The following is a 144179-nucleotide window of genomic DNA, read 5'->3' as shown; positions in this document are numbered from 1 at the left end:
CGAACGCTCTCCATATGCCAGCCCAGTCCTTCCCGGAATCATTCGCGTGAATGCGTTCTCGACTCTCTCCAATAACAACAGATCCTTTCTGCGATCTGGGGCTCATAGCTGATGACGTCACTCCAAGTGCGGTCTGCTACTGACTTATAAAGGCTCAGCATTATCTCCTTGCTTTTATATCCTGTTCCACCTGAAGTAAATGCTGGCATTGCATGTCCCTTCTTTACCACAAACTCAGCCCGCAGCTTCACCTCCTGCAAGTCTTGCACGGGGACGCCTAAGTTCGTCTGCACCCTGAAGTTTGAATTTTTCCCCCATTTTGATAACAGTTCGCGCTATTGTTCCTTTTACCAAAACGATGATTATTCTTTTCTCCACACTGTATTCCATCAGCCCAATGTTTGCCCACTCCTGCAATTTGTCTAAGTTCTGCTGTAATCGCATTGTTTCCTGGGCACTACCGACCCCTCCTGCGATCTTTGTATCACCTGTAAACCTTGCGACATTATCCAAATCATTGACAGAAGTTTGTAGAGTAGCGTTCCCAATACTCACCGCTGTGGAACACCACTAACCACTGGCAGCCAGTCACTGCTGCCTTCTTCCTGTCAGCCAGTTCACAATGCATGTTAGTATCTTCCCTGCATTTTTCCTGAAAATTGATGTCTTCGCAATTGTAACAGACTTTGAATCTATTGGAATTATGAAGGACATTGAGAGTGGCTGATGCTCAAATTGGCGAACGTGCTGATTTACAAAACTGTCTGATATGTTTGTAGAGAATTGCTTAATGTAAATAACCCCGGCACTAAGAAGGACCTGACATTTGATTTACCTCAGCCCCGAAGGCAGACAGAATATCATGCATCATCGACCAAATTCCGATGTACTCCGACATTCGCATGTGTACATTGATGAACTGTGGACATTATCTCACGAACAGTGGCCGATCTGCATGGTTGTTGGCGTACTCTCGTTTCGTATCACATACCTGCCAGCGCACATACACATTGTGGTTCATTGCCACACTGCGCGAATTTATCTAATTTACAAAATGTACTTTTCAGGAGTGGACATCTCTGATAGTGTTCAGTGTGCATCACCGCTCAAACTTGTAGTCTGACACCTTCTGAGGCGCCGACGTCGCTCCGCTCAAGCACATTAATCCCCGGTCCCAGCAATGAGCCGGCAACTTTCTATATAATATTGTATGAGATCATAACAAAAAACAACATTCAGTGTCTCCCTAGCTCCAACAGTGCGTGATGCAGGAAGTTCCTTATCATCCATATACTTTGTAGATGAAAGGTGCAAGACAATCTTCCACATGGCTCTTTAAACCCTGAATATCGTAGCGAATACTCGGGTCATACTAATCTCTGCTAACGGAAAGAAAGCCTCAGTGACATCCTCTTCTATTTCATTGGTAATGTCGATTGCCCAGTGAAGGGGCAACTTTGTAATCTCTCCGACGAAGTCTGAGAAGTTTCATCGGAACAAGGGGCTTCGGTTCCCACACCGAAGTATTGTGGAAGCACAGGCGACTATAAACGCCTAAATATCAGCATTTTCAGTGCTGATGGAGATGACTTATATCTGCTTATTTGGAGTAACCATATCATATATAACAGTGACTCTCCACCAGCTATAACAGAATATATCATCAGTGACGTTAGAGCGCGTCACTACCCCACTGCCGGGACGCTGCATCAATTGTTTGGTTTCAATGACGTCACATTCAGGAAGGAATCACAGCCTATAAGGTTAGACAAAGTCTAACGGGTTGACATTAGACTGGACGCATGATGAGAAAGGTTATTGAAGGATTATTCTGTGAAAACTAAAGGCGAGCGCAGCATCAGTACTGTTATAGTCAGTGGGAATCAGCAGAACGCTGTGTAACAAATGCAGTTACGGAACGGAGCGGGACCTCTCCACTGAGTTACTGTGGGACAACGAAAGGACCCTCCTGGAGCGATGCTCTCCGCGGGCGAGGGGAGCTCTGACGTCACTACCTTGGGGGGGGGGTGTTCTGTTGTGGAATGTGAATGAAGGAGCTTCATGATCCAGCTGCTCATTCCATCAGCTGGGGAACAGGTGGCACCGGAGCAGAACATCAAACCTTGTTTGTTCATTGGCTGTAAGTAACGTCATTCATTGCACAACCCGCCTACCCGTGACGGAGAATTCGTGTTTCCTATAAATTAGCAGAGTATCGTGGTCCGAGTCACACGCTGATGTGAACTGCACAACGGGAGATAATTCAAGCAATCGAACATGAGTCGACCGGCGATCCTACAGGTGAAAGACGTTTGTTACCCTGTTCTAGCGGTGTTTGGTTTACCCGGTAAGTCGTATTAATACAGTGTCTAACAGCTATTGGCCTTCGGCAGGACATTGTTACATTTTATGAAGTATGGTCAGAAGAAGCGCCGCAATGTGTCCATTGTACAAGCTGCTCAATAGGCGCTGTATCGTTCCCTGTCCACACGGCCGGTGAGAAGACTTTCTGCTGGACACAGGAGGGCGTCAATAACTCCACCCCAGTGCTGAAAGTCCTGATTTGTGATGGCCGATGTGCAAAATGATCTCTGTGCCACCCGGTTTACCCAGTGTTTTACTTTAAATGAATGATGGATCTGTATTTACAGCTCCGTTTCTTTTATGCGGAGCACCTCACAACCTACCATTCACCATGCAATGGTAACCTGGTTTACCCTCCTGCAGGGCAGCACATTACCCAGGCTCCCAGTAAATTACACGTGCTGTTTCTCAGCCCGTTTCCAGCTGGTGAAGATCACACTGCGAAATGCCTTTCCGTCCTGCCTATGCTCACTCTCAGACCACCGGACTAAACAGAAATACATCCGAACATATTTCAGAAATAAGTTGTAAGATTCCCCTCTCTTCCTCCTTTAGTGATGTCTTTACCGTCTTTATCTTTTTTTTTTCTGTTGCAGCCAATTTGTTAACAATTATTATTCTGTCCCGGGGGAAATGCGGTCTTTCCAAATGCATCTCTGCCTACATGACGATGATGGCTGTGTCAGATCTATCGGTCATACTCATCAATGTCCTTTTCTATGAGATTTTAATATTCCGCCTGTCAAATTCATTTCTGTATTATACGGAAGTCCTTAAAGCCACGATCTACGTGCTGGCGGTCACTCTGGAACTATCACGGTGGTACACGGTGGCCTTCACCTGTGATCGATATGTTGCCATATGTTGTCAGAAGTTTAAAACAAAATACTGCAGAGTGAAGACAGCCAGGATCCTGGCAGCAGTAATACTGGCGGGGCTTTGCTTGGAGAATATACCCCTCTTGTTTGCATTTCAGCCTCAATGGATAATTGGAAATATTTCGTGGGGTGTCCGCCCGAAATTGGACATCTTCAACTCTCCAACTTTTGCCGCGTTCAGCAGATTCAAATCCTTTCAAAACCTGTTGTGTGCATTTGGTTTAATACTTTTATGTAACGGGATGACGGCCAGGCATATCTTAGTGGCCAGCAAATCCCGGAGGAGCTTCCGAACCCATAAGAGTAAGATTGAACGTGACCCGGAGATGGAGAACAGGAAAAAGAGCATCATATTACTGTTCTGTGTATCGGGCAGCTTCATGCTATTTTGGATTCCGTCGGCAGTGACCAGTTCTATTGCCAGTCTAACCATGTATTTTGATCGCGACTATAACTCTGCCCAATATATCTCTGCTCAAACTGGGGTTCTGCTCACGAACATGAGTTCCTGTACAAACACGTGTATTTATGCAGCGACCCAAACTAACTTCAGGGCAGAGTTGAAAACGTTGATACTGTCTCCTTGGACACTTATCCGGGCATTGATCAGGACAAATGTAAGATCATCCAAGGCTTTATCCCCTGAGTAGAACTCAGTTCCAGCTTGCACACGTCTTACAACGGGCAACATTTTGTAAAAGATCCGCGCTTTTAGATTGATAGTAAGATAAAAATTCTCATTTAATACATCCCGATGCTGGTAACTGAAAGTGTCTCTTTCGTATCTGATAAGAATTAGCTCGAGGTAGAAATAAAATGTATGAATGTGTGGAATGGGACGGATTAGGACAAGCGTCATTTCAACGTCAAAGAAACCAGACTATTTGCACCCAGCATTGGAACTCTGTAAAGCAGCAGAGAGCTACGGTCAATAACATCCTTATTCCATATTTCCCGATCGCCCAAACTGTATCATGTGAAGCAGCGAAAAAGAGGGGAAAAAACTTTTCGAATACTGCACAGCCGCGTCCAAAATCCTCAGCAGGAATTGAGGATAGAAAGTATTCTTCCTCGATAATTAGTAGAAGAATACAAATTTGGAAACAAGTTACATCGCCTTTCAAAAGATCCTGTGTTAGTTTAGCTTACGTTGTGTCGATCCATTTATTTCGTGATCGGCAGTGCCACACAGCTGTACCGGAACCTCCTCAGTTGACCAGCCACCCCTCGGCAATAGAAGGTGATCTTCTATTCCCGATCCTGTAGACATTATATTCGATGTTACCCCGCGGTGTGCCTGGTTACGGAAATCAGCTCTTACAGAAGTCAGATATCAATGCCAGATTTGGGAACAGCTTCTTTCCAACTGTGGTAAGACTGCTGAACAGATCCTGACCGGGATCTGGGCCGTACCTTCCAAATATCCGGACCTGACTTGCACTACCTTACTTTCCCTTTTCTATTTTCTAATTATGATTTATAATTTATTTTTAAATTATATTTATTTCGATTTGTACTTCAGGGAGCGCGAAACAAATATCATTGTGATGATTGTACGCACTAGTATCAATTGTTTGGAGACAATAAAGTAATAAAGTCAATAAAGTACTTTCTGTGAAAAATAATAAATAAGCACACGATGTATTGCTTTTCAAATTGATTTTATTAAATCATGTACAGCTGACTCACATTCACTTTCTAATTAAATCTGAATATGGTTCATATTTTAGGAAGGCAATACTCTCACCAACGCTACACAGCACGCCCAGCAAACCCATCCCCAAAATGCCGGGATTCCGTGAAAACAGATTTATTCAGGTTATTAACAAGGAATACGAGAAGCTGATTCTCACCTGGTCTAAAGCCGACTGAGCCAAAGCAATCTTGCATTCCCCTTCCACAAGCTTCAACGTCACTCAAACCTGTCGAACTGTCTGCCTGATTTATTCACAGCTCATTGTCATGGAGGATTGAACCTGCCGAAGCGGGCGCCTTCTTGACCGACTCCCATTTGCCTGTGTTTAGACATCAATCCTTCCCAAGCTTTCATAACATGATCTTGTCCGAATGCCAAAGACACATTCCAATTATATCTACCTCAAATATTTTTACTGTCATCTCGGTCCGTGCCCACCACAATGAAAATTATGTTACTCAGGAGCCCCTTCAAAACTTCCCTTCTCGCATACAAATATAGCCACTAGTTCTAGAATCCACTCGGTTGGAGAAATGCTTACTATCCGCGCCATGTCGTTTATATAAATCTTTATATATTCGCCCTTCAGCCTCTACCCCAGAACAAAAAAAGTTCCAGACTATCCATACTTCCCGCTTACTTCAAAGTCCAAGTTCCAATTACATCATTGTGAATCCTTTCCGCGTTCTTCAACAACACGTGAGCACTTCCCACTAAACTTCACTCTGCTGCGCATGTCAACGGATCGCACACTTTGTTTCCATACGTCACAGGGTCAGGTGTAAACGTACGAACTGTTTATCAGTATCTGTTCGGTTGATGTTATTGATAAAATGAGCTTGTTGCTGCGGATCTGAGTATTGAGAGAGAGCCGCAGAATGTCCTTCCGGGTCACGCTGCATCTTCAGATTAACCACATCCCTGCTCTTCCTAATATCTACGCTTAAAAGGGGATTATCAGCAGGTGGGGTCCGGCCAACTCATCGTCCAGTGACATCACTTATGATCCCAACAACAATCCCTGACGTTTGTATTAATGATGTTAATAAATGGATTCACGGCACTGACGCTCTTTCTCTCGAATCTCTCTTTCCTACGTGGTCACACAGTCCTAAACGTCCATTGATATTATGGAGTTGTTCCGGGACAGTAGGCAAGGCAAGGGGAATGGTATCGCTGTTCTTCGTTGTTTTAATGTCATCATCATGGCTTGACTTCGCGAACGCAGATTTAGGAAGGGGGCTGCCCCCGTCTTCTGCAGGCTCGCTGGTGGCTGACGAGGCCAAGACGGACCAGGCAGGCCCGGCCACAGCGGCTGCAATAAGGGAGATTCTGTTCCGGGTTTGGTGTTGCTGTGTCACGGTTCTTCCTCCTTCTCCTTTCGTCCTCAAGGCCAGCCCTGCGTGCGTTCCCGGTGGAGGAGACAGACTGGTGAATAGCGTGTCGCCAGGCCTCGCCATCGGAGGCTAGAGTAGACCACTGGCGATGGTCAATGTGACAGGCACCAAGGAATTTCTTCAGAGAGTCCTTGTGCCTCTTCTTCGGTGCCCCCTGTCACGATGGCCAGTGGAGAGTTCGCCATACAGCACAGTCTTGGGCAGACGATGATCCTCCATCCGGGAGACGTGCCCTGCCCAGCGCAGCTGCGTCTTCCTCAGCCGGGCCTCGATGCTGGTGACCTCCGCCTTCGTTGTTGGTGACGGAGTCACTCCAGTGGATGTCGAGGATGGTGCGGAGGCAGCGCGGGTGGAAACGCTCAAGGAGTCGTGGGAGGTGACGGTAGGTGACCCAGGACTCGGAGCCGTACAGGAGGGTGGTCAGTACAACGGCTCTGTACTCGCTGATCTTTGTTCCTTTCTTCAGATGCTCGTTGTTCCAGACTCTTTCTCACAGCCTGCCGAATGCGCTGTTGGCCTTTGCCAGTCTGTTGTCAATTTCTTTGTCGGTCTCGGCATCTGACGAGACATTGCACTCCAGGTAGCTGAACTGGTGGGCTGTCTTCAGCTCTGCCTCGCCGATGGTGATGCGGGGAGGGTGGTAGTCTTCCTGAGGTGCGGGCGGATGGAGGACTTCTGACTTATTCCAACTGGCTTCCAGTCCGAAGGGCTCGGCAGCCTCTGCGAAGCCGGATGTTATTCGCTGCAGGGCTGTCTCTGTGTGGGCAACAAGGGCAGCATCGTCGGCGAAGAGGAGCTCTCGGATGAATTGCTCCAATGTTTTGGTGTGGGACTGCGGTCGCGTCAGGTTGAACAGGCAGCCATCGGGGCGGTACCGGATGTAGACACCGTCCTCGTCATCACGGTCTTCCGTGACCCTTTCGAGCACGATGCTGAAGAAGATGATGAAGACCTGACCAAGGCGTTCGACACTCTGAGCAGGGAAGGTCTGTGGCAAATCATGGAACGACTGGGATGCCCCCCAAAGTTCCCCAGCATGGTAATCCAACTACACGAAATTAGCGTGGCCAGGTCAGACACAACGACCTCTCAGATCCCTTCACAATAGGCGACGGTGTAAAGCAAGGCTGCGTCCTCCCCCCGACTCTCTTCACCTTTGTGACAAATTCTGCGTTATAATATACAAAACAGCGACTATCACAATTACTTCACGACAAATAAACAATACACATTAAACCAAAATGTTTCCATCTCTATCAATGACTTACACCCCGCGGAGCCCAGCGGTCCCGGAACGCCTCTAAGGTTGCCGTGGACTGCGCGTGTTCCTTTTCAATATTCACCCGAGCACGAACATACCCCCTAAACATTGCCAGGCAGTCTGCCCGGGGAGATCCTCCCGCCACCCGTTTCCAAGACCCTCGGATGGCTGTTTTCGCCAGCTCCAGGAGCAAGTTAACAAGGACATCCTCATCACTCCATGCCCCCCTCCTTACTGGATGATCATATATAAATAGGGGGGGGGGGCTAAAATGCAACCAGAGGGCGAGAAGCAGCCCACGCAAATACGCAAAAAGGGGCTGCAGCCTCACACACTCCATGTACATGTGATGCACCGTCTCCTCCAGCCCGCAGAGGTAACATGCGGGTGGGAGATCTGTGTACAAACTAAAGAACTTATTGCAGGGCACCGCTCCATGCAGCAACCTCCAGCCGAGATCCCCCAGGTGCATGGGTAGAACCCCCTCGTAAAGGGACTTCCAGTGGGGACCCTCCTCACCTCCAGGTGGAAAGACCGACCGCTATGGCGCGTCGGGACGGTGGACAAGGGCAAGGAAGTGGAGGGTGTGGAGCAGCAGCCCATACAAATACCTCCTACTTGCATCCCTGAATGGGACTGTGGGTGTCGAGGACAGACGGCTCAAGTTGTGTGGACACGGGTCCCGGAGAAGATTGCGGGGTCTGGGCCCGACAAGCAGCTCGGCCTGAGTCGATCCACATAACTGAGCCGCACTGACATCCACTGAGGTAGGGCTAGGGTCGGCCAGGACCCCGCCCTCCGCCTGAGGAGGGGATTCCCGGCCTGAGGTGACCATGTTCCAGACTCTCAGTAAGTCCTGATAGAAGCCGGGCGGACTCCGCAAAGCAGCATGGCTGACCCCCGCCGGTGGCAGCTGCATATCTTTATGAAGACAGCAGCCCTTCCGGAGGAAGAAAGTCGCCAATACGTGCCACCTGCGAGGGTGCTCGGCGTCCAAAAATCTCTGCAGAGTCCTGAGGCGGAGAGCCGCCAGTCGCGTCCGAACGCACACCAGCGACTGTCCGCCCTCTCACACTGGGAGACTCTAGACCGCTGCAGAGACCCAGTGTTTCCTGTTGCCCCAGAAGAAGTCCACTACCTTCCTCTGCATTCTCGCAACAAACGGGGCAGGCGGGGCCAAGGTGACCATCCGATACCACAACATGGAGGCCACCAGCTGGTTTATGACCACCTCCCTGCCTCGATAGGAAAGCACCCTGAGAAGGCCTGACCAGCACCCCAGCCGGGCCATGACTTTCGTCTCCAGGTCCTGCCAATTCGCCAGCCAGGTCTCCCCAGAAGGACTCAGGTAGGCTCCCAGATAGAGGAGACCTCTGGTGCTCCACTCAAAAGTTCTCATCTCCTCCGGCAGGGAGTCCACCTGCCACTGACCGACAAAGAGTCCGGAACATTTCGCCCAGTTGATCCCAGCGGAGGATGCCGCTGAGAAAACTTCTTCGCACTCGCGCATCCTCTGCAGGTCATTGGGGTCTGTCATCATGAGGAGTACATCATCGGCATAGGCCGAGAGGACGACCTCCATGTCTGGTTCACGTAGAACCAGACCTGTCAGCCTTCGCCGAAGAAGGCTCAGGAATGGCTCGACACAGATTGCGTACAATTGACCGGACATGGGGCATCCCTGACGTACTCCTCTCCTGAAGGGAATGGGCGCTGCTAGTGATCCATTGACCTTAATAAGGCACTCCGCGGCAGAGTATAGGAGCCGAACTCGGGCCACAAAGTGTCTCAGTACTGTCTCAGTACTGAACCAAGACGGTTGGCCTTTGCCAGGGCGAAGATCTTGTAGTCCGCGCACAAGAGGGAGACCGGGCGCTAGTTCTTTAGCAGGCGGAGGTCTCCCTTTTTGGGCAGTAGGACCACAACAGCTCTCCGCCATGAGGGGGCAATTCCACGGTGGCAAGGCTGTAATCATTTCCCAGGACATGCCAAAAAGCCTGATAAAACTCTACATTCAGACCATCTAAGCCAGGAGACTAACCCCTCCGGAGTTGCCGAAGGGCAGTAGACAGCACCTTCCGAGTCAGGGTAGCGTCCAGACGCGCTGAGTCCTCTGGGCCGACCATTGGCATATCTTCCCAGGCCACATTGCACGCCTTTGCATTTGACGGATCTGGTGAGAATAAGGACCGATAGAATGAGCGGACTTCTTTGATAATTTCGTCGGGGTCCGTGATGCAGGAGCCATCAGCAGCCAGTAGCTCCACCAGCTGCTTTTGAACTCCCCGCCACTTCTCCAACGAGTAGAAGAAGGGTGAGCAGCGGTCCAAATCTTGCAGCATTTGGATCCGCGACGTCACATATGCACCTCGGGACTGCTGAAGCTGCAGATGCCTGAGTGCGTCCGTTTTTTTCCTGGTATTCCTGCCACAGCTGTTGGTCTCCAGCGGTCGGACCAAGACGGGACCCAACGCTCTCTCAAGCCGGTCAATCTCAGAGCCCCGCCTTTTTGTCGACCCACTTGTGTACTCCCGACATAAAAACCAGATGTGGGCTTTTCCCACATCCCACCACAGCCGTAGGGAGCTGAACTCTCTCCGTCTCTCTCTCCAGGTGGCCCAGAACGCTCCAAATGAATCCCGGAATCGGCTGTCTTCCAGCAGCCGGTTGTTAAAGTGCCAATACCCGGATCCCACCCGAGGGTTCAGAGGAGTAAATTCCATCCACACAAGGTGATGATCCGAGCACGACACCGGCCGCATGGAGGACGCCGACACGCGGGAGATATAAGCCCGAGAGATATATAGGCGGTCTATCCGAGAACCTCACTCTCTAGATCTTCTGAAGAAGACGCTAGAGTCGGTGGTGAAGATTCCGCCAGCTGTCCACCAAATCAATGGAGCCGACTAGCTCCTTTAACTTTTTTGACGATGCCGGGTCGCGTTGGAGGCCCGAGCGGTCCTCCACCTCAAGGGTACAGTTGAAGTCTCCCCCGAGGATGACGCAGTCCCCAGGAACGATGGAACTCAGCAAGGTGGACAGCTGACAGAATAGGCGCGTCTGCATCACGCCGCGCCTCGGAGCATACACGTTGATAAAATGCAGCGGTATTCCATTCAGGCGCACAGCCAGGTGGAGCAGACGGCCGGGCACAACATCTTGGACTCCTACGATTTCTGGCCGGAAGGTTGGGGCCAACAGGATCGCCACTCCGCTAGAGTTGGAGCTAAGGCGACTCGTGTAGACCCCGCCCTGCCACTCCAGGAGCCAAGCGGACTCGTCCCCTGGGGTGGTATGGGTTTCCTGCAGGAAACTCACCTCATATCTCCCATCCCTGAGGACTGAGAGATTGTTATATCTGCGGAGAGAGCCCCTGCTGCCGTTTACATTCAAACTAGCTATGGTAAGTTTCATGTCGGGAGCACACTAGGCCTCAGCACCAGTCCCCTTCCCACTGAGAGCGGTGGCGCCCTCAGCCGCACTCTCCCGAAGAAAACCAAGAATATTCTTTGCTTTCCGGGCTCGACTGCTACCATCGCTAACCTGTGACCCACCATCTCCCGAAGGAGCGAGGCTGCTTTTCACCCTGATGTCCCTCACCAGGTCATCCAGGAAGGATTTCAGCTGCCGTCTGTCATTCCCCGACACAGCATTCCTCTTCCCCTTCCCCTTCCCCTTCCCCTTCCGTCCGAGGATGACTCGCAGAGACTACACCAGCCTCGGCATGCTAGACCAGCGAAGCGAGGCTAGTTTAGGCCGATGCTTTACATCCACAGAGGAGTGAATGAACTCTCTAATCTCCTCCACAGGTATCAATGGGAATTTCTCAGGAGGGGTGAGGATGTCCATTGTCTCGCTATCAAAAGAGTCTCCCTCCAACCCCTTACTGCAGATAAATCCCCCGTCTTCCTCCTTGTATGTTCCAGTAGGTGATTGCACTTGTAACCCACACTGCGCAGCGGGTACCTCCCTCATACCTTCGCGCTCCACCGTCGCATCAGTCTTATCCACAGTTACGACGATGGAGGGAAAATCCCCAGGGACTCCCTGCAGGCCATTAGTTGATGGGGTCGGCATGCAGGTTATATCACCCTCCCCAGGAGACAGACATGAAGGGAACCCCAGCAGCTCTGGTCCAAGGGATTCACCGGCAGCCTGATACTGACAGTGAGAGAGCTTGGTCTCCTCTCCGCTCATACTGTTTAATACACTTGCCTCCAGGGAGGCGCTTACTGCTAAGTCCTGGGTGGAGGGCTCCAGGTCTGTTTTAGTTGTGCAAACAGGCACAGCACTGGCTTCCCGCAGAACCACACCACCTACCACAGGACTGGTGGCTACATCTGGGGATTCAGGGTTAGACACACCTTCCACCCGGATTCCCACGCCTTTCTGGGACTCCCCCGCATCTACATTCTCTGCCCTCTTGGGGGAACATTCCCTTCTCGTCTTCAAGCCGGAGGAGCACACAGGTGCGGGATTCACCGATGGGACGTTACTCCCCGCTTCCAACACCCCGTCCGACTGTGCACTTCCCCGAGGCTCCCGCTCCACTTCAGGGCAAATGGACGTGAGCTCTGCGGTCTCTGGGGCCGACTTCTTCATGTGTTTGGATTTCTTCCTCACTTTCCTTCCCCGCACAGGCTCCACGCCGTCCCTCGCCGAAACCTCCCTGCACGTAGCTTCAGGATCACCCGCCTGAACCACAGGGGTAGGAGTAGAGACTGGAACAGACGTAGGAATAGGGACAGGGTCAGGGGCAGGAGCAGGGTCCGGCACAGGTGTAGGAGCAGGAAGGGGATCAGGTGCAGCGGTATCTGGGGCACTAGCTCCCGAAGTGGACTCCCTGGGTTTTCGGGTGCGAGGACAGTCCCTCCGAAAGTGCCCCACCTCCCTGCATCCCTGGGCGCTCAGAGCTCCAATACACCTAATAATCTACCCACTCGTTCCTGACAGTAAACCGGCCCTCAACTTCGTCCTCCTTTTCCACCTGCATCAATACCTGTCGCCGGAAAGAGATTACGGTACGGAGGGTACGTCTCCTGAATTTGTGCCTGATGGCGGTTATTTCTGACCGTACTTTCCCCAAGCGTGCTGTGCGGGAAGCAGGTCCTCGTTGGGGATGAAAGGCTTTAGGTGACCGAGGACGATGCGTTGTGTGGGAGCTGTCACTAGCTCCATCTGTAAAAATATATTTTCCACCGTGATCCCCCTACTGAGGGCCCGATGCACCAACTCATCATTCCTCAGATAAAACACTGCCTTCCCGAACTCTTACTCAGTGGCCAAAACACCATCTAACCCCAACAAGTCCTCCATAGCCTCCGCGCACTTTTCCAGGGTAGTTCCAGTTCGCAAAATACATTGCACCCCGCGTTCCACTTTCACCGACCGAAACAGGGCGTTGTCCGAGGCTGGAGAGGCAGCCGCCTTGGCATAACTCCCCGAAGGCCTGTGACTCCCTGTAGACCGGTCCGGCATGTTGCTTCTATGTCCCAATCGAGAACTAGACGCTGCTTATAAAGTCCTGGAGCGAGTGGAGTAACTGGCCGGAAAAGTTTGTACTTGACAGTACCTTGCTGGCTCAGTGCCAGAAATTCCAACGCCAGTTCCTGCGGAACTTCCAGGCCGTGAGAGGTCGAGACGTCTCAAACGATGCTTCGGCTCCTACACCGAACGAGAATCACGACGATAAAGATGGAAGGAGGTTGTCCCGATGTCAGTGGGGGAACAACGGCGTTTGTCTCCGGTTTTTGGAGCGACCCGGCTTCCTGGCGAGTTGCCAGCGGCCACAGCTGGGTGCTACGCAATTCGCAGCCGTCAACGAACTCCGTCCAAGCTGGCAGAAAAGCTCCAAACGAAGCTTCCACACTAAACCAGCCGCTCACTAAGATGTCCAAGAGACGTTTCAAACCAACTCCATGTAACTCACGACCTTAAAACAGCAGTGTTTCCTCGATTTCTCCCTGCGCAATCAGAACAGATCCACTCTGTGTCTGTCCCAGGGAGTATGTGATGGGACAGTGTGGAGGGAGATATACTCTGTGTCTGACCCCGGGAGTGTGTGATGGGACATTGCAGAGGGAGATTCACTCTGTGTCTCACGACGTGAGTGTGTGATGGGACAGTGTGGAGGGAGATTCAATCTGTGTGTGACCCTGGGAGTGTGTGATGGGAGATGTGGAGGGAAATTCTCTCTGAGTCTGACCCCGGGTGTGAGCAATGGATCAAGGTGGAGGAAGCTTCATACTGTCTTTGACCCTGTGAGTGTCTGCTGCGACAGTGAGGGGGGAGATTAACTATGTGTCTGACCCTGGGAGTGTGTGCAGGGACGGTGTGGAGGGAGATTTACACTGTGTCTCACCACTAAGAGTGCGTGTTGTGATAATGTGGAGGGATATTCACTCTGTGTCTTACCCCGGGAATGTCTGATGGGATCATTTCGAGGGATCTTCACTCTGTATCTGACCCCAGAAGTTTGTGATAGGAGAGTGTGCAGGGAGATTCAATCTGTGTCTGAACCCTGGGAGAAGTGGAGGAAAATTGTCTCAGAGTCTGACCCCGGGTGTGTGTAATGGATCAATGTGGATTTAGCTTCGTACTGTTTCTGACTCCGGAAGTGTGTGATGGGCAGTGAGGAGGGAGATTCACTCTGTGTCTGACCCGGAGTGAATGTGATGGGACGATTTGGAGGTGCCTTCACACTGTGTCTGACACCCGGGCGTGTCTGAATGACGGTGTGGAGGGAGCTTCATTCTGTGTCCAACAACAGGAGTGTGTGATGGTACGATGCAGAGAGAGATTGACTCTGTGACTCACCCCTGGAGTGTGTGATGGGACGGTATGTTGAGATTTTGACTCTGTGTCTAACCTCGGGAGTGTGTGTTGTGATATAGTGGAGGGAGATTCACTCTGTGTGTGACCCCGGAAGTGTCTAATGGGATAGTTTTGACAGATCTTCACTCTGTGGCTGACACCTGAAGTGTGTGATGCTACAATGCAGAAGGAGATTCACCGTGTCTCACCCCTTTTTTTTTATTACAAAATACTTTATTACAAATATCGGTGCTATAAAATATATACAAAACAGTGGCAAACACAATTACTTCACTACAACTAGACAATAGACATTACACCAAAATGTTGCCATCTCTATCAATGACTTACACCCCGCGGAGCCCAACGGTCTCGAAACTCCTCTAAGGTTGCCGTGGACTGCGCGTGTTCTTTTTCAATATTTACCCGGGCACGAACATACCCTCTAAACATTGCCAGGCAATCTGCCCGGGGAGATCCTCCCGCCACCCGTTTCCAAGACCCTCCGATGGCGGATTTCGCCAGCCCGAGGAGCAAGTTGACTAGGACATCCTCATCCCTCCATGCCCCCTTCCTTACTGGATGACCATATATAAATAGGGTGGGGCTAAAGTGCAGCCAGAAGGCGAGAAGCAGCCCAGGCAAATACGCAAAAAGAGGCTGCAGCCTCGCACACTCCATTTACATGTGATACACGGTCTCCGCCAGCCCGCAGAAGTGGCATGCGGGTGGGAGATCCATGTACAAACTAAAATACTTTTTGCAGGGCACTGCTCTATGCAGCACCCTCCAGCCGAGATCCCCCAGATGCATGGGAAGAACCCCCTCATAAAGGGACTTCCAGTGGGGACTCGCCTCACCTCCGGGTGGAAAGACCGACCGCCATGGCGTGTCGGGCCGGTGGACAAGGGCAAGGAAGTGGAGGGTGTGGAGCAGCAGCCCATACAAATAACTCTTATTTGCATCCCTAAATGGGACTGTGGGTATCGATGAGAGACGGCTCAAGTTGTGTGGACACGGCTCCCGGAGAAGATTGCGGGGTCTGGGCCCTACAAGCAGCTCGGCCTGAGTCGGTCCACACACCTGCGCCGCACCGACATCCACTGAGGTAGGGCAAGGTTCGGCCAGGACCCCACCCCCCGCCTGAGGAGGGGATTCCCGGCCTGAGGCGACCATGTTCCAGACTCTCAGCAGGTCCTGATAGAAGCCGGGCAGACTCCGCAAAGCAGTACGGCTGACGCCCGCCGGTGGTAGCTGCATGTCTTCGTGAAGACAGCAGCCCCTCCGGAGGAAGAAAGTCGCCAACACGTGCCACCTGGGAGGGTGCTCGGCGTCCAGGAATCTCTGCAGAGTCCTGAGGCGGAGAGCCGCCAGTCGCGTCCGAACGCACACCAGCGACTGTCCGCCCTCTTCCCCTGGGAGACTCAAGACCGCTGCAGAGACCCAGTGTTTCCTGTTGCCCCAGAAGAAGTCCACTAACTTCCTCTGCATTCTCGCAACAAACGGGGCAGGAGGGGCCAAGGTGACCATCCGATACCACAACATGGAGGCCACCAGTTGGTTTATGACCACCACCCTGCCTCGATAGGAAAGTACCCTGAGAAGGCCTGACCAGCGCCCCAGCCGGGCCATGACTTTCGCCTCCAGGTCCTACCAGTTCGCCAGCCAGGTCTCCCCAGAAGGACTCAGGTGGGCTCCCAGATAGAGGAGACGTCTAGTGCTTCACTCAAAAGCTCTCATCTCCTCCGGCAGGGAGTCCACCTGCCACTGACCCACTAAGAGCCCGGAACATTTCGCCCAGTTGATCCTAGCGGAGGATGCTGCCTAGAAAACTTCTTGGCACTCGCGCATTCTCCGCAGGTCATTGGGATCTGTCATCATGAGGAGTACATCATCGGCGTAGGCCGACAGGACGACCTCCATGTCCGGTTCACGCAGAACCAGACCTGTCAGCCTTCGCCGTAGGAGGCTCAGGAATGGCTCGACACGGATCGCGTACAATTGACCGGACATGGGGCATCCCTGTCGTACTCCTCTCCTGAAGAGAATGGGCGCTGCCAGTGATCCGTTGACCTTAACAAGGCACTCCGCGGCAGAGTATAGGAGCCGAACTCGGGCCACAAAGGCCTGCAAAGTGCCCACCAGGAAACTGTGGTCTAGCCGGTCAAACGCCTTCTCCTGGTCAAGAGAGAGAGAAACGCTGCCCGGGGCCCAGTCTCCTGCTGCAGGTGGATCAGGTCCCGTACTAGGTGGACGTTGTCCTGGATGGAGCGGCCCGGGACAGTGTAAGATTGGTCAGGATGAATCACCTGTCTCAGTACTGAGGCAAGACGGTTGGCCATTGCCCGGGCGAAGATCTTGTAGTCCGCGCACAAAAGGGAGACCGGGCGCCAGTTCTTTAGCAGGCGAAGGTCTCCCTTCTTGGGCAGCAGGACCACAACAGCTCTCCGCCATGAGAGGGGCATTTCCACAGTGGCTAGGCTCTCCCCTAGAACAAGGCTGTAATCGACGCCAAGGACATCCCAAAAAGCCTGATAGAACTCTACGCTCAGACCATCTAAACCAGGGGACTTACCCCTCCGGAGTTGCTGAAGGGCAGTAGACAGGTCCTCCCGAGTCAGGGGAGCGTCCAGACGCGTTGCGTCCTCTGGGCTGACCTTTGCTCAATCTTCCCAGACCTCACTGCACACCCCCGCATTTGACGGATCTGGTGAGAATAAGGACCGATAGAAAGTGCGGACTTCTTTGATAATTTCGTCGGGGTCCGTGATGGAGGAGCCATCAGCAGCCAGTAGCTCCACCAGCTGCTTTTGAACTCCCCGCCACTTCTCCAACGAGTAGAAGAAGGGTGAGCCACGGACCAAATCTTGCAGCATTTGGATCCGCGACCTCACATATGCACGCCGGCACTGCTGAAGCTGCAGATGCCTGAGTCCGTCCTTCTTCTCCTGGTATTCCTGCCACATTTGATGGTCTCCACCGGTCGGACCAAGACGGGACTCTTGGTCAAGCAACGCTCCCTCAAGCCGCTCAATCTCAGAGCCCCGCCTCTTTGTCGACCCCCTAGTGTACTCCCACATCCCACCACAGCCGTAGGGAGCTGAAATCTCTCCGTCTCTCTCTCTCCAGGTGGCCCAGAACGCTCGGAATGAATCCCGGAATCGGCTGTCCTCCAGCAGCCGGTTGTTAAAGTGCCAATACCTGGATCCCACCCGAGGGTGCAGAGGAGTAAATTCCATACACAAGGTTATGATCCGAGCACGACACCGGCCGCATGGAGGACGTCGACATGCGGGAGACATAAGCCCGAGAGATATACAGGCGGTCTATCCGGGAACCCCCCACTCTAGATCTTATGGAGAAGGCGCTAGAGTCGGGGTGAAGATTCCGCCAGCTGTCCACCAAGTCAAAGGAGCCGACTAGTTCCTTTAACTTTTTCGCCGATGCTGGGTCGCGTTGGAGGCCCGAGCGGTCCTCCACCTCGAGGGTACAGTTGAAGTCTCCCCCGAGGATGACGCAGTCCCCAGGAACAATGGAACTCAGCAAGGTGGACAGCTGACAGAATAGGCGCGTCTGCATCACCCCGCGCCTCGGAGCATACACGTTGATAAAATGCAGCGGTACTCCATCGGGGCGCACAGCCAGGTGGAGCAGACGGCCGGGCACAACATCTTTGACCCTTACGATTTCTGGCCGGAAGGCTGGGGCCAACAGGATCGTCACCCCGCTAGAGTTGGAGCTAAGGTGACACATGTAGACCCCGCCCTGCCACTCCAGGAGCCAAGCCGACTCGTCCTCCGGGGTGGTATGGGTTTCCTGCAGGAAACTCACCGCGTATCTCCCATCCCTGAGGACTGAGAGATTGTTATATCTGCGCAGAGAGCCCCTGCTATCGTATACATTTAAACTAGCTATGGTAAGTTTCATGTCGGGAGCACACTAGGCCTCAGCACAAGTCCCCTTCCCACTGAGAGCGGCGGCGCCCTCAGCCGCACTATCCCGAAGAAAACCAAGAACATTCTTTGCTTTCCGAGCCCGACTGCTACCATCGCTACCCTGTGACCCACCATCTTCCGAAGGAGCGAGGCTGCTTTCAACCCTGATGTCCCTCACCAGGTCATCCAGGAAGGATTTCAGCTGCCGTCTGTCATTCCCTGACACAGCATTCTTCTTCCCCTTCCCCTTCCGTCCGAGGATGACTCGCAGGGACTTCATCAGCCTCGGCACGCTAGGCCAGCGAAGCGAGGCTAGTTTAGGCCGATGCTTTGCACCCACGGAGGAGTGAATAAACTCTCTGATCTCCTCCACAGGTATCAATGGGGATTTTTCAGGAGAGGTGAGGATGTCCATTGTCTCACTATCAATAGAATCTCCCTCCAACCCCTCACTGCTGACAGATCCCCCATCTTCCTCCTCATGTGGTGTATAAGGTGGCTGCCCCTGTAACACACACTGCACAGCGGGTACCTCCCTCATACCCTCCCGCTCCACCGTCGCATCAGTCTTATCCACAGTTGCGACGATGGAGGGAAAGTCCCCAGGGACTCCCTGCAGGCCATTAGTTGATGGGGTCGGCATGCAGGGTATATCACCCTCCCCAGGAGACAGGCATGAAGGGGACCCAGGCAGCTCTGGTCCAATGGATTCACCGGCTGCCTGATACTGACAGTGAGAGAGCTTGGTCTCCTCTCCGCTTGTCCTACTTAATACATTTGCCTCCAGGGAGGCGCATACTGCTAAGTCCTGGGTGGAGGACTCCAGGTCTGTTTTAGTTGTGCAAACAGGTCCAGCACTAGCTTCCTGCACAACCACACCACCCACCACAGGACTGGTGGCTACATCCGGGGATTCAGGGTTAGACACAACTTCCACCCGGATTCCCACCCCTTTCTGGGATTCCCCCTCATCTACACTCTCTGCCCTCTTGGGGGAACATTCCCTTCTCCTCTTCAAGCCGGAGGAGCACACAGGTACGGGATTCACCGATGGAGCGTTACTCTCCGCTTCCATCACCCCGTCCGACTGTGCACTTCCCCGAGCCTCCCGCTCCACGTTAGGGCAAATGGACGTGAGCTCTGCGGTCTCGGGGGCCGACTTCTTCATGTGTTTGGATTTCTTCCTCACTTTCCTTCCCCGCACAGGCTCCACCCCGTCCCTCGCCTGAACCTCCCTGCACGTAGCCTCAGGAACACTCGCCTGAACCACAGGGGTAGGAGCAGAGACTGGTACAGACGTAGGGACAGGGACAGAGTTAGAAACAGGTTCAGGGGCAGGAGCAGGGACCGGCACAGGTGTAGGAGCAGGAATGGGATCAGGGGCAGAGGTAGCTGGGGCACTAGTTCTCGAAGTGGACTCCCTGGGTTTTCGGGTGTTCGGACAATCCCTCCGAAAGTGCCCCACCTCCCCGCACGCATGGCACCGTGGGCGCTCAGAACTCCAATACACCTGATAATCTACCCCATCGTGCCGGACAGTAAACCGGCCCTCAACTTCGTCCTCCTTTTCCAGCTTCATGAATACCTGTCGCCGGAAAGAGATTACGGTACGGAGGGCGCGTCTCCTGAATTTGTGCCTGATGGCAGTTATTTCTGACCGTACTTGCCCCAAGCGGGCTAGTGCGGGAAGCAGGTCCTCGTTGGGGATGAAAGGCTTTACGTGACCGAGGACGATGCGTTGTGTGGGAGCTGTCACCAGCTCCATCTGTAAAAAGATGTTCTCCACCGTGATCCCCCTGCTGAGGGCCCAATGCACCAACTCATCATTCCTCAAATGAAACACTGCCTTCCCGAACTCTTTCTCAGTGGCCAAAACACCATCTCTCCCCAACAAGTCCTCCATAACCTCCGCCTGCTTTTCCAGGCTAGTTCCAGTTCTCAAAATACATTGCACCCCGTGTTCCACTTTCACCGACCGAAACAGGGCGTTGTCCGAGGCTGGAGAGGCAGCCGCCTTGGCATAACTCCCCGAAGACCTGGGACTCTCTGGAGACTGGTCCGGCATGTCGCTTCTGTGTCCGAATCGAGAATGATACGGTTGTGGTGCTGCTTATAATGTCCTGGAGCGAGCTGAGTAACTGGCCGGAAAAGTTTGTACTCGACAGTACCTTGCTGGCCCAGCGCCAGAAATTCCAACGCCAGGAAAGGCTCCGTTAGTCCTGCAGAACTTCCAGGCCGTGAGAGGTCGAGACGTCTCAAACGATGCTTTGGCTCCTACACCGAACGTGAGTCACGACGGTAAAGGTGGATTGAGGTTGTCCCGATGTCAATGGGGGAACAACGGCGTATGTCTCCAGTTTTTGGAGCGACCCGCGAGTTGCCAGTGGCCACAGTAGTGTGCTACACAGTTCGCAGCCGGCAATGACGTTTCAAAGCAACTCCAAGTAACTCACGACCTTAATACAGCAGTTTTTCTCGATTTCTTCCAGTTCATTCAGAACAGCTTCACTCTGTGTCTGATCCCGGGAGTGTGTGTTGGGACGATGTGCAGGGAGCTTCACTCTGTGTCTGACACCTGGAGTGTGTGATGGGACAATGTGGAGGGAAGTTCACCCTTCGTCACTTCCGGGGAGTGTGCGTTAAGAAGATTCGGATCGACTTCAGGCGGTGTCTGACCCTGATAATGTGTGATGGGATTGTACAGCGGGAGCTTCACTCTGTAACTGACTGGGGAGTGTGTGATGGGACGTTGCAGACGCAGTTTCAAACCTTGTCTCATCCGGCGAATGTGTGATGGGACGTTGTGGAGGAGGCTCCTCCCTCTGTCTGATGGATGAGAGTGGACGGAGCTTCACCCTTTGTCCAACTCGCAGTGTGACCGGACGGTATGGTGGGAGGTTCTCTCTGTGTCTGATTCCAGCAGTGTGTGGTTGGTTGATGTGAAAGAAGTTTCACCCTGTCTCTGACCCTGGAAGTGAGTGATGGGACTTATCGGGTGGAGCTGAACGTGTGTTAGACCCGGGGAATGAGTGATTGGAAGGTGTGGGGGATCTTAAGATTGTGTCTGACCCCGGGAGTGCGTGATGGGACGGTGTGCAGGGAGCCACACTCTGTATCTGACCCTTGGTGAGTGTGATCTGGCGGTGTGGAGAGAGCTTCACGCTGTCCCTGACCACTGGATTGTGTGACAGGATAGTGCGGAGGGAGCTTCACTCCGTTTCTGGCCCTGGTAATGTGTGCTGGAATTTTGCGCAGGGAGCTTCACTATGTATTTGACCACGGTGTGTGTTATGGGATGGTGTGGAGGGACTTACGTAATACGACAGGGAAGTTATGGTAGGCTACAGGAACCGCGGTGTACAAAGGCTGTAATAAATATAGGCAAGAAGAAAAGAAAAGCTTACAAAAGGTTCAGAGAGATAAGTAATATTAGAGATCCAGAAGATTATAAGGCTCATAGGAATGAGCTTAAGAAGGAAGTTAGGAGAGCCAGAAGGGGCCATGAGAAGGCCTTGGCGGGCAGGATTGAGGAAAACCCCAAGGCATTCTACAAGTGTGTGAAGACCAAGAGGATAAGATGTGGAAGAGTAGGACCTATCAAGTGTGACAGTGGGAAAGTGTGTATGGAACCGGAGGAAATAGTAGAGGTACTTAATGAATACTTTACTTCAGAATTCATTATGGATAAGGATCTTGGTGATTGTAGTGATGACTTGCAGCAGACCGAAAAGCTTGAACATGTAGATTTTAAGAAAGTGCATTTGCTAGATCTTTTGGAAAGCATCAAGTTAGGTAAGTCGCCGGGACCAGATAGGATGTACCCCAGGCTACTTTGGGAGGCAAGGGAGGAAATTACTGAGCCTCTGGCAATGATATTTACATCATCAATGGGGACAGTAAACGTTCCGGAAGATTGGAGTGTTGGGGATGTTGTTCCTTTATTCAAGAAAGGGAGTAGAGACAGCCCAGGAAATTATAGACCAGTAAGTCTTACCTCAGTGGTTGGTTAGTTGATGGAGAAAATCCTGAGAGGCAGAATTTATGAACATTTGCAGAGGTACAATATGATTAGTAGTAGTCAGCATGGATTTGTCAAAGGCAGATCGTGGCATACAAGCCTGATTGAAATCTTTAAGGAAGTGACTAAACACATTGATGAAGAAAGAGCAGTAGATGTTGTGTATATGGATTTCTGCAAGGCATTTGATAAGGTACACCATGGAAGGCTTATTGAGATAGTAAGGAGGCATGGGATCCAACAGGACATTGCTTTGTGGATCCAGAACTGGCTTGATCACAGAAGGCAGAGTGGTTGTAGATGGGTCATATTCTGCATGGAGGTTGGTCACCAGTGGAATGCCTCAAGGATCTGTACTGGGACCCTTCGCGATTTTTATAAGAGACCTGGATAAGGATGTGGAGGGATGGGTTAATAAGTTTGCTGATGACACAAAGGTTGATGCTGTTGTGGATAGAGTGGAGGGCTGTCAAAGGTTACAGCAGGACATTGATGAGATACAAAACTGGGCTGAGAAGTGACAGATAGAGTTCAACACAGATAACTGTGAAGTGATTCATTTTGGTAGGTCAAATATGATGGTAGAATATAGTATTAATGGTAAGACTTTTTGCAGTGTGGAGGATCAGAGGGATCTTGGGTTTTGAGTCCTTGGGACGCTCAAAGCAGCTGCGCAGGTTGACTCTGTGGTTAAGAAGGCATACGGTGCATTGCCCTTCATCAATTGTGGAACTGAATTTAGGAGCCGATAGGTAATGATGCAGCTATGTCGGACCCCAGTCAGACCCCACTTGGAGTACTGTGCTCAGTTCTGGTCATCTCACTACGGGCAGGATGTGGAAGCCATAGAAAGGATGCTGAGGAGATTTACAAAGATGTTGCCGGGATTGGGGAATGTGCCTTATGAGTATAGGTTGAGTGTATCGGCCTTTTCTCATTGGAGCGACAGAGGATGAGAGGTGACCAGATAGAGCTATATAAAATGATGGGAGGCACTGATCATGTGGATAGTCAGAGGCTATTTCTCAGGGCTGAACTGGTTGCCACAAGATGACACAGGTTTAAGGTGATGGGGAGTAGGTACTGAGGAGTTGTCGGGTATAAGTGTTTTTACACAGAGAGTGTGGAGTGGTTGGAATGGGCTGCCGGCGACACTGTTGGGGGAGGATACGTTAGGGTCTTTTAAGAGACGTTTAGATAGTCCATGCAGCTTAGTAAAATAGAGAGCTATAGGTAAGCCAAGTAATTTCTAAAGAAGGGACATGTTCAGCACAGCTCTGTGGGCCGAAGGGCCTGTATTGTGCTGTAGGCTTTCTATGTTTCTATGTGTCGTTCCACTGTTGTGTGAGACTGGTTGGTGCAGAGGGAGATTCTCCCTGTGTCTGACCACGGGAGTTTGCAATGGCACTGTTGGGACGGAGCTTCACGCTGTTTCTGACCCACTTTCTTTTGCAAAATATCTTTATTACAAAATCAGTGCTACAATATATACAGACCAGTGACTAACACAATTACTACACTACAAATAGACAAATGACCTTAAGCTAAAATGTTTCCATCTCTGTCAATGATGACACTAAATCCCCATGGAGCCCAGTGTCGGAACGCCCATGAACATACGCAAACAAGGGGCTGCGGCCTCACACAGTCCATGTACATGTGGTACACGGTCTCCTCTTGCCTGCAGAAGTGACATGCGACTGGAAGATCCGTGTACATTCTAAAGATTTTATTGCAGGGCACCGCTCTATGCAGCACCCTCCATTCCAGATCTTCAAGGCACATGGGAAGAACTCCCTCATAAAGGGACTTCCATTGGGGAACCCCCTGTGCCTGACCTTTTTTATATATATACAAAATATCTTTATTATAATTTCAGTGTTATATATACAAACCAGTGACGAACACAACTACTTCACTACAAATGGACAATACACATTAAACCAAAATGTTTCCATCTCTATCAATGGCCCAATGATCCCGTAACGCCTCTAAGGTCGCTGTGGTCTGCGCGTGTTCCTTTTCAATATTTTCCTGAGCACGAACATACCCCCTAAACATTGCCAGGCAGTCTACCCGGGCAGATCGTCCAGCCACCCATTTCCAAGACCCTCGGATGGCTGATTCTGCCAGCCCCAGGAGCAAGCTGACAAGGATATGCTCATCCCTCCATGCCCCCTCCTTACTGGATGACCATTTATAAATAGGGTGAGGCTGAAGTACAACCAAAGGGCGAGAAGCAGCCCACGCAAATATGCAGAAAGCGGCTGCAGCCTCACACACTCCATGTACATATGGTGCACGCAGAAGTGACATGCAACTGTTAGACCCGTGTATACACTAAATAACTTATTACAGTGCACCGCTCTATGTAGTAGCCTCCACCCCAGATCCCCAAGGTGCATGGGAAGAACTCCCTCATAAAGGGACTTCAGTGTCTGACCCTGTGAGTGTGTGATGGGACAATGTGGAGGGAACTTCACTTAGTGTCTGATCCTATGAGTGTATGATATGACAGTGTGGAGGGAGCCTCACTCTGAGTCTGACACAGGAATTTTGGGATGGGCCAGCCTGGAGGGAGATTCTCGCAATGTCTGGGATGGTGTAGATGGAGGTTCACTCTGTTTTTGAACCCGGGAGTGTGCTAGGACTGTGCAGAGGAAGCTTGATTCTGTGTCTGGCCCCAGGATTGTGCGTCGGATCTGTGCAGAGGGTGCTTCAGCCTGTGTTGATCACTTCTGTTCCCTCCTCTTGTTCGTGACCTTGGTGAACGCGGGTCTGATATTATACAGTATATAACCTTTCAATCTCCTGTGTCATTTTTTTTCTGCGAGTACAAGGAGAGCACGCAAGAAGGTGGGGGTCAAGAGAGTGCGCGTATCTGGGGTGCGAGGGAGAGGTGGTCAGCCTGGATGGGAATGGGGAGTGAAGAGATCCTAGGAACCAGACACCACCAGACTTACATCCCTCAGCCTGGAGCTGAGATGCTGCTGTACCAATGTGAGGAGCTCAGACCCATAATTGCAGTTCACCGGGTGCAGGGTGGGGGGGGGGCAGCAGTAACCCCAGGTCACTGTTTCTCCTCTAATGAGACTCAAGTCCGACACCAAGACGGGAAGTTACAGTGACTTATTGACTTCATCATGACAAATGCAAATTAAACAATATGTGAGCTACTGAGTGTGGGAATAAATAAACTGCTCCCGATTCACTCACAATTAACTGACTGGTGACAACGAGTGCCAGATTGAATAATCAGTCCCATTTCCACCGTCACTCTGCATCGGGGAACCGATGATTATAAAATTACACTTCATGGCAGTGGCCGGGTTCACTGCAGAGGTATTTGTCAATTTAACACCATTATATCCTGCCTGGATAATCCCACCCAGGGTGACACTGGATACCCCATCCCACATGCTCTTGTCTGTGTAATTCCTCAAGGTCTCACGTGGGGAGTCGCGAACACACACATCCGATGGAAGCAGAAAGAAGGCAGAAGGCAGAAAGACGTCACTGCAGGAAAGCTTCCGATGTCACAGACAGCGAGACTGGAGCCAGTTCTATTAGAACGGTTATTAAACCCGGGGAGCTCAGCCGTTAAAGGGGAATGCAGGAAATTGGCCAAAATGTCCCCATCCCGCAGGTGGGGATGTTCACACATTCAGATGTTAACTGTTAGTCCGGGTCTGGGTTCCTGCAGAGATCTCAGTTCCTTCCTCCCGGTCTCACTGAACCGATTCCTCCCCAGCCTGAAACAGATGGAGGAATAAAGATGAAATAAACAGGTTACTCAACAGTGTCAGTAACAGGGGACGGGGGTTAATGTTTCAACAACACTCACAGGCAAATATCACCAGAAAACCCGCGGATCCGCTGATATTTTTTCACATTGAACATTAACACAAACACTCACCCAATCCACTGCAGACTCGGGAGGGTCAGAATGAGGCGGCCGAGAGCGGGGGCAGATCGGTCTGTGAGCAAGTTTGATTCCAGACTCAGCTCCGTCAGTGATGGGTCAGTACTGAGAGTGGAGACGAGATCCTCTGCACCAGAATCTGTGAGACCGACACCGAACAGCCTGGAGATGAGAGAGAGTGAGGGTGAAGGACACAGAGAGACAGGAGACGGTACAAATCCCCAGTGTTTATCAGTGAAACAATTACTGATCACATTAATGTTCAGTGTCAGACACCCAGTGACTGTAAACACAATCTCCCACAGTCTGGTACTTACTCCAGTTTCTGTATTTTACACTCTGGGTTCCTCAGAGCCGCAGACACCAGTTTCACTCCTGAATCTCCCAGTGTATTATCACTCAGGTACAGCACTGTCAGTGATCGATTTTTACTAAGAGCAGAGGCGAGATCCTTGGCACCAGAAACTGTGAGACCTACATTGAACAGCCTGGAGATGACAGAGTGAAGGTGAAGGACACAGAGAGACAGGAGACGGTACAAATCCACAGTGTTTATCAGTAACACAATTACTGATCACATTAATGTTCAGTGTCAGACACCTAGTGACTGTAAACACAATCTCCCACAGTCTGGTACTTACTCCAGTGTCTGTATTTTACACTCCGGGTTCCTCAGAGACGCAGACACCAGTTTCACTCCTGAATCTCCCAAGTCATTGTCCCCATGTCTAAAAAAAACAGACAAATTGATGAACAAAGTGATTCAAACCGTGGGTCTGAGGGAATTTCTCTCACTCGGATATTTCAGGAAACATTAAACTCTTCAGTAAGTCACTGATCGGAGTTCCCATCACTGCCAATGTCCCTCACTGCCCAGTTCCAGGGGATTCACCGAATGTCCGTTATTCAGTCTGTCGGTGTGACCCTGTAAACTCCACATTTTCCTTCTCATTCTCTGTTGGTTAGAAAAGTGTTCCTGATGTGACAGGGTTGGGAGGGGCAGAGTTGAAGAATGGGAGAAAGTTCCTCAGTGAGGAAGATTTGTGAATTGAGAAATGTTGATGGGAGATGGTGGAAGAGATCACACCTGATGTGAAAGGATAGGAAGGCAGGCCCGGAAGGAGGATGGGTAATGTGGAAAAGACCCCAAAGGAGGAAGTGATTTGGGAAGATATATCCCACATGAGGAAGGTGGATAGGGAAGAGTGATCCCTCAGAAGGAAGGGGGATTGGGAAGAGAGATCCCACAGGAGGAATGGGTATAGCATTTGTCACAATTCTTCACAATCATATTTACTACAGTTTTACCCAAATCCCTTTACATTGAAACAACACAATTGAACAGTTTCACAGTTCAGAGTGGAAGATAAAACAAGTTACCTCAACTCCTGGCAATTGTGCAGCCCGGGTCCCAGCCGCTGGATTCCTTCACATTGAATGTGGCATTTCTCCAGGTCGAGGTGTTTTATTGTACCACAGAGTCCGATGGCATGAGACAGGACCGCGCAGTCAATCGGGGTCAGTGTCATTCCACTGAATGAAAGTGTTTCCACAGATCCCAGTGTGGCCTGAGCCAGTCCACGATTTTGAGACTCAAACAGGTAGTGTAATGTGTTCAGGAGGCTCCTTTTACCAGCTTCACTCTTGTTTCCACTTTGGCATTTAACCTCCTCCTTCACCCATTCAATCACCTGGCAGGTTGTTTCATGAGGAAATGGACCTAGAAACTCCTCCAGGCCCCAAACTGTCATTGGGGAGGAGAGACCAGCAACAAAACGAAGAAATACCTCAAATCACCCATCACTTGTGTCGTGGGCTTCAGTGAGGATTTTCAGGATGTCGCCGGGATGTGGATTCAGGAATTGTGCGACTGCAGCTACAAACTCCTGGACGGTGAAGTGTGGGAATGTGTACACCACGCTCCGGGCACAATCATCTCTCTCCAAAAGCTCCATCAGGAACCCGGACAGGAACTGGGAAGGCTGCAGATTGTAGCTGATCAAATCTCCACTTGTAAACACAATCTTCTTCTCGGACACTCCTCTGAAGGCCAACTGACCAACTCTGAGAAACACATCACGAGGGTTCTCAATCTCATTGCGGTGGTTTTTCAGGATGTTGTAAATATAGTAGGAGTACAGTTGGGTGATGGTCTTGGGAATTCGCTGTGGGTCCATGACTCTTTGTGAGAAGAAGGGGCCCAATGCCAGAGCGAGGATCCAGGAGTAGGAGGGGTTGTAGCTCATGGTGTACAGGATCCCGTTCTCCTTCACGTATTTGAAAACAGCAGCTGCCACCCTCTGATCTTCAAAATGTCTGATGAAATATTCCTTCCGTTCCTTACCAACAAATCCCATGATTTCAGCCCAGACACTAATGTCTGCTTTTTCCAATAAATGTAACGCAGTGGGACGGGTTGTCACCAGCACCGAACACCCTGGGAGCAGCTTGCCCTGGATTAAACTGTACACAATGTCAGACACCTTGCACTTGAATTCAGGATCTGTGCATGTGTACTGTGATTCCATGTCTCTCCGATCATCAACAAAATTGATTTTGTCCTTGAATTCATCCAATCCATCGAATATGAACAGCAGTCCCTCTGTGTGTTTCCAGATCTCTCCCAGGATATTCCCAAAGTAGGGATACTCATGCAGAATCGGTTCTTTCAGGTTTATTCTGCAGTTAATGGCATTTAAATCCCGGAATTTGAAACTGAAGACAAACTGGAACTCCTGGTATATCTTCCCCATTGCCCAATCATTAACAATCTTTTGTACCATTGTTGTTTTCCCGATCCCCGCGACTCCGGCCACTGCTGCGGACTTCCTGGATTTATTTCCAAAGATCGATCTTATAACTTTTTGAACAAAACCTCTCTTGAATAACTGATCAATCCGGACTTCTTCTAGCTCTCTGTGAGGATGTTTTTCTCTCCACTCCTCATGGTCTCTGCCTCTTGCCAGCAGCTCATGTTCCACCAGTCTCTGAACTCGAACAGTAGAAATGACCGTGAGCTCAGCGTATCGATCAACCAGCTGGAAAACCTTCACCTTCTCCCTCATTTGGATTGTGTTCACTCTCAGTTTTTCAGTCTGTGTCCACAGAGTATCCATATGTTACCTTTGAACATCTTAGGATGTACAGAAATAGGTTGTCAATGCCTGATCTGATGAACATCGAGCACACAACATATTTTCTTTAATAAAAACTTGTTAAAGACAGTGTTTGGGTGAAATCATGAGATCAGAGAAAAGAGTGTCTGAAAATGAATGATGGCCCAGAAACATTTCTGATCTGATTCAGATCCGCTGTTAAAGGCTCCACTCTCCCCTCTGTTGGTAGTTTGCAGATTCCCCGGTGTTCCAGCGAGCACCAAGTGCACACGTGATTCTGGAGAGGGGAGTGTTGTGTGGAGCGGGTGGTTTCACTGCTTTCACTGCTCAGCTTCTGCTGAACTGTGCAACCCAGCAGAGGGTACCAGTGGCGGAGGGGGATATTTACTTGCTCTACTGACTTTTACTTTTCTCACAATGGAACCCATGTTCTTGACACTCCTTTCGGATTAAGCTGTAGGTACTGAGCCACAGAAATGGAACATAATTTCAGTTTCCTTTTACAGCCTGAGCCAGTCACAATGTGACATGCCCCGCAATAGTCTACAGTCTCTTATTCTCCGAGGAGCTGCTACATGAACTCAGGCAATTCCCCAATGATGCGCAGAAGTGTAGGAAGCTGAAGAGGATGGCAGCGATGATAGGGAACTCTAAAGTCAAGAGGACAGGTAGGCGATTCTGTGGACACAAAAAGGAAACACGGATGGTGTTTCCCAGGTGCCATCATCCGAAATGTTTCTGGACGAGTCCACAATATCCTGAGAAGAGCGGATAAGCAGCCAGAAATCGTGGCAAACGTTGGTACCAATGACATAGGAAGAGAAAAGGGAGGAAGTCTGTAAAACAGAACACAGGAAGTTAGGAAAGAAGCTAAGAAGCAGGACCTCAAAAGGAGTAATCTCAGGATTGCTGCCTGTGCCACACGACAGTGGCAATAGGTATAGAATGAGATGACAGAGAAATGTGTGGTTGAAGATTTGTAGCGGGGGTAATGATTCAGGTTTCTGGGTAATTGGGGCCATCTCCAGGGCAGGTTGGACCTGTACAAAAGGGATAGGTTCCACGTGCATCCGATGAGGACCAATATTCTTACGGGCAGATTTACTGGAGCTGTTTTAACCTAAAATAGCAGCGGGATTGGAACTAGGATGATAGAGCTGTGGATGAACCAACAGGTTTACATGTAGTTGATGGGTGTAATGTGAATGTAAGAAAGGACGAGCCAATGATTCGGTCCAAATACAGATAGAGCAAAGTGTTAAATTGTACCACATAGACAACTTTCAAAAGGGCGCAGAGGCAGGAGTGAATGCATTGTATTTAAATGCGCACAGCATTTGGAATAAGGTGGACAAATTCTTGGCGCAATCAGAGATTGGTCAGTATGATGTTATGGGCGTCACTGAGTCATGGCTGAAAGAAGACCATAGTTGAGAGCTTAACATTAAAGGATATACATCTTATCAAAATGACAGGCAGGAAGGCATAGGCAGTGTTGGCATGGCTGTGTTGGTTCAAAATGGAATCACTTCTTTAGAAAGAGTTGATTTAGGGTCGGAGAATGTTGAATTTTTGTGGGTAGAGATACTAAACTGCAAGGGTTAGAAAAAAGCTTTATGGAAACCCTACATTGGCCTGCAAATAGTAGCAAAGGTTTTGTGGGAATCCTCTATTGGCCTTAAAGCAGTAGCGAAGGTGTGGGGTTGAGATTGCAAAGGGAGCTGGAAAAGGTAATGACGCAATTGTAATGGGGGACTTCACTATGCACGGGGAATAAGAAAATCAAACAAACTTCAGGAGTCGGATCGCAAGAGAGGGAATTTATTGAATGCCTATGAGTTACACTTGAGACTACTATGCTTGAGGGAATTGGTAACTTTGATTGGGTGCTGTATAATAACCCTGATCTTATGAGGGAGCTTAATGCAAAATTTTGGATGAACTTCGGATCATTCGGGAGGCAAAGGCAGAAATAGACAGGAGTTTCAGGAGATTTTCACCCCTAGGAATCAGGAGACAGATAGTTAGGTGACTGTCAGGAGAGGGAAGGGGAATAGACAGGAAGAGCACACCTGTGGCCATTCCCATTAACAATAATATACCGTTTTGAATACTGTTGGTAGGGATTACATTCCAGGGATAAGTTGCAGTGGTTGGGTCTCTGGCACCGAGACTGGACCCTCAGCTCAGAAGGGAAGGAGGGAAAAGAGGAGAGCAGTAGTGATAGGGGATTCGATAGTTAGGGGGACAGATAGGAAGTTCTGTAGAAGAGATCGAGAATCCCGGATGGTCTGTTGCCTCCCTGGTGCCGAGTTCCGCGATATCTTGGATCTAGTTCTCAGTATTCTCCAGAGGGAGGGTGAGCAACCGGATGTCGTGGTCCATGTAGGGACCAATGACGTGGGGAGGAAGAATGAGGAGGTCCTGAAAGGTGAGTTTAGGGAGCTAGGTGCCAAGTTAAGGGACAAGACTTCCAGGATAGCAATCTCAGGATTGGTACCAGTGCCACGTGCAGGATGGTTTAGAAATAGTAATTGTGCAGATAAACACGTGGCTGAAGATATGGTGCAGGAGGGAGGGCTTCAGATTTATAGATAATTGGGCAGTTTTCCAGGGAAAGTGGGACCTGTTCCGGCGGGACAGTTTACATCTGAACTGGAAGGGGACAAATATTCTTGCAGCTAGGTTTGCTAGAGAGGTTCCAGTGGATGTAAACTAGATATGAGGGGGAACGGGAACCAGCGTGTAGGAACAGATGTATGGGAGAAGGAAGAAAATGAAGAGAGTAAAGTTCTTTGTACTGTTAGAGATAAACAGAGAGGAAGAGGTGGAGAATTTCTTAAATGCATTTATTTTTATGCTAGTAGCATTGTAAGAAAGGTGGATGAACTTAGAGCATGGATTGATACCTGGAAATATGATGTTGTAGCTATTAGTGAAACATGGTTGCAGGAGGGGTGTGATTGGCAACTAAATATTCCTGGATTTCATTGCTTCAGGTGTGATCGAATCGGAGGGACAAGAGGGGGAGGTGTTGCGTTGTTTGTCAGAGAAAATATTACAGTGGTGCGCTGGCAGGATATATTAGAGGGCTTGTCTAGGTAGACTACGTGGGTGGAATTGAGGAATGGGAAAGGTGTAGTAACACTTATAGGGGTGTATTATAGGCCACCTAATGGGGAGCGAGAATTAGAGGAGCAAATTTGCAAGGATATAGCAGATATTTGTAGTAAGCACAGGTTGTGATTGTGGGAGATTTTAATTTTCTACATATAGACTGGAAAGCCCATTCTGTGAAAGGAATGGATGGTTTGGAGTTTTTAAAATGTGTTCAGGATAGTTTTTTGAAACATAGAGGTACCAACTAGACAAGGGGCAGTGTTGGATCTTCTGTTTGGGAATGAGATAGATCAGGTGACAGAGGTATTTGTTGGGGAGCTCTTTCGGTCCAGTGATCACAATGCCATTAGTTTCAATATAATTATGGAGAAGGATAGGTCTGGACCCAGGGTTGATATTTTTGATTGGAGAAAGGCTAACTTTGAGGAGATGCGAAAGGTTAAGAAGGAATGGATTGGGACAATTTTTTTAAGGGAAGGGTGTAATAGAGTAATGGCAGTCATTTAAAGGTGAAATTTTGAGGGTACAGAATCTTTATGTTCCTGTTAGGTTGAAAGGAAAGGTGAAAAGTTTGAGACAGCATTGTTTTCAAGGGATATTGGAAACTTGGTTAGGAAAAAAGAGAGATATCTACAATAAATATAGGCAGCATGGAGTAAATGAGGTGCTCCAGGTATATAAAGAATGTAACACCCCATTAGCTTTCATAAGTTGAGGGATAGAGTTTAAGAGATGCGATGTAATGATGCAGCTCTATAAAACTCTAGTTAGGCCAAACTTGGAGCACTGTGTCCAGTTCTGGTCGCCTCAGTATAGGAAGGATGTGGAAGCAATGGAAAGGGTACAGTGGAGATTTACCAGGATGCTGCTTGGTTTAGAGAGCATGGATTATGATCAGAGATTAAGGGAGCTAGGGCTTTACCCTTTGGAGAGAAGGAGGATAAGAGGAGACATGATAGAGGTTACAAAATATTAAGAGGAATAGACAGGGTGGACAGCCAGCGCCTCTTCCCCAGAGCACCACTGCTCAGTATAAGAGGACATGGCTTTAAGGTAAGGGGAGGGAAGTTCAAGGGGGATATTAGAGGAAGGCTTTCACTCAGAGAGTGGTTGGTGTGTGGAATGCACTGCCTGAGTCAGTGGTGGAGGCAGATACAGTGGTGAAGTTTAAGAGACTACTAGACAGGTATATGGAGGAATTTAAGGTGGGGGATTATTTGGGAGGCAAGGTTTGGTGGTCGGCACAACATTGTGGGCCGAAGGGTCTGTATTGTGCTGTACTGTTCTATGTTCTATGTAAGAAGAATCTTCAGAAAGAAATTACAAAAGCTAAAAGACGATACGAGGTTGCTTTGGCAAGTAAGGTGAAAATAAATCCGAAGGGTAATATTAATAGCAAAAGGATAGTGAGGGATAAAATTGGTCCCTTAGAGAATCAGAGTGGACAGCTATGTATCGAGGCAAAAGAGATGGGGGAGATTTTCAACAATTTCTTTTCTTCAGTATTCACTAAGGAGAAGGATATTGAATTGTGTAAGGTAAGGGAAACAACTAGGGAAGTTATGGAAACTATGACGATTAAAGAGGAGGAAGTACTGGTGCTTTTAAGGAATATAAAAGTGGATAAATCTCCGGGTCCTGACAGGATATTCCCTAGGACCTTGAGGGAGGTTAGTGTAGAAATAGCAGGGGCGCTGACAGAAATATTTCAAATGTCATTAGAAACGGGGATGGTGTCGGAGGATTGGCGTATTACTCATGTGGTTCCATTGTTTAAAAAGGGTTCTAAGAGTAAAACTAGCAATTATAGGCCTGTCAGTTTGACATTAGTGGTGGGTAAATTAATGGAAAGTGTTCTTAGAGATGGTATATATAATTATCTAGATAGACAGGGTCTGATTAGGAACAGTCAGCATGGATTTGTGCGTGGAAGGTCATGTTTGACAAATCTTATTGAATTTTTTGAAGAGGTTACGAGGAAAGTTGACAAGGGTAAAGCAGTGGATGTTCTCTATATGGACTTCAGTAAGGCCTTTGACAAGGTTCCGCACAGAAGGATAGTTAGGAAGGTTCAATCATTAGGTATTAATATTGAAGTGGTAAAATGGATTCGACAGTGGCTGGATGGGAGATGCCAGAGTGTAGTGGTGGATAACTGTTTGTCAGGTTGGAGGCTGGTGGCTAGTGGTGTGCCTCAGGGATCTGTACTGGGTCCAATGTTGTTTGTCATATACATTAATGATCTGGATGATGAGGTGGTAAATTGGATTAGTAAGTATGCAGATGATACTAAGGGAGGTGGCGTTATGGATAATGAAGTAGGTTTTCAAAGTTTGCAGATAGATTTAGGCCAGTTTGCAGATAGATTTAGGCCAGTTTGAAGAGTAGTCTGAAAGATGGCAGATGTAGTTTAATGCTGATAAGTGTGAGGTGCTACATTTTGGTAGGACTAATCAAAATAGGACAAACATGGTAAATGGTAGGGCATTGACGAATGCATTAGAATAGAGTGATCTAGGAATAATAGTTCCCTGAAGGTGGAATCTCATGTGGATAGGGTGGTGAAGAAAGCTTTTGGTATGTTGGCCTTTATAAATCAGAGCATTGAGTATAGGAGTTGGGATGGCATGTTAAAATTGTACAAGGTAAGGCCGAATTTGGAGTATTGTGTACAGTTCTGGTCACCGAATTATAGGAAAGATGTCAACAAAATAGAGAGAGTACAGAGAAGATTTACTAGAATATTACCTGGGTTTCAGCACCTAAGTTACAGGGAAAGATTGAACAAGTTAGGTCTTTATTCTTTGGAGCATAGAGGGTTGAGGGGGGACTTGTTAGAGGTATTTAAAATTATGAGGGGGATAGAGTTGACGTGGATAGGCTTTTTCCATTGAGAATAGGGGAGATTCAAACAAGAGGACATGATTTGAGAGTTAGGGGACAAACGTTTAAGGGTAATATGAGGGGTAATTTCTTTACAGATAGTGGTAGCTGTGTGGAATGACCTTCCAGTAGAAGTGGTAGAGGCAGGTTCGGTATTGTCATTTAAAGTAAAATTGGACAGGTATATGGACAGGAAAGGAATGGAGAGTTATGGGCTGAGTGCGGGTCAGTAGCACTAAGTGAGAGTAAGCGTTCGGCATGGACAAGAAGGGCTAAGATGGCCTGTTCCCGTGCTGTAATTGTTATAGGTTTATATGGTTATATGGTTAAAAGAACACTTAAGGGGTATTGATCATAATATGAGTGATTTCAGATTGCAGTTTGAGAGGGAGAAGCATAACTTACAGTATCAATATCCCAATGGAATAAAGTGAATTACAGAGGCAAGAGAGGGAAGCTTAACTAGCTGGATTTGAGAAAGATACTGGTGGAGGTATCAGCAGAGCAGAGATGGCTGAAGCTTCCGGGAATAGGTCACAAGTTGCAGGATAGGTATGGCCCACGGAAGAAGTTATCAAGTGGCACATGAAGGCAACCATGGGTGACAAAGGAAGTTAAGGACTGCATAAAAGCCAAGGAAAGGGCTTAAAAGATAAACAAAAGTGAGGGAAAGTTGGACGAATAGAAAACTATTAAAAATCCTACAAAAGGCAACTAGAAAAGCCAGAAGGGAAAAAGATGAAATATGAGGGCAGAAAAGCCAATAATATAAATCCGGATATTAAACATGTTTTTCAGTTATGTGAAGAGTAAAAGGGAGGTGAGAGTTGATACTGAAACACTGGAAAATGATGTTGGTGAGATAGTAATAGTGGAAAAATAAATGGCATTGTAACGTAATGTGTACTTTGCATATATCTTCACTGTGGAAGGCGCTAGCATGCAGTGGTCTGCGAGTGACAGGCAGTATGAGTGAGTGCCTTTGTTATCTCAAAAGAAAAAGTTCTCGGCATACTCAAAGCTCTTTGGGTGCAAAGTCACCTGAACCAGATAGACTGATAGTCCTGAGAGTGGCTGCTGAAGAAATGACAAATGTTCATTGGTTATGATCATTGAAGAATCACTGGATTCTGGCATGGTCCCGGAGGACTGGAAGATTGCAATTGTCACTCCACTCTTTAGGAAGGGAGGAAGGCTAAAGAAGGGAAAGTATAGGCCAGTTAGCCAAACCTCAACGATTGGGAGTGAGTTGGAGTCTCTTATTAAGGTTGAAGTTTCGAGGTACTTGGAGACAAATGACTAAATAAATTAGCATGGTTTCTGTTAGAATTCATCATGGAAGTAAGAAGCAGGGTGGACAAAGGAGCGACAGTGGATGCTATTTACTTGGATTTTCAGAAGGCATTTGATAAGGTACTGCACATGAGTCTGCTTAACCAGATAAAAATCTATGGCGTCACAGGAAAGATATTGGCATATGTAGTGGAATGGCTGACAGGCAGCAGGCAGCGAGTGGGAATAAAAGGGGCCTTTTCTGATTGGCTGCCAGTGACTGGTGGTGTTCCGCAGGGATCTGTATTGGGATCATTGACTTTCAGATTGTTTGTCAATGATTTACATGATGCAATGAATGTATTTGTGGCAAAGTTTGTGGATGAGACAAAGATAGGTGCAGGGGTAGGTAGTGTGATTGCAACAGGACTGAGACAAATTGGGAAAATGGGCAAAAAAGAGGCAGATAGAATACAGTGCTGGAAATGTATGATAATTCATTTTGGTAAAAGGAGCAGACTATTATCTAAACGGGAATACGGTCCAAGCATCAGAGGTGCAGAGGGACTTTGGAGTCTCAAGCAAGACTTCCAGAAGATTAATTTGAAGGTCGAGTCTGTGATAGAGGCGGCAAATACAATGTTGTCATTTATTTAAAAGAGAATCAAATATAAATGCTGAGTCTTTGCAAGACTGTAGTCAGGCTGCACTACAGGAGTGTTATCAACAGCTTTGCGCCCCATACCTCTGAAAAGATGAGTTGTCATTAGAGATAGCCCAAAGGAGATTCAAGAGGATGATTCCGGGAATGAAGGGCTTAACATATGAGGTGCGTTTCGGCAACTTTGAGCCTGTACTCACTGGAATTTTCAGGAATGCGAAGGAATCTCTTTGAAACCTACCGAATGTTGAAAGGAGCAGATAGGTTGGATGTGGAATGGATGTTTCCTGTGGTGAGTGTATCCAGAACTAGGGGCCACAGCCTAAAAATTCAGGGGTAATCCTTTAGAACAGGTAAGGAGGATATTTTGAGCCACAGATTAGTGAATCTCTGGAAGGCTCTGCCACAGACTGCAGTGGAAGCCAAGTCCATGGGGATATTTAAAGCAGAATATTTAAGGCAGAAGTCCCAGATCGGTCAGGACATCAAAGGATATGGTGAGAAGGCAGGTGTATGGGGCTGAGTGGGATCTGGGATCAGCCATGATGGATGGCGGAGCAGACTGATGAGCTGAATGGTCTAATTCTGCTCCCATGTCTTGTGGTCTTATGGAGGAATAACAACAAATCTCGGCCCCACTTTGGATCAGAGGTGTGATATTTCCCTTGCTGGAGCTGGATGTTCCAATTGGAATGGTTTGGCTTCAGTTTTGTCAAATCTCCAAATATTTGGCCCTACACAAAGGGGAACACTGAGGCTTCCTCTCTTACCGACGGGAATGTCTATTTATCAAACTCATAGAGAGCTCTGGGTGTACAGCCCGAGACCCGGAAGGTGCCAGGTGTTGTGACAAATGCAAATGGCTTCCTGTCCTCCAGGCACAGCAACAAAAACTGTCTTCCAGACTCTGACAGTCTCTAAACAGACCTCTAAAGACAGATATTCAGACTCTCAGAGTGAAATAAAGATATTGAGATTACCGATCCATCGCTTACCTTTCAGGTCAGTGGGCACTTCAGATAAACCCCGCTCAGTGTCCATGTAGGCGAACTGGGCTTCACCTGTTTAAACAGATTAACCTTCATGAAGTCTGTTCTCTGTAATACCGTAAGTTCATCAGCATTTACATCTGTAACACAGAGTGTATTGTTTACCGTACCACGTTCCTGTATTTCCTTCAGTATTCTGCTCAGCTTCGGTAAATGGTGATGTAGTTTCACAAAGGATTCCCACATCACCCTCTGGGCCCCGGAGCCCTTCTCCATCACCAGATCCAGGAGGAGTTTGGAAGCGCCCGCTCGGTTTCCCTTCTCCGCGAGCTCAGTCACGGTCTGTAATGAACAATGGGGAATATATTGAGGAGCGGAGGGATGGATACAAATCTACTCTGAGTATGGACTGACCCAGCACATTCAGCTCGCCAGAGATCACCCACAGCCATTGAAGTAGTCATAGTTGGGGAAAGATGTTAAAAGAAGTGAGCAGAGTCAGTCATGACCTTCTAAATGCCACAGATTGCAGGGAATCATACACTTGGCAAGTTTTAAGCGGAATACACATAGCGAGTGATCCAGAAATAGAGTGGGGAGTTGAAGCTTTATGTTAGAGAGGGTTCAGTGAGGAGAGGCGGAGGCTTTAGGTAGATTTTAGATAATATTTCCCCTTCCTTTTAATGGTTAGAACAGTGAGAATATCAGGCAGATAGTGGAATGCTCTTCATACGGGGTGTAGAAAGACAGGGGGACCTCCAGTGTCCCCGATAACTACACCATCAGGAATTGCATCCACTGCAGCTTGTTACAGACTGTGCTAAGGAATTGGAGCTGGAGCTGGATGAACACAGGATAATTCAAGAGGTTGAGAGTTTTGACTGACAGGCTTTACAGCGAGGGAGTGCAGGACACAGGTAACTGGGTGGCATCAGCAGGGGGAAGGGAACAGGCAGCCACTGCAGGAAACCCCTCTATAACAGGTATACGACTTTCTGTTTGGGGGTATGGCCTAGCAGAGGAAAGCTACGGCAATTATGCCTCTGGCTTTGAGTTTGGCTTTGTGACTCAGAAGCGATCAGAAGTGGTGAGATGCACTGACAGGGAGAATTCAATGGTTAGGAGAACAGACTGGAGACTCTATTTACGAGAACAAGATTTTTGGATGGTGTTTTGGCAAGGTCAGGATATCTTGTATCAGTTCTGAAACTTTCTTGAGGGCAGGATGAGCAGGACGTGGTCCACATTCGTACCAATGACAAGAGTAGGAAGTGTGATGAGGTCCTGCAAAGTTTATCCAAAATTTATTGAAAGTGTTGTCAAAGGTAGATGGCATTGTAAAGCCTTTTGGACATGGGCCTTCATAAGTCAAAATATTGAATACAGAAGTTGGGATATTATGTAGAAATTGATGTCGCAGAGGTGAATTTGAAGCAATGTGTGCACCTACCTCTCAGAAAGATATCAATAGGATTGAATGAATGCAGAAAAAAAGTACAGATTGTTGCCAGGAGTTGAGGACCAGAGATATAGAGAAAGTGTGAGTTTGAATCCAGTCGGGCCCCTCCCGGACACGCTTTCCATCCGCGTAGAGCTTGCAACTCGGCCTCGTAAAAAAAAACTGCGCGTTGAGAAGGAAGTGGGACCTAGGCTCTGGCAGAGTATTGCACACAAAAAAAAAAACACATAACGTGAGTGAGCCAGAAATAGAGTGAGGAGTTGAGGCTTTGTTCCAGAGAGGGTTCAGTGAGGAGAGACTGGGGCTTTAGGTAGATTTTAGATAGTACTTTCCCTTCATTTTTCACATTTAGAACAGTGAGAATACCAGGCAGGATAGTGGAATGCTCTTCATACGGGGTGTGGCAAGGCAGGGAGACTTCCAGTGTTCTCGATAACTGCACCTTCAGGAAATGTCATCTAGCTGCAGCTTCTTACAGACTGTGCTGAGGAATGGGAGCTGGAGCTGGATGAACCTGGGATCACTCGGGAGGCTGAGAGGTTGACTGACAGGCTGTACAGGGAGGGAGCTATACCCAAGGTGCAGTAAACAGGGAACTGGGTCACCATCAGTGGGGGGTGGTGGGTCGGAGGAGGTCGATAGGAAGGGGATAGACAGCAACTCTAGGTGACTCTTTTATAAAAGTTGTGGGGTATGACCTAGCAGAGGAAAGCCACAGTGATTAGGTCTCTGGCACTGAGTTTCATTTTGCGACTCAGGAGGGGTGAGAAATGAGAACTGCATTAACAGGAGAATTCAACGGTTAGAAGAACAAAGAGAACGAGAACGATATTTCTGGATGGTATGTTGCCACGGCCAGCGATATCTCGCACCAAATCTGAAACTTTCTTAAGGGGAATGTGAGCAGCCGACGGTCATGGTCCACGCTGGCACCAATGACAAGAGTAGGAAGTGTGATGAGGTCCTGCAAAGTGAGTTCATGGAGTTAGATGCTAAACTGAAGTGCAGGATCTCCAGGGTTGTGTTCTCAGGATTGTTTCCCCTACCACGTGCTAGTGAGGCCTGAAATAGGACAATAATACAGTTTAACGTGTGGCTGATGAGATGGTGAATGACCGAGGGCTTCAGATGTTTGGATGCTTGGGCTCTCCTCCAAGGAAGTTGGGGCTTGGACACATGTGATCATTTTGCACCCGAATTTGAGGGGGATGGATACCCTTGCAGTAAGGTTTGTTAGCACTGCATAGGGAGGGGGAGGTGTTAAACTTGAGTTGCAGGGGGATGAGGAACCAAAGTGGATAGTGGAGTGGTTGTGTAGGAAAGATGTTCTTAAGCCGACATACAAAGTCTGGAAACTAAAGGATAAGTATCGTGAAACTTTTTTTTTCCAAAATGCATATTATTTCATTGCAAGGAGTACTGTAGGAAAGACAAATCAGCCTAGTACGTGTATCAGCACATTGAATTATAGCATTGTAACCGTTGATGTGATTTGATTGGAGGAGGTGCAGGACTGGCAGCTCAGCATTCCAGGGTTCCGTTGCGTTAGACGCGATTCAATAGAGCTGGAGGGATTACAGATGGAGAGGTGGCATAACCAGTCAGAGAAAATGTCCCTGCATTGCTCAGACAGGACAAACTGGATAGCTGGTCCAATGAGAACACATGAGTGCAACTACGGAATAAGAAAGGGATGACCACGTTATTGGGATTATATGATAGAGCACCCAATAGTCAATGGGATTTAGAGGAACAAATGTGCAGGGAGATCACAGAAACAAAAAACACAAGATTCTGATGATAGACAATTACCTTTCCTTTTATTGACTGGAACACTGAGTTAAAGGGCTAGATGGGATAGTGTAGGCCAAATGTGTCCAGGGAAGTTTCTGTAATCAATATATTCTGGTCACAACTGGAGAGAGTGTATTCTGGAATTCCTATTAGGGAACCAGATGGGCAAGTGACAAAGGTGTGTGCAAAGGAACACTTTGGATCTGATGATCATAATAACATTAGTTTAAAGATAATTATGGAACAGGGTAGGTCTGGTCCTCGGGTTAAGATTCTAAATTGGGGAAAGGCCAATTTTAATGGTACCAGAAAGGATCTGACGAAAGCGGATTGGGACTGGTTGTTTTCTGGTACAGATTTGCTTGGTAAGTGTGAGGCCTCCAAAGCTGATATTTTGAAAGTACAGAGTTTGCATGCATAAATGACACAAGTAAAGAGTTTGAATGTTCCTGATAGAATAAAAGGCAAGGGTACCTTTGTTTCGGGAACTTTGTTTTTTTTTTGAGATATCAAGGCCCTGAGCGCATCGCAAGTATAGGCTTGAAGGATCAAATGATATACTTGATGAGTACAAGAAGTGCAAGGGTTACTAAAGGAGGAAATCAGGAGGGCTAAAGTACGGACTGGGTTTGCTCTAGCGGACAAGGAAAAAAGAGAACCCCAAACCCTTCATCAAATATAATTATAACTCATCAGATAGGCCTATATCTTTGCTGAATGTGGATTCTAAGATTTTTTCCAAAATTTTGGCCACTAGATTGGAGAACCATTTCTTCAAATTATCTCTGAGGACCAGACTGGTTTTATTAAAAATCGTTATTCATTCTTTAGCATCAGGAAATTAATCAATATAGCTTACACTCCCTAACCTAGAGCTCCAGAATGTATTATCTCTCTGGATGCTGAGAAAACGTTTGATAGAGTTGAATGCCCATATTTATTTAGTACGCTTGACAATTTTAATTTTAGTCCAAAATTTATATCATGGATTAAATTAATGTAACGGGGAGTTTCTTTTTCTTTGTTACTGTGTATGTAATCAAAATGGCGTCTTTGTTTTGTTAAAAGTAGGAATGCTGGTGCCTGTGTTAATAGTAGGAATGCTAGCGTCTTTGTTATGATAAGTGCTGGAAGCTTGTTTGGGACTGTAAACTGATTGTTGGCGGGGATTTTGGGGAGTCGGCGCAATGGAGTGAGAGAGAGAGGACGGGATGCTGGAAGCTGGGCGACAGAACGGACCCCGAGCGGGGGGTCCCTGGCCCAAGGTTTCGGTGATGAGAGGAGACGGAGACAGAGGAGTGTGGAGCGTCTGGTCGACCACCGTGGGGGTCCCAGGAGGCGGGTCGAGGAAGTCGGAGGGGATCGAATGGTGGCCAGAAGTCTTCAGTAATTGAGCTCCAACGGTTGTGCACGAAGTGGTTTGGACTTTGATAAGTTTGGCGCCTTTTCTTTTTTTTCTCTTATTCATATATACTGTATCGTTAGTAATCGCTAGTTATAGTAATCTTTATAAATTGTACTCATTTAATCGCATAAGGTGTACTGTCTGTTTTTTGGGCGAGGTGGGGACATCACACAGCATCCACACCAGCTGATTACCCAGTTTGGCAGGGCCGAAGGCAGCTCCCCCTAGACTAGAACGAGTTTGAGCGATGCCTGAGACGACCCAGGGGTTACATTGTGGGATGCTCGTCCGGGATTGATTTCTGTGGAAGCTGTGTGATCGCCCTCTTTGAATTGTGTCTGCGGCGAAGAGCTGGTGTGCCTTTGTGGGTGTGCGATTGCCGGTTATCTCTGCATGTGTGTTGGGTGGTGTGGCTGCTGTTGGTAGCCCGGAGGTCGTTGTTCGAGTTCCGACTAGCGCTGACGAAATGGTGGTGTTACCATGGTTTGTTCGTACTGTTTGGAGAGTGATAGAGTGACAGGCTGGGATGTTTCAGCTATGGTGGGCTCCGCCCGGTTGTTGGAATAATGTCCAGCCCTAAAGGGGCGGAGACGTGGGCGGAGCAGACCTCTCAGTTGTTGGGTGAGTGGCAGTGCTTGGCTGAGGGAAAGCGACAGGGATTGGTTGAAAGTTTGAGTAGGCGAGCTGGTAGCGTTGTTAGAACTATCGGGCGCAATTATCTCGAAGTGACAGCTGCCAGTTCTGGGAAAGTATGGGAAAATGCGTGTGGTTCGACTGGAAGTCAAATGCCGCAGCTGGGGGGCTTATCATATCCGTGGCAGGAGATTGGTGGGAAGTTTTTAGGGTATCCCTTTTGGTTAGGAGGGCAGATAAATTGCTTGCGGAGACAGGGGGATCTGTCAAGGGGATCAGTTGTTCCATTGATCCGAGAGGTGTCGGGAAACTTAGAGGAGGCCCAGTGGGGGAACGGCTTGGAGTCTCTGGGGGAGCACGTTCCCAGCAATGTACCAAGCACTCAGGTGTTGTTACGGATGGATGGAAGTCAAGTTAAAGCCATCCTCGGCACCGGGGCACCGGTTAAGTAGCTGTACAGTTTGTTTTATAACCGTTTTTGGAAGCCTTTACCCTTGACGACATTGAGGGCACTGGAGATTTGGGATACCAGTGCCGGTGATTATAAAGACGGCGGTTGTTGGTCAGTGAAAATGGAGTTCTTAGAGGCAAATGTGGAGGTGACTGAGGTTCGTGAATCATTAATGCTGATGTGTCCGGACACTGTTGAGACGGGCAGCGTTTCGGTTATGGAGAGAACCAATATCCTGTTGGTGCGCTTGGGGGCCTGCCCGGAGGAGGCGGGTGCGAGCTGTTTGGAGGCATTATCGATGCACCCAGAGTTTCGAGCTGCTTGTGCGGACATGTGTAGCAGCATTGGGCTGATACCGAATTCAAACAAGAGCCGGTGGTGGTATGGCCTGGAGGAGTATCTGAGGGTGAGACCCTCTTAGTGGACGCTGCGAAATACCACCAGGGAGAGGAGTTGACTGCTGAAGACACCTCGGTGAGGCAGAGGTTGCGGTGACTGGCCCCTACAGCGTGGCAGACGTAGGCAGCATGTGTGTGGATTATATTGGGGCGTAGAGGCGATGGCCTATCTGAGTGGTGCGAAGAGGTTTAAGGTGCTGGATCTGAGGAGTGGATGTTGCCAGATCCCGATGAGTGAGGCCGACAAGGAGAAGACGGTGGTTATAAGTTCCCTAGGAGTCTTCCGGTCCGATAAGATACCACAGGGTATCTCCGGAGCCCTTGCAACCTTCCTGCAGGGCATGTGGAAGACCATGGGGGTGTGGAGGCGTTTGGAATTTTGACGTATGTGGATGATCTCTTGGTATTTGGATTTGCCTCAGGAGAATATGAAGTGAGGGCGTTGCAGGAGCGGCTGAGAACTACAGAGTTAAAGTGTTTTCTGGACACGTGTCAGGGCTGGCGAAGGCCGCAGCTTGTGAGTGTCTGTCTCTATGGAATCAAGTTTGAAATGAAGACTGAGAGACCGGAGAGAGTGATCTGGAACCATTTGAAAGACTTACAAGTTGGAGAGAATGAAGAAAGTTGTCTGACTGAGGGCCACAGCAAACTGAGAGCCTGGAGAAGGGAGTTTGCGGAGGTGAAGAAATTGCGGACAAATCTCGGAAAGGGGAAGCGGTAGCTTGAAGGGACCCTGAAGATGACCATCGACAGTTCAAATGAAGTGCAAAACCTGAAGGTTGATCTGGAAGAAGTCATGAGGAGAAAAAAAAAGCTGGAGGGAAGTGCAGTGAATACTGAACTGGAGGGTGACCAATCTTTAACTGCTGCTTTTCAGGTCGGGGTGGAAGAAGCTGTTGGAGTAACTGCATTCCAGATTGAGATGGCCGGGATGCATGAGTCAGAACTGCTGAGCCAGGGGCCAAAGAAGATGATAATCTCAATTGCAGGAGGCTGAAGAGACTGCAGGAGCAGTGCAGGCCACGTGTTTCCGTTTGGAGAAGATCAAACAGCAGCTACTGATCAAAGAAATTAGGAAGAATACGGATTCAAAGGCTGATGTGCTGGATGTGTGGTACATGCTGCCTTTTGCTGACTTTCCCTCGATTGAGGAAGAGACCTTTGGCCCTTCTTCCACTGAGTCAGGTGTAGTGGGGAGGGTTAGCTGTGTGCAGTGTGGGGCATGAGTGAGAGGTTGAAAGAGGAGTTGGTAGTGGACCCAAGGTATCCCCAGCTGTGTCCTAGCCTAAGGGTTTAGGTGAGGGGGGTACGGAGGTCTCAGAAGGGTTAGGGAACGCCCAGATAGTTGGCCTAAGGAACAGGGCGTGAGGTTTACTGTGTGGGGAGGAGATGTCACTGCTTGTGCTTGGGTTACGGTGTGTTGGCAGGAAAGGTGACGAGTTATCTAATAGTCATGAGGACATGACTTTTATTTGGTGGGGGGAGAGTGTAACGGTGGGTTTCTTTCTCTTTGTTACTGTGTATGTAATCAAAATGGAGTCTTTGTTTTGTTAAAAGTAGGAATGCTGGCGCCTGTGTTAATAGTAGGAATGCTAGCGTCTTTGTTATGGAAGTGCTGGAAGCTTGTTTGGGGCTGTAAACTGATTGTTGGCGGGGATTTTGGGGAGTCGGCGCGATGGAGTGAGAGAGAGAGGACGGGATGCTGGAAGCTGGGCGACAGAACGGACCCCGAGCGGGGGGTCCCTGGCCCAAGGTTTCGGTGATGAGAGGAGACGGAGACAGAGGAGTGTGGAGCGTCTGGTCGACCACCGTGGGGGTCCCAGGAGGCGGGTCGAGGAAGTCGGAGGGGATCGAATGGTGGCCAGAAGACTTCAGTAATTGAGCTCCAACGGTTGTGCACGAAGTGGTTTGGACTTTGATAAGTTTGGCGCCTTTTCTTTTTTTTCTCTTATTCATATATACTGTATCGTTAGTAATCGCTAGTTATAGTAATCTTTATAAATTGTACTCATTTAATCGCATAAGGTGTACTGTCTGTTTTTTGGGCGAGGCGGGGACATCACACAGCATCCACACCAGCTGATTACCCAGTTTGGCGGGGCCGAAGGCCGCTCCCCCTAGACTAGAATGAGTTTGAGCGATGCCTGAGGCGACCCAGGGGTTACATTAATATATCATATTCCTTTGGCTTTAATCAAATATCTCTCTTTTTTCAATTGTTTCATGTTATTAGGCAAGGCTGCCCTCTTAGTCCTTTACTATTTGACATTGCTTTGGAACCTTCAGCTATTGCAATTCGTGATTCACCTAACCTTTCTGGTATTACCCGTGGAAAAGAGACATTTAAGCTATCATCATACGTAGATGATTTGTTGATTGATTGTTGATTGATATATTTACAATCCAGAGAGATCCATTCCTGCAGTTTTATCTTTGCTTGCTCAGTTTAGTCGCTTTTATGGTTATAAACTGAATCTGAATAAGAGTGAACTATTCCCGTTAAATATGCAAGTTCCAATTTACAAACATTTACCGGTACTATTTAAATTGGTCAGAGACAACTTTACTTATTTGGGTGTTCAAATTACTAAGAAAGTTATTTAAGATTCTTATTTAAGGAGTCTCAAGATGGCGCTCATGGAGTAAACCGCATCTAGGCTTTGCTCCAAACCTTTTACGTTTTTTTTAACCTACAAACACCCCTTAAACTTATTTTAAAGGGGTCTAAACATATAGAATTTTTTTAAAAACTATTTGAATTACTCTTAACCCGCTGAAATGTCTAGAGCAAAAGAACCGAAACAGACGAAAGAACCGTTAACTTTAGAAGTTGTTGTGAAGTTTATAGACGCTAGATTTGATGAATTGGAGAAAAAATTACTTGGAAGATTTGCACAGTATGACAATCGTTTGAGATCACTCGAAGAAAAGTTCCTGACCTTTTCACGGGAATCAAATGAACAACAAGCAAGCATTTTGGTTCTTGAAGAAGCTGCTCGTAAGAAGGATCGTATAATCGAAAAAATGCAAGAAGAGCAAACTTCGACGATCCAACAGACGGATCGCTATAAAGCTAAAATTACTGATTTGGAAAATCGTTCTCGAAGACAAAATCTTCGGTTAATTGGAATCCCGGAAAAATTTGAAAGCGGTGATCTGACCGTTTTCTTCTCCAAATTTCTAGTGGATGTCCTGGGCGAAGAAGTCCTGGATAACCCTCCATTAATCGATCGGGCTCACAGAGTCTCTAGATATCGGGCAGACTCAAGTCTGAAACCACGGCACATAATTCTCAGGATCCATTATCCTCACATCAAAGAACGACTGATTCGTGCGGCTCGTAAAAAAGGTATGATAACCTATCAAAATTTTAATTTTCGCATTCTGGAGGACTATAGCCCCGAAGTACTACGGGCTAGGCTGGCTTTCAGATCGGTTATGTCGAATTTTCACCAGAAAGGCTACAAGCAAGCGTTGCTGTTTCCAGCACACCTGAGAGTCACCCTTCAAGATGGATCTTTTCGGCTGTTTAAATCGCCAGCGGATGCTCAAGGTTTCCTGGAACAATGACATTTGATCGGGCTGATCAATGTAATCTAGCCTATAGATTTGGATCTGTTATAGATTGACGTTTGGGTTCTTTTTTGATACGGTTCATATATATTTCTTATATACGATTAAAGCTCTCTTTTTTCTACCGGGTTTATTCCGATTTCATATTTTTATATATTACTAACCGATTAATGTTGAAGATGACCTATTAGGGTTATTTTTTTTTCTTTTTTTTAATCGATATACGCTCTTTTTTTACATTTTTAGCATTTGAATATTAAGATTTGGAAGAATAAAATGGCGTTTCTTCTTCCCGACAGACTCCAGTGTCTGTAGCGTCATAACTGTTTTGATCTGTTCGAAAGTGTTAAACCTTCATTTATTGTTTTAATTTTTTTAACCCTTTTGATAATATACATTTATAACACTAATTTTATATTTTAATTTTTCCTATATCAACCCTTTTTTTATAATGTGGGTTGTTTGTATTTTTTTTAACTTTGTTACGTCTGAGTTGCCGTCTTGAGACAAGGGGGTAATTTTAGTATTAGATCGCTCGCTTGCCTCTGTTTGGCTTTTTTCCTGGGGTTTTGAGGGTGGTGGGAGGGAGATTTTTCTTTTTTTTCTTTTTTCTGCTTGCTTTTTGCTTAGTTTTACTTCATGGGCTTATATGAAACTACTAAAATGGCTGCGGTGCTGTGACTTCCGGCTTCCCTTTGAACTTACTTTCCCCTTCCGAGTTCATGAGTTCACTTTTCTTTTAAACCTATATGTTAACTGTAATATGTATTGTCAATATGGATAAGACTATTAACTTTGTTTCTTGGAATACTAATGGTTTAAATCATCCGATTAAACGGAAAAAAGTATTCAAAGTATTCCATAGAATGAATGCGAATGTTATTTTTGTACAAGAGACTCATGTTAGGAAGGTGGATAGTCAGAGGTTGTTTAGGTTTTGGAAGGGCCAACAGTATCACTCAAATTCGCAAGCCAAAGTGAGAGGTGTTTCTATTTTTATAGACTCATCAACTGCTTTTATACACTATGAAACAATTTCAGACCCGCAAGGTAGATTTTTGCTTATTACTGGGTTGCTTTTTAATCAAAAAGTTGTTTTAGTTAATGTTTATGCTCCAAATACTGACTGTCCTGAATTTTTTAAATGTTTATTTACATCCTTTCCTAATTTGAATCAATACAGATTGATAATGGGCGGGGATTTCAATTGTTGTTTAAACCCTTTGATGGATAGATCCAAACCCATTCAAACTTTTCCGAACAAATCGGCTTCTCTTATTAATTCTTTTATGATTGATTCAGCTATCTGTGAAATCTGGCGTTTTCTACACCCTAATGATAAAGAGTTCTCATACTTTTCCCATGTGCATCATAATTACTCAAGGATTGACTACTTTTTCATTGATCAGCACTTCCTTACAGATGTCATGGATTGCAAATACGACTCTATTGTTATATCTGATCATGCACCTTTGAAGTTATCTATTAAGGTGACGGATTCACATATTAGTACTAAAAGTTGGAGGTTTAATTCTGTTCTACTGCAGGACTCTGACTTTATTAACTTTATTAAACAGCAAATTGATTTGTTTTTCTCAATAAATTCCACAGCAGACATCTCTAGTGGAACTCTCTGGGATACTTTTAAGGCATATATTCGTGGACAGATTATTTCATATTCTGCCGGAGTTAGGAAACGAACTAACTCTAAAATATCAACATTAGTTGATAAAATTAAGGCAATTGATAAGATTTATGCATTGACCCCTAGTAAAGAACTTTATAAAGAAAGGGTGGAACTTCAAATGGAGCATAGTTTATTGTTAACCTCTTCGATTGAAAGTCAGTTAATTAAATCGAAAGCTCAATTTTATACATATGGAGATAAGTCTGGTAAATTACTAGCTAACCAATTGAAAATTGTTTCGGATAAGCGACAAATTACTAAGATTCGTAAACAAGATGGTACTCTGACGATTGATCACAAAGAGATAAATACAGCCTTTCAAGATTTTTATAATTCTTTATATCAATCAGAATGTACTAAAGACTCTTCTATAATGAGTGAATTTTTAAGGAAATTGAATATTCCAAAAGTAACTGCTGAGGATAGTGTATTTTTGGATACACCTATTACGGAGTCTGAAATAGAAAAGGCCATTTTCTTAATGAACTCGGGTAAAGCTTCGGGCCCAGATGGTTTTTCTGCAGAATTTTTTAAATCCTTTTCTTCTATACTTTCTCCTTGGCTTTGTAAAATTTTTAAAGATGCATTAAGTATAGGTAAACTACCACAATCTTTTTATGAAGCTTCTATTTCTTTAATTCTTAAAAAAGATAAAGATCCCACTGAATGTGCATCTTATCGGCCTATATCTTTGCTGAATATGGACTTTAAGATTTTTAGTAAAATCTTGGCTGTTAGATTAGAAAATATATTGCCTCGGATTATTTCTGAGGATCAGACTGGATTTATTAAAAATCGTTATTCATCTTTTAATATTAGAAAATTAATTAATATTGCTTATACTTCTTCATCTAAAATCCCAGAATGTGTCATCTCCTTAGATGCCGAAAAAGCATTTGATAGAGTCGAATGGTCATATTTATTTAATACTTTGCAACATTTTAATTTTAGTTCAAAATTTATATCATGGATTAAATTAATATATCAGAAACCTTTAGCTTCGGTTTTCACTAATAATCAAAGATCCCCTTTTTTTCAACTATTTCGGGGTACAAGGCAAGGTTGTCCTTTAAGCCCTTTATTATTTGACATTGCTTTGGAACCCTTGGCTATAGCTATTCGTGAATCACCCAATATTTTAGGTATTACCCGCGGGGAGACGATGTATAAGGTATCATTATATGCAGATGATTTGTTATTATATATATCTGATCCTGAAAGATCTATTCCTGCTATTTCTTCTTTGCTTGCTCAATTTAGTAACTTCTCTGGGTATAAATTGAATTTTAATAAGAGTGAACTTTTTCCATTAAATATGCATACTCCAATTTATAATCGGGTACCATATAGAATTGTTACAGACTATTTTACTTATTTAGGTATTAAAATTACTAAAAAACATAAAGATTTATTTAAAACTAATTTTTTGCCTTTAATAGATCAAATTAAGCAACTTGCTAATAGGTGGTCCCCACTATCTATGTCTTTGGTAGGTAGAATTAATGCCATTAAGATGATGATACTACCTAAATTTTTATACCTATTTCAAGCATTACCAATTTTTATTCCTAAATCTTTTTTTGATACAGTTGATTCTAAAATATCGTCGTATTTGTGGCAGAACAAAAATCCTAGGTTAGCTAAAAAATATTTACAGAAGCCTAAGAAGGAGGGCGGTTTGGCTCTACCAAACTTAAGATTTTACTATTGGGCAGTTAATATACGGTATTTGATATTTTGGACACAAGAATCGACTACAGTTGCTGGCCCACAATGGGTAAATTTGGAATGTAAATCTGTGCAAGATTTCTCATTGATTTCAATCTTAGGATCTTCACTTCCCTTTTCGTTATTTAAAATGAATAAACAGATAACTAATCCTATAGTCAAGTATACATTACGAATCTGGTTTCAATTTCGTAAATTTTTTGGTTTGAATAAGTTTATACTGTCAAGTCCTATAACAGCTAATTACTTTTTTCGACCATCTTCCATAGATCAAGCCTTTTATTTATGGAAAACAAAAGGTATAACATGTTTTCGTGATCTGTTTTTGGATGATAACATTATGTCCTTCGAACAATTATCTAATAAATATAATTTATCTAAAACCCATTTTTTTAGATATCTACAAGTTAGAAATTTTTTATATAATGAACTAAAGTCTTTTTCGAAAGAATGTCCATTGGACATTACAGAAAGAATTTTAGCTCTTAATCCTTGTCAAAAGGGTCTTGTTGCTATCATTTATAATATGATTATGAATCTACAACCAGATATATCTGAAAAAATTAAGAAGGAATGGCAGGAAGAACTGCATTGCCCTATTTCTACTGAGCAATGGGAAAAAATTTTATTACTGGTAAACTCATCCTCTATATGTGCTAAACATACTCTAATACAATTTAAGGTCGTACACAGAGCTCATATGTCTAAAGATAAACTTGCTCGATTTTACTCGTATGTTAATCCAACCTGTGATAGATGTCATTCTGATATAGCTTCGTTGACTCATATGTTTTGGTCCTGTCCTTGCTTACATAACTATTGGAAAGATATTTTTAATATTATTTCAAGAGTTTTAAATATTAATCTCCAACCACACCCTTTTACTGCAATTTTTGGCCTACCAATGATAGATAATAAGTGTTTATCCGCTTCATTCCAACGAATGATTGCATTTATTACACTAATGGCTAGAAGATCCATTTTACTGAATTGGAAAGAAGCCAATCCTCCAACAGTATTTCAGTGGTTTTCCCAAACTATTTCCTGTTTAAGTTTAGAAAAAATTAGAAGTGTGGTTTTCGATCCTTCAGTTAAATTTGAGGAAACTTGGAGACCATTTATTCAGCATTTTCATATGAATCAAATGGTCTGATCCTGAACCTTATTGTCACTATCCTGAATTGTGTGGATGGAGGTTGGGAGTCATAGGCACTACTGTATATATATAACATTATGCGATTGCCCATGTTGGTTAGTTTTTTTTTCTATTTAGTTGTTGTTTTTTTTTGTTTTGGGGGGGGTTTCTCTTAATCATTTATATTATTATATGAGTTTGAGAGATTCTATGTATGGATCAATATATATTTGAATGTTTATCAATCTATTATGTACTCTCAAATGTCTTGTAACAATATTTTTCTTCTGTTTTTTTTTAAAAAAACTAATAAAAAGATTTGAAAAGAAAAAGAAAGATTCTTATTTAAGGTGAATGTTTTATCTTTAATTGATCAGGTTAAATAATTGTTTACTAAATCGTCCCCATTGTCTCTATCATTGATTGGTCGAATCAATGCTGTTAGGATGATTATTTTACCTAAATTTTTATACTTATTTCAAGCGTTACCAATATTTATTTCTAAATCCTTTTTGACATTGTTGACTCTAAAATTACTTCATATATATGGCAGAATAAAAATCCTAGATTAAGCAAAAAATATTCACAGAAGTCTAAAAAGGAAGGTGGTTTGGCATTGCCAAATTTAAGATTTTACTATTTGGCAATTAATATTAGATATTTAATATTTTGGACACAGTACTTGGTGGCAATACAGAGACGAAAATAGGCAAACGAATGTAAATCTGTACAAGGTTTCTCATTGGTTTCGATTTTAGGGACCTGGTTTCCCTTTATTCTTTCTAAATTGGATAAACAACTGGTTAATCCAATAATTAAATATACATTACGAATATGGTTTCAATTTCATAAATTTTTCGGTTTGAATAAGTTTATTTTATCTAACCCTATTATATCTAACTTCTTTTTCAAACCCTCTGTTATGGACCAAGCCTTTTTGATATGGAAAACGAAGGGTATAATATGTTTTCGTGACTTATTCAAGGGTAACTGTTCCATGTCTTTTGAACAGTTGTCTAATAAATATCATTTACCCAGATCCAATTTTTTAGATACTTACAAATTAGAAATATTTTTCAATAATATGTTACAGATTTTTCTGAACTCATACCCAACTGATATCACGGAAAAAAATGTTTAAACCATTATGAGTAGGGTTTAATAGCAACCATTTATGGTATGATCATGAAAATACAGCCAGGTATATCAGATAAAATTAAGAATGAATGGAAAACAGAACTTCAGCTTCCCTTACTTACAGAGAAATGGGAGAAAATTTTACATTTAGTTAATTCTTCCTTTATATGTGCTAAACACGTGTTGATACAATTTAAGGTGGTGCATAGTGCCTATATGTCTAAGGACAAACTTGCTCGTTTTAACTCCCACATTAATCCTATCTGTGATAAATGCCATTCTGAAGTAGCTTCTTTGAATCACATGTTCTGGTCTTGTCCTCTATTGGAGAGATATTGGAAAGATATTTTTGGTATTATCGCAACAGTTTTGAGTATTAATTTACATCCCCACTCTATTACTGCAATTTTTGTCTTACCAATGGTGGATAATAGCTATTTATTCCCATCAGCTCGTTAGATGATTGCATTTGTTACATTAATGGCTAGAAGATCCATTCAATTGAACTGGAAAGAGATTAATCCTCCAACTACATTCCAATGGCTCTCCCGAACCATATCTTGTTAAAATTTAGAGAAAATCAGAAGTGTTATTTTTGACCCTTCACTTAAATTTGAAGAAACCTGGAGTCCATTTATTCAACACTTTCTTATGAGCTAAATCAACCTTTCCCGAACCTCTTTTATTATCTTTAAATATTTGGATAGAGGGGCAGTTATTGACACTGCTGTTTATATTCATTATAATGTAATAGTCCAGATTTTCTTTTAGTTTAGTTTGCAAGATAGTTTTTTTATTATTATTTTTCAATTTGGGGGTTTTCTTTCTACTATGTAAATACAGGATGAGTTTGGGAGGTTTGGTACATTTGTGTTATCAATAGTTTATACATGTATATACTGCTCTATTAACTTTGTATTGCCAAGCTCTCTGTATTTCTATTGTTACTATGTTTTGTTTGAAAATCAATAAAAAAGATTTAAAAAGAAAGACAGAAATATATTTAAAACAAAAAATATACCAATGTACTAAATTGGTCCTCTTGAAGTTCAGAGTGGGTCTTTATGCATAAAGCTGAAAAAGGTGTGGGATATTTTAAATGGATTGTTTGCATTTACATTTACTTGAGAGATGTACAGAGTCTTTAGAATGAGGCAAAACGGCAGTGAGGTCATGGACTCCTATACAGATTATGGAGGAGGAGGTGTTTGCTGTCTTGAGGCAGATTAGGGAGGGTAAATTCCTAGAATTAGAGGTCATGGATTAAGGATGAAAGATGAAAGAAAATTTGAGGGAGAACTTCTTCACTCAGAGGCTAGTGAGAGTATGGAATGAATTGCCATTGGAAGTGATATAAGTGCATTTGATTTGACCATTTAAAAACAATTCGGATAATTTCATGAATGAGACGGGTACGGATGTCTCTAGTCAGTGTGCAGATCAATGCGACTAGGCATGTAATAGGTCAGTGTGGAGCTGATGGGCTGAATAGCCTGTTGCTGTACTGTAGAGTTTGATGACTATGTCTAGGTCAAACTATGGCAGGGTCACTGTTGATTTTCCCTAGGGTAATTGCTGGTGAACCGCAGCAGGTTCACAATTAACTGCCAGGCTCCCTGAGGGATCCAGTGTCAGCCTGCAGCTGAGAACTGGCAGTGAGGAGCAGACAGCAATTGCAGGACTTTTGTGCTTGTCAGAGAGACCAAAGTCAAATGGTAGTAATGCAGAGAAGGAAGTTTGGATTAAAATTGTCAGCTGTCTCATGTGGAATGTTAGGGTTAGGGATAACGTGAGGCTCTTCACTAAAATTCAGTCTGGTGAGCAATAGGTGAATGTGTCCCAGTAAGACGAGGACCATTAGAAAGGCTTTTCTATGTGTGGTGGTGAAAATACTGCATTTTGCCGATCATCTTTGATGTCTGCCAGAAGCCCTTTGCAGCACTTGACTTGCTGTCAAGTCTGTTAACACCTCACTTCTGCAGAGCAATGTTCTTATGAGAACTGCAACATATTTAGATTAGTTCTCAACCGCAGCCTGAGTTCCCGCTTCAAGGCTAAGCGCAGCTTGTTCCAGTTAAAACCGCAGACTGGACATAGCATAAGATATAATCACCTCTCTGTATGACAAACTATCTACCTCTCTGTATAAAAGGTCAGCTCGCATACACGTCTGGTTAGAGTCTGCCGCTCCACCGTGAGGGTCGGCTCTCCGTGATCATCACGACAATAAAGGTTCTCGCTGCGAACTGAGTCCAGAGAGTCTCTGTATCTTTCATCTCAAGTAAAGTGTTAAAACTCTGCTACATCACTATGTAATTCCATGTTAGCTGCAGATGCTTGGACTATTTTCAATTATATTATTTTGTAGTTCCCAGTGTTAACAGTATATGCTTTGGTAATTACAAACTCCAAATGGAACAGTCACAAGAAACACAAGAAACTGAACCATGAGGCATGTTGGGATATTTGATCAAATGCAAGAGGGTCAGTAGTTGAAAAGAGAGACAATATTCAGTACTGCCTGTTCAATTGATGATGGGGTTGAAGGTAGACTCGAGGAATGAGCTGCGATGTAAGTCAATTTATATTTGATTTGTGAGAAACCCGGGGGGAAATCAAGAGAGTCTGATGATGGCCGTTAAGGTCGAGCATTCGGACAATGATGTGATGTCAGACTGACTGGTGTAAAGTGGTTCCCTGTCCACTTGCAATGTCCGTCAAGTGTCATATCACTAAATTCCCCTATCAATTATTGTCTGTGTCTTAACCTGTCTGAAAGTAAATGTGTTCAGAAATCTGGATAGAGACTTGTATTGGTTAATAAAAATTCAAGGTTTCTGCAAATGAAAGCACTTTTCTTCATGTTGACCACAAGCATTACAGGATTTTCATACACCAGAGGTGCCGTTACATTAGTTCTGTCGGTCTGTGATTGATTCAGTAGAATCTACAGTCAATCTATGTTCCTTCCACTAACCTGATATTCTTACCCATTGAACTGATAACCATGTGTTAACATGAAGCCGACTCCCTCCACACCCTCCTGAATCGCCAGCTCCAGTCGCTCCATGTTGAATCTCATCAGCAGGAACAGTTGGTGATCATCACAATTTGACAGGAAGGCGGAGATGGCGGAGTTCAGATCTGTAGTCAGACACAGAACATATACCGTAGATTCCGGATTTTAAGCCGCTACTTTTTTCCCACATTTTGAACAGCTTTGAACTCTGCGGCCCTTAATACGGAGCGGCTAATGCATGGTTTTTTTTCATGCCGCCAAAAACATTTTGCCTCGTAACACTAGACCAATAAAATTGATGAGTAGTTCACAGAGGTCCAATGAAATTGTATGATAAATCAAGCGCACTTTCACAATTAAATTATTGTAAATCAGTCATTTGTACTCACCCTCATCAACATGGAAAACACTCGAAGAAAAGCATTGTGCTGCCTTTATGGCAGTTATTTAGTTTATAATATTTTCGCTTAGTAATTCATTTGTTAGTTAAAGTTAGAACTGTTTTAACTATATTTGTTTTCTGTACTACATCCTGGGATGCTATGATGTCACACCCTGTTTCGCCGCGTCTTGTGGGAAAAATGCCGGTTTGCGATAAATGGGACGGCGGGGGGCGAGCGGCGGAGCGAAAACGCTGCTTTTAAGTTAAAGGCGATCAATAACTTTTCCTGCTAGGCTGCAGTATATATATTTTTTACCAGTCGTTAGGAGATATTGGAATGTTGTTCAGTAAAAAAGTATACGCAACGTATATTTAAAAGTAGCCGCGTTACAGGCACGGTTCGAAAAAAAGCATTTGCAATATGTATTTGTTTATGTTACCATATGGATTTAATTAAAAGTTAAAAAATCCTCACGTGTAATATCTTTCTGTGTAAATATCTCATATTACAACGTGGGACACCTGCGGCCGAAAATCCGGTGCGGCCTGTACAAGTACAAAATTGATTTTCTTTCTAAAATTAGAGCCAGCGGCTTTTAATCAGGTGCGCTCTGTAGTCCGGAATCTACAGTAATAGTAGATGTACTATGTCTATGCGGACACGATGCTAATTTAAACCATTCCCATCTTCAGCAACATGCTGAATATCCCTCCATTCCCGGCCTACTCATGAGTTCAAACGCCTCTCAGATGCTGCTGAGTATCTGTTTCCAGTCCCTCCCTCGGCAGCTCATTCCAGACACCAATCACTCTCTGTGGAAAACATGAATCCTAAATCCCCTCTAAACTTTACCCTCTAACCTTAAACCTATTCACTCCAGTGCTTCATATCTGCACTGAGTCACAGACTATCGTACTTCGCTCTGCCTCTCATAAATGTATGAATTCTCTGAGATTCAGGCCTCAGTCTCCGACGCTCCAGAAAGAGTAATCCAAGCTTGACCAACCTCTCCCGGAAGCCAATATTCTGTAATCTGGGTAACCAAATATATTCTGTAATCGTGGTGAAACCTGTCTGCACCCTCTCCAGTGCCTCCACATCATTCTTGTGATGTGGTTACCAGTTCTTTGCACAATACTGAAATTGTCTCTTACCCAAAGTTCATCCAGTTACAGCACAACTTTAAAAATTACATTCTCACACATCAACTTGTCGTTAGCACATCCATCACAGTGTTGTCATTTTCAGGGATCTATGCATATCCATCACAAGACCCGTCTGTAGATCAGCCTTCCTAAAGCTCCCAGCATTCACTGCACCCATAGCTCGTGAACTTGACCTCCCAAAGTGCAGCTCCTCACATTTGCCCGAATTAACTGTACTTGGTGACTCTGTTCATATTTCTAATTGGATGCTGAACATTTTGACAACATCCCCAAATTTACACAACCACAGAGTCTGTAATCATCGAATCAGTCCACCTAGATAGATAGATAGATAGATAGATAGATAGATAGATAGATAGATAGATAGATAGATACTTTATTCATCCCCATGGGGAAATTCCAACTTTTTTCCAATGTCCCATACACTTGTTGTAGCAAAACTAATTACATACAATACTTAACTCAGTAAAAAATATGATATGCATCTAGATCACTATCTCAAAAGCAATAATAATAGCTTTTAAAAAGTTCTTAAGTCCTGGCGGTAGAATTGTAAAGCCTAATGGCATTGGGGAGTATTGACCTCTTCATCCTGTCTGAGGAGCATTGCATCGATAGTAACCTGTCGCTGAAACTGCTTCTCTGTCTCTGGATGGTGCTATGTAGAGGATGTTCAGAGTTATCCATAATTGACCGTAGCCTACTCAGCGCCCTTCGCTCAGCTACCGATGTTAAACTCTCCAGTACTTTGCCCACGACAGAGCCCGCCTTCCTTACCAGCTTATTAAGACATGAGGCGTCCCTCTTCTTAATGCTTCCTCCCCAACACGCCACCACAAAGAAGAGGGCGCTCTCCACAACTGACCTATAGAACATCTTCAGCATCTCACCACAGACATTGAATGACGCCAACCTTCTTAGGAAGTACAGTCGCCTCTGTGCCTATGGGATTCATTAAGTTATTTAAATCGCACACAATGCATAATGAGACAGTGATCCTTCTGAAGACTACTGGTCACAGACCTTCATTCAGAAGAATGCTCCTTCAGTCCTGACTCTATTTTATGTGACCAAAACAACACTGAAATCAATGTACAAAGTCTCCGCTTAATATTCCTCAATCCGCAACGTCGATTGTTCATTTCCCTCTACAGGTGCTGCCTGACCTGCTGAGCTCCTCTACCATTGTGTGCATTGCCATCTCTACTTACCCTCTTGTTTTGCTTTACTGTTATTCACCAAGGACATTCATTGTCTCGGTAGCCCACTCAGATTTCCAGTGTAAAATTTCTCCTGTTCACTGTCTCCCGCACCCAGCCCATTCTCCCACAATGTAGCATTCCTTAAATCGGCCACAGAAAACAGACACTGGGAATGCCCCTCACCTCCATTGAGCAACAACCCGGAAATCTGGGGAGAATTCACCACTGCCCTTCCAAAAGAGAAAACAACTCTGTTTCTCTCACTGGCTGTTGGAGGGATTTCCCAGATCAGGACATACCAAATACTGACAGAAATTCTGTCTGTTCCCTGGACGCTGTTGTATTCCTGTCTGAGTTTCACCCACGCCCACCTTATTCAGGAGCTCCTTCTTCTTTCACTCAGGTGAAGATTTGCATGGTCAGCGGAGTGATTCGACCATTCCCTTGTTAGGTCCCTGCGCTGGAGCTGGTGAATTGTTCCAGTGCTCAAGGTTGCTTTACCAGTTAGATCAATGTCCTGTTTGAAGGTAGTTTCACTCTGCCCTTTATCGCCCAAGTTTATCCCACTGAACTACAGATGATTTAACTACACGTGTAGCATGATGACAGAGTTTTAATGAGAAAGAGCCCAGTGAACATACCTGTGTCCATTCTGACTGTGACTGTCGCTGGTTGATTGTCATCTGCTTGTCTGCCGTCCGGGTGGAAGACAGCACCTCCTGCTGGCGATGGGCTGAATTACACAAATAAAACAGTGAGTCTGTTACTTGCCCTTCATAATTTAAAAAGCTTTTGTAAAGTCACTGCTCAGTCTCCTACATTCCAGGGAGTAAAGACATGGAGTGACCATCTTCTCCCCAGAACAGAGGATTTCTGGCCCTGACAACACACTCACAAATCTCTGCACTCTTTCCACTTTAACCAAGCCTTTTCAAACATATAGCAGCTAGAACTATACACTGCAAACACTGTCTCACCAACGACTTATACAATGGCACCATAGTGGTTAACACAACTATTTACAGTTGGAACGACCCGGTTGCAATTCCCACCACAGCCTGTAAAAGTTTGTAGGTTCTCACCGTGATCGCATGGGTTTCCTCCAGATGATCCGGCTGTTCTCCACCCCCACCTTCCACAGTCAGAAGACGTACCAGTGGGCTGGTTAATTCGTCATTGTAAATTGTCCTGTGACAAGACTAGGATCAAATTGATGGACCTAATGGGCAGCGCGGCTTGCTGTATATCAATAAAAAATAAATAAAATAATGACCTAACTCCTGCACTCAGTACCCTGACTATTAAAGGACGACGTAATAAACACCTCTTCACCACCCCGTGTTACCGCATTGAACTCCAGGAAACATCCTGGTAAACCTCTTCTGCACGCTCTTCAGTCTTGATATCTTTCTTACTATGTGGCAGACCAGATTTAGCTTTGCGCCCGAGCACAGGTTGTGGGTTACTTGCGGTTCCCCAAGCTGGGAGGGGTTTCAGGTAAATCGGATCTGTCTGTGAGTAGGTAGAGTTTATGTGTGGGCGTGTGGGTGTGGGGTGGGTGTGGGGTGAGTGTGGGAAGTCTGTGGGTCCGTAGATGGTCGGGGTGGTGGTGGGCTGTTGGGAGAAAGTGGGATGATTGGTAGTTCGATCACCCGGGGAAGATGGATCCCAGGGCAAATTACGGTTTAAACTAAAGAGGATATGGTCGATTGGATCTCACAGTATATGTGTCCTTTCAGGAAGCAACAATTCTATCTTCATAATAGTTACTGTCTAATCTGCTTTTCAAGATTTTGTTTGCTGCAGAACCCCAGAATCTGGGGACAACTGGGATGTCAGTGACCTCCGCATCAGAGGAGGACACTTGTTTGTAGAGCCTTTTGTGAGATATAAAGGTCCCTACTGTGGATTCAGACCTGGTGGCAACTCTGAAGTTTGCAAAGGGAAAGGGAATAGGGTAGTGGATAAGAAGAGTGTGCTTTAACTGGGAAAGCATGGCCACCAGTGCGGGAGCTGTTTCATAGATTGCTTTGGTTGCTGTTTTTTTAATGATCTCACAGGCTTCAGGAAGAGAGTGAGCCCGGCGGTCACCCGGAGCTGCCCAGGTCATACAGGGAGAGGGACTGTGATGGGGTTTCCTTTGCAATGGTGATAAGCAATCGTTTGAACTGAGAAGCTAGGTGCTAAGTTAAAGGGCAATAACTCCAGGGCTGTGATCTCAGGCTTGCAACCCGTGGCATGTGCTAGTGAGGCCAGAAACAGGAAGTCTATGCAGTTTAATATGTGAAAAGGAGTTCATGTACGAGGGTTGGCATAAGATTTCTGGATCATTGAGCTCTCTTCCAGGGAAGGTGGGACCTATACAGAAGAGACGATTTGCACCTGAATGGGAAGGGGAATAATATCCTAGTGGGAAGGTCTGTTAATTCTGCTTCGTATGAGTTTAAACTGGAGTTGCAGGGGAATGGGAACCCGAGTGCCAGAACAGTTAGTGGAAAGGCTGTGGAGAGAGATGTCGGGAAGACAGACGCAATTAAAATTCAAAAGATTAAGCAAGGTGTAACTAGAGTAAATTACAATGCAAGAAGTATCGTAGGAATAGCGGATAATAGTGCTCAAGCTGAGTAGCTGGTTTACAAACAGTGGCAATATGAAGTGAGGAGGAGCTGTAGATAGGGCATAATTGCAGTTAACAGGATGAGTTTCAATGTAAAAGGTGAAAAAAATCGAAAAGAGTGAATACAGGTGTGAAAGTGTTGTATCTGAATGTGCGCAGCATAGGGAATAAGGTGGATGAACTTGCAACACAGTTGCAGATTGGCTGGTATGATGTTGTAGGCATCAATGAATCATGGCTGAATGATATACAGTAGCTGGGAGCTGAATGCCTAAGGACAGGCAGGAAGGCAGAGTGGGCAGCATTGTTCTGTTGGTACAAAAAGGAAATTATATCATCAGAAAGAGGTGACATAGAGTTAGAAGGTGTTGAAACATTGTGGATAGATCTAAGAAACTGCAAGTGTAAAAAGACCAGGATGGGAGTTAAATACAGGCCCCCAAACAGTAGTAACAATGTGGTCTACAAATTACAAAGGGAGATAGAAAATGCATGCCAAGGCAACAATGTTACAATAGCCATGGAAGATTTCCATATGCAGGTAGATTAGAAAAGTAGTTGGTGCTGGATCCCAGAAAGGGAAATTTCTAGAATGCCTACATGATGGCTTTTTAGAGCAGTTCATGGATTAAGCCCAGTCGGGGGATCAGCTTTTCTGGACTGGGTGTTGTGCAATGAAGCAGAATGGATTGGAGAACTTCAGGTAAAAGAACCCTGAGGGGAAAGTCATCATAATATGATTGAATTCATCCTGAGATATGAAAAGGAGAGGCTAAAGTCTGATGTAGGAGTGTTTCGGTGTAGTAAAGGGAATTGCAGACGCATAAGAAGGGAGTTGGCCGGAATGGATTGGAACAGAACTCAGCAGAGATAACGACAGAGCAGCAATGGCTAGAATTTCTGGAAGCAATTCGAAAGGCACAGGATATATACATACCAAAGAAGAAGAAATATTCTAAAGTAAAGATGACACAAACGTGTCTAACATGAGCAGTCAAAGCCAAAGAGTGAGCATACAACAGAGCAAACAGTAGTGGGAAGTTAGAGGATTGGGTTCTTTTTAGAACCAACAGAAGGCAACTGAAAAAAGACACTAAGAAGGTAAAGATGGAATATGAAGGTTAGCTTGACAATAATGTTAAAGAGGATACCAAAAGCTTCTTCAGATATATCAAGTGTAAAAGAGAGGCAAGAGTCAATATTGGCCAGCTGGAAAACGATGCTGGAGAGGTAGCAATGGGGGACAACAAAACAGCGGAAGAACTGAATAAATATTTTGTGTCTGTCTTCACTGTGGAAGGGATTAGCGCCCGATGTTGTGATGGAAAATAACTGGTTCTTTAAGTCTCAACAGTAGATGCCTGGACACACACAGTTTTAAGAATAAGGAATTTATTTACAAGGGTAAGTCGGGTCAACACAAGCAACTACAATATTCTAACAAAAATCACTTAGGGTTAACGCGTGTGAGGAAGGTCGGGATGGCTGTACAATACACAGAAAGTGCTGTGGGGACAAGGTACAGTTACACATACAAACAAGGGAAAAGCACTACGACAGCTATCCCCCTTGACCTTGGATAGCTGCGGCTCCCTTACAAGGACAAACGATAGACCTTCCCAAACATAAATCAATGCACTTACCTTCAATGAGGTGGTCTGTAAGAGAGACCGAGCCAGGCACATGTCTCACCTTTTATAGCATAGGGCTGGGTGAGATAATCCAATTAAGGTGACCAATAATTTAGGTGTGCATTGATTAGTTGGGAGGGACCAAATGTTGATTGGCGTGTGGTGTGTCCTCTGACCAGCCAGGTGGCAGTGCGTCTGTCACATGGCCAGTATCTCTGGATACACTCCACCCCTCGGAAGACGCACCACATAGCGAACACACATAAGAGGGTGAAACAATATCACATACCAGAAATAACTATTTTTAAGCAGCTAAGTAAATGCAGAGACACTCTTAATCATCTGGCAGGCACAACATAGTATAAAAATGGCTATGATTACAAGAATGAATGTGATGGACCAGTGAATGACAGTTGCCCACCACCCCTCTAGGGACCCAAATGGCCACCAATTGCCCCATGAGGTGTTGTGCTGGAGGAGCTGGTCCTTTGATTTTTGAATTTTAGCCACCGAGTCCCGAATGTGAGCAGCCAAGTGAGTAATGTTGCTGGACTCATCAGGGATAAGGTTCAGCATTCCTTAGTGCACACGTTCCACCATCAGCAGTGAGTAGGATTAGCAGTATGGTGGAAGTTCCAGATATCGGGTCATAAATTGCCTAACTAGACAGAAAGGTCTTGGGAATCTGAAAGGTCTGAAGGTAGATACGATACTCGGACTAGATGGTGTACACATCAGAGTTCTGAAAGTGGAGCATGAAGAGATTTTGGAGGCATTAAAGACCTTTCAAAATCACTAGATTCAGGAAAGATTCTAGAAGCCTGGAAAATTGCAAATGTTACTCCATGTAGGGGGTGAGGCGGAGGAAAGGCAGCTGTAGGCCAGTCAGCCTAAGCTCAGTGATTGGGACGATGTTGGAATCCATTACTAAGGAGGAGGTCTCAGGGTTCTTGGAGACACAAGATAAAATAAGCCATAGTCAGTATGGTTTCCTCAAGGGAAAATCTTGTCTGACAAATCTTTAGGAATTCTTTGAAGAATTATCAAGCAGGATAGACAAAGGTGAATTGGTTGATATTGTGTACATGGATTTTTGAAAGGCCTGTGACAAGTTGCCACACTTGAGGCTGTTTAACAAGCTACAAGTCCATGGTACTACAGGAAAGATTCTGGCATGGATATATCGGTGTCTGACTGGCAAGAGGTCTTATGGAAATTCAGCTTCTATGGAGGTGGAGGAAAGAGGACACACCAACAGGTTGGAACCGGCTGTGGGAAGACATGGTTTGTCAGCTCTGAGAATGATTTGAACGTGCAATAACCTTCAGACCGAATCAGAAAACCATTCTGAGGGTATTTGAAATGTCAGAAGCAGGGGAGATGTGATCACATGTGTAGAGGACAGGGGTTGGGTCTGTATCAGACCCTCAGTGAGATGGTTCAAGTTACAATGTGCAGGGAATTAAAACACAATGTTTAGGGCCGGATTTAATCACTGAATCTGACACTGTGAGAGGGTTGGTTTTGCTGTGAAGAAGCAACATTAATGGAAGAAGACACAAGACCTTTAACAATTCCCATTTGTTTAGCAGAAGTGACCAATTTGTATGTAACCTTGACAGAAACAGATATTCGCTCTTGCAACAAAGGAGTGCTGTCTAGTTTATTTCATGTTGGAGAAGGGTGTGGACTTTTGAAATCAATGCCTTGCAGTGCCTTGCATCATTAATTTAGCATGTCTGGAGTGGTGGATCACACAGATCGGAAACAGGCCTTTGGCCGGCCGTACCTGTTCTGACCATCCACTCACTGACTACACTGGTCCCATTCATCAGCACTTGATTCATAGCCGACTGTATCTCGGCAGTTTCAATGCACATCAGGATTATTCCCTGGATCGCTTCTTGAAAAATGCAACATGAGCTGCTCGCCAGTTCTCCAGGAGTTTGCTTGTGGCTAGGCAGGACACCAGGATATTGGTCAAGGCCCCAGCAATCTCTTCACTTGCCTCTCTTTTTATCTTGGGGTATACCCCATCAGGGCTTCGAGACTTATACGCCTTTTGCACTTTAAGAGACCCAACACTGTCTCAACCTTTATTTCAAAATACCTGTGTATATGAGTACTTTCAGCACTGATCTCCCTATCCTCCGTGTCTTTCTCCTTGGTAAATACTGATGTAAGTTACTCATTAAGGACATCACATACATTCCCGAGGGCTCTGTTTGATTCGACCTTCCTGAGCTTTACATACTTTTCCTTTTCATGCTTGACTAAATTCATCACTTCTCCCCACATTTAAAGTTCTCTTACACTGCCAATCTCGTCATTTCTTCATACAGGAATGTACCCGTCCTATACTCCATGCAGATGGACGATAACCACCTTCCACATGTCAGATTTGGACTTGTTTCTCAGTTGTTTCTCATTAACTCTCCCTAGTTCCTGCTTAATAAACTCATAATTTACCATGATCCAATGCATTACCCTCCCGCAAAGTCTACATTTTCTTTCCATATAGCGCTCTTAAAGTTAAGGAGCTCCGCCCTCCCTGTTCACCCACCAAATGGTCGGGCATCTGGCTTGCATAATCACCCAACACCAGGTCCAGTACAGCTCCTGCTTTTGTTGGACTATCTACATACTGATTTAAGATGTTATCCTAGAGAGCAAAAGTAGTTGAAACTAGTGAAATGGGGAGCTTTTTAATAATCAAAAGAAGGCAATTAAAAAGCAATAAGCAGAGAAAATGTGAACTATGAAGGCAAGCTGGATAATAAGATAAAATAGGATCCCAAAATAAAGTAAAATAATGAAGCACAATAATGTATCATATTCAATCGTGATTATATGCATAAAATCTAACATGGTCCGGTCTCCAATGTTCCCACTAATTACTATTTTTGCCGTTGCATGGATCAACAATTTCTCTGAGCCAGAAATGTTCACATGGCCTGAGAAAAGTGCTGCATCTCAGATATGTTCTTTTGTAATGTGCATCCATGAATATTTAGAATGGACTGTCAAAAAATACTTTTGAATTTATCTATTAATGCAAGATAATTATAAAATACAGTACAACAGAGAAAAACTCTCAGGTTTCATGAACTTTTTTTTCCAGCTGCATTAAAATTCATGATGGGAGTATTTTAATTACAGTGCAGATGCACACCAGCACAGCTCAGAAGGAACAGTGACAGTCTCTCTCTCCAGGTTGCCCCAAATTATAACAGTGTTTTGTCCACTGTCTCGTCAGTGACAACATGTTGTTGGAAACAGGAAAATCGCAAAAATCAGCACCAAATCTCACCCGTGTTCAGATTCGAGGTAGGCCTGTCTAAATAGTAAATGCACTAGATGACCACTTTATTAGGTGCAACTGTACACCAGCTCATTAATGGGAATCTGTTAATCGCGTGGCCGCAACTCAAATTGCCAGACTATAAACCACAGCACTAGCTATAGTTTTATTGCACATAGATAGCAGAAGGAAGGGCGCTGTGGACTCTGGCGAGAAGTTATGAATTTGGGATAATCTTTTCCATTGAACACTGCACACTTTCTTTCTTCAGATCCAACTGTGCACCAGTTGCCTGGAGATGCCGTGAACTCAGGTTCATCCTTTTCACGAAATCGTTTTCAACCATTGTCAGTAGTTCGATCATTGCAGTAATATGCCAATTGGGAAGCAACTGTACGAGATTACCATCCCCCAGGAATACCCTTCTCCTTCAGTTGATTGCTCAATTATGGGAAAAAGTTCCCATATCAGAGCAGCAATCATGAAATTACATTGAATTTGCCTGGTATTGCCTTTATTTTACAGACACATCAACTGTTTCTCATCAATCAGCGATGGGAGATCTGTGAACTCAAAATTCACTGCGTCTCCTTTTTGTGGGAGTTGGTTCTGCCATATTAGATTAGCATTAGGACATTTGGCCCCTCAATCCTGTTCCGCCATTCTCTAAGCTCATCTCAGCGGCCCAAACCTGTGTCCTCCTGCAGAAAACTTTCCTGTCAAGGATCTGTGCTCTGCTGAATTCAGCACATTGAAAAATAAAAATTGTTTCATCCCCCCACCTGCGGCAAACAAATCTTACGCAGTTTTATATGCAAAGAGTGGTGAGTGCATGGAATGGGGTGCCGGCAAAGGAAGTGGAGGCGGAAACGATAGGGTCTTTAAAAGACATTTGGACCGGTACATGGAGCTTAGAAAAACAGAGGGCTATGGGTAACCCTAGCAATTTCTAAGGTAGGGACATGCTCGCACAATTTTGTGGGCCAGAAGGGCCTGTATTGTGCTGTAGATTTTCTATGTTTCTATATTCTCCAGATTCCTGTCAAGATCCTGCTTGATGCTGTGTACTCCAAGCAAGTGCACAACGCATTTATCCAAAGAACATCAAATACAATCAAGTTCCCATCTTTTCCTAATACCAATGAATACAGTCATATTCTCCATTCATCCACTAACAGCGCATGAGATAGATTCAACTCTAATTCTTGAAATTCAGCGAAAAGAAAACAAAAGCTCACAGATATTTCCTGAAAGGGAATTCACACAAACGAACTATCAATATACTAAATCTTCTTTGAACTACAGCAATCTGAATGACATTCGTTCTGAAAAAAAAAACACATCACGGCATGCCGTGACTCTCCTCAGGTCTGAGAAAAAGGCAATGAAATGAACCCATCAACTTATATCGTCAATATGGATAGACCGCACCTCTACAACCTTTGCACTGCATTCGGAACTGTACAGAAAGCCTGGTATGGCCAGTAGCGTCGGGTTCCCAATGGAGCTGCTCAGAAAGTTGCTTTAGATAGTCGAAGGAAATAATCAGGATAATTTCAAACAAGAGAGATTTTGCAGATGCTGGTAATGAAAGCAACACACACAGAAAGCTGGAAGAATTCAACAGACCAGGCAACATCTATGGAAAATAGTACAGACGATGTTGCAGGCCGAGAGTTAGTCCTACTGAAGGGTCTCGGCCTGAAATTTCGATTGTACTCTTCCATAGATGTTGCCTGGCCTGCTGAGTTCCTCCTGTGTGATCAAAATAGTTTACTGCGAGAAGCTGTGGTTTCTTTACTGTTCGATTAACTGTCACAAAACATGCGGCTTGGCACAGTTCCATTTCCAGAAGATTGAAACCATCCCAAGGTGAAAGTAATGGAAAGAGACTGTTGTCATGAGAAATGATCTGCAGGTAAAGAACAGCTGTGGGGAGAGGAGCAAAGTTAACAATTCCCTTTCACAACCTGTCCTCAGAATAGCTTCAAACATTTTCAGGTTTAGTGCAGATCGCCAGCATCTTGAGTTTCTGCTTGATTTCCTCTGTCTGACTGACAGGCGAAAGTTAGAGCGGATTTCCAAACAAGTTTTCAACACTGAACCTGCGGGTCTATTACTACTGGTGTGAAAATTGTACAGCCAGCACATTTAATCACAGCCTCTTGCTGTGCGGGATAGAATAGGAACTTCTTCTCTCCTCAGATTAGCAGTCATTGCTGCTAAAGGAACTCCAGAAACAAACAACGGAGCCCAGAAGAAAAATGCTTGCTCAGCACCTCTTAAAAGCAGGTAGCTTGATCCCCGGTCCATTTTACCTAGGCAAAAAACTGTGATGTCCCATCACACAAGCTCACAGGGCTCACAGCTGATCCTGCCACTTAACCACACGGCAAGTCTCAGACTGGCAGCTGTAGTCAGTAAATTCCCAACAACCAATATCCATCCACCGGAAACTTATGTTTCACAGCGAAACGACGAAGATCCCTCACAACTGCTGAAGCCCAAACACGGCCAGTTCCATATTCCCGGATTTCCCATCCGTGGATCATAACCCAAGCACCAAAACACTCAAGACTCTTTGCTGCCGGAAATATGCTGCAGTATGTTGGTCATACCCAGTTCAAAAATTTACACCCCCACACCAACCCACACAACACTGAGAACATGATTGTCCTCTGAATGGGCCGGAGATTGCATTGGAAAACCTGACTGTGGGTCAACAGAGGGCGGGAATATGTCTCACATTGTTTCCTGAAGCTAAATTGAACACGTGATCATTATGTTATCGAATGAGACATTGCCCAGCATAATTAATGACCACATGTCCTGCAGGGTAACAGGAATAAAATGTTTTTTTAAAGTTATGATATTGAAATTATGTGCTGGAAACAGTGTCTGAGATAGGATCTGTGGAAAGAGAAATAGTGGAAGACCTGGTCTCAGAATCGTGACAGAGCAAGATGCTGCCCAATTGATGAACGTTCTGACTATGAAATATAGGAGCATAAACAGGGCATTTGGCCCATCGAGTCTGTTCTTCCATTTCATGGCTGTTCCATTTTCCCTCTGAGCCACAATCTCTTGCTCTCTTCCCATATCATTTTCGTCTTCCACTGTGAAAACTGATCCAAGATACTTTTTCAGTTCATCCTCTATTTACTTGTCCCGCATTACTACCTTCCCAAATTACAGGGTAAATAATATCATAGTATGATCACTGACCCAGAAGGGTTTCTTTACCTCCAGCTCTCTAATAACTTCCAGTTCATTGCACAACACCCAATAGGGAATATTTTATCCCCGCATGGGATCAACCAAAAAAACAGCTTAAAGAAATCTAGAAATTCCGTCTCTTGGGATCCAGCACCAACGCAATTTTACCATGTTAAAATATCCCATGATTATCGTAACATTTCCCTTTTGACATACGTGTTCTATCTCCCGTTTTAATTTTTAGAACATGTCATTACCAGTTTGTTGGGGTCTGTATATAATCCCCATCAGGGTCCTTTTACCCTTGCAGTTTCCTAGCTCTACGCACAAAGATTCAAAACCTTCCTACCCTATGACACCTCTTTCTAATGATTTGACTTCATTTTTCACCAAGAGTCACGCCACCCTTTCTGCCGACCTGCCTGTCCTTTTGATACAGTGTGTATCCTTGGATGTTAAACTCCCAGCTGTAATATTCTTTCTGCCACGATTCAGTGACGCCCACAATGTCATACATGCCAATCTGTAACTTTGCTGCGTTCATCCATTATTCCGTTTTCTGTTCGCCTTCAACTGTAACATCGTCAGTCTTGTACTCCCCGTTTTCCATTTTGTCTGTCTTTTACATTGCATCTCATCCCATTAACTGCAGTTTTGCCCTATCATCAGCCTCGTCTTTCTAGCAGTATCACTGCACACTGCCTCTGTTAGTGTATCAACTACCCCATTCTCAGGATTATAACTCCAGTTCCCATCCCCCTGCAAAATTAGCCCTCCTGAGTCATTCTGGAAAACCTGCCTGCAAGGATCTTGGTTCCCCTGGGATTCTGGTGTAACACATCCCTATTGTACCGGTCATACCTTGCCCAGACGAGATACCAATTGACCATATATCTGAACCTCTGCCTCCTGCAGCAGTTCTTCAGCCACTGCCAAATCATTCTCCTCTTACCCTCGCTGGCACTTGGCACTGACAGAAATTCAGAGATTACTACGCTGTAGGTCTGGTTTCTCAGTTTTCTACCTAGCTTGCTATATTATCTCCCAGGAACCCCTTCATTTTTCCTACCCATGTCATTGGTGGCAATATACACCAAGGCATCTGGCTGCTTACCCACCCCCTATAGAATGCCATGGACTCGATCTGAGACATCCCTGACCCTGTCACCTGGGAGACAACATACATCCAGAATCTCCTCTCTATTCCACTGACAATGGAATCGTTTATACCCACTGTAGACCTCTTCACTTCTGTTCTCTTCTGAACCAGAGACCCAGAGGTTGTGCTTCCTGCTGGTAGGTCGTCCCTCTCACTAGGTGTATACTCTGAGTGGTATACTTACTATTGAGGGCACGTCCACGAGGCTTGTCTGCACTGGCTGCTCATTTCGCTTCCTTCTGCCGACAGTCACCAAGTTATTCTCCTCCTGCAACCTAGGGGTGACTAACTCCTTGTATCTCCGAACTGAAACTTTAACCATACCAGTATCCAAAAAGAGTGTGGTTAAATTCCTCAATGACTGTCGCCCTGTGGCACTTTAGGTTTATTACTGCTACCTTGTGTTATATGTATATTTGCATTATTGATATGGTTTTGCTTATTTTTATTAATAAACACCTTTAAATATAGTACAACCAGACTCCAATGGATACTTCTGTCCCTGCTGGTCTGACACCCAGTTACGGGGTACGTAACAAATTGGGGCCTTGTCTCAAGATTTGATTACAAAATTAGGTGGCCAGTGAATCGGGATAAAAGTCCCTTATCTGATCTGGTTGTGAGATTAACCAGACGGGAAACCAGCAGAGATGGAGATTGTCAAATTTTTAAAAGACCCGACTGCGGGGGCATTAGAGGTTGCCAGGAAGGCTGAATTGGTGAATGTTGCGAAACGATTAGATCTCCCAGAGGTGAAATCGTCGATGAGAAAGGCGGATATACAGAGAGAAATAACTGTGCATTATGTATCCAAGGGTGTGTTCACACCAGATGTATTGGACCTGTTCCCTGAGAGGAAACCAGCCCAGGGAGAGGTTCAGGTAGAGATAGAAAAATTAAGGTTGGCTGAGAAGAAGGAGAAGAGGCAGCATGAACTTTGGATAAGGCAGCTGGAAGCAGAGAGAGAAGCTGCTGGGCGAAGAGAAGATGCTGAGAGGGAGGCTGAAAGGAGGAGAGAGGAGGCTGAAAGGGAGAAGAAAGAAGCTGAAAGGCAGAAGGAGGAAAGGGAGAAAGAGAGGCAGTATGCGCTGGAAATAGAGAGGTTAAAGGTACAGCAGGAAGGAGACAGGGCGGCACACCCAAATGAGGGGTTCAAGATTGGTCAGGATATCCAGTTGGTACCTCCATTCAAGGAGATGGATGACAATAGGTTCTTCCTCCATTTTGAGAAAGTGGCTGTGAATCAGAACTGGCCTGCGAGAAAATGGGCTGTTCTGTTACAGAGCGTACTTAGGGGGTAGGGAATTCATTACGAATTCCCCATGTCCATCCCTGTAGTACTTCAATCCCGCTGTTTATCAAGAATCCCGTGCTTAAACAGAATTACAGTCTTTGCTTCCACTGGCGATTGAGAAGAAGAGTTCAAATTGTTTTCAATCAACACAAGAACAATAGATGTATTCGTCTGAAATAAGAAACTCTAAAAAGGGAACAGGTGTTTGCTGTACAGATCCTGCACCCTTGATTTGAAACAGGTGCCATTGTTCTAGAGCTGTTATTAATCTTTACCTAACCTGTGGAAATTTAAATCATGCCAGCAGGAAGCAGTTGGAACACAAAAGACACCAGAGCCAGAAGTGGCTTAAAAAAGCAAGTATCTCCTTGATCACTGATCCAATGCAAAGACAACTGGTTGTTTGGAAATAACGATCCAAAATAAATATCAGAAGCTGAAGTATTCTCACTTTAATTCTGCAGAATATTCTGACAGTGTGGATGCAGTGTATCGTTTCTTTCAAATAACCCCGTCCACTGCCCCACACAGATCTCTTGTAACCATGGCAACGCACACAATGCTGGAGGAACTCAGCAGATCAGGCAGTATCTATGGATGGGTGTAAACAGTTGACGTTACAGACGGAGTCCCTTCATCAGGACTGGAATGGAAAGGGGAGGAGGGCAGATGATTGACTGATTTGGAAGGTGCGGCTTGTTGTTTTGTGAGACTCGGTGCTCAGGGTCTGCGAGCAAGCAGCTGCCTGTCCGGGCACATTCCTCAGAACAAGGAGCGGACGTTCCGCTGAAATCAAATCAAAACCATTTATGCAAACACTGACATTCAAATGTGAAGAAATGTTAATATTGCATTTAACCCTTTCTGTTACTTGGAACAGCGATAGAACCAATGTGGTGATGTAAAGTCCATTAGCTGGGGTCTCGAAGGTCGACTGTACTTTTTTTCCATTGATGCTGCCTGGCCTGTAGAGTTCCTCCAGCATTTTGTGTGCGTTGCTCGGATTTCCAACATTGGTTGATTTTCTCTTGATTGAGAGTGATTGGTGATGGGTCACTGCCCCATGGGATATTTCACATGTCAATACCGGGGTGAAAGATGCTGACTGACTAAATCACAGTCTGACTTCCCCGGTGACCAACAATGGTCCCGCACCGGTGTCCTCACCCTGTACGGAGAGTTGAGTCTGAGCTGCTGCTGCCGAGGCCACTCGGCTATGATGTGTCCATCGCTCTTTACAGATGGACAGGGCCGGGTGAGCCGGAGTAGAGCGGGACTGCCGTAGTCCGGGTCACACTATCTCTCACCGGCTCAGGACGGGTCTGACAGCGGGAGGAGGTGGGAGTGCGATCAATTTAGCAACCCTAAAGAGGAAAACAAACAGGCTGTGTTAACCTTTCTGTCCGGATTTCCGTGTGGATCTCTCCTTTTTCTTTCATCGCAACCAATGGGGCGGAGTTTCTCTGTTTAACACAGCGAATCCCAGGCTGCGAATTTGATCCAGCCCGGGTTCTGGGGAGTCTGAGCTCCGCCCTCTGTGTAAGAAAGACTGCCTGACATGGATAGAGTTTCAGCTCAAACCTCCCTCACCTGTTCAGGTACAGGGAGCCGCATTTCTGCTGAAATTAAACCAAACACTTTCGATTATATATTTCCACCAACTGGGAAAAAAAAACTGGGAGAGATTGTTGCATTTCCATCCAGACAACGATTGTCACAAGAACCCTCCTCGCCCATGGTTTCATTCCACACCCCGCCGGAAATACTTGTTGAATTTATTTCTCTTAAAAGTCATTTATTCCAAATGTCCAGAAGTTTTACTGAGGGAGGGAGTGACGCACTCACTGAAAATCGTCACACACATTAAAATAGTCGACAGGGAGGGAATGAAGCACTGATTGAAATGAGCATGGGGGAGGGGGGAGTTGTTTGCTGATTAAAACTGGTAGCCTCACTTCCTCTATCCCCTAACATAACCCTCACTATCCTCATCCCTCTACCCCATCTATACCCCTCATGATTTTGTAGACCTCCATCAAATCTCCCCCAAATCTTCTGCGTTCCAAGGAACAAAGTCGTAACCTGTTCAATCTTCCCTTATAACTCGGGTCCACCAATCACGGCAACATCCTTGTAAATTTTCATTGTAATCTATCAACCTTATTTACATCTTTCCTGTAGGTAGGTGACGTAAACTGCAAACATACTCCAAATTAGGCCTCATAACTGTCTTATATCATGCAGTCTCCTGTACAGAATACTTTAATTTATGAAGGCCAATGTGCCAAAGATTTCTTTACTACCTTATCTAGGTGTGCTGCCACTTTCAATGAATTGTGGACCCGTATTCCCAGATGCCTTTGTCCTACCGCACCCCTCAGTGCTGAACCCTTCACTGTGTAAGACCCATCCTGGTTGATCCTACTGAAGTGTAACATCTCACAAGCCTGCATTAAACTCCATCTACCATTATCAGACATTCTTACACCCAATGCAGATCCCGCTGCAAGCTCCGATAGTCTTCATTGCTGTCAAATACACCCCGAACCTTGGTGTCATCCGCAAATTTGCTGATCCGGATAATCTAATTATCATCGAGATCATTGATATAGATTACAAACAACAACGGATATCAGCACCGATCCCTGCAGAATTCCACCAGTCACAGGTCTCCAGTCAGAGAGGAAACCATCTGCTACCACTATCTGCCTTCCTCCTCTATGCTAATGTCTCCTCCCATTTACTAACTCAACTTGAATGTCAAGAGAATGAAATTTATTGTTCAACACCCTACATGGGACCTTGTCAAATGCCTTGCTAAAGTCCATGTAGACAATATCTAGAGCCTTGCCTTCATCAATTTTCCCGGTAACATTCCTTGTAACCTCTTCGAAAAACTCAATAGATTGTCTAGAATACACAAAGTCATGTTGGATGTCCCTAATCAGTCCTGTTTATTTAAATAATCCTATATCCGGTCCTTCCAATGTCTTCACACGACTGATGTCAAGTGCCTGTAATTTCCTGGTTTAATTTTGGAGCCTTTTTTAAACAGTTGATCAAAATTAGCTATCCTCCAATCCTCCAGTAGCTCTGTCTTTTAGCGTAATTTAAACATATCAACTACGTCCGTGCAACTTCTGCATTCGCCTCCATCGGGGTCCAAGGACTGAACTTCTCAGTAGCTGGGGACTTATACACTCGAATTTGCCCAAAACTCTTACTCATCCGTAATTTTTACAACATCCATGGCCTCACTTCAATAGATTCTTTTCCCGAGTGAACACAGAAGCAATAATCCACTTAAGAACTCTATCGTTTCTGGCTCCATGTGTACATTGCCATTCTGATAATCCAGACAATCAGTTGTGTCCCCTGAAATCCTTTTGCTTTTAAAACATCTGTATAATCCCTCACCTTGTCTGTTAGGACAACCTCATGCCACCCTATAGCCTTCCTGGTTTCTTTCCTCAATGTTATCTTGCATTTTCTCAACTCCATAAGTACCTCAATTTTTTCCTCTACACCGGTTATGCATCTATTTTTTTTCTAAACACAAAGTACACTGCAGATGCTGTGGTCAAATCAAGGCATACAAAAAAGCTGGATGAACTCAGCTGGTCGGGCATCATCCGTTGAAAGGAGCAGTCAACATTTTGGGTCGAGACCCTTCGTCAGGACTAAAGAAGGAGTGGGCAGGGGCCCTATATACGATTTTTCTTCTGATTGGTTTTCCACCCTCCCCCCCCACCTTCTTTATAGGGCCCCTGCCCCCTCCTTCTTTAGTCCTGATGAAGGGTCTCAACCTGAAATGTTGACTGCTCCTTTCAACAGATGATGCCTGACCTGCTGAGTTCATCCAGCTTGTTTGTATGTTTTTTTCTATACCAGGGCCTCAATACCACGGAGCAGAGCTATCGTTCTCCATACTTCCTTTGACCCTGATGGCATTGTGATCACCAGGTGCAAACAGTTTCCCTAAACAAACTTCTGTTACGTCTGTCCTGTCTCAGTTCCTAATGGGAGATCAACTATCACAATTGAGTCTTTGGGACTTAGATGTACTGATTAATGAAACTTTCCTGAAGACATTTGTCAACTACATGAGAACATGCAGGGGTGTCAAACTCATTTTAGGTCACGGGCCGGATTGAGCAAAATGCAGCTTCATGCGGGCCGGATCAGTCAGACGCGTGCGAACGCAGCTTTCATTGCCTCCGTTTTTTCAGCCTGCTCTCATGTGTCTCAGTCTCTGCTATAACTGCAAAGTCTTTCACTTTACAAATTCCGTTTCTTATGAAGAAGACTGCCGAGCAAGACTGCCGAATAAACACTAAAAACCCTGAAAACGTGGTACCTGAATAAACTCAGCATTAGCCATATCATACGCCATAGACGCTTCGATTACTGGGGCCAGCTTTAATAGTAATTAGATATTATCTCGCGGGCCAAAGATAATTCCACCGCGGGCCGGATTTGGCCCGTGGGCCTTGAGATTGACATATATGATCTACAGTATGAGATTTCCAGTCTGTATGTGGACGGTTAAAATCAAATTATAACAAATTATGTTTTTTGCAATATTCTCTGACGTCTACTAATGTGTTCCTCTAAATCCCACAGACTCTTGGGCAGTCTATAAGACAGACCCATTAACATGTTCAAACAAATTTTATTTCTCCGATCTACCCATTAAGACTCACTAGATGAGTTCTCCCATCTGCCCTGACTGAACTCTGCCATGACATTTTCCCTGAGTGAAACCACCCCTACCCGTTAATCCCCGACGCTCTGTCAACTCTAAAACAACAGAATCCCAGAATACTGAGTGGCCAGTTCTCTGCAAGCCGGTCTCAATAATGATGACAATATCATAATGCCATGTGTTGATCCATGACCTAAGCTCATCTGCCTTTCCTTCAATACAATACACTGTAGGAATTTTTATTTTGTGTTTCTATCGATTTCAGGAGAGTGAGGAAGTGGTGGGTGCTGTTGTCACACAGATTTACAAGGGATTTTAGCCACTCCAGGAAAACAGGAGTTTTATTCTGTGAATGCTTCAGAGATGGGGTCATTTTTGCTGCAGTTGGAAGTTTCCACATCCCTTAAAAGGCTAACAATTATACCAGTGCCCAGGAAGAGCAGTGTGAGTTGCATTAATGACTATCATCCATAGCAATAACAGTTACTGTGAAGAAATGCTCTGAGAGGTTTGCGATGGCTAGAATTAGCTCTTCACTCAGCAAGGACTTGGGCCCACTGTAATTTACCTGTATCCACTATAGGTCACATTGCAATCTCATCGGCTCCTCACGCGGCTTTGGATTACCTTGACAATACAAATACTTACATCAGAATGCAGTTTCTCAACCAGAGCTCAGCGTGTAAAGCAATTATTCCTACAGTTCTGATCAAAAGGCTCGAAGCGCTGGGCCTTTCTACCTCCCTCTGCAACTGGATCCTCAATTTCCTCAACGGGAAGCCACAATCTGTGCGGTTTGGATATAACGACTGCACATCACCATCGATACTGGTGCACCTCAAGGATATGTGCTTTGCCCACTGCCCTACTCTCTCTGCACCCATGGCTGTACGGCTTGGCACAGCTCAAAAGCCAGTGACAAATTTGCTAATGACACCACTATTGTTGTCAGATTTTCAGATGGTGAGGAGAAGGCAAACAGGAGCGAGATATATCACCTGGATGAGCGGTGTTGCAGCAACAAACGTGCACTCAACATCGGTAAGACCAATGTTCTAATTGTGGACCTGATTGGGTAAGACAAGGGCAAAGACACACCAAAATCATCATTGTTTGGTCAGCAGTGGAAAGAGTGTGTCAGCATCTCTGAGGATCTATCCAGGGCCCAGCATATCGATGCAGTTACAAAGAATGCAGGTCAGCCATTATATTTCATTAGGAGTTTGATGAGATTTGGGATGTGACCAAAGACTAGCGGATTTCTACAGTTGTACCGTAAAAATAGTTCTAACTGTCTGCACGTTGCTTCATCTGGTAGGGTGGGGGGAAGTGATGAAGCTACTGCACAGGATCGAAATACTCTGAGGAAAGTTGTCAATTCAGTCAGCTCCATCATGGACGGTAGCCTCTGTAGCATCCAGGACATCGTCATGGAGCAATGCCTCAAAACGGCGGCATCAGTCATTAGGAATCTGCTTCACCAAGGAGATGCCCTCTTCTCATTGGTATCACTAGGAAGGTGGTACAGGAGATTGAGGACACACACTCAATAAGTCAGGAACCGCTTCCTTTCCGCTGCCATCCGATTTCTGAATTGACATGGAACCCATGAACCTACTTCACTGAATTCATTGTTGCAATACTTATTTAACTTTCAGTAACAGATACTTATTGTAATACAGTTTTTTCTCTACTATTATATATTACATTGTACTGCTGCCACAAAGCCAAAAACATTCACTATGTATGCCTGTGATATGACACACCCTTCTGATGACTCTTCGGGGATTAATTCCGAATAAGTCCATCGGGCTGAAGATCCACTTCCCATGTTCTTCTCTGTTCCCCAATAACAAACTGTGCAGCTGGATGGCCAAAGATCACATACTCATCCCTGGGACAATCACAGCCATCGTGAGCCAGTAATGCCACTGCTCCACTTGTCAGTGATGGGGAACCGTCTTTATTGTTTCACTTTCCAGAGAGCCGGACTCTGGGCATTGCCAATTTGGGACTGTGTTCACAGCGATATCTGAGGCTTTTTGAAACAGACTCGCTCCACTGCCCTGAGAAGACACTTGCAGTGTGGACGGTCCTGCAGCAGCCCCCGTGACATCAGATCCTAGACTCAGACATTGGGCAACAGCACAGCTATGCAAAGTCATTCCTCCCGCCACCCCCCATTTCCTAACTTTTATGGTTAGTTTCTCCCCAGAGCAGTGAAAGTGTGATGTGCAAGAACGTTGTTGGTCAGTTATCAGACTGGAACAACGTGACACTTACTGCTCTGGGAGAGAGAACAGTTAATTTACTGAATTAAAAATATATAGCTCAGTACAATTTAGCAAGACATATGGCAGAATCCCATGTGGGAGATTAGTCAAGAAGATTCAAGTGTTTGGCATTCAGAATGAGGTGGTAAATTGGTTTCGACATTGGTTTTGTGGGAAAAGCCAGTAAGTGGTGGAAGATGGGTTGACTCTGACTGGAGACCAGTGACTCGTGGGGTGCAGCGGGGGTCGGTGCTGGGTTCATTGTTGCGTATCATCTATGTCAACAATCTGGATGATTTAATTACTGCAATAGTTGGCTTTTTGTTCAACAATAGGTTATTTGCCGTGGTCCATACTCATTAACTTAGTTTACAGTAACTCTGCAGTCAGAGCTTTTCTTGTGCACAGACCAGGCTGAAATTGGCCATTCAGCCCATCGAACCTCCTACCCCACACAGTGAAATCATGGCGTTTGCTCCGCAATGCTGCCTGCTGCTTTCTGCAACTGGTCACCACCTCCCCTCCCCCCCCACCCCCCCACTGCTTGCAATGTATCAAGGCCTTGAACAGAATCAACGTCTTTGCTTCTAAAGGACGTTGAGAAAATCAGCTCGAAACACCAACAACAAACACAGTCATGATGAGAAAAATGGCAAGTTTTGGAAACAGAAGCCGTGTTGGCTAAACAGCTTTTCTCACGCTTGCTTTGGAATCGTAACCCCTGATTCAGGAACTGTTTTTAACCTTGACATAAATTGTGGAGAATCTTAGCCGTGCAGACAGGATAATGGAAGAACACAAATACCACGACCGCCAGAAGAAACCTAAGGCATGAATAACTTCCTGCAATACACACAAAATGCCGGAGGAACTCAGCAGGCCAGGCAGCATCTGGGAAAGGAATCCTGCCGAAAGGTCTCGGCCTGAAACGTCAATTGTGCTTCTTCCTATAGATACTGCCTGGCCTGCTGCGTTCCACCAGTAGTCCGTCTGCTTTCACTGTCCTAGACCCATCCAACTTCAACATTTTCTTCCAGACTTTAAATCCACTATCACTAGCAAATAAACAATAATGAGTTGAACTGTTCTCGATTATCACTGTCATTCTGCATTGTTATAAAATTACACTGCAGCAGCGTGTCCAAAGATGTTTGCAGATCCAGAGTCAACTGCTGAGACTGAGAGACTGTTTCACTGAACACCTACACTCTGTCCACCAGAAAAAGCAGGAACTCCCAGTGGCCACACATTTTAATTCCACGTCCCATTCCCATTCTAATATATCTACCCATGGCCTCCTCTACTGTCAAGATGAAGCCACATTCAGGTTTGAGGAACAACACCTTATATACCGGCTGGGTAGCCTCCAACCTGATTGCATGAACATTGACTTCTCTAACTTCCGTTAATGCCCCTCCTCCCCTTCTTACCCCATCCCTGATATATTTAGCTTCCCCCCCCCTTCTTTTCCTCTCTCTCTGCCCATCACTGCCTGTTCTCCAACTCCCTCTGGTGCCCCCCTCCCTCTTTCTTTCTCCCGAGGCCTCCCATCCCATGATCCTTTCCCTTCTCCAGCTCTGTATCACTTTCGCCAATCACCTTTCCAGCTTTTAGCTTCACCCCACCCCCTCCGGTCTTCTCCTGTCATTTCGCATTTCCCCTTCCTACTTTCAAATCACTTACTATCTTTCCTTTCAGTTAGTCCCGACGAAGTGTCTCCGCCAGAAACGTCGACAGTGCTTCTCCCCATAGATGCTGCCTGGCCTGCTACGTTCCACCAGCATTTTCTGTGCGTTGCTTGAATCTCCAACATCTGCAGATTTCCTCATGTTTGCTGAGATATTTGTCAAATTAACATTATACAGACAGGCTACAAAAGGGACAGGAGTAAACAGTCCAGCTGCACCAACCTCATAACACAGCCAAACAGGTACTCCCCTTGCATAACCTCACCCGAGATAATGAGTCTGATTACTGGGGTCCCATTCTGCACCCCATCTTGGGTCACTGATGGCATTACAAGAGACCCTTAGACTAATCCTGGGGCACCCATGAGATTGTGGGAAAATGTTTTGTGTTTCCATTGATTTCAGGAGAATGAGGAACTGGTGGGTGCAGTCGTCACACAGAGTTACAAGGGATTTCAGGCACCCCAGAAAAAACAGGAGTTGTATTCTATGAATGTTTCAGAGATGGGGTCATTCTTGCTGCAGTTGGAAGCTTCCACATCCCCTAAAAGGCTAACAATTAGATAGCATTGGTCTTAGAGCAGTGTGAATTGCAATAATAATTACTGTGATGAAATGATTTGAGAGGCTTGTGGTGGCTAGAATTAGCTCCTCTCTCAGCAAGGACCTGGGCCCACTGTAGTTTGCCTGTATCCACAATAGGTCACAATATGATCTCATTAGCTCATCACGCAGCTTTGGATTATCTTGACAATACGAATACTTACATCAGAATGCTGTTTCTCAACCAGAGCTCAGCGTGTAATGCAATTATTCCTACAGTTCTGATCAAAAAGCTCGAAGCGCTGGGCCTTTCTACCTCCCTCTGCAATTGGATCCTCAATTTCCTCAACGGAAAGCCACAATCTGTGCAGTTTGGATATAACGCCTGCACATCACCATCAATACTGGTGCCCCTCAAGGATATGTGCTTTGCTCACTGCTCTACTCTCTCTGCACCCATGGCTGTGCAGCTTGGCACAGCTCAAATGCCAGTGACAAATTTGCTATTGTTGTCAGATTTTCAGATGGCGAGGAGAAGGCTAACAGGAGCGAGATATATCACCTAGATGAATGGTGTTCAGCAACAAACTTGCACTCAATATCGGTAAGACCAATGGTCTAATTACAGATTCAGTGTGATGCTTGCCTGATGTGGGAGGTCAGGGACACTGATGGTGCCTCCGGCTTCTACAACTGTGAAAAGTGTGTCCAGTTTCAGCTCCTGAAGGACAGTGTTGGGGCACTGGAGAGGCATCTGGATGACCTCAGGTTCATCCAGGAAAACGAGAGTTTTCTGGACAGGATCTACAGGGAGATTGTTACACCGAAGATACCGGAGGAGAGAACGGGGACGACGATGAAGAAGGGATGGATGCTTGAAGTACATGAGACCCCGGGGAATGTGCCACTTGAAAACAGGTTCACTCTCTCGGAAGCTGTCGGGACAGAAGTCACTGCCAGTCTTAGAGGCAGACAGGTCTGCAAGTCAAAACTTGGCACTGAAGCCAAGCCGTAGAGACAGATGACAGGCAGAGATGTGGTAGTAGGGGACTACTGTCAGCATGTCAGCATAAATGACATCGGGAAGAAGAGGAAAGAAATTCTGCAGCGTTACTTCAGAGAACTCAGAAGAAGGCTGAAAAGCAGGAACTCCAGGGTGGTTATCTCCGGTTTTCTTCCAGTTCCTTGTGCTGGTGAGGGCAGGAACAGGGAGATATGGGATCTCAATGTGTGGCTGAGAAGCTGGTGCAGCAAGTAGGGTTTTAGATTCTTGGACCACTGGGATCTGTTTTGAGGTAAGGATGAATTGTACAAAGGAGATCGGTTGCACCTTAACAAGCGGGCGACCAGCATTCTGGCAGGCAGGTTTGCCACTGCTACACGGGTGTGTTTAAACTAATAAGCGGTGGGGGGGGGAGAGGAGCCAAACTAGAAATATAAGGATGGAGTTAAAGGGAAAGAGAGAATAAGAAAAGTTAAGAAAGACATCAGAATTGACGGGGCGGAAAGTTCAGGAAGGGATCGGAGTGTATGGCCAAGTGCAATAGGGACCAATGTGAGAGTGAGGGGGGTAATGGATTAAAAGTATTATACATGAATGCACGAAGTATAAGAAATAAAGTGGATAAGCTTGAAGCTCAGTTGGAAGTTGGTAAGTATGATGTTGTAGGAAAAACAGAGACATGGCTGCAAGAGGACGAGGAGTGGGAAATGAACATTCAAGGATATACATCCTATCAAAAGGACAGACAGGTGGGCAGAGCGGGTGGGGTGGCTCTGCTGGTGAGGAATGAAATTCAGTCCCTTGCGAGTGGTGACACAGAATCAGGAGTTGCAGAGTCAGTATGGATAGAACTGAGAAATTGTAAGGGCAAAAAGACCCCAATGGGAGTTATCTACAGGCCCCCAAATAGTAGCCAGGATATAGGGTGCAAGTTGAATCAAGAGCTAAAATTAGCACGTCGCAAAGGTAATACTACGGTTGTAATGGGGGATTTCAACATGCAGGTAAACTGGGAAAATCAGGTTGGTACTGGACCTCAAGAAAGGGAGTTTGCGGAGTGCCTCCGAGATGGATTCTTAGAGCAGTTTGTACCGGAGCCTACCAGGGAGAAGACAATTCTGGATCTAGTATTATGTAATGAACCAGATTTGATAGGGGAACTCAAGGTAAAGGAGCCATTAGGAGGTAGTGACCATAATATGAAGTTTTAATCTACAATTTGAGAGGGAGAAGGGAAAATCAGAAGTGTCACTATTACAGTTGAAAAAAGGGGACTATGGAGCCATGAGGGAGGAACTAGCCAAAGTTGACTGGAAGGATACTCTTGCAGGGATGACAGTGGAACAACAATGGTAGGTATTTCTGGGAATAATTCAGAAGGTGCAGGATCAGTTCATTCCAAAGAGGAAGAAAGATTCTAAGGGAAGTAGGGGGCGACCATGGCTGACAAGGGAAGTCAAGGACAGTATAAAAATAAAAGAGAAGTATAACATAGCAAAGATGAGCGAGAAGCCAGAGGATTGGGAAACTTTTAAAGAACAACAGAAGATTACTAAAAAAGCAATATGGGGAGAAAAGATGAAGTACAAAGGTAAGCTAGCCACGAATATAAAGGAGGATAGTGAACGCTTCTTTAGGTATGTGAAGAGAAAAAAATTAGTTCAGCCAACTTAAAAAAGTTGGGCCCTTGAAGGCAGAAACGGGTGAATTTATTATGGGGAACAAGGAAATGGCAGACAAGTTGAACAGCTACTTTGGATCTGTCTTCACTAGGGAGGACACAAACAATCTCCCAGATGTAACAGTGGCCAGAGGACCTAGGGTAACGGAGGAACTGAAGGAAATTCACATTAGGCAGAAAATGGTGTTGGGTAGACTGATGGGACTGAAGGCCGATAAATCCCCAGGGCCTGATGGTGTGCATCCCAGGGTACTTAAGGACGTGGCTCTAGAAATCGTGGAAGCATTGGTAATCATTTTCCAATGTTCTATAGATTGAGGATCAGTTTCTGAGGATTGCAGGATAGCTGATGTTATCCCACTTTTTAAGAAAGGAGGGAGAGGGAAAACAGGGAATTATAGACCAGTTAGCCTGACAACAGTGGTGGGGAAGATGCTGGAGTCAATTATAAAGGATGACATAACGGTACATTTGGATAGCAGTAACATGATTGGTCCGAGTCAGCATGGACTTATGAAGGGGAAATCATGCTTGACTAATCTTCTGGAATTTTTTGGAGATGTAACCATGAAAATGGACAAGGGAGAGCCAGTGGATGTAGTGTACCTGGACTTTCAGAAAGCCTTTGATAAAGTCCCATTTTGGAGATTAGTGGGTAAAATTAAAGCACATGGTATTGGGGGTAGGGTACTCACATGGATAGAAAATTGGTTGGCAGATAGGAAACAAAGAGTAGGGATTAACGGGTCCTTTTCAGAATGGCAGGCAGTGACTAGTGGGGTACCACAAGGCTCGGTGCTGGGACCGCAGCTATTTACAATATTCATTAATGATTTAGATGAAGGGATTAAAAGTAACATTAGCAAACTTGCAGATGACACAAAGTGGGTAGTAGTGTGAAATATGAGGAGGATGTTAGGAGAATGCAGGGTGACTTGGACAGGTTGGGTGAGAGGGCAGATGCATGGCAGATGCAGTTTAATGTGGATAAATATGAGGTTATCCAATTTGGTGGCAGGAATAGAAAGGCAGATTACTATCTGAATGGTGTCAAGTTAAGAAAAGGGGAAGTACAACGAGAACTAGGTGTTCTTGTTCATCAGTCACTGAAAGTAAGCATGCAGGTACAGCAGGCAGTGAAGAAAGCTAATGACATGTTGGCCTTCATAACAAGGGGAGTTAAGGATAATAGCAAAGAGGTCCTTCTACAGTTGTACAGGGCCCTGGTGAGACCACACCTGGAGTATTGTGTTCAGTTTTGGTCTCCAAATTTGAGGAAGGACATTCTTACTATTGAGGGAGTGCAGCTTAGGTTCACAAGGTTAATTCCCGGGATGGCGAGGCTGTCATATGTTGAAAGATTGGAGCGACTGGGCTTGTATACACTGGAATTTAGAAGTATGAGAGGGGATCAAATTGAAACATATAAGATTATTAAGGGATTGGTCAGGCTAGAAGCAGGAAAAATGTTTCCAATGTTGGGGGAGTCCAGAACCAGAGGCCACAGTTTAAGAATAAGGAGTCGGCCATTTGGAACACAGTTGAGGAAAAACATTTTTACCCAGAGAGTTGTGGATCCATGGAATGCTCTGCCCCAGAAGGCAGTGGAGGCCAGTTCTCTGGATGCTTTCAAGTAAGAGTTAGATAGAGCTCTTAAAGATAGCGGAGTCAAGGGATATGGGGAGAAGGCAGGAATGGGGTATTGACTGTGGATGATCAGCCATGATCTCATTGAATGGCGGTGCTGGCTCAAAGGGCAGAATGGCCTACTCCTGCACCTGTTGTCTAATAGTGGACTTCTGAACGGGTAAGACAAGGGCACAGACACACAACAATCATCATTGTTCAGTCAGAAGTGGAAAAAGTGAGCAACTTCATGTTCCTGTGTATCAGCATCTCTGAGGATCTATCCAGGGCCCAGCATACCGATGCAGTTACAAAGAATGCACGGCAGCAGCTATATTTCATTAGAGTTTGATGAGATTTGAGATGTGACCAAAGATGAGCGGATTTCTACAGTTGTACCGTAAAAATTGTATAAACTCTCTGCACGTCGCTTCATATGGTAGGGTGGGGGAAGTGAAGAAGCTACTGCACAGGATCGAAATACTCTCAGCAATGTTGTCAGTTCAGTCAGCTCCATCATGGGCAGTAGCCTCCGTAGCATCCAGGACATCGTCATGGAGCGATGCCTCAAAACGGCGGCATCAGTCATTAGGGATCTGCTTCACCAAGGAGATGCCCCCTTCTCATTGGTATCACCAGGAAGGTGGTACAGGAGCTTGAGGGCACACACTCAACTAGTCAGGAACCACTTCCTTCCCGTATTTCTTCTGTATTGACATGGAACCCATGAACCTACTTCACTCAATTTATTTTTGCAATACTTAGTTAACTTTTAGTAACAGATACTTACTGTAATGCAGTTTTTTTCCCCATTATTATATATTGCATTGTACTGCTGCCACAAAGCCAACAACATTCACAACATATGCCTGTGATATGACATCTAGTCCTGATGACTCTTTGGGGATTAATTCCGATTGGTCCATCTGGCCGAAGATTCACATCTCGTGTTCTTCTCTGTTTCCCAATAACAAACTGTGCAGACAGACAGATGGAGATCACTTCCCCATCCTGGGAGCCAATCACAGCCGTGGTGGGGCAGTAATGCCATTACACCGCTCGTCAGTGATGGGAACCCATCTTTATCATTTCACTTTCCAGAGGGCCGGACTCTGGGCATTGCCGATTTGGGACTGTGTTCACAGGGATATCCGAAGATTTTTGAAGCAGACTCACTCCACTGCCCTGAGAGGACATTTGCAGTGTGGATGGTTCTGCAGCAGCCCCCGTGACATCAGATCCGAGACTGAGACACTGGACATTGGACAACAACACAACTACACAAAGTCTTCCCCCATCTCATAACTTTCATGGTTTCTTTCTCCCCAGAGCAGTGAAAGTATGATGTGCAAGAATATTGTTCCGTTATCAGACTGGAACAATGTGACACTTACTGCTCTGGCAGAGAGAACAATTAATTTACAGAATTCTAAAATATAATTTTTTCTCAATTTATATATATATTCCATAATAACATAGTAGAATTTAGCAATTAATCTCCCACATGGGAGATTAGTCAAGAAGGTTTGGCATTCAGAATGAGGTGGTTAGTTGGTTTCGACATTGGTTTTGCGGGAGAAGCCAGTAAACGGTGGAAGATGGGTTGACTCTGACTGGAGACCAGTGACTCGTGGGGTGCAGCGGGGGTCGGTGTTGGGGTCATTGTTGTGAACCATCTATGTCAACGATCTGGATGATTTAATTACTGTAATAGTTGTTTTTTTTTTGTTCAACAATAGGTTATTTGCCGTGGTCCGTACTCATTAAATTAGTTTACAGTAACTCTGTTGTCAGAGCTTTTCTTGTACACAGACCAGGCAGAAATTGGCCATTCAGCCCATCGAGTCTCCTACCCCACACAGAGAAATCATGGCGTTCGCTCCGCAATGCTGCCTGCTGCTTTCTGCAACTGGTCACACCTCCCCTCCACCCCCGCCCCCCCCCCCCCCACTGCTTGCAATGTATCAAGGCCTTGAACAGAATCAATGTCTTTGCTTCTAAAGGACGTTGAGAAAATCAGCTCGAAACACCAACAATAAACACAGTCATGATGAGTAAAATGAGACGCATTTTCTGAAATGGCAGGTTTTGGAAACAGAAGCCGTGTTGGCGAAACAGCTTTTCTCACGCTTGCTTTGGAATCGTAACCCCTGATTCGGGAACTGTTTTTAACCTTGACATAAATTGTGGAGAATCTCAACCGTGCAGACAGGATAATGGAAGAACACAAATATCACGACCGCCAGAAGAAACCTAAAGCGTGAATAACTTCCTGCAATACACACAATATGCCGGAGGAACTCCGCAGGCCAGGCAGCATCTAGGAAAGGAATCCTGCCGAAAGGTCTCAGCCCAAAACATCGATTGTGCTTCTTCCTATAGATACTGCCTGGCCTGCTGCATTCCACCAGTAGTCCGTCTGCTTTCACTGTCCTAGACCCATCCGACTTCAACATTTTCTTCCAGACTTTAAATCCACCATCACTAGCAAATAAACAATAATGAGTTAAACTGTTCCCAATTATCACTCAGCCCATCCAGCCTACTGCCCCACAGAGCAAAGCCTCCAGCCACTTTCTGAAACTGATCATCCCCCTGGCATTTGACAAGGTCCCACATGGGACACCTAATCAGGTTCTGGGGATTTATCCACCCTAACCTGTCTGAAGACTGCATTTGCCACCTCCTCTGTAAACTACATAGGATCTAGGCCTTCACTTCTGCTTTGCTGTTTTATCAATGCCTTGAATAGAATCAACGTCTTTGCTTATGAAGGACGTTGAGGAGATCAGCACGAAAACCCACAATAAACACAGTGACAAAGAGAAAAACAACATCTGAAATGAAATGTTTTGGAAACAGACCCATCCTGGCCAAACAACTTTTTGCACGCTTGCTTTGAAATCGTAACCCCTGATCCGAGAACTGTTTTTAACCTTGACATAAATGTCAAGTGGGGGGGGGGGGAGGGGTGGAGAGGAGGAAATTCTGTGGGACAGTTTCGGATATCATCCCATCCTTAGATTTACATTACCCATTTCTGAAACCACTCTATCATTTCTCAATCTCCCTGTCTTGATCTCTGGAGAAAAACCTCTCTACCAGAATCTTTAATAAATTTACCACAGCTATCTTGACAATAACTCTTCCTGCCCTGTCTCCTGTAAAAATTCTATTCCATTTTTTTCCTGTTCCTTCCTCTCCAATGGATCTGTTCCCAGGGTGAGGATTTTCACTGTAGGACATCAGAGATGCACTTCTTCAAAGAATAACGTTTCCAATCCTCTACCACTGATGCTGTTCTCATCCAAATCTCCTCCATTTCCTTACCCGCCTTAACAGTTATAGTGTTCCTCTTGTCATAAACTACCACCCGATGATCCTCTGCATCAACAGAACATTCTCCACAATTTTGGTTATCTCCAAAGGGATCCTACTACCAAACACATCTTTAACTCCTCCAAAACTCCCCCCCCCCCCCCACCCCAACACACACTCTCTGCTTTCTGCAGGGACCCTTCTCCACTAATCTGCCTCCTGGCACTTATTCCTCTGAGCGGCCAGAATACTACACCTGCCAGTCCTTCCAAGAGAGGCAACACTTCACCTGCAAATCTGCTTGTGGATGTCTATTGTATCCTGTGATCCTCTACATTGGTGAGATGTGTGTTAAATGAGATTCTTGCCTCTGTATTTACTCAGGAGAAGTACACAGTCTGCAAAAGTGAAGAAAAGCAACAACTTCATGGACCTTATACCAGTCTCAGAGGAGGATGTGTTTGCTGCCTGAGGCAAATTAGGCTGGATTAATCCACAGGGCCTGACAAGGTGTTCCCCCAGATTCCATGAAAGGGAAGTGCAGAAATTTCCAGGGCCCTAGCAGAGATACTTACATCATCACTAGCGACAGGCGGGCAACCAGCAAGATGGAAAATAGCCTTTGTTGTTCGGCAGTTCAAACAAGACTCCAAAAATATCCAAAAATGGTGTTACACATTTCTACCATTGTAAAAACGTATTTTCTGTCGACTCTACCTATGTCTCTCATAATCTGCAGGGCTCCAGAGAAAACAACCCGAGTTGTCCAACTTCTTGTTACAGCTCATGTCCTCTAATCCAGGTAGTATCCTGGTAAACCTCTTCTGTACCCTCTCCAAAGCCCTGACATCCTTCCAGGAATGAGGCAGCCAAATGTGGTCTAACTAGAGTTTTAAAAAGCTGCAACACAACTTCCCAACTTTTGAACTCAATGCCTGGAATAATAAAGTTAAGCATACTATTTGCCTTCATAACCACCCTATCAATCTGTGTAGTCACTTTCAGAGAGCGATGGATTCCAATATCCCTTTGCACATCGACACTGCTAAGGGTCTTGAATTTACATTTGATGTACCGAGGTGCCAAGATGATAATCACTACTCAAATCTCACTGCGTTTTCTCAGGTCCTGTTGAATTTTTTGCCAAGTGCACAAGTTCAGAAAGGTACAGGTAGCGAGAAACACTGACTTGTAGCAGCCTTGGATAGGCTGGGTGAGTGGGCAGATACTTGGCAGATGACGTTTAATGTGAATAAGTGTGAGGTTATCCACTTTGGGAGTAAGAACAGGAAGGCAGATTATTATCTGAATGGTGTAGAGTTGGGTAAGGGAGAAATACAAAGAGATCTCAGAGTCCTTGTTCATCAGTCGCTGAAGGTGAATGAGCAAGTGCAGCAGGCAGTGAAGAAGGCTAATGGAATGCTGGACTTTATTACAAAGGGAATTGAGTACAAGAGCAAGGAAATTCTCTTGCATTTGTACAGAGCCCTGGTGAGACCACACCTGGAGTATTGTGTACAGTTTTGGTCTCCAGGGTTAAGGAAGGACATCCTGGCTGTAGAGGAAGTGCAGCGTAGATTCACGAGGTTAATTCTTGGGATGTCTGGACTGTCTTACGCAGAGAGGTTAGAGAGACTGGGCTTGTACACGCTGGAATTAAGGAGATTGAGAGGGGATCTGATTGAAACATATAAGATTATTAAGGGATTGGACAAGATAGAGGCAGGAAATATGTTCCAGATGCTGGGAGAGTCCAGTACCAGAGGGCATGGTTTGAGAATAAGGGGTAGGTCATTTAGGACAGAGTTAAGGAAAAACTTCCTCTCCCAGAGAGTTGTGGGGGTCTGGAATGCACTGCCTCGGAAGGTAGTGGAGGCCAATTCTCTGGGTGCTTTCAAGAAGGAGCTAGATAGGTATCTTATGGATAGGGGAATCAAGGGATATGGGGACAAGGCAGGAACCGGGTATTGATAGTAATTGATCAGCCATGATCTCAAAATGGCGGTGCAGGCTCGAAGGGCCAAATGGTCTACTTCTGCACCTATTGTCTAATGTCTATTGTCTATCACAGGCAAGTACATTCAGATAACATACAGAACATAAGTTAAACAATTCTGTGTCAGTAACAATATAAAAATATTGGTTTTATGTCATTAACAATATATAAATATACATTTTGTGTCAATAGTAGACTTGGAAATGTTGAATTTGTTCCCTCAGCCAAATTGTTGTTCGTATGTGAAAAACTGCGCTCCATGCACCGGTTCCTATAAAACCCACTGGGATATCCTGAAGGCCCACAAGGGTCTCATTATTCATTCTCCTCAAACACACAGACAACAGGAACAGAAGCAGGCCAGTCGGCCCTTCCAGCCCAACATGCCATTCAATAAGATGCCAAGCCAGTCCATCCTTGCCCCCTCCAACAACACTCCTGTCCCCCTCATTGGCCGAACCATTGGCCCTGCTAGCAGGTCAACAGTCTGCTTGTGTTTGCCCTCAATGAGGTGAATCCCTCTGCTCGCCATCACCGTGAGATCAGACATTTTCACAGATGAGCAACTCCTGTCCCTACCGGGACAAACATCCTTTCCGCCCGCTCTCACATTATGTTCATCCTTTCAATAAGAACCCCCTCTCTGTCCGTCTTCTGCCGGGATCCCTCCCTCAGGGGCCGGCATCAAGCTGGCTGGTCGAGCCATCTCCTCCTACCTCTCAGCGATACAGCAGACTCCATTCGCAGTAGACATTTCTCAAATACCCGCAACTTCCCTCAGAGGGAAATGGAAACAAATCAAACAGTGGGACATTTACTTTGTTTGTTCCTCTTTGATGGGGAGATCAGTGCGGGGGTAATGCCCTGTCGGCTGGTCCGCCTGTGCTATTGGGTGAAACCAGTGATTGACATCTCTTTGCATCAATGGGAAAAACGTGGCTTGTAAATACTCCGTTGACTGCGCCGGTGTGTGTGGGGTGACGTGATTAGTACTTGAGCCATTAACCCATCTCAGCTCAAGCCGGGCAGCACGTGTATGTCATTCCTGGTCTGGGGGAGCACTTGTATTTTAAAATACCTGAATGGGCATTTCATTTCATTTCAGAGGAACAACAAAATCAATCATGGGATCTGCCCAGCTGCGTCGTGTTAATGGTGGAGTAGGCAGCATGCTGTTTGTCTCGGGTTGGATCACAAAACCCTAATTTTTGGGGAAGGACTTTTTAAGCTGATCTGGTTTTGGATAGCTTCGTCAGTGCAGTGTCTCACTGTTCGGTATTTTGAAGAACAACTGTTTTACTAATGTAAACCAGAATTGCCTGCAGGGTCTACACACAGTGTATTAGACAACAGAAAACTTCTCGTCCCTTCAGTCTTTGTCTCCTGGTAAACTCAACACCCTGACAGTGTGGACTATAGGGAACCCTTTCCTTAAAAGCCAGGGGATCATTCAGACAGACAGTCGCTGAGAGGAATTATGTTTGTTGATTGTTGAAATTTACCCACAGTCAGATGGATGGAGATGATGTGGAGGTCCGGAGAGTCACAGAGAAAGGACCGGACAGCCGAACCCTCTCTGTTGTCCCTCCGGCTTCTGACCAGTTCTGGAGATGTGGAGACCTCCGGCCACTGGGGGCTCTGCAGGGATCTCCTCTTAATTCCCCAGTAATATTCTGACAGTGTGGATATGATTTAAATATCCATGGATGTATCAATATCCAGAAAATCATTCCTTTCAACTAACTCAACATACACGCGAGACCTCGCTGACCTTTCGTAACCATGGCAGTGCATAAATTGCGAGAAGAACTCAGCAGTTCTGGCAGCATCCGTGGATGGAAATAAACAGTTGAGGTAAAACTTCATCATTTCTTGAAAGGAAGGAGGAAGGGCTAGGAGATTGATTGATTAAGAAGGTGCGGGTTGTTGTTCTGTGAGACTCAGAGGTGTCTGTGTGTCAGCAGCTGCCTGACCACACTCATTCCACACACAGGGAGTGGTCTTAATGCCAAAATTAAATTTAATTAATCTGAGAATTCACTCTCATTCCTCTATGATTGCTGTTTAATTTTGTATTTAACCCTTTATCCTGCAGGGAAACCGATAAAACCTACACCCTGCTATAGGCGACACCAGTTACATCTGATGCTGTAACCGGATGGCGTTCAGTGTGCTCCCGGGTGACCTCATTCTGACTTCCCGGGTGAGCGGCAATGGACCTGGACCAGGGTGCTTAACCTGCGCGGACAGTTCAGTCTGAGATGAGGCCTAAATTGACATTTTCCGGCACCAATGGGAGCTAAATAACTTGGACATCAGCTGACGATGATTGTCTGGCAGATGACAGGTATGCAAGGTTTCCCAAATGGTCTCAGCATGACTCAGAAGCGCAAAGGTAATGAGCTCCACGAGAGCGTGCGTGTTGGGCAGTGGGCATGCAGGGTGGCGCGCTGGTGCTCGAGAGCCCAGGGAGTCTGCAGCGAGATTGACAGAGAATGGGGAGCGTGTCTCTCAGTCCAAATCTGTGCTGTCCAGCACTCCGAGTTAGTCATAAATTCGACCCCCTAATGCAGCTGGGGCAAATAACTAATGTTTGTTTCCAGATCAAATACATAAATAAAGTCCTTTCTCCCTTCGCATGCAGTTACTATACCAGTTTACATTAATTAAATTGTCAGAGCTTTCCTTGTCAACATCCCGATACACATAACTGGACCACATGGTCCCTTGAAACTGCTGCTGCAAACCATGAAATCATGGCTGAACTGATCTAACATTTCATTACGGATTCCCCATGTCCATCCCTGTAATACTTCAAACCCACTATTTATCAAGAAACCCGTGCTTAAACAGAATTACAGTCTTTGCTTCCAATGGCGATTGAGAAGAAGAGTTCAAATTGTTTTCAATCAAGACAAGAACAGTAGATGTCTTCATCTGAAATAAGAAATTCTGAAAAGGGAACAGGTTTTTGCTGTACAGCTCCCGCACCCTAGCTTTGAAACAGGTTGCTCTTGTTCTAGAGCTGTTATTAATCTTTACCTAACATGTGGAAATGTAAATCATGCCAACAGGAAGCAATTGGAACACAAAAGACAGCAGAGCCAAAAGCGGCTTAAAAAAGCAAGTATCTCCTTGATCACTGATCCAATGCACAGACAACCGGTTGTTTGGAAATAACGATCCAAAATAAATATCAGAAGCAGAAGTATTCTCACTTTAATTCCGCAGAATATTCTGATAGTGTGGATGTTGTGTATCGTTTCTTACAAATAACCCCGCCTACTGCCCCACACGGATCTCTCATAACCATTGCAACACACAGAGTGCTGGAGGAACTCAGCAGGTCAGGCAGCATTTACTGATGGATGTAAACAGTCAACGTTATGGTCCGAGTCCCTCCATCAGGACTGGAATGGAAAGGGGAGGAGGGCAGATGATTGATTGATTTGGAAGGTGCGGCTTGTTGTTCTGTGAGACTCAGTGCTCAGGGTCTGCGAGCAAGCAGCTGCCTGTCAGAACATTCCTCAGAACAGGGAGCGGCTGTTCCGTTGAATTCAAATCCAAACCATTTATGCAAACACTGCCATTCAAATGTGAAGAAAGGTTAATATTACATTTAACCCTTTCTGTTACTTGGAAGAGCGATAGAACCAATGTGGTGATGTAAAGTCCATTAGCTGGGGTCTCGAAGGTCGAATGTACTTTTTTTCCATAGATGCTGCCTGGCCTGTAGAGTTCCTCCAACATTTTGTGTGTGTTGCTCGGATTTCCAACATTGGCTGATCTTCTCTTGTTTGAGAGAGATCGGTGACGTGTCACTGTCCCGTGGGATATTTCACATGTCACTACCGGGGTGAAAGATGCCTTCTGCTCGCACTCAGTAGAAACCACACTGGAGAGTATTTCTGGTTGACGGCAACGACCTCGTTTCTCTTAATCCATTTGGACAGTAACCAACTCGTTAACATGAACACGTCAGGACTCCCTTCTCCCACTAAATTCACTGCCGATCCCGACCAAAGCCGAGCCTCGCTGTAAACGCTGAATAGTTAGCCCTAATCAGAGGAAAGATGAAAGGGTGTGGGAGGGGAAGCAGGGAGGGGATAGGCAGGAGAGGTGAAGAAGGAATCTAAGGGGAAAGCTCTATGGGTAGTAGAAGGAGGCAGAGTCATGAGAGGTGATGGGCAACTAGAAGAGGAGACAGAGTGAAGATGGGATGGGGGAAGAGAGAGGGAGGGAATTACTGGAAGTTGGAGAATTCGATCTTTCCTCTGATTGGTTTTCCACCCTCCCTCCCACCTTCTTTATAGGGCCCCTGCCCCCTCCTTCTTTAGTCCTGACGAAGTGTCTCAACCCGATATCTTGACTGCTCCTTTCAACGGATGATGCCCGACCTGCTGAGTTCATCCAGCTTTTCTGTACGTTTTTTTTTCTATACCAGGGCCTCAATACCACGGAGCAGAGCTATCGTTCTCCATACTTCCTTTGAACCTGATGGCATTGTGATCACCAGATGCAAACAGTTTCCCTACACAGACTTCTGTTATGTTAGTCCTGTCTCAGTCCCTAATGGGAGTTCAAGTATCACACTTGAGTCTTTGGGATGTACTGATTAATGAAACTTTCCTGAAGACATTTGTCAACTACATGAGTACATCTACAGTATGAGAGTTCCAGTCCGTATGTGGACGGTTAAAATCAAATTATAACAAATTATGTTTTTTGCAATATTCTCTGACGTCTACTAATGTGTTCCTCTAAATCCCACAGACTCTTGGGCAGTCTATAAGACAGACCCATTAACATGTTCAAACAAATTTTATTTCTCCGATCTACCCATAAAGCCTCACTGGATGAGTTCTCCCATCTGCCCTTACTGCACACTGCTGTGACATTTTCCCTGAGTGAAACCACCCCTACCCTTTAATCCCCCACGCTCTGTCAACTCTAAAACAACAGAATCCCAGAATACTGAGCTGCCAGTTCTCTGCAAGCCGGTCTCAATAATGGTGACAATATCATAATGCCATGTGTTGATCCCTGACCTAAGCTCATCTGCCTTTCCTTCAATACAATACATTGTGGGAATTTTTTTTGTGTTTCTATCGATTTCAGGAGAGTGAGGAAGTGATGGGTGCTGTCGTCACACAGATTTACAAAGGATTTCAGCCACCCCAGAAAAACAGGAGTTGTATTCTGTGAATGCTTCTGAGATGGGGTCATTTTTGCTGCAGTTGGAAGTTTCCACATCCCTTAAAAGGCTAACAATTACACCAGTGCCCAGGAAGAGCAGTGTGAGTTGCATTAATGACTATCGTCCATAGCAATAACAGTTACTGCGATGAAATGCTCTGAGAGGTTTGCGATGGCTAGAATTTGCTCTTCACTCAGCAAGGACCTGGGCCCACTGTAATTTACCTGTATCCACAATAGGTCACAATGCAATCTCATCGGCTCCTCACGCGGCTTTGGATTACCTTGACAATACGAATACTTACATCAGAATGCTGTTTCTCAACCAGAGCTCAGCATGTAAAGCAATTAATCCTACAGTTCTGGTCAAAAGGCTCGAACCGCTGGCCTTTCTACCTCCCTCTGCAACTGGATCCTCAATGTCCTCACCGGAAAAACACAATCTGTGCGGTTTGGATGTAACGCCTGCACATCACCATCGATACTGGTGCACCTCAAGGATATGTGCTTTGCCCACTGCCCTACTCTCTCTGCACCCATGGCTGTGCAGCTTGGCACAGCTCAAATGCCAGTGACAAATTTGCTAATGACACCACTATTGTTGGCAGGTTATCAGATGGTGAATAGAAGGCAAACAGGAGCGAGATATATCACCTGGATGAGTGGTGTTGCAGCAACAAATTTGCACTCAATATCGGTAAGACCAATGGTCGAATTGTGGACTTCTGATTGTGTAAGTCGAGGGCACAGACACACACCAGTCGTCATTGATCGGTCAGCAAGAGTGAGCAACTTCATGTCCCTGTGTGTCAGCAACTCTGAGGATCTATCCAGGGCCCAGCATATCGATGCAGTTACAAAGAATGCACGGCAGCCGTTATATTTCATTAGGAGTTTGATGAGATTTGGGATGTGACCAAAGACTAGCGGATTTCTACAGTTGTACCGTAAAAATTGTTCTAACTGTCTGCACGTTGCTTCATATGGTAGGGTGGGGGAAGTGATGAAGCTACTGCACAGGATCGAAATACTCTGAGGAAAGTTGTCAATTCAGTCAGCTCCATCATGGGCAGTAGCCTCCGTAGCATCCAGGACATCGTCATGGAGCGATGCCTCAAAACGGCGGCATCGGTCATTAGGGATCTGCTTCACCAAGGAGATGCCCTCTTCTCATTGGTATCACCAGGAAGGTGGTACAGGAGATTGAGGGCACACACTCAACTAGTTAGGAACCACTTCCTTCCCTCTGCCATCCCATTTCTGAATTGACATGGAACCCACGAACCTACTTCACTGAATTCATTTTTGCAATACTTATTTAACTTTCAGTAACAGATATTTACTGTATGCAGTTTTTTCTCTACTATTATATATTGCATTGTACTGCTGCCACAAAGCCAACAACATTCACTACGTATGCCTGTGATATGACACATCCTCCTGATGACTCTTCGGGGTTTAATTCCGATTGAGTCCATCGGGCTGAAGATCCACTTCCCGTGTTCTTCTCTGTTCCCCAATAACAAACTGTGCAGCTGGACGGCCAAAGATCACATCCTCATCCCTGGGACTCAATCACAGCCATCGTGAGCCAGTAATGCCACTGCTCCACTTGTCAGTGATGGGAAACCATCTTTATCGTTTCACTTTCCAGAGAGCCGGACTCTGGGCATTGCCGATTTGGGACTGTGTTCACAGGGATATACGAGGCTTTTTGAAACAGAATCATTCCCACAGCCCTGAGAGGACACTTGCAGTGTGGATGGTCCTGCAGCAGCCCTGGGGTCATCAGCTCCTGGACTCAGACACTGGGCAACAGCACAGCTACACAAAGTGTCTACCCTCCCCTCCCCCCATTTCCTAACTTTTATGGTTAGTTTCTCCCCAGAGTGAAAGTATGATGTGCAAGAATGTTGTTGGTCAGTTATCAGACTGGAACAACGTGACACTTACTGCTCTGGGAGAGAGAACAGTTAATTTACTGAATTAAAAATATATAGTTCAGTACAATGTAGCAAGACATTTGGCGGAGTCCCACCTGGGAGATTAGTCAAGAAGGTTTGGCATTCAGAATGAGCTGGTAAATTGGTTTGGACATTGGTTTTGCGGGAGAAGCCAGTAAGTGGTGGAAGATGGTTTGACTCTCTGACTGGAGACCAGTGACTCGTGGGGTGCAGTGGGGGTCGGTGCTAGGTTCATTGTTGCTTATCATCTCGGTCAATGTTCTGGATGATTTAATTACTGCAATAGTTGTTTTTTGTTCAACAGTAGGTTATTTGCCATGGTCCATACTTATTAACTTAGTTTACAGTAACTCTGTAGTCAGAGCTTCTCTTGTGCACAGACCAGGCAGAAATTGGCCACTCAGCCATTCGAGCCTGCTGCCCCACACTGTGAATTCACTCTGCAATGTCGCCTGTCACCACCCCACCCCCAATGTTTGTTATGTATCGAGACCTTGAACAGAATCAACGTCTTTTCTTTTATAGGACGTTGAGGAAATCAGCTCGAAACACCAACAATAAACACAGTCATGAGAAAAACAACATGCATTCATCTGAAGTCACAAGTTTTGGAAACAGAAGCTGTGTTGACTAAACATCTTTTGGCACACTTGCTTTGGAATCGTAACCCCTGATTTGGGAACTGTTTTTAACCTTGACATGAATTGTGGAGAATCTCAACCGTGCAGACAGGATAATGCAAGAACACAAATACCACGACCGACAGAAGGGACAAAATAGAGCGAGTAACTTCTTGCAACACACACAAAATGCCGGATGAGCTCAGCAGGCCAGGCAGCATCTGGGAAAGGAGTCTTGCCGATGGGTTTCGGCCCAAAATGTCCTCTGTTCACTCTTTCCCAAGATGCTACCTGGCCTGCTGAATTTCTCCAACATTTTGTGTGTGTTGCTCCAGCATCTACAGATATTCTCTTGTTTGCGAATATCTTCTTGATCACTGATCCAAAACATGGGAAACATGTCAACTGGAAGTAAAGATCAGAAATAAATATCAGAAGCTGAATTGTTCTCACCTTAATTCACTAAGAACGTTTAGTCTCCCTGTGGGTATATTTTCAAGTCGTTTTCTTCTAGTTTTACACCAGACCATCAGACGAGGGTCATTTAGTAACTATGGGGGAGGGGCCAATGTTGTTGCTCTGTGAGACTCACAGTGCAATTTTCTGTGTCAAGCTGCTGCCTGTCTGCAGGGCAAATTCTGACACGCAGACATTGCTTGGAGCAGGGAGCGGCTTCTCTGCTGAAAACGAACTAACTACTTCAACATTTCGCGCTCACCTTCAACTGTGAACAAATCTAATTTAACACTGAATTTAAATATTTCTGTAACAGGAAAAAACATTAAAACACCAATGATATAGAAAAGAAAGTTCACCAGAGTCTGCAATCTGAATGTCTACTTATTACAATTGCTATTAGACTTTGAGAGTTTCCAGTAGTTTATTTTACTTCAAACTCCCAATATCTGTAGTTTTAATATATATATATTTGCGACTTAATTAAATGAATCGATCTGAGGCATAGTCCACGACGATGTTCCGAATGCCAATATCTTACAGTAGCTCTGTATTCTCATGAGTTTTTCCTGTGTATGTGAGTGAGTGTGTGTCAGGGAGGGAGAAGAGGGAGAGAGACTCTTTCACTGCCCTGTGGGGACATTTCACATATCACTGCAGAAAGGTTTTTCTACAGCGTCTCAGTAGAAACCAACTGGAGAATGTTTGCAGTTGAAGGTAATTGTTTCTTTTAATCCATTTGGTCAATAATTAATTTGTTAATTTGAAGATTTCAGAGTTCCCTTCTCCCACTGACTTCCCTCCCGAGCCCGACAAAAGCCAAACCCCATTGTAAACGCTCCCTGGTTCTGAAGAATCAGAGACAACACTTACTGTGATGTTGAAACCGGATGGAGTTCAGTGAGGTGCCGGGTGAGCGGTGTGCTCACCATACACAGAGATGTCAGTCTGAGCCGCTACACCCGAGGTTATTCAGTTATATAGTGTCTGTCGCTCATTACAAAACACTCGCTTTCCTCCCTCTTGCCCCCTTCCCAGCTGCGCTCTTCTCCCACCCCCTGTCCACTTTTCCTCCCACCCTCTCCTTCCCCACCTACCCTGAGCTCTCTCCTTCCCCCTCCCGCGCTCTACTCATCCCATGCTCAACTCTCCTTTCTCTTTCCCCACACCCTTCCCCGTTCTCTCATGCCTTCATCCCTCGCCATCTCTCCTTCTTTTTCCTGCCCAGCTAATGCCTGTCTATCCCTGTCTAATAATGTAGACTGTCATCTGCATGGGAGAATGTTCAAACTTCAGAGGTGCAGAGGGAATCAGGTGTACTCAGGTCTGACTCCTGGAAGGTTAATTTATAGGTTAAGTCTGTGATAAAGAAGGCAAGTGCAATGTTGTCATTTATTTCAAGGGGAATAGAATATAAAAGCAAGGAGAAAATTCTGAGTCTTTATGAGACATTAATCAGGCCATATTTCAAGTGTCATTAACAGTTTTGGGCCCAATATCTCAGAAACCATGTGTTGTCATCGTTGAGTGACCGCAGGAGGTTCATGAGGGTGATTCCAGCAATGAAGGGGTTCACATATGAGGAGCATGTGGCAGCTTTGTGTCTGTACTCACTGGAATTTAGAAAAATGCTGGGGAATTTCATTGACACCTACTGACTGTTAGAAGGACTGGATGGGGCAAATGTGGAGTGGATGGGCCCTGTGGTGAAGGTATCCAAATCTGGGGGTTGCAGCCTTAAAATTGAGGGGCGACCGTTTAGAAAAGATTAAAGAAGGATTTGTTTTAGCCAGAGAGTAGTGAATCTGTCACAGACTGTAGTGGAGGACAATCTGTGGGTGTATTTAAGGCAAAAGTTGATTGTCTCCTGATCATTCAGAACATCAAAGGATATGGTGAGAAGGCAGATGTATAGGGTTGAGTGGGATCAGGGGTCAGCCATGATGGAATGTCGGAGCTGAATCGATAGGCTGAATTCTACTCCTGTGTCTCATGGTCCGGTGACTGTCACAAACTGATTTTTTAAGGAATCATGAAAAGAAAGTTTTAGAAACAAATATAGACAATGTGAGTCTGAAGGAAGAAATTATAAAATTCCAGAAACTCACAGCAAGCAGAGCATCATCTGTAATTGGTAACGTTGTGGTTTCGAAATCATCGGTAGTGTTCTTTATATCAGCTTTCACATTCATTGACCCTCCCTGCAGCAGAAATAGTCAAACAGACTAATAATGTGAATGTTTTAACACCCGAATGAGAGTTGGATATGGTTTTAGCAGAATGGCCTAAAGTTCTGCTTTAAGAAGAACTGCCTGTAGTTCTGTGGAATATGTGGGGCCAGACAGCTGCTTACATCAGACCCTAAGCTCAGAATCTCACAGAAAAACATTTTCCCAGTACTCTTTCAAATTTATTTATTTGTCTTCTATAGATAGATGACCAAAACTGCAGTCAATACTCCAAATTCGAACTCACCAATGTCTTTTACAACCTCAAAACAACATCCCATCTCCAGGATTCAGTACATTAATTTACACAGGCAATCTGGAAAAGGCTCTTTTTTATGACCCAATCTACCTGTGATGCTACTTTCAATGAATTATGGACCTGTATGCCCAGATCCCTTTATTCCACCACGCTCTTTAGTGCGCAATCATTTACTGTGTAAGACCTACATAGTGCAACACTTTGCACTTGTCTACATTAAATTCCATCTGCCATTTTCAGCTCAGAATTTGCAGCTGTGCCAGATCCCACTGTAACCTGCCTCTCTGCTAACTACACCCCTGATATTGCTGTCATATGCAAATGTGCTTATCAAGTTAAACACGATATCATAGATGACAAACAGCAACGGCCCAACTACCGTTTCTGTGGCCCTCCACCGGTCATAAACCCCCAATCAGGGAGACAACCATCTATCATCACTGTCGGCCTTCATCCAAAACACCACTGTCTACTCTAATTTACTTCCTTACATTGAACTTGGAGCAAATGAATTTTCTTTACCAAACCCCCACACGGGATAGTTAAATGCCTTGCAAAAGTTCATGTTGCCAACATCCACTGCATTGACTTTACTTACTTCCATTGTAACATTCCCCCTAACCTCATCGAAAAAAATTATGTCATTGCCAAGCACAGAGGAAGTCATGCTGATCATGCCAAATCAGTCCTGTCTTTTCAAATAGTTATATAATGTGGTGCTTTCAATACCATTCACACTACTGGTGTCAGAATCTGCTGAACGGATCCTGACCCGGATCTGGGCCGTACCTTCCAAATAACCGAACCTAACTTGCACTACCTTACTTTCCCTTTTCTATTTTCTAATTATGATTTATAATTTCAATTTTTATTATACTTAATTCAATTTGTACTTCAGGGAGTGCGAAGCACAGAATCAAATATCGCTGTAACGATTGTATGCTCTAGTATTAATTGTTTGGTGACAATAAAGTATTAAGTATTACGAATCACTGGCCTATAGTTTTCTGGTTTAATTTTTCAGCATTTCTTAAACAGAACAACTTTAGCTATCCTCCAACCCTCTATTACCTCACATGTCAGCAAGTATAATTTAAATATACCTGCCACGACAACTCAGTCACCCCTTGCTCCTCACTGAACATCCAGCTCCGCTCCCTCCTCACGGCCTATCTCACTCGTCCCTCTCTCACAAATCCCCAGTCACTCACCCCTGCTTGCTTGCAGCTGCTCTCGCTCACCCATCCTCCTCGCCCCCTCATCCACACCTCTTCTTCCTCATCTCCATCCTCCACTCCCCCACTCCTGAAACCCCACTCACACTATCACTCCAGCTGTACTCCCTCATCCTCTGTACATGTTACTCACTCCATTCTGTCAATCAACTGCTCCACCTTTCTCTCCTATTCCACCAACACTCTACTCTTCTCACTATCTCCCTCACTCCCTTTCTCACAGTCCCTCCCTCTCACCCTGTATCTCCTACTCCCTCTTACCCTTTCTCACTCTTCTTTCCCTTCCCACCTCTCTCTCCCCTTTCTACCCATCTTTCAAACCCCTCACTCACCCATTCTGTCACCCTCCGCCCTCTCTGTCCCTTTCTCTCTAATTATATCTCCTCCCGCTGTCTACCCATTCTGTCCCAAGGTCTAACCCCCATCTACCTATTCCACTGACTCACCCTCACCTTAGCTGCTCCCTGTCCACCTTGCAGACCCTCGCCCTGACCGTTTCCCTTCTCCCTGCTCAACCTCTCTCTCTCCACCTCATTCCACCCCTCACCTTTACCCTTACATCAACAATATTTCAAGGGTTATTGGCAACTTTGACTGAGAAAGATGCATGCATGTTTCATACACTGTGTAATATTCTTTATATTAAGGAATGTCACAGTTGGGAATGTCGTGGATCCATTTTTTTTTAAAAAGTACTGGGAAAAAAAGTTTAAAAATAACTGCAGATAATGTGAGTCTGAAGTAAAAATAATTACCGTAGATTCCGGACTACAGAGCGCACCTGATTAAAAGCCGCTGGCTCTAATTTTAGAAATAAAATCAATTTTTTAATTGTAAAGGCCGCATCGGATTTTAGGCCGCACCGGATTTTCGGCCGCAGGTGTCCCACGTTGTAATATGAGATATTTACACAGAAAGATATTACACGTGAGGATTTTTTTAACTTTTAATTAAATCCATATGGTAACAAAAACAAATACATATTGCAAATGCTTTTTTTCGAACCGTGCCCGTACGCGGCTACTTTTAAATATACATTGCGTATACTTCTTTACTGAACAACATTCCAATATCTCCTAACGACTGGTAAAAAAATATATATATTGCAGCCTACCAGGAAAAGTTATTGATCACCTTTAACTTAAAAGCAAAGTTCGCTCAGATCCAAAGCCGCTCGCGTAATGCGCTCCCCCCCCTCCTTTCCGTTTATCGCAAACCGGCATTTTCCCACAAGACACCGCGAAACCGGGTGTGACGTCATAGCATCCCGCGATGTAGTACAGAAAACAAATATAGTTTAAACTAAGTAGGCAGCACAATGCTCCGAGTGTTTTCCATGTTGATGAGGGTGAGTACAAATGACTGATTTACAATAATTTAATTGTGAAAGTGCGCTTGATTTATCGTACAATTTCATTGGACCTCTGTGAACTACTCATCAATTTTATTGGTCTACTGTTATGAGGCAAAATGTTTACGAGGCGGCATGAAAAAAATCATGCATTAGCCGCTTCGGATTATTGGCCGCAAAGTTCAAAGCTGTTCAAAATGTGGGAAAAAAGTAGCGGCTTAAAATCCGGAATCTACGGTAAATACTGCAAACTCACAGCTGTAATTGGTAACATAGCTGGGTCGAGCCCATCAGCAGTGTCGTTTACGACATGCTACAGGTTCATTGCAAACTATTAACAGCTTAGCATATTTGCATATGCAGAAATAGTTAAATAGAATACTGAAGTGACTTTGTTTACAAGATTGAGAGTGAAATGTTGAACCAGTTTCAGCAGAAATGCTGCTCCCTGTTCTAAAGAAGGTGCAGGCAGCTGCTTAAACACAAACCCTGAGCTCCGAGTCTCACAGAAAAGCAACCTGCACAATCCAAATCAATCAATGATATTGCCTCTTCCCCCTTCCTTTCCAGTTCCTCTGAAGGGTCTCGGCCCGAAACGCTCCCTTTGTATTCAGTTCCATACACACTGCCTCCGCGGACCTGCTGCGTTACTCCAGCATTTTGTCTTTCCCTGGTTACGAAAGATCCGTGACTGGGAGTGTGTGGGCAGTTTGACATCATATCAAAACATATCCACGCTGTTGAATATTCTTGGGGAATTAAGGTGTGAATCATTCAAGTCTGATATTAATTTTTTAATATTTAATTGATTTTTACTCAATCAAACCTTTGTCTGTGATCAAGCAGTCAGAGTCATAGTTAGAGAGTCATATCAAAATGCTCCACAGTACAGGCGCTTTGTCTCAGTCATTTGAACCACTTGTTCCCACCCACCTGCACAGCCATATTCACCCATCCATATTTTCAAAGGCGAAATCATGCTCGCATGTACCACTCCTGTTGGCAGCTCATTCAACAGTCTCTTTACCCTCTGATTGAAGACTTATCCACTCATGTCCCCATAAAACTTTTCATCTTTCACCCACAATGCATGATCTCTGGTTGTCGTTCCACCTGACTTCAGTGGAAAAGGCCTGCTTGCATTTACCTATCTCTACCCATCTTCATGTTGTACTGCTCTATCAAGTCTCCTCTCAATTTTTAGCATTTCAAGGATTAAAGTCCAAAACTATTCATCCTTTCCTTATCACCCAGGTCCTCCGGAAACATTCTTGAAATTTTTCCCAGTACTCTTTCAAACTTACTTACATCTTTCCTGTGGGTAGGTGACCAAAACTACACACAATACTCCAAATTCGGACTCACCGATGTCTTATACAACTTCAAAATAACATCCCATCTCCTGTAGTCAATAATTTAATTGATGAAGGTCACTATGCCAAAAGCATTTATTAACCACCCTATTTACCTGTGGCGCTGCTTTCAATGAATTATGGACCTTTATTCCCAAATCCTTTTGTTCCACCGCAACGTTAGTGCTCTACTGTTTACTGTGTAAGACCTACCATAGCACAACACTTTGCACTTGCCTGCATTAAATTCCATCTGCCATTTTCAGCTCAGTATTTCCAGCTGTTCCAGATCCCTGTAACCTATGATAGATAATTTGCCTCTCTGTCAACTACACCCCTAATCTTGGTGTCACATGTAAATGTGCTTATTAAGTTAAAAACATTACCATCCCAATCATTGATATAGATGACAAACAGCAACGGACCCAACTACATTCTTGCGGCTCTCCACTGGTCATAAGCCCCGATTAATGGAGACAATCATCTACCATCACAGTCCACCTTCTCCCAAAATGCCATTGACTACTCCAATTTACTTCCTTACGTTGAACGTGATGCATATGTATTTTCTTGAACAACCTCCCACGCGGGATTGTTAAATGCTTGCAAAAGACCATGTAAACAAAATTTGCTTTATTGGTAACAAGGAAATCTACTTTACTGGTAACATTCCCCATAACCTCATCCAAAAAAAAAATTCTGTGTGTTGCCAAGAGCAAACAAAGTCATGCTGACTGTTCCAAGTCAGTCTTGTCTTTTCAAATACTTATATATGCAGTGCTTCTAATACTGATGTCAGAAGCACTGGCCTATAGTTTGCTGGTTTATTTTTTTCAGCCTTTCTTCAACAGCATGTTTCTTCAACATATAACCCATGTTAGTATGGGGAGCGGGATTTTACACCATATTCCAGGTACAATCTCAACAAAACGCAAGTAATTGTTAATGTCATTTCACTCTTACACCCAATAACTCTTACAATAAATACAATGTACCTTTCACCTCCCTCTCTACCCACTGCACAAACTCTCCATTTTAACATACTCAGGATTTCAGTTTCTCCTACAGAAGTGGGTGATCTGCCATTTCCCACACTGGGCTCCTGTGACCTGTTGTTCCCACTCACTCCTTTCCCTCCATTACCCCAAAACCTCTCAACAAGAGACACAGAACAGTACAGCACAGTGCTCAGTCTATTCAATTAATGAAGTGGCCAACTAAACTAATCCCATCTGCCAGAACAATGTCCATATCCTTCCATTTTCCTCACATTCATGTGCTGATCTAAATATCTCTTAAAAGTCCCAATGTATCTGCCACTACCATCACCCCAGGCAGCAGAGACTGGATGGAGGTTGAACAAGATGGTTGATATACATCATTGAGATGATGGGATACAGACTGGACAAAGGTTGAACAAGATGGTTGATATATATCATTGAGGTGGAGGGATACAGACTGGACAGAGGTTGAACAAGATGGTTGATATATATCATTGAGGTGGAGGGATACAGACTGGACAGAGATTGAACAAGATGGTTGATATACATCATTGAGATGATGGGATACAGACTGGACAGAGGTTGAACAAGATGGTTGATACATATCATTGAGGTGATGTGATACAGACTGGACAGAGGTTGAACAAGATGGTTGATATATATCATTGGGGTGGTAGGATACAGACTGGACAGAGGTTGAACAGCATGGGCGGGGAATGAGCAGATGGGATCAGCTGGGAGAAGGGATCAAGGATGATCACTGATGGTCTTCAGGAGGAGGGGTTGGTTAACAGCCCGCCCCTAGATTTCTAATGAACAGCACTGTTTATTGTTCTTGTATTAAAATGCTTTTGTGGGATTATGATGGGATGTTCCAGTTCATTTATTGTTACCTTTTAGCTTGGATCATATATTTCTGGGTCACACTAACTGTAACCAGGGTGTGTGATGGTCGCCTCCCCTGTCTGTATGAGACTGGTTGGGTTCACTCTCAGGGTCATGCTGGCCGGTCTATTTTGTGTTTATCACGATAAAACTGTTATTGAGTTTAATGAGCTGCCTCATCTGTCATTATGGACCAAATGCTCACCACAATACTACTATATAAAAGATCTGAACAAACCGGAACAAACTATAAGTCACATTGGTATGGTGACTGCTTTGCCCATGGCGGCAAGGAACTGCAGAGTTACGGAGACAGATCAGCTCATCACAGAAACTAGTCTCCCCTACGTGAACTCCTTCTGGACTTCCCACTCCCTCGGTAAAATCAAAGATCCCCACAACCTGGGCATTCCCTTTTCTCACCCACCCCCATTAGGGAGAAGATACATATCACCAGGCTTAAAAGCGGTTTATCTGAAGTGAAAAAAGTTTTTGAGAAGTTCCAGGAAGCGAGGCGAAGTCGACAGTTCGGGAAGTTAACGGGACTCATTGGCCAATATTAGATTTCTCCAAAAAATCCACGTCAGCACAAAACAGTGACTGCACTCTGCCGGCCAAAAATCACTGCATTCCGCGGACTGTGAGCATGCGCAATGAGATTTTCACATCGACAGAGCCGGGGGGGGGGGCGGGGCCTCGGGAAAAACCCGCAGGCTGCAGATCTGCGGCAGAATAAGAGCGGAAAACAGGATACCGTGACCGGTGGGCGCGTCTCCCCGACAATAAACCGGCTCCACAGAACATAGGAGCAGAATTAGGCCGTTTAGCCCATCGACTCTGCTCCGGCGTTCAATCAGGGTGACCCTTTTCCCCCTCCTCAGCCCCACTCCACGACCAGATAGTTGGAAAATGAGTAAATGGCCGACAGTTCGGGAAGTTACCGGGACTCACTGCCGACTCGACACTGGCCTCAGTACTCACCGACGGGAATCTGATTTTCCCCCGGCTCCCGGCCCGAAGGTATATATATATATCGTTTCAACAAAGAACGGGGAGAAAAATCACCATCGATCCGGGGGACGGGGGGGCGGCGACTGTGAGCATGCACAGGGTGATTACTGCGTCAGAGCGGAGGGTCACCCCAGGGAGCAAATTCCAGTGACCGACCCAGCAGACTCGGTGAGGAACAACATACACGCCCCTCATATCTCCATTAACCTACCCCCTCTCACCTCAAACGGATGGCCTCTTATCTTAGAAATTTCAACCCTGGGGAAAAATATATCGTCTATCCACTCTATCCCTCTCATAATCGTATAAATGTCCATCCAGTCTCGCCCCAGCCTGCGCCGCTCTGGAGAAAACAACACGTTTGTCCAGCCTCTCGTTATAGCTCATGCCCTCTAATCCAGGCAGTGTCCTGGTAAACCTCTTCTGCGCCCTCTCCAAAGCCCCGACATCCTTCCGAGAATGGGGGCGACCAGAACTGTTTGAAACACTCCAGATGTGGTCTAACTAGTTTTATAAAGCTGCAACACAACTTCCCGACTTTTGAACTCAATGCTTCAACTAATAAAGACAACCATTTGCCTTCTTAACCACCCGATCAATCTGAGCAGTCTCTTTCAGGGAACGATGAACTTGGAGTCTAAGATCCCTCTGATCATTAACACTGTTCAGGGTTTTGCATTTAACAGTGTACTGTCGCATACATTCGACCGACCGAGTTGCCAAGATGATCATCACTAATCAAATCTCACTGAGATTTCTCAGGTCCTGTTGAATTTATTACCAACTGCACAAGTACGGGAAGGTACAGGGACAGAGAAACACTGACTTGTGGCAGCATCACAGGCAAGTACATTCAGATAACACACGGAACACAAATTATACAATTCTCTGTCAGTAACAATATCGAAATATGTTTTACTTCATCATGCTAATAGGACCAGAACAACAGGGGCTGAGCGCCGGCTCATCTCAGACGGTTCGGTGTGAAAGTCTCACAACCCGGACCGACCCCGGCAGATTCTGTGAAGGAAGCGAGGCGAGGCCGCCAGTTCGGGAAAGTTCATCCCCACCCCCTTCAGGTTTCACCGATCACCTTGTGTTTCTCTCTCCCTCCCCACCCCCACCTTTTGTTCTCCAGTTCTCTTGTTTGAATTCGGGACCTCCCCGCTCCGGACCTGTTTCAATACTCACCGAAAGGAAACTGTTGTCGTCGCCCTGCAGAGAATAATCTGTCCCCGGCTCCGCACCCCAGGGGGCGAGGGTGAGGACCCCTCCCGATCCCGATCTCGATCCCACGGCCGACCCGCTTCAACAAAGAACGAAAAACAACACCGCCCTTCCCGTACTGAGCATGCGCGATGTCGCCAGCCCGTCACCAGGTAAGTGGGCGGGGCCTCGGAACGAAGCTGCAGATCCACAAACCTGCCTGGCCAGGTAGACCCATTGTCTCAGATTGCTTCTGCCCCACCGGACTCATTTCTGCATACCTTGACGCTGTCTTATCCCCCCTTGTTCAATCCCTTCCCACCAATGTTCGTGACACTTCGCACGCTTTGAATTTTTTCAATAATCTTAAGTTCCCTCGCCTCCACCGCCTTATTTTCTCCATGGACGTCCAGTCCCTCTATACCTCCATCCCCCACCTGGACGGTCTCAAAGCTCTCCGCTTCCTTTTGCATTCCAGACCTAAACAATTCCCCTCTACCACCACTCTCCTCCGTCTAGCGGAATTAGTTCTTACTGTCAATCATTTCTCCTTTGCCTCCTCCCACTTCCTCCAAACCAAGGGTGTAGCCATGGGCACCCGCATGGGTCCCAGTTATGCCTGCCTTTTTGTTGGCTTTGTGGAACAGTCCATGTTCCAAGTCTATACGGGTATCCGTGCCCTTCTTTTCCTTCGCTACATCAACGACTGCATTGGCGCTGCCTCCTGCACGCATGCTGAGCTCGTTGACTTCATTAACTTTGCCTCCAACTTTCACCCTGCCCTCAAATTTACCTGGTCCATTTCCGACACCTCCCTCCCCTTTCTTGATCTTTCTGTCTCCATCTCTGGAGACGGCCTATCTACTGATATCTACTAGATGCCTACAGACTCTCACAGCTACCTGGACTATTATTCTCCCTACCCTGTCTCTTGCAATAATGCTATCCCTTCTCACATTTCCTCCGTCTCCGCCGCATCTGCTCTCAGGATGAGACTTTTCATTGCAGGACGAAGGAGATGTCTTCCTTTTTTAAACAAAGGGGCTCTGACGGTGGTGTCTGAAAAGAGGATGCTGTCCAAGTTGCATGCCATCTTGGACAATGACTCCCATCCACTCCATAATGTACTGGTTAGGCACAGGAGTACATTCAGCCAGAGACTCATTCCACCGAGATGCAACACTGAGCATCATAGGAAGTCATTCCTGCCTGTGGCCATCAAACTTTACAACTCCTCCCTCGGTGTGTCAGACACCCTGAGCCAATAGGCTGGCCCTGGACTTATTTCCACTTGGCATGATTAGCTTATTATTATGTAATTATTTGTGGTTTTATATTGCTATATTTCTTCACTATTCTTGGTGGTGCGTCTGTAACGAAACCCAATTTCCCTCGGGATCAATAAAGTATGTCTGTCTGTCTGTCATCACCTCTGCTCTGAAACGTATCTCTCCCATTTCCCGCACATCTGCCCTCACCCCATCTGCCCACCACCCGACTCGGGATAGGGTTCCCCTTGTCCTCACCTACCACCCCGCCAGCCTCCGGGTCCAATGTATAATTCTCCGTAACTTCCACCACCTCCGACGAGATCCCACTACTAAGCACATCTTTCCCTCCACATTCCCTTTCTGCTTTCCGCAGGGATCGCTCCCTATCCGACTCCCTTGTCCCCCCATCCCTCCCCACCGATCTCCCTCCTGGCAATTATCCCTGTAAGCAGAACAACTGCTACACCTGCCCTTACACTTCCTCCCTCACCACCATTCAGGGCCTCAGACAGTCCTTCCAGGTGAGGCGACACTTCACCTGTGAGTCGGCTGGTGTGGTATACTGCGTCCGCTGCTCCCGGTGTGGCCTTTGGTGAGACCCGACGCAGACTGAGAGACTGTTTTGCTGAACACCTATGCTCTGTCTGCCAGAGAAAGCAGGATTTCCCAGTGGCCACACATTTTAATTCCACGTCCCATTCCCATTCTGATATGTCTATCCACGGCCTCCGCTACTGTCAAGATGAAGCCACACTCAGGTTGGAGGAACAACACCTTATATACCGGCTGGGTAGCCTACAACCTGATGGCATGAACATTGACTTCTCTAACTTCCATTAATGCCCCTCCTCCACTTCTTACCCCATCCCTGATATATTTAGTTTTTTTTCACCCTCCTTTTTTTTCTCTCTTTCTGCCCGTCACTCTACCTGTTCTCCATCTCCCTCTGGTGCCCCCCTCCCTCTTTCTTTCTCCTGAGGCCTCCCGTCCCATGATCCTTTCCCTTCTCCAGCTCTGTATCACTTTCGCCAATCACCTTTCCAGCTCTTGGCTTCTCCCCACCCCCTCCAGTCTTCTATCATTTCGCATTTTCCCCTCCCCTCGTACTTTCAAATCTCTTACTATCTTTCCTTTCAGTTAGTCCTGACGAAGGGTCTCGGCCTGAAACGTCGAAAGTGCTTCTCCCTATAGATGCTGCCTTGCCTGCTGTGTTTATTGGAGTATAAAAGTATAAACTTTAACTATGAAGTCAGTTATTTGCTATGCATGTACTCAATTTAGTAGAATGAAATCTTAGGAATGTAGAAGACAATAGTGTGTTAATGAGAGGTAGGTAAAGAACTAAAGAAATGTAGATTAGAACATTGCTCAGTTCTCAGTTTATTATTTTCTATGCATGTATCCAATTTGGTAGGAGACCAAAGTCTTAAAAATGTAGAAGACAATGGTGTGTTAATGAGAGGTAGCTAAGAGATGTAGATTAAAACATGATGAAGCCAATTGATAGGAACAAAAGGGACATGATGTACGTGCAGTGTATGCAGTATGCAACTAGAGATTGCTATAAAAGCTGCAGTGTCCGGGGATCGGGGGGCAATCAACGACTAGCTCAATGATTGTCTCAGCTTTGATTTGCAAATTAAAGTTTAACCCTTCTTGAAGAATCTTCTGCGTCTCCTGGTCATTTGTGAAGATCGAAAAACCACGACATAATTGGCGACCCAGATGGGACCGGATAGAGACCTGCGGAAGGGAAACGGCAGATTGGGAACGCTTCCCGGTCCTCTAGGGACCCCCACAAGGCTAACAGAATTAAGGGTGCACCCAAACAAAAGGAAAGCGCTTTTTGCGACAATTTGGACTAAGAATTCGGTTGGCTTTGGGGAGGTCTTGGAGTCTCAGAAGTGTGGAACCACTGCCAAAGGGTCTCTCCGGTTAGAATAGAATTAGAGTAGATAGTCATCGTGGTTACTGCCTTAAGAGATAAGGGTCTGCTCGGGCGAGGTGTTAGAATAGAATTAGAGTAGAAAGTCCTCGTGGTTACCGCCTTAAGAGATAAGGGTCTGAACGGGCGAGGTGTTAGATTAGGCGTAGAATTAGAGTAAGTTATAGGAAGAAAAAGTCCACATGGTGTTAGACTAGGACTAGGTGTAGAATTAGAGTAAATAGTATTATCCAGTAAACAAACTGTGAATCTCTAAAATACCTTAACAAGAGAGAATAACATGACAGGTAAAGGAACAGCATTAGAGATTCTGAGCAAAAAACTCCCATTAGTTCAAGATGAGATCACAAAAACTTCAGAAAAATGGGAAAAAAGAACCAAAAACCTGGTCACAAAGTGGCTAAAAGAAGGAACATTTGATGTAAGTTTGTGCGAAGAAATGGAGGGACTAATTAAAAGTTACAAATCAAAAGATAAATCTAAGAAAAGAGAGCAAAAAAGAGAACGAGAAATGGAAGTGCTAAAACTCTTCAGAACGGAGGGAGAAATGCTGAGGAGGACAGGTAGAATATTGATTACAAGCGAGGAAGACACTAAGGTGCTGGAGAAACAGCCTGTTAAAGAGAGAGAAGGGTACGGTGAGAAGTTGTCTTCGGCTCCGTACCCGGATGCGAAAGAAACAGAAAAACCCCCTCCCTATAATGAGGAAGGAACCCCTAAGCAGTGCCCCCTGCTGACGGGAACAGTAAACATGCAGGGAGAAGTCCAAGTTTGGGATAATGAGGTGGAAAAAGAAATACGAGAAGGAAAAAGCGGCGATATGGCAGGAGATACAGGCAGAAAGGATAAAGATAGAACAGGTACAGAGAGAAATGCAAAAACAGATTGAACGGATGAAATACTTGAGAGAGGAAAAGAAATATGAGGAGTATCGATTATACCATAGAAATAAACAGACTAGAAAAGGTGACTCATTGGAGGAGCAAGAGTTAAGTGGAGAGAGAGAGGATGTGAGAATTTGTGGGGAAGAGGTAGGAGGCAGAAGCCTAGAAGGAAAGAAGGAGGCAGTAGGAGAGCGACTTGCGGAAGTAGAGAGAGAGCCAGATAAGTTACTGAAAGGGGATTGCCAGGAGAGATGCGAAAAATATTCTAGGGGCCAACCAAGTATTGAATCAATACAGAAAGGAAGGACTCCACAGGGAGACCGAGGGAAGAGCAGAACCCCGGAGACATTTGTGTGGGAGGCAGTAAAGACATACCCAGAGACAGATGGGGAGTCAGGTGAGGAGGAAAGCCAGGGCAGGTGGGAAGGAGCAGGAAGAATGATGCCGTTGTTAGTTAAAGGATCAGGACATGTGCAGTATATCCCTTGGGGATCCCAGGACCTAGAAGGTCTGAAAAACACTCTGCCCAATTTACATGAAGGAGCAGGGAAATGGATTAGAGCCTTTGAAGAAGAAACAGCGGGACGATTATTGGCTATGGGAGAGTTGAAGGCATTGTTGATAAGGCTGATGGGAACCTCCAAATTTAACGAACTAATGGAAATGGCTGGCATAGTAAACTCGAATGACCCAAGAACTGATGGAGATGGCTTTGACAGAGTGAGGCAGAGGGTATGGCAGGCCCTCAGAAAGCTTTATCCACCCAAAGTGAACCCCAAAGCCTTAAAAGGGGATCCACTGGGAGACACTGAAAACCCAGCAGCCTATGTAGAAAACCAGTTGAAAAGGTGGAGACTGGAGACTGAGCAAGAGGTGGAGAATAGCTTATTTATGACCTCACTGTTCCGACATAGCCTTTTGGATGCAATGCCACCACAAGTAAAATCCAAACTGGAGGAGGTGGTTGGGCTAACGTCAAAGACCCCACAAGAATTTAGAGTCCACGTAGTCCATGCGGTTGAGAAATACCGGAAAGACAAACAAAGGTTGGCTGAGCAGCAGGAAGAGGTGCAAAGAAAGTTAATACAAATGCAGCTTGAAGAACTCAAAAAGAAGGAAAAAGCGAAAAACAAAAAGATGCTGCCAACAACCACCGGTTCGAGTACAGCCATCGAGCTGGACAAAGCACTGCTATATGGAGGGAGCGGTCATACTGTAAGACAAGGGCTGGAAAACCCCATGCCAATAATTAACTTTGAGGGAGCGTTCCCACAAATGCTCTATCAGGAACAGACTAAATTCAAACAGCCAGACAGGACTGGAAGTCCCAAGGAGGGGGACAGAGGAGCTATGGGCAAAGGAGACCAGTGAGAAGACAGTGGGAAAGAGAGGTAGAGAGATTGTGCTGGGAATGTAATCAGCAAGGTCACATGAGAAGAGATTGTCCGTTTATACTATGGCCTGTCACACACCAGCAGGAACCGATAAGAAGGGAACTAAGTTTAGCCAAGGACTAGCCCCCACCGGCCCAAGCGGACCTGTGAACCCCTATGCGAGGTTTTAGGGGTGCCCCGAGAACTTGAGTGGGAAGGGACATTACCCAATGATAACAAGGGAGGCAGATGAGGAACCATTTGTTCAGGTTATGTTAGAAGGGCAACTGACACCAATGATGATAGATACTGGAGCCACGTACACTTGCGTACAGCCACAGTATGCCCTTCACCTTCCCATGTCAGGAAAGTTTATTAAGACGGTAGGGTTCTCGGGGAAAACACAGTTGACACAGTGCATGGCTCCAGTGTGTTTGAGAATGGGAAATAAAGAAATTGTTTTGCCGGTGCTAGTATTTAAAGGAACTCCGATTAATTTGTTAGGCAGAGATGCCTTGTTGAAACTGGAATTAAAATTAGAATGCACCAAAAATGGGCTGAGTGTGAAAAGAGCAGGGGCTCAATTGATAGTGCGAGAAGACAAGAAGGCTAATGTCTTTTGGATAGGAGACATCACAGATCAGATTCAGGAAACCTGGGAAAAATGGAAAAAGGGCGTGCAGGCTATATTACCCAGGGTTGTAATGCCCAAATCTGAGCTACATTGTACAGTGATTTTTGACGAGACTCAGGGAGTTAGAGGAGAAATGGCACCTGGAGGCATGTGCCCAACAGCACCTGGAAGGGGAGGCGGTGATAATTGGAAAGCAAGGGGCAGCTTTACAAGTTAAGTGGAACACCTTTTTAGAAAAATGGTACAGGATACCGGAGGCGGCGCCCCACGTAACGTTGTTGGTAAATAAGGGATATCAGTCTAAAGACTTAGGACCTTTAGTTAAGAGTGCTGAAACCGTAACAATGTGGAGGAAAATCACGCCAGAGGTGTGGATATCAGAAGACAATAATTGTATTCAAATAATGGTAAGTGTAGATATGGTAGGGACAGTGAGGGAGGTCGAAATAACTCCCCAATCACACATGCCCGTGCTGGGAAAGGAAAGAGACCAGCAGAAAGATAAAAGGTTAGATGAGTTGCCGTCTATTCTGTGGTCACAACATGACACGGACGTAGGGAAAATAAAAACAGCTAGTCCGGTGGAAATAAGGCTGAAAAAAGGAGCAATTCCACCCAGGAGACCACAATACCCACTAAGACCAGAAGCGGAAGAGGGAATAGCGTCGACAGTGCAGGGGTTGCTTGAAATAGGAGTGCTTAAAAGAACAAACAGTCCATGCAATACCCCGTTGTTGCGGTCTTAAAAGCAGATAAATCTAAGTGGAGATTGGTGCATGATTTGCGAGCGGTAAACAATGTGGTAGAGGACTGGCCAGCGGTAGTCCCCAACCCACACACGCTTTTGACTAATGTTCCACCAGAAGCAAGTTACTTTTCAATGTTGATTTGTGTTCGGCTTTCTTCAGCATTCCTCTGGCCGACCAGTGTCAGTATTTGTTTGCATTTACCTACAGAGGTGCTCAGTATACCTAGACCAGAATGCCGCAAGGATTTAAACATTCACCACACATTTTTAATCAGGTATTGAAGGCAGACCTAGAGGGCATGCCATTGGAAAGTACATTGTTACAATATGTGGATGACCTGTTGATTTGCTCCCACAGCGAGGAACAGTGTAAGCAGGACACTATAACTCTGTTAGAGAAGCTAGCGCACGGAGGACATAAAGTATCCAAAAAGAAACTGCAATTCTGCACACAGCAAGTGGAGTACTTAGGCAGGGTAATATCCAAGGGAGTGAAGGCGATAGCACCAGATCAGATTGAGGCGATAGCTAAGGTCCCAAAACCCCAGACTGTAGGGCAGATGATGACATTTTTGGGAATGGCAGGGTATAGCTCAGATTGGATAGGAGAATATGCTGAGATTGTGGCACCTTTAAGAAAGATAATGAAAGAAGCAGGACATACAAATTTGAAGAACGGCTTACAGTGGAATGGAGAGGCGGAGATAGCTTTCAATACTATTAAGCAGGAACTGCAGTCAGCACCAGCATTAGCTTTGCCTGACTACGAGAAGGTTTTTTATTTGTATGTATCCAATCGACAGGAGGGTTATGTTACAGCGGTTCTAACACAAGAGACAGGCACAGGAAAAGCAAAGCAGCCGATAGCATACTACAGTATGAGACTAGATGAGGTGGCTCAGGGGTACCCACCCTGTTATCAGGGATTGGCGGCGCTGTACTATGCATATGAAAAAGCATCATCGGTAACCCTGGGCTATCCTGTAACTCTGTACACACACCACAAAGTAGCAGAATTGCTGGAAAAAGGGAAATTTGTGCTGACGCCAGCCAGGATAGCAGCGTATCAGATGCTATTGACATTTCCTGACATAACTATACAGAGATGCACTACCAGTAATATAGCCGATTTTGTCCCTTTAGACTATGAAGGAGAACCCCATGATTGTGTAGGGAAGACGATGGCATTTGCCAGATTGAGAGCAGATTTACGGTCAGAACCACTAGAGGAGATAGATAAAAAGGTTCTGTTCGTAGATGGCTCTTATTATACGGATTATGATGGAAATCACGCAGGATTCTCAGTGGTGCAGCAGGATCAGTCGAGCTATAAGATTATTAGGATGGAGTCCTGTCCCCAACCGTGTTTCGCCCAACTAGCAGAACTCAAAGCCCTGACAGCTGCATGTGAAATGATGGAAGGTGAGAAAGTAGACATCTATACTGATTCAGCATATGCTCACGAAGTATGCCATTTGTTCGGGGCAGTGTGGAAGCAGAAAGGTTTTTTAAAAAAGTAGCGGAGATCCCATACAACATTGTCAGCAAATTCTAGACTTAATAAAAGCCATAATGAAACCTAAAGCATTGGCTATAGTAAAATGCCAGGCACATAAAAAGGGAAACGATGTAATAACAAAGGGAAATCAAGCTGCAGACGAGGCAGCTAGAAAAGCGTCTGGATGTACGTCAGCTGTCATTGCCCCCCAGGTAAGCCTAACTCCAGAACCTGACGTAGAGGACCTAATTGAAATACAAGGTAAGGCAACTTTGGCAGAACAGACAATGTGGAGAAAAAGGGGGCCAAGCAGAACCCGGAAGGTTTGTGGAGCACGGAAGACAGTTTGTTGGTAGCGCCCACCCCTCTACTGACGATTCTGATTTCAGAAGCGCATGGGATGGACCATTGTGCAAGGGGGGAAGTGAGAAGGAAAATAAAGAAGGATGATTTTTGGTCACCTTATTTACAGGCTTCAGTGGACTTTGTTTCGTCACAGTGCGAGGTATGCGCACAATATAATGTTCGGAAGGGAATTACAACCCCAATAGGTCACATTCCTGTACCTGAAGGACCATTTAAACATTTAGTGATCGATTACGTAGACATTATAAAGACAGTGAGAGGGAAAAGATACATGCTGGTAGTAATTGATAGATTTAGCAGATGGGTGGAGGCGGTACCTTCAAGAGATCAAGCGGCAAAGACAGTGGTAAAATTTCTGACAAATGAAGTGATCCCAAGGTTTGGAATACCTACAGAAGTTAGTTCAGACAACGGTTCAGCTTTTATCCAGAAAGTGGTCAAACTGGTACTACAGGCGCTCAGGATAAAGCAAAGGTTTGAATGTGTATACCACCCTCAGTCGCAGGGCATGGTAGAGAGAATTAATGGAACCCTGAAAGCCAAACTAAACAAAATTTGTGCAGATACTAAACTTAATTGGGTCGATGCTTTACCGTTAGCATTGATGAGTTACCGCATGCAAACTAATCGAATAACATGCCTGACACCGCATGAGATGCTCACTGGGAGGCCCATGCCAGTGCCCCAGTGGAGAGGGCCGTATAAGGGACCTAGCTTGGAACAATTGGAAATAGAATTGAAACAATACATGCAGCAGCTAACTATGATACACAGGTCTATTTATGTCCAGGAAAAACAGAAAGAGCCGGAGACCGTACAAGGGGAAGGACGGATTAAACCAGGAGACCAGGTTTACCTGCGAGTTTTTTGGAGAAAGTGGAACAAGCCAAGAAGGGAGGGACCCTTTACGGTAACTAAGGCATCACCCACCGCAGTTCAGGTAGAAGGACGTTCCACCTGGTACCACCTGAACCATTGCACGAGGGCAGTCCTGCAAGGGCAATCAGGTGAAGTGTCCGAGGTAAGTGATGCGGAAGAGCAATTAGCAGGAGACAGACAGGGGGAACAAGAAGCTGACACTGCACCACAGGAGTTTGATCAATTGGTAAGGGAAATTTTTGATTCTGAGGATGGGCCTCAAGACCCTCAGGATGTGGTGGTGGATAATAGGGCTTCTCCAGATAATGGGGATGAGCTGGGAACGACCAGTTGTGCCCCTGGGGACAAAACACCCACATACTCTAGTAGTGCAGACTTGGGTACCATTAGTGGGGCAGATATGGAATGGGACTGGTAACCTGCAGAAAAGAAGTAAGAGGAGCACAACACTTACCTCCTCGCCATGGTTAAAGACACATACTAATCAGTGGTATCAATGGGCAGCTTACACGGCAGGAATGATGAAGAGACAGAATTGTTACCTGTGCTCAAGGGAAACCCCCACTCAGCATGTAGTTCTCATGCCTTATAACTCCTCCACTTGCAAGCGGTGGCGAAGAGAGCACAGGGAACAATGCGAACGACAGTGTCCAGGTCCGGGTAGGGCTTGTTTCATGAGGGTTTGCGTTAAAACAGATTCCTGCTATCAAAACTGTATGAACAATGCACCCATGTGCCCATATTGGTGTATGCTATATCAGGAGTCCTCGCAGTTTGACCAAAACAAGCTTGCCTATCACTGTAATTATAGCAGACCCTGGGCTATAAACAAAAGAAGCCAGACACCTACACTGCCACAGCTTATAATGCAGGACCATCTGCATTATGAATGTTTCATGCGGGTGGGCACTCACCCAGTTGGCCATTTCCGAGGCAACTGCACTCAGACATGGGATGTAACCCCAGGTACAATGGAGTGCAATGGAGTCTCAGACTATCCCATTAGCAGACACTTGGTGGCTGTGTGGGCAGGAAGGAGGTCTGAGATCTACGCTCCCCCTCAGGTGGGCAGGAACATGTACGCGTGTCATGCTGCTTCAGGAAGTTATAATGTCCCCTGAAGTACAATCCAATGCTAACTTCCCTGAGCAGCGGACTCTGCTACGGCAGCAGAGAAAATATGACCCGGATCCGACAATCCGGTTTGACAGTATAGGGCAGCCCAGAGGTATACCTAACGAATTCAAGGCACGAAATGAGATTGCTGCAGGCTGGGAAGCTATCATACCTGTGATAGGAGTGAGCAAAAATGTTGAATGGATAAACTATATATACTATAATCAGCAGAGATTCATCAACTACACCGATGATGCACTGGAGGCCTTAGGGCAACAGCTGGATGCAACTAGCAGGATGGCGTGGCAAAACAGATAGGTACTGGATTGGCTTTTGGCAGAGAAAGGGGGTGTGTGTGTAATGTTTGGAGAACAATGCTGTACTTTCATACCGAACAATACTAGCCCAGAAGGGTCTTTCACCAGAGCAATGAATAAGTTAAAGAATCTGCGGACGGAGGTCAAACAGAATGCAGGGTTCGGACATCAGTTCTTTGATTGGTTAGAAAGTAGATTCGGAGGATGGGGAGCATGGCTGACTAAAATAGCAATAACTGTTAGTATTATATTGTTCAGCTGTGCGCTTCTGCTGTGCTGTTTTCTTCCTTGTCTCAAATCTCTTGTAGTGGGTGCTGCAACCAAACAATTTCCGATGCTCGTAGCAATTACTGAAGCAAGCTTAGTGGAGAAAGAAACACCGAAAATGTATCGTTACAGCCTACAACACCTGCAGGATGAACAGAAGCAAAACGACAGTGTGGGAGTAGATTGTAAGGGCTGCTGAGTCTTTTTCCCTGTCTCAGATACATAGGGACAGGTTTTTGGCTCAGCGGCCCAGGGTAACAGGGAGAGAATACTTTGAGGTCTTGGCGCAGAAAATTTAATTTAAGCCGAGATTTGAGAATAAGTGCTTGAGTTTATTGGGGCTTTTGTGCGCAAACTCTTAGTCTTCTTTCTCTGTGTGAGACCCTCTGGGTCTCAAAGGGGGGATATATTGGAGTATAAAAGTATAAATTTACCAAAACTATGAAGTCAGTTTTGAAACTTGCTATTTGCTATGCATGTATCTTAAGAATGTAAAAGACAATGGTGTGTTAATGAGAGGTAGCTACAGAAAGAGCTTACTATTTGCTATGCATGTATCCTAAAAATGTAGAAGACAATGATGTGTTAATGAGAAGTAGCTAAGAGATATAGAGAAGTAGCTAAGAGATATAGATTAGAACATAATTAAGTCACATAATCCTAGGACTACTATTTGCTATACATGTACCCAATTTGGTAGGAGACTGAAATCTTAAAAATGTAGTAGAAGACAATGGTATGTTAATGAGAGGTAGCTAAGAGATGTAGATTAGAACATGATTAAGTCAATTGATAGAAACAATAGGGACATGATGTACGTGAGGTACGTGTAATACGCAACTATAGATCGATTACATATGCTAATGCAACTGGACCAGGAGATTGCTATAAAAAATGCTTTGTCCGAGGATCGGTGGGCAATCAGCGACTAGCTAAATGACTGTCTCAGCTTTGATTTGCAAATTAAAGTTTAACCCTTCTTGAAGAATCTTCTGCGTCTCCTAGTCATTTGCGGGGCAAGAGAAACCACGACAATAGCAAGTCCGACAAGATGTTATAGCTCTGCGTAACGTGTCCACAATAAGCAACTTTTACCTTCATAATCTTCTCCAGCAATATCAGTGGTCTACCAGCTTCGGACAAAACCCTCTCATTTGAAACTTTCTCCACCCAGCTGATCTACAACATTCGTCGACAGCAGCACATTTCAAAAGCATGAATTCGTTTCATGTCATCATTCCTCAGGATCTATGTTTCTGATCCTCACCTCAGCACTGACCACCCGTAACACTCGACGAAGCGGATTCTACTTTTGGATGTCTACCTTCCGATTGCATAGTAGTTCATTTAGCTTCATGAACTGGGTTTTAGCCATAACTATTCTCCTTCTGATCTCAACCTCACATCTCCCGTTATCTGTCAGAAAACTGCCAAGGTAATCAAACTTTCGCACCTGTTCAATGTCTTGTCCATTGACTTGCAATGATACCATCATGAATGAGCCTTAGTGTTTGTTTTGCTTCCCACCATCGATTTTGTTTTCTTACGGTTGATTTTTAGTCCGTATTCAAGGCCTTTCTCATTCACTTTATTCAGCATAATTTGCAGTTCTCTTTCACTGTCAGCTAACAACGCGGTGTCGTCCGCATACCTGAAGTTTTCCACCTTCCGGCCTCCCATTGGAATACCTGTCTCCTGATGGTCGCATTCCCGAAATATCCATTCTCCGAAGAGGTTGAACAAATCCGGAGAGCCTTTCGCCTGGTTTAATACATGCCCATGGTGATAGCCCATTTTCTGCCCTGACCGCCGCTTTCTGTTTCCAATACAATTTCCTTATTATTTGCAAATGGTCCCATCCCAGATCGTACTTGTTCAGCATCTCTGTTACTTTCTCATGTCTTTCTTTATTAAAAGCATTTTCATAGTCAATAAAGCATAAGTAGATGGTCTTTTTTGCCTCAGTGCATCTGTCCATGAAGTTTCTCATCGCAAATATTCCTTCCCTTGTTCCTGAGCCTTTACGAAAACCAAACTGTGTTTCTTCAGTTTCACCGCTGATTGTACCTTTCATTCTGCCGAACACTATTTTCAACAGTAACTTGACGCAACGGGACATTATGCTCATCGCCCTGTGTTCGTTACATTTTATCGTCCTTGGCTTTTTTGGTAAGGCGATAAATACCGATTTGAGAATGTCCTCCAGAAGATTTCCTGTCATATAACTGTTGTTTAGTATCGCTGAAAGGTTCGTTTTTCCCTTCGGGCCAAGTGATTTCAGAATTTGAGTGGAAATCTTATCTTTACCGGCCGCCTTTCTGACTTTCAGACTCCAAATCGCACTTTCCATCTCTGACATCAATAGTTTTTCTGCTGATTAGTCATTTGATTTGATTGTGGTAAATCCTCAATCCTGCTATCTTCAAATATTTCCGAGATGTACTCAACTCATCTGTCCATGATCTCTTCTTTATCATGGCATGGATTACCACTACCGTCTTCCATACACCCAGCTGATGGCACAGTCCTCCTTCATTTCCTCATATCCTTTGCCAGTTGGTGAAGGCCTCTATAATCATGACTTCGTTCATACTGCTCCATTTCACCGCACTGTTCATTCATCCAATTCTCTTTCGCTTCCTTACATGTTCTCTGAATCAAGCGGTGCAGGACTTTGTATCGTTCATTATCCCGGTGTTTTACCTGTTGTTGCTTTAGTTTGTGAAATTGAAGTCTTCTGCGTTTTCCACTTAAGAATATCCTCTCCTCACCAATGCGGCTTGGAACGATAACGCGGCCGCACAAGTCAGATGGGTGGAAACGGATGAACCACAAATCAAGAAAACAATATTATTACCGCATTCTATTGTTCTACGGTTTCGCACGGTTCCCTGCTACTAGATCTAAAGGCAAGCCTTTTACTTGTACCTCAGAGTTCCACACATGTGGACTCTCTGTGATATCATGCTAAAATAAAATATTCTCCTATTGAAATCTGGTACCGAACTTCATTTTGAAATATCTCTGACAAATTGCTGTAGACCAGGAGGATCCCAACAAAACGGGGTGGAACGATGGAATGACTGAGACTCGCAGAGGCAATTTCGAGTTCGCCACCCGTTGGGTGTTTCGCTGTGAGCCTCCCTGATCCTGGCCCATGACCGGGTAGAAAGGATGGGATCGGAGGAACCAAGTAGGAAAGACGGCAGTATTATGTGAAGTATTGTCTGAAATAAGGAGATCCGGATCCGGATCCTAGTCCCACCCAAGATATTCTCCGATTAGTAAATAAAACCAATAGATATAAATAAGATTTGAAGAGAGGAATGTAACGAAATTTCTTTCGCGCTTGTGCCTGGGACTGACTGTCTTCCCTTTGCAGGACCAGGTAAGCAGATTGAAGTAGGATGGGAAGTAGTACAGTAACGTTGATCAGGAATGCGGAGGAGTGGAGAGAATTCCCTGTAAAGATAAAGATGAAAACAAGGTAAGTAGATTGAAGGAAGATGATAAGTAATGATAGTAATGTTGATGAGTGTAATGCGGGGAGAATTTTATCTGTAAAGATAAAGAAGAAAACGAGAAAGAAGCATCCGAATGTTGAACGAATAAAGTGACCACTGGGAGATCCGTTGGTGTCTCCCGGCTGATGAGGTCTGGTTGGAAAGTGGGTACACTAGCCATGTGATTCCTTTTACTAGTGGCTTGTGTGGTTGGATCAAAGGACGGTGGCTCTATGGGGATCTTTTTAGTTAAAGTATATCAAATGTTTTCAACAAGAAACTGGTAGCGGAGACAGAGATCCGACGTGGGATGATTATATAAAAACGTGCTTTGACTTATGCTCTTAACTTTTTTTATTGGTGCCTGTCTCATTGGAGGATGTTGTCCTTGCTTTGATAAGTGGTTGTGTGTTGTGTGTGTTCTGTGTGCGCTGCTGTGCTTCACACCCTGGGTCGGCGAAACGTTGTCTCGTTTGTCGGTGTGCGTGTGCGTAGTTAAATGACAGTAAACTGGACTTGAGTTGAATAAGTGCTGGAGGCATCTAAGAGACACCAAACTCCGAAACAACAACAAAAAAATAGACTGACTGATCAAACAATATCCAAACAAAAGAAAGTGGAGGCGTCTCAATGTTTATATCCTCACCTAGACAGCCTGTGACCAGGCCGGAATCAGGTCTGGACAAAGTTTTCATTTCAGCAGAAGCGATTCGACAGAATCAAACACCCCGACCCCTCTCAGTCAAACGAAGCAGAGGAGCAGGAGGGGGACAAACAGCAAGACAAAGATCTATGCAAGGAAAGATGAGCCCAGTTTTAAGGTCGCTTCTGAACTGTCGAGGGGTCTCAAAAAAAAGGACATTTCAATATTTTGCGTATTGGAACAGGAAACGGGGAGAAATAAGGAAGAAGAGAATTCAGAAGTCGATCCTGTTATATGTTATCCAAAAAATTATGATTGGCACCACCGCAGTAATTGGGCTATAGACCCCGTACGAAGTCCGGGCTATGGGACAAATTTGTGAAATTTATAACTCCTTGTCTGGAAATGTTGAGATGTTCTGAAAAGTGGTGTGTGGAACCCACTTGGCCTGAAGTACAAAGCGCGTTTGAATTCCCCAGAGGAATGGAGGGGGAAACGATAATGATGGATATTCCATTACCATGGGGACGTGGTTAAAGGGGACCGTGTTCGGCTGTCCGTGTGGGGCAATCCGTCAACATAGTGATTTTGGAGAGGGAACCAGGTGCAGGCAAATATCAGGAGACCATATAACTGACTTCATGTCCCGTTTCCCTGACACATGATAGAGTAGACTGGCAGAACAACTCTGTGCTGCCGTACACAGAATTGGAAATACACTTGGACTAAGATGTTAACCAACGACAGCTTATCCTGACAGGCCGACCTCTGATGCATTTACACTGCACCGTCCGATACACTGAAATATCTCAGCCGAGCGATCACCAGAAGCTCCTTTCCGTGACTAACAGAACAGAAACTCTTTCTGTAACTGAACACATCTATTATGGTGCAAAGGACAAAGTGGCAGAAGGGATTTTGAGGGAATATCAGAATGAGCGATTTAAACTGCCAAACGTAACCCCTCATGTCACCACAGCCATCAAACCCCCTGCAACTCCTGAACTACTCGGATCCGAGCTTCAGACTTTACAGGAGTTGAACCGCACACAGTGTATAACTCTGCCTAATACTAACGCTACTCGACAACTTCATTCCGCTCAGGCTGGGTGTATAATATTTCCTTCTTCATCATTAAAACAAAGATTGGCCTGTTTGCTTCCCCCGTTTTGCCTGAGTATGTCGTAGTCTTGTTGCTTTCGCAGGCACCTCTCTCTCGGTGGGCGATAAACAAAAATCTCGAAGGACTTATACATTCCGCCACAACACACGAAGACCTATGCTATTCTACTCTCTATACGACAATATGATTTGTCACTGGCGACAATGTAAAGAATGAAACCTGTCATAAAGCACTTTTCGATCAGGAAGGGTGTGTACCAACCTGTACTCCCTGCAATTCTCTTATTTTACCAGTTCCGAAACCAGGTTGTGATAATCAGTGACTATTTTGCAATACTTAAGGGCGATTAGCAGGATGGCATGTCAAGGGTTTACTAATGGCAATTTATCAGAACGACACGGGGCCGCAGACAACCCAGTGCATAGTGCTCAGCACAATTACCTGCAGTTGTAAGAGGCATGTCTGGGTGTCGGACATCTGTCGCCGACACTACAATTAAAAAACATAGAACATAGAAACCTACAGCCCATTACAGGCCCTTCGGCCCACAATGTTGTGCCCACCATGAAACCCACTCTAGAAACTGCCTTGGATTTCCCTGTTGGATAGACCTCAAAGTTCCATGTACCTGTCTAAGATGCTCTTAAAGACCCTATTGTATTCGCTTCCATCACCGCCGCCGGCAGTGTATTCCACGCACCCAACACTGTCTGTGTGAAAACTGAACTCTGACATTCCCTCGGTACCAATTTCCAAGCACCTTAAAAGTATACCCCGCGTATTAGCCATTTTGTCCCGGGGAAAAAGCCACGGGTTATCCACAAGATCAATGCCGCCCATCGTCTTGTACATATAATTATAGTAGAAACGTCCGATCCTATTAAATTGGATCTCCCTGATGAAGTGTATCGGCCCGGAACATTGACTGTTTACTCTTTTGCATAGATTCTGCCCGGCTTGCTGAGCTCCTTAGGATTGTGTGGGTATTACTTTGATTTCCAGCGTCTGCAGATGTTCTCCAGTTTGCGATTAGACTTGGACAACAGTCAACAACATTGGAAACTGCGCTGCCTTCACGAGGCAAAATTAACCCCGGGTCATTACCAACTCCGGAATGCGAAGCTCTTGTCATTTAATCTTGCCAGGCATTTATGTTGTAGTCTTTAAAACACTCAATCTGACTGGGAGTTAAATTGGACAAGACTAGAATGAAGTCACTTGGGATTGAACGCTGCTTTTGTGTTCACGGTGGCAGGAGATGGGACGCAATCCTTACGTATCACTGGAAACATTATTTATGATAAAGCGTTGAGTTGGTCATAACTGACGCGAGGCGCATAAATCAATTGTGCGCTCGAAAAGATATCTGTCGTGTCGACTCTTACTTCCGTCAACCCCGGGCCAGGAGAATCACCGGTGTTGTGTAACGCTGATCGGTGGCAGGACAGACATCAGTGAGACGGAACTGGAAATGCAACAGAGTGAGTAATGTTCCGTCAGAAAGCGGTACAACATCTCTTAAAGTAATTTTAATTCGGATTTCCAGTATCATTCTTCTATTTTTCATACATCGATAAAACTTCCAGGTAGAGCTCAGTTAGTTCGAGAGAGAAACAAATAAACAAATAACTTTTTTTCCCCGCGGCTCTGGAAGCTGATAAAATTTCAGCGTACATTGATTATCAATATAAATATATGTTCCTGCAATGAGATTTATTTTGCTCAGGTCGACGTAAGGTGTGGTCAGAGAGAAACACAGAACAGAGAGAAGCAGAGGGAAAGAAACAGACTGTGACAGGGCCTCGGGATGTGAACAGAGATAAAGCCGGAGATATGCGGGGACAACGAGGGATCAGGTCGGAGATGGAGGTGGGATTGAAAAAGAAGGAAAAGAACGCACACACGCCATGTTCCAGCCCGATTATGTCTCCCTCACGGTGAAACTCACTCGTCTGCAATGAGATTAGATTCTGTTCAGAACACACACACACACACACACACACACACACACACACACACACACACACACACACACACACACACACACACACACACACACACACACACACACACACACACACACCTCCGCTATGTTTCAGTCTGATAACGTTCCCCTCACCGCCGTGGGGGAAGGAGTGAGCGAGGACAACGTGAGAGATATTGGGAGTAAAACACCGTGAGCGTCACTGAAAAGGATGAATCAGAAACAACGGAGAGAATGGAGAAAAGGGAGAGGATTCTTCCTAACTGGACCAACCCAGAGTAAAACGCTGTCAGATGTAAGGGAGTTTATTAAAATCAAACGGGCAGGATCTGACTATAGACCCTCCATCGGGGTGAATTACAGCTGAGGTGACCGCTACAAATTACATATTTGATGAAGGACACATTTCACCCGTACGGGGTAAACAGCGAGTGAAATATATCATCACAAAACGCATGCGTATTTCAGAGCGCTCAGTTGTTATCCTGGTTCCACATATCGGCAAGTGGATAGATTATGGAGGAAACATGGTGTTTGACTGAAATCTCCGGCAGAAACCAACAAGTGGCTCTATGTTTAAAGGCATTTGGTTAACAGTTTTAGCGGGTATTTCACCGCGTTCTTGAGCTCCTCTCTGAACTTGCTCTGAGTCACGGCGTAAATACATGTGTTGGTGCAGGAGCTGAGGATCTGCAGCATCGTCGCCGTGGATTCTGCGATATAAATCGGATCCGTGTCCGTGTAACGAGGGATGTTTGCAATCAGAACGTAAATATCAAAAACCAGCAGTGTTAACCACAGAAATATAAAACTTCCGGTTATACTGAATAGTAAAACGACCGATTTCCTTCGGTTCTCCATCTCCGGGTCCTTGTCATTCTTTCCATTGCTGCGGCCCCGGAGCCCCATCCCGACTTTATTAGCGGACAAAATTCGTCTGACCGTCAGAGTATTGAACAATAAAATCAGAACAAACGGGAGACAAGGCATGAAAATGCGATGAATCATAAGAAGTGTGGACCACGAGGGAGATGTATAGAAGCTCTCTTTGGTGATACAGCCATAGAAAACTCCATCAATTATCATCAAAGGCTCTGTTGTAAAGTAGAAAGGGATACTTTCTAAATAGCCCAGAACACTCACTGTTCCGATAACCACAGCCGCCGTTCTTTCCATGCAATATTTCGTTTTCAGCTTTTCACAACAAATGGCTACAAATCTGTCACAGGTGAACGCGACTGTCAGCCAGACAGAGACCCCGGTGCTTCATATGAGCAGGCAAATAACAATCCTACAAACGGGAGTCCAATAGAGGAAGGAAGACCGAAAGTATGTGAGAACAGTCCAGTTCAGCAGAGGGTCAGAGATAACGACCAGGAGATCGTAGCGAGTGATGCATTTGGAGAGACCGCACTTTCCTCGGGACAGGATAACAATCGCCACCAGGTTAACTGCAACAGAGAAATTACTGACCTGTCAGGGCAATAGAACAAAATTATTATTATTGTTAGACTTGATCTTGTTTTATTTTTCTGTTTCAAATGGTGGATACTGGACCCAGAACATATGAACCCGCTGACAGTGTGCAATATCGGCGTGACAGAGAACTCTCCGCGAGTTTTGTAATGGGTTCAATCTGGGTGAATTCCCAAAGCGACCAGATGACAGCTGGTTAAACGCTTCCTGGCCGCAGTAAGGAATGGGTCTGATATACCAACGTCACTGGTCTGAGCCGAACAGGAATGAAATGAAATCCACATCGGCGGTTCCCTCTGCTCATATTTCTAACATAAATGAGCCATTCGCGTTGTTCCATCACCCAGTCAGGCAATTCACAGTCGACTCATACGGACAGAACAGAAGGTCGGCTGGCTCCCACGGATGCAGTGTAGCCCGGTGTCCTCCTGTGCAGACATTTTGATTCACAATTATTACATGATATCGAGCCAGCGGAGAAGATTTCAGTCAAAGGCAGCATCTCGGCTCCAATATGGAGCGCTGTCTGCTGCGAAAGCAATGGGATTAATATTGTCAGCGCCTTCCGCCCATGACTGAAATGCGGGGACTGGACAGGTGGCTGTGGAAACAAGTAGCGATAGAAACTCTTCAGAACACCGGAATTAACTCTCAGTTCCTGCCGTTTGCAGGCGTGACAGCGGCTTACCGGGAATTCCAACGGCTGAAATAACAGGGAAGTAAATCTCTTCTATCCGCCAGATTACTGGATATCCCATTTGAGTGACACAGTGAAGGTGATTGCTCTGAATTCCACAGCTCGGCAAGACACTCTGGGCTGACGTACTGCAACAGGCTCTGATTTATACAGGGGATCGATCTCCAGTGACAAGGTCCCACCTCCCACCATTGTTACTGAACAAACAAATTACATCACCGGCAGTGTCTCAGGTGCAAATACTGTTGGCATGTAACACGAACACGTCAATGCCATTGGCATTACCTCAGTCAGATCCCTCTGTGTAATTTGACCAAAACGTGTAATGAGACCGGTAAGTGAACAATGAGCCGCCCTATTTACAACTTTTCATAGTTGTATTGGCAGCGGTCACGACTGTTCCTATTTTCCAAACAGAAACTTTCACTGTGGTTCCACCATTTTCTGCCGCTTTTCACTGTCACGCCCGCTGTTTCATCTACAAATAAATCCGCTTTCCCCTCAGTGTGCTCTGGATCCAGGGACACATGAAAACCCCTCCCACTCTCCTCCTACAGACTTCAGTTTAATATCTTCCACATTTTTTTAAATTCAGCTGCTCCACCCCGTCACGCTATGTGCCTCCAGATATAAAACATCCCCGCTGTGTACACGGATACTCTGTCCAGTTCTCCATCAGCCCTGGACGACATCGATGTTGAAGTCATTTTTATCAGGTTCCCAGTACAATATATATTCTCGATATCTTGAAGCTCAGAGCTGTCCAGGGATCCCTCCATCCCTCCATCTCTTAAACTATCTTCTCTACGTGTGTGTGTGTGTGTGTGTGTGTGTGTGTGTGTGTGTGTGTGTGTGTGTGTGTGTGTGTGTGTGTGGTGTGTGTGTGTGTGTGTGTGTGTGTGTGTGTGTGCGTGTGTGTGTGTGTGTGTGTGTGTTTGCTTGAGTCTGTACATCTGTGTGTTTATGTGTAGATGTGTATGTATGTCTGTGTGTATATTTGTGTGAGTGTGTATCTCTGTGTGTATGCATATGTGTGAATGTGTGAATGTGTGTGTGTGTGTGTGTGTGTGTGTGTGCGTGGGCGGCGTGTGTGGATAAGGAGTCGGTCTAGTGATCTGAAGATCGCTGTTTCGATCTTAGCTGCGTGTGTGTCCTTGAGCAAGGCACTTAACAACACATTGCTCTGTGACGACACCGGTGCCAAGCTGTATGGGTCCTAATGCCCTTCTCTTCGACAACATCGGTGGCGTGAAGAGGGGAGACTTGCAGCATGGGCAACTGCCGGTCTCCCATACAAACTTGCGAAGGTCTCAGTCAACATCGAAAATCGATGGACATCTCCTTGAGCCAGTGTGCAAATGTGGGTGGAGTAGTAGACTTCCAGGTCAGAAGAATAAGTTTCTTAGTCACCACCATTCCTAGATGCAGAGCAATCCGCATGTCGTGCGGCAACTCAAGAGTCAGTGCAGAGCATCCAAAGATGGCGAGGTCGTGATTCGGCTGAATGTCTCTACAAGAGGCTTCTGAGAGCCACTCAAAAATTGCAGTGCAAAAGTTGTATAATGTCGGGCAAAACCAGAAAAGATGTGCTCGTGAGCCCTCGGCAGAGCGGCACTTGTCACAATCAGGAGACACAGATGGGAAGATGCGATTCAGTTTTGTTTTTGAATAAAGCAATCTATGCATCACCTTGTACTGGATTAACCTGTAGCGTTAATAGAACAACAGTAAACCCGGGACATTACCTCCTCCCAAAGTTCCGCTGATATCTCTGAGTTCAAGTCCCGAGCCCAGGCTTCCCTAATAAAATCTGTAGAAACCAAAGGAGTAAAACAATTCACACGTTTTGATATTAACTGTTTGGGGTCTGGAGGGAGCAAGAGGTTTTCGAGAACGGGATGTGTGGTGGAAACAGGCTCGAAGTGTGGGCACTTTTCCTTAACGAGTGTCTAACTTGGAGACAGCGAAAAATGTGAATTTCGAAGGTTGAACTTGTGCATCTGCACAACCCCAATACACGGAATATATTTGAGAGAATAAGGGGACCTTTCTTGGCTCAGTGTCATATTACCTCACATACATTGTGACCTTGACCTGTCTAGTCCCATGAGTGGGTGTGGTGCCTAACCGGATTCCTTTACTCATTTTATTTCACATTGCTTCCGTGATACCACTATTGTGTCAACTTTTTTTTGAAAGTATATTTATGTAATCTTGTAAATTGTCTGGCAGCCTTTTTGTTCTTGTTTTTGATTTGTCGTGTCTGTGCTCCACGTGGAGCTGCATTTCCTTTGTATTGTTTTGTACGTCTTCAATATGTTTTGTCTTTGTAAAACTGAAAATTGTAAATGAAGTATTAAAAAAAAGAAAATTGATGGGCAGCCGAAGAAAAACTGTGCGTGTGTGTGTGTGTGTGTGTGTGTGTGTGTGTATGTGTGTGTGTGTGTGTGTGTGTGTGTGTGTATGCGTGTGTGTGTGTGTGTGTGTGTGTGTGTCTGTGTCTGTGTGTGTGTGTGTGTTTGTGTTTGTGTGTTTGTGTCTGTGTGTGTGCGTGTGTGTGTGTGTGTGTGTGTGTGTGTGTGTGTGTGTGTGTGTGTGTGTCTGTGTGTCTGTGTGTCTGTGTAAGTGTACTTCTTGTAATTTATATGTATAAAATTTCTTACTCGCGCTGTGGATTTGGAAGGGTAAAGTGACGGAAAAGCCTCTGTTAATCCACCTGAGGAACAGTTAGATGCTGAAATACTGTGGTGTAGGAATATAATGGCTGATAAGGCTGTCATTCACTGTCCCGTGGGTTACGAACACAAACATCAACACGTTTGTCTCTGGTGTGAATACCGACATGAGTTAACAAAATACCTTCTACCGTGTATAGATTCGATTCCAATTTCATGTCATGGTTTAAACATAAGAATACCCGTGACCTTGGCATTACCTCCGCAGTGCCTTTGAATAAATAAATGCAGCACCACCAAATAAGGTCACACCATCGCATAAAACCATGTTAGAAACCATTATTAGCTCTCTCTCTCTCTCTCTCTCTCTCTCTCTCACTCTCTCTCTCTCACGCGCCCACATTCACACACGCACAGATACTATCCCTCTCACATACACATATACACAAGCACCGAAACATAAATCCAGAACGTTCCCTCTCTCACACACACACAAAGCTAAATGCAGACACCCTCCCCCTCTCTCTCCCCACCCCTAACACACAGGCAAATAAATGCCCTTGCATCTATGAAATCCTTTGCCGATCTCCCTGCCCATGACTTTCCCTTCCCACTCCGAACGCGTTGAGTCAGCATGGTGATCAGGAGATAAAAGAAACAGAAGCGACATTGAAACAGCCGCAGGGCCATGTTGTAGAAACTAAGAACACTCATAGCAGAATGACACACAAACAGTAAACTGGGAGAGCAGAGAGCAATAGCCCAGGCTGCCAGAGAGCAAAGGATTCATGATTCAGTAGGTCTCAAGCTGAAAATGAAGAGATGGTTCATATGTAGTTCACATAAGATGTAGAATTAGTGAGATATAACGACAGCAGTGCAGAGACAATCAGACAAAGGGGAGACATTCAGATGGATAATATGAGGATGTGTGTTTCAATTTCCCCTGCTTGTCGCCGGTATAAATTGAAAAGGGTGCTTCATTCTGTACCCTCCGGTCTCGGGTGCAATGTGAGAGTGAGGGGCGGATTCATTTTGTGGATATCAGTCCCTACCACAGACTGGGAGTGTGGGGTTCTGTCACTCTCTGGTTCTCAGTGAGTTTGTGAATTTTATTCTGTACAGACCAGTCTTGTTACAGTCTGAGAGTGTAGGTTTCATTCAGTATCTGTAAGTCTCTGCTACAGTGTGATGAGGTGGGTTTCATTCTGTATCTGTCAGTCTCTGTTACAGTGTGAGAGTGTGGGTTTCATTCTGTATCTGTCAGTCTCTGTTACAGTGTGAGAGTGTGGGTTTCATTCTGTATCTGTCAGTCTCTGTTACAGTGTGAGAGTGTGGGTTTCATTCTGTATCTGTCAGTCTCTGTTACAGTGTGAGAGTGTGGGTTTCATTCTGTATCTGTCAGTCTCTGCTACAGTGTGAGAGTGTGGGTTTCATTCTGTATCTGTCAGTCTCTGTTATAGTGTGAGAGTGGGGGATTCATTCTGTATCTGTCAGTCTCTGTTACAGTGTGAGAGTGTGGGTTTCATTCTGTATCTGTCAGTCTCCACTATCGTGTAAGTGTCGGTTTCGTTCTGTATCTGTTCTCTCCAGCGTTACGGATGTTGTCTCAGTCCCGTACCTGTGAATATCTGACTCAGTGTGAGCCGGTGGGTTTTTTTCTCCTTCTTTCCCGCTGTTCCACCAATCTAGTGAATACTCTTAAAATAGAATCTGTATTCACTGAGCTATCCTTAGAACACAAGTCTTCTGCAGTTGGATGATGTTAAAATTTTGAGAGGGACTGTGAACTGATGAATAATGACGGTTGTGTTGAGCAGCACATATGGCAAACAGACCGTTCGGCCCGGCATAATTCTGCATGCTATTCGCTGCTAAACCACGCAGCGCCAAGTGAGCAGCATCTGATCCGTAAACCTCTGTGGTTCGGCAACACAACTTCTGAAACGTTGAATGAAAATAAACAAAATAAATATATTAATTATTTTAAATAAATAAGTGCATAATTAATGTCATAATTTGGTCGAAATAAAACCCACCAAGTCAGCTTGTTTCATGTACCAGCATTATTTATATGAATACATTTCCCTCAGCAATTCTAAATTGCTGCCTTCACCGTGTATCTCGGCACTCTTGCGTTTGCTGAATCTGTCACATATTCCTCAATGTGAACCGGAGCGTGAATCTAATCGAGTTATATCCCACTCATAAACAATATAAGAATCTTTCTGATTTTCTGATGACAGTTTCGGACTCCTCTGCAATATGCCATGCATTTTGATTTGGAAAATTGCATCTACGTTGTTCTGTGCAGCACTGAGAGTTTGGGAGCAGGAATTCAAGGGAAGCTCCAGTTTGACATCTGGAATTATCCAAAGGTTCATATTGCAGCAGGCGGTTGACTGATGAACTCTGGGAAATTGCAGTCACTGGTACGTCACTGCACAGCCGGGAATGTTCCGCTCGTCAGGGACATGGTTGGCGGGAGAGCTTGTTCCGTTGATGCAAGACACCGGGTCCTATGTTACACCCGTCAGTGTAGAAGAACAAGATGAACTGAGGTGAATGGACAGCAGATGGTGAATGGATTGATATTACAATGTGAACACATCACCTGGACATGTTGGGATCATGGAACAGCAGAGAACAGGAACAAGCCCTGTGACTCACTACTCCTGCGCTGAACAGGATACCGAATGAAACTAAACTGGGATGACTGTACATGACCCATCTCCCTTCATTCACTGGATGCTCATGTGCTTTGACTGAATATTGACCGTTATGGGAATCTAGAGGTTATATCCCAATAGAAGGCGAACCTTTGCCATCACCTCCCTTGATGAAGTAAATATTTGAGAAGGCAAGAGAAAACACTGATGGATAAAAAAGGTGGAGGTTCACTTAAAGACATCCCCAGAAAGGAACAGGAGGGCTGGTGAGCTAGTCATAACTGGAATAAACTTGGGTGGTGAAATGGAATCCAGATATAGAGGTAGGAATGACAGAAAAACCAGCAAACTGTACACATACTGTACATATACTGTTCACATACAGACTTAGTCATGACACAACAACATGATCAGGAGTTCGCAAAGATACACACAGGAGAGGATTCTGAAGATTATGGGAAATATCGATGGAGACAGGCACGGATTTGGATTATACTTGATAGTGGTAAATTTGAGGAGCGGGATTGTGAAGGAAACCAGATGATGTATTGTCACCATGACACTTGTGGGCATCGAGGATCAGACAGAATTATGGAACAGTTGAGGAATCTGTGTTGGTGGCCAAAACTGCGAGGAGATGTACAACATTATTTTAAGAATTGTTTGATTTGTGAACAGTGATAACACAGAGAAATCGGCTAGAAAAGCAGTTTCAGGTTACGCCCCATAGAGGGACCACTTGTTAACTTGCAGGTTTGTTTTGTTTGATCTTCACCTCCATACCCTGGAGGACTGAACTGTTTCCCCGAGATAGGGGATGCGTTCACCAGGTGGATAGAGGCTTCCCCAACTAGATAATGGAAACCGCTGACGTTGCAGCCAGGATTTTGTTTGGAGAGAGTTTTTACTCGTTGTGCATTGCCCAGGATTCTAGAATCGGATCATGGTCCCCGATACACCGCACAGGCGATACAAAATGTAATGAAAGATAGGTTGCTATCCCTTATCGACCACAGTGCAGTGCAATTGCTGAATGGATGAGCGGGACTTTAAAGACAATGCGAAAATAAAAGGGTTAGGATCCTTGTTTGGGCTGGATTTATCATCAACCGAGTTTGGTGGCATTGGAAAGGACACATACTACCAGCAATTAACTGACTCTATTAGGTAGGACTATTATGTCGCCGCCCATAAGAGCTGACGGAAGAAACAGCAGAGCAAAGCTTATTTTAAGGTGCGAACAGAACCGCGGGAGTTGGAAATCGGACAGAAGGTTATAATGTCTTTCCATCAGCCAAGCCCCTTTACAGCTTCGCGATTTGTAAGGACATATGATATCGCTGACAGAGCCAGTTCACCAGTATATTGAATTCAGACTGTTCCAAATAAGTTGGACTCGTATCATATTAACCAATTCAAACCCCTTGGAGATAGCCAATGTCATCTAGTAGCTCAGTTCCAGAAAGCATCTTGTCAAGGGGATGCTCTGGACCGAGATGAGATCATACTCTTAGATTCACGTTTCAGGCAATCGACGGTAATGTGGATGAAGAGCAGTCGTCCACTCAGTGGGTTGGGCAACTAATTCCGGTTTGTACCCGGAGGAGAATGATAGATCACATCTTTGCACTCGCCCAAGTCAAAACGGGGAAAATGGAAGAGAGAAACAGATGGGAGAACGTGTTTATTACGTGATCTTCATCAAATAAAGTGGGGGTTAATGAATCTGGTGTAAGTGCATTTTAATAACCCTAACCCTAACCCTGACCCTAACCCTAGCCATGGTAGGACCATTCATGATGTCAGAAGGTTTGGTATCCAGGGAAAGTTCTTTGGTGGATTCAGAAATGACGCCCACAGAAGCAGAGGATAGTTGTGGATGGAGCGGTTTCACTCCGGATGTCGGTGACCAGTGGCGTCCTGCAGAGATCAGATCGGAGACACCCGGATTGTTGTATTTTTATGAACGATTTGGATGAGGATGTGGAGGGTCGCTTATTTGCAATGATGTGGAGACTGGTGGAATTATGGATAGCATAAAAGGTAGTCACAGATTACAACAGGACAGTGACAGGACGCAGAGCAGCGCTGAGAAGTTACAGATGGAGCCCAAACAGGAAAGATACGAAGTGATTCACTTTGGAAGGATGCATTTGAAGGCAGCGGTGATATTTTCTCGACTCTACCGAGGGCCGCACATTAGTACGAGTTCCACAATGGAAACAGAGTGATGAGACTCTCCCCTATAGGCCGAGGCCCGCTTATCGCTAGGAGTATCACAATAGGCACGGAGCGGTGCATTGCAGAAGCAGGAAGAAATGTGGTTGAAAGGTGAGCTTGAACACTTCCGCTGTTCTGCCCGTATTCATAGCGACGATCGAAAGTCAATATACCCGACAGTAAATCAGGAACCTGCGGATTGTTCACGGATTTTACGTGCTGCTTTTGTTCAGACAGAGAATAGATGGAGAAATTCTGGTGGAATTGTTCCACGTTTGCGAATATCTTTAAAGTTAAATAAACTGCATGGCATGTCACGGGTATGAGGTGGTCAGGTCATTCACTGGAAGAGGTCAGATTCCTGCCAAACGGCCCTTGTGTGCGCTGGAAAACATTCTTCTTCAAACTGTCTGCAGCCCTCGCTAATCTCCCGGGGGCATGTTCCCCTTTTGATCACAGAACTCTGGAATATCGCTGTGGATCTTTTAAATTATTTCGAGGAACGTGAGTGCAGTGTATTTTATTGTGACACATGTTAGAAGTCACTTTGATTTCCAACACTCAAAGCGCTCGGAATGACTGGAACGGACGAAAGAAAAGAATGAACGAATGCTCCCCTTTAATAATGAAGTGTTCTCAATTTCACCCGCCAGAACAACCTGCTTCCCTCAATTTCAGAAGCGAATGTGTTCCATCAAATGTTACAAAATAAATGATTTCAAGATGAATACCTACTTTAAAAGCAACACAGATATAGCTGAAGCCAGGTAAAATGGAAAACAACGTGGAAAAAAAAAACACATCATATTTTGTTCTCAGGTACCTGGACATAGATTGCAATATCCCTTGAGGAGTTAAATTCATGACACGGGAACAGCGAGTAAAAATAATTAACGTAAGTGTCTGTGCAGATGGTTGTCACTAATGTCCCTGACGTGATAACCACGCTAATTGCCTCAGTGGAATTGCTCTCACCTCAATAAAAGTCTGCTAAACCGATCTCCAGTCCATCTGAGCAGCTGAAACGTTCCGTACAACTGAACGCTGCTTCTGACGGAATATGGGATATCCGGCGATTTACCACATCGTGGCCATTTTCTATCCCACACTTGTAGCGGTTGGTGTCCCCGGTAAGATGCCGGAGCTGGTTACTTTATGTATGGTGCCGTCGTTACTCTGCTGCGGTATCCGCACTGTTACTGAGCACAGATGCTACCGTCGGCTGAAACGTGTTTCCGGAATGGAGGATTCGGGCATCTAATGGTTTTATTTCCATTTTCCATACTTTGTTCATAGTGTTCTCTTTTATTGATAATTAAGTTGGTGCTGATATTGACATTGTTTCATAAATAGGCTTTCTGAACTCCTGCTTCATATCTCCTTGATTCCACTTTGTCACCGCTGCAAACAGTCCTGTCAGCTCTTTCACCTTTAATAATGGAAATGGTGTTGTTTACAGGAGCAAGCGACTATTCTCCGTACATGAGTCATAGAACTCATACGCCTAGCTATAACCTGTCGGAAGGTAGCCACCCATTACCTGGTTGAAGTTGGCAGCAACGGATATAATGGTGCCTATCGATGTAGCTTTAGTGGAACAGACCAACAATATCTACCTTCATTCTGATTATATTTCTAATTTTTTCCAATTTCTTGCAGTTAATTTAACGGCGATTGTGATCCTTTCTCGGGGAAAATGCGGACTCTCCAAATGCATCACCCGTTACCTGGTTGGAATGGCAACAGCGGATCTGATGGTGGTTATCATTGCTGCTTTAGTGGAACAGACCAACAATATCTACATTTATTCCAGATCCCTGCTCATCACTCCTGTGTGCTCTCTGACACTTGTAATTAAGGCTGTAACGACGGACTGTTCTGTTTGGTTCACGGTCAGTTTTACCTTCGATCGCTTCATCGCAATATGTTGCCGAAAGCTGCGGGAGCGATACTGCACCGAGAGAACAGCAACGGTGGTTATCGTGACCGTGGTTATAGTGAGCTGCGGGAAATGTGTCCCATATTACTTTGCCCTTGAACCTTACGTCATCATTGACAACATGCCATGGCGGTGCACCGGCACATTTGAATACGCTACTTCACCCGTGTGGAGAGGATACGCATTACTGGACAGTATTTTAACACCATTGATACCAATCGGCTTAACCCTGGCGTTTAACGGATTAACCGTAAGACATATCGTTGTGGCGAATAGAGTCCGCAGAAGGCTTCGGCACAGCAGCGACAATCAGAAAGATGCCGAGGTGGAAAAACGCAGAAAATCTATGATTTTACTGTTTTCTATATCAGCTAATTTTATATTATTTTGGATGCCCTATGTAGCCCATTCTCTAAAATGGCAAGTGCAAAACTATTTTTACCAGGGCAGATATTTGAGTTCCCCGGTATACATCTTACAACAATTTGGGTTCATGTTACAGTTTCTCAGCATGTGCACCAATACTTGTATCTATACACTGACACAGAGGAAATTCAGAGAAGAGCTGAGGAATGGAATGAAGTATGTGTTTACATTAAATGGCCAACTGTGTAGATAACGCCCGGGTCTAATGGCAATTCAGCGGAGTTTTCAAATAAAGCTGTTTTACAATGAACAGGTTTGGCAAATATGTCATTAACTCAAACAATCATATGTCTGGTCATCCGAAAATTGCAGAATTTGCGGAAGATTGCTTGCTTCATACAGTTCAGGTAGGTAGCAATACAAACACTCAATGCTGCTGGCGTGATTGTTACATTGGTTGAAGTATGTTCCAAACTATCACAGACACTCGACTGTCACAAGGGCAGGATTGGCTGCAGGACTTTCCGCATTTTCGATGTTGAAAAATGGACAGGGTCGGGTAACAGAGTGTACAGGGAGTGAGATGGGAATCCAGGAATAGTATCGCAGCTGCAGAAAGGGAGGACAACGTGGAGCGTTCGTTTGTTAATAGACGGGGAGACAAACACAGAAACATGATCACCCCATTTGGAGTATTCTGTACAGCCGCCCACCAGATTAACAAAGAGAAACGCAAGGGGAACAGCGGGGAACCGATCGGGAAGTGGAACCTGGTCATGAGCCATGTTATTGGCACGGGCAAATGCAACTTCCCTAATATTCTTTGGCACCTACCCAAGGTAAAATGTTTAGGAATGGCATAAACTCTCAGTTGTGTTCAGGAAGGATTCATGTCACTATAAGAAGAAAGGCTGACTGGCGAACTTTCCGTACCAGATCTAATATTAGAAAAGGAAACGGGTCAGGTGACAGATCTTTCCGCGGGTACGCATTTCAGAACAACAGGGAGCACTCCGCTCCATTTGCCTTGCACAGCTTTAGGACCAGGGAGCATGGGATCTATTTAATTGGGGGTCAGCGATGTGTGGTGCTACCTGGCAGGAACTTGGGAAGGTCAACTGGGAAATGATGTAGTCAGGGAAATGCGCAACAGATACGTGGGAATTGTTTAGGGAGCACTTACACGGGGTTCAGTATAGGCTTGTCTCAGTGACGCAGGGAAAGGATGACAGTGTAAAGTAACCCTTGCTGACAAGAAAGTCGGAACAGCTCCTCAAGAGGAAGAAAGAGCGATACTTAAAGATTAGGAAGAAAGGATCAGGTAGGATTATGGCGAGTCACAATGTGGACTTGAGAACCCTTGGCGAGTTGCACTGTGAAGAATTGGAGGAGACTGGAGAGGGTGTGGGCAGATCAGAGGAAAAAGAAGTAATGTGTCTGGAATCCAAGGAGGCGGTGAAGCTCCTCACTGAATAAATTGATGAATGTGAACACAGCTTCAAAAGGCAGATATGCTCGAACATGCCGACGCTGAGAAAGAGGATTCGCTGGAAACTTGGAAAACATTATGATCGATGATTCCCCGGTACCGGAAGGGATATAGTCCAGGTAATTTGGGAAAGCGAGCAAAGATATTGCTGCGCGTTTGGACAGGGTATGTGTGGCTTCGCTGACCACGGAAGTAGAACAAGATGATGTGGGGGGGGGCGGGGGTGGAAAATATCATTCATTTGTTGACGAAAGATAATAGGGATACTTCTTGGAATTACAGACCAGGGAGCCTCAAATCAATAGTGAGTAAACTACTGGGGAGGAATATTGAAGAATGAAATTATGAGTATTTGGAGGAACGTAGTCTGGCTACGGAGAGACAGCATGGCATGTTGTCCTTTATGAACTAGATTGAATTATTTGAAAAAAAATAAAAACAACAGATGAACCAGGTCAGACGATGTGGGTGCATTAATTATGGTCAGGCGCTTGATCAGTTCCCATACTGGACTTATTCAGAAAGTCAGGAGGCATGGGATCGAGGGAAACCTGGCTGCGTTGATTCAGAATTGGCTTCCTAACAGAAGGCAGATGATGTAGTAGATAGAGTGACTTCTTGCTGGAAGACAGCGGAAATTCTGGTGCAATTTACAACTCTTTTTGGACTCTGTAGTTACAGTGTTCCGCGAAACAGGGCTGAGGGAAATAACCGATTTATTCTGAACCACCAGCAAAAGCTGGAAAGTTCATGGAATTAGGGGCGACCATGTAAGCAAATCGCTGAACTATTGACTGCACCGGCACGTTATCTTAACTAACCTGTCATTTACATATTAAAGGGAAGATGCTAATTTATGGAGATAGGGCCGACGATGTAAACAAATCGCTGAGCTGTTGACTGCATCGCCACGTTCTCTAAACTAAACTGCCATTTACATATTACAGGGCAGATGCTGCAAAGACTTCAAAGCAATCATTTCCAATGGAGCCCTACAACTTAAAAACAGCTTTTCAAACTGTTCAGCAGCAGCTTTTGCTGCTCATTAAAATAACCAGCCTTCCAAAATGCCAATTCCAAATTCCCAGTTCAAGTACGCATCAATGTATCCTGCAGCCAATTTACCTCTGAATCGTGGTTTCATTGTATCGGGTGTAGATACGCTCATATTTCGATCTATTTAACCATGAATCCACATGGCCGGTGTGGAATCCGTGTCTCTCACTGAAATCAGTAATAAATGAAATACACAAAACTACACAAACTAAAAACGCAGCGATGGCAAAATCAAATATCTGGGCTCACACTTGTCTTCCTTCAAAACAATCGCAGGCAATTGGAGAATACAGAATAAACTACTTTCAAAGTTTCCATCTCCTCATGCTGTAACCATCCATTAACTCAGTCTCCACGCTTCAGTGTGTGCAAGGACAGAGGGATCGAACAGTATCAACGACTTTCTAGATTGGTCGGTGCCGTGAGACACTGAAGTTCTAACTCAGACATACAATCAGACACCCATAGGGAATCACTGCACAGAAACAAGGGCTTCAACCTGTCAGGAGAGTGAGGAATTACTTAAACTGCCTACTCCCATCGACTGAACCCGGACCGTGGCCATCCATATTCCAGAACTTATCCAATCATTTCTTAAACGTTGCCATCGAAATCTCAATTGCTATTTTCTTTGGCAGCACTGTCTACACTCTGACGACTCTCTGAGAGAAGAAGTTTTCCCTCATGTTTCCTTTAAAAATTTCTCATTTCACCATTCGCCCAGATTTTTA

The 144179-nt window shown here is 45.3% G+C and overlaps 2 protein-coding genes across 4 annotated transcripts; both read right to left on the bottom strand.

The window, feature by feature from the left end:
- Nucleotides 1-23641: 23641 nt before the first annotated feature.
- LOC140720362 (NACHT, LRR and PYD domains-containing protein 3-like) lies at nucleotides 23642-28035 on the bottom strand. 2 transcript variants are annotated; one of them, XM_073035233.1, is made up of 5 exons: nucleotides 27665-28035; nucleotides 26926-27012; nucleotides 26602-26772; nucleotides 26279-26446; nucleotides 23642-26114 (listed from the first exon to the last, which is right to left on the bottom strand). In XM_073035233.1, exons 1-5 carry the CDS (start codon nucleotides 28033-28035, stop codon nucleotides 26027-26029), a joined length of 885 nt encoding a protein of 294 aa, XP_072891334.1. In that variant the 3' UTR covers nucleotides 23642-26026. The 2 variants fall into 2 exon arrangements, with proteins under 2 accessions (XP_072891334.1, XP_072891336.1); XM_073035235.1 differs by lacking the exon at nucleotides 26602-26772 and having other exon boundaries at nucleotides 23643-26114.
- Nucleotides 28036-28077: 42 nt separating this feature from the next.
- LOC140720361 (NACHT, LRR and PYD domains-containing protein 3-like) lies at nucleotides 28078-110477 on the bottom strand. 2 transcript variants are annotated; one of them, XM_073035232.1, is made up of 6 exons: nucleotides 110296-110477; nucleotides 60137-60228; nucleotides 56703-56869; nucleotides 38496-38667; nucleotides 38332-38397; nucleotides 28078-29417 (listed from the first exon to the last, which is right to left on the bottom strand). In XM_073035232.1, the coding sequence occupies exon 6, from the start codon at nucleotides 29398-29400 to the stop codon at nucleotides 28078-28080; it is 1323 nt and encodes a 440-aa protein (XP_072891333.1). In that variant the 5' UTR covers nucleotides 29401-29417; nucleotides 38332-38397; nucleotides 38496-38667; nucleotides 56703-56869; nucleotides 60137-60228; nucleotides 110296-110477. The 2 variants fall into 2 exon arrangements, with proteins under 2 accessions (XP_072891333.1, XP_072891332.1); XM_073035231.1 differs by having other exon boundaries at nucleotides 56716-56869.
- Between the last annotated feature and the right edge of the window lie 33702 nt (nucleotides 110478-144179).

Source organism: Hemitrygon akajei, unplaced genomic scaffold (assembly GCF_048418815.1).
Source record: "Hemitrygon akajei unplaced genomic scaffold, sHemAka1.3 Scf000041, whole genome shotgun sequence".
Taxonomy (NCBI): Eukaryota; Metazoa; Chordata; class Chondrichthyes; order Myliobatiformes; family Dasyatidae; genus Hemitrygon; species Hemitrygon akajei.
The sequence above is the reverse complement of the archived record's forward strand: the minus strand, read 5'-3'. Positions and strand labels throughout refer to the sequence as shown.

What these genes read in the sequence shown, in the direction of transcription:
- LOC140720362 (XM_073035233.1), bottom strand. Translation starts at nt 28,035, where the DNA reads ATGACAGTTTGGGGCCTGGAGGAGTTTCTAGGTCCATTTCCTCATGAA. An exon ending in TGTAAAATACAGACACTGGA is followed by an intron (nt 26,773 to 26,925) that starts GTAAGTACCAGA and finishes TGTCATCTCCAG; the next exon opens with GCTGTTCAATGTAGGTCTCA. An exon ending in TGTAAAATACAGAAACTGGA is followed by an intron (nt 26,447 to 26,601) that starts GTAAGTACCAGA and finishes TCTCATCTCCAG; the next exon opens with GCTGTTCGGTGTCGGTCTCA.
- LOC140720361 (XM_073035232.1), bottom strand. Translation starts at nt 29,400, where the DNA reads ATGGATACTCTGTGGACACAGACTGAAAAACTGAGAGTGAACACAATC.